Genomic DNA, 144,179 nt, shown 5'->3' on the forward strand with positions numbered 1-144,179 from the left:
GATGAAACACGTAATACAAAAATTTGTTTTCAAACTGAACGAGTATATACATTAGTCCGCAGGTGTGCCAGTTGGTGCTCGTTCACGGGTAACTTTGCCGACTTTAGGCTTTGTTGTGGGGAGTCACGGCGGGCCTTTGGACCTTATATGCATATACCCCTGTAGGGAATTCTATTGCGAACACAATGATACCTAAACGAACGACGTAGCACGAGAATTAGGGTGAGAAAACTGAAACGAGTATACACTTTTCGGTGTCGTTGCACGCTCGCTCGCACCGAATGGCACACGACGTCATTTCTGTGGCGCGATGCAAGGAGTGCGATAGTGTTAAAGTGTGTTTGTATTACAACAATTCAGTAATCAACAAACAGACTTCCTTTCCCATGATAATGGAGAAACCAGTTCAGGTTGAGGATTGGGTGCTGACATTTTAAATTACTGCAATTTATTGTAAAATCTTTGAATAATATGTTTGCCATTAATTTACCGTTTCATATTTGTAATGTCTTAGGTTGGATTGGAAAACTGCACAGATTCAGATACACGTATCTCGTATGTCACAACTGAAGTATTAATCCAGAAGCTAATCCATAAACGCAGCCTAGATCAGTACACACACATCATCTTGGATGAAGTTCATGAGAGGGATCACCACACAGACTTTGCTCTTCTAATTGTGAAAAAGCTACTGCGCACCATTTCTCCCAAAGTTAAGGTGAGAAGTCTCTCTTCAGTTTTGTATTTGCCTGAATTTACCAGAGGGCCACTCTCTCTAGTGGCTTGGTGAGGACAGGAAACCAGTGGCTTGTCCTTAATTCCCTCATTTGTCCTGATTTTGTTGAGCCAGATTTTTAAATTTGGCAGCGTTTTGGCATATATGGATTCACTGGGTACTCTGCTTCATGGGGTTATGATTCTATGGGTGAAATAGCATCTGTTTTCCATCTTGCACTGTGGCTTATTGAATGTAAAACATTTGCTCCTTGATTGTGCTACATCTGACCTTTTGAAGTGGTGGTTTAGATCAATATCCTCCAAAAAAGTTCAGTATTTTAAATGTTTCAACTAGATCAACCTTGTAATGTCTGGTTTACAGTGTTGTTAGCCTTGTGGCCCTCAACAATTCCTGGTATGAGTCACTTCTTACATAATTCAGGAAGGATTTTAGTGATATGGCATTGAACTTTTTCTAGAGCAAAGTTTTAGCAAAGTTATCGTGCAATTGTTTATTCTTGATCATTTAGTACAGTAGTATTCTTGTCTTGAAAATATCTTTTTGTGTGGACTTGAAACCTGACACTTAAGTATGATACTAAGACTGACATTTCTTTCAGTGTTGGACAATGTAGCTTAATCATGACTAATTTGGGTTTTGTTTTTTAAGCCAGGGTGATACTGAGATTATGAGCCTGGCAAGAAAAGTGCTTTGCATTAATTCCACTGGAAACTTTTCAGTCAGTCCCTGCAGGGTCATTGAAGATGCAAGGCTTTCTTGGAGCCAGCAAAGTTCATCTTGGAATAATAAAAGTACAATATTTTCCATATAAATTAAAAGCTATGAAGTTCTCTTATTGGATAAAGAGAGGACACCAAACCATGTCTCCAACAAAGATATCACTTCCTGCCCCTATTAATCCTAACCATTAAAAGATGGCAGAACCTCTCATAACAGTTCTCAGTCTGAATACATCTCTCGTTCTTCCAAAGGAAATCCAGAAAGTTGTAAACAGGCAAAGAGAAAAAGAAAGAAAGAAAGAAAGGTATTAGAGAAGCTGATGGGCTCTCCAAAACCTTACACCATCACCAGAATGTAAGCAAATATTGTTGCCACAGACACGATGGTCTTCCAGAAACCTCATGCACAATCTTAGCACTGGACATCAGCAAGAAGGCTTTATAGATAGCAAAGTTGCAAATATCAGTCATTAACAGGTGACTATGAGGCTGAAGGAACCAGGTCTTAAATAAATGTGGATCTTACCAAATGCATTGTATGTAGTTTATTTAAACAAATAAATGGAATAGATTAAGTTTAACAAAAGCATCATCCTGACTAGAAACCTCAAACACCAATTTATTTATCAATGTATAGAGCTCATTATTCCTATAACCAGAAGCAAGAGTGAAGAGAAAAAGAATCGTGAAGATACAATTCTGGGAGAAGAGAGGCAGCTGAAAGTATGGAGATAAATTTACCTGAATTTTCCTAAGGGCCATTATCACTCTAGTGGCCTCGATAAAGATGGGAAGCTGGCAGCTTGTCAAATGTACCCCCCCAATTTGTCTCAATTATTGTATCCAACTTGATCTTGAATTGTAGTAGTGGTTTGGCATTTATGATTTTGATGGATATGCGGTTTCATGGGTTTATAATCCAAAAGTTTTGAGTTTAGAATTTTTTTTTGAACAAAAGGACTGAAATGGAATGAGGCTCAATTGAGTTGTATAAAAGGACAATGAAAGAGATTTAAGCCAACCTTTGAGTCACCTCAGAGCTCCATTTGATTTTTTCATTGATATATATATCATGTTAGTGTGCTTTCTGTGCATCTGATGTGGGAGCGTATGATGGATGAACTATGTTGTCTACACCTGGATACTTGGAGGTCTTATGTGAAACTTGGACTGGCTTCAGGAGGGGCCCTCCAGACTTCTTGTGATTTCAGTAGAAATCCCATTGTATGATTTTTCTCAAGTCAGGGTGGTCCAGTGGTTAGTATCAGTGGCTGGGATTCACTTGGTTGTGGGTTCGAATCACCTCAGAGCTCCAGTTGATTTTCTCACCATTTATTATTATTATTATTATTATTATTATTATTATTATTATTATTATTATTATTATTATTATTATTATTATTATTATTATTATTATTATTATTATTATTATTATTATTATTATTATTATTATTATTATTATTATTATTATTATTATTATTATTATTATTATTATTATTATTATTATTATTATTATTATTATTATTATTATTATTATTATTATTATTATTATTATTATTATTATTATTATTATTATTATTATTATTATTATTATTATTATTATTATTATTATTATTATTATTATTATTATTATTATTATTATTATTATTATTATTATTATTATTATTATTATTATTATTATTATTATTATTATTATTATTATTATTATTATTATTATTATTATTATTATTATTATTATTATTATTATTATTATTATTATTATTATTATTATTATTATTATTATTATTATTATTATTATTATTATTATTATTATTATTATTATTATTATTATTATTATTATTATTATTATTATTATTATTATTATTATTATTATTATTATTATTATTATTATTATTATTATTATTATTATTATTATTATTATTATTATTATTATTATTATTATTATTATTATTATTATTATTATTATTATTATTATTATTATTATTATTATTATTATTATTATTATTATTATTATTATTATTATTATTATTATCATCAAAATTTCACAAATACGCAAGTGTGGATTTTATCCTGTTATTATGTCTGAGATGACAGTACCATTACTAATTCTCATTATCTTTATCATCAATATTAATAATAATGTGTGTTTATTTATTCAAAAGAATGTGTGTACAAAAGAACATGATGGTAATGTGCAATTGTGGGAACAGGTGTTACACATACTAATGAAGCCACTATTATACAAAGTGTTTTGGGCAAAACTTAACATAATTTGGATAACAAAAGAATATAAAATAATATTATGCCTGAAACGCTTTGCGTAATAGTGGCTTTAGGCATTGTATGTACTAGCTATACCTATAAGTCAAACAATCCTTGTAAATATTGTATGTATGTATGTACCTTACCTAAATAAAATTGTATTGTATTGTATTGTATTGTAAAAGTGTGAGGGGGAAGGGGGGTAAATGTTTAATGCTAATCTGAGCTACCTATGTGCTTTAATATACAGTATCTACAAATTTTCTCTCATCTTTTATTTTTTGTTGCTATGTAACTTTTATCATTTTTATAAATTTTGCAAGTATTTACCTACTTAAAATTTTCTTAGCTTAAGGACCTGCCCGAAACGCTGTGCGTACTAGTGGCTTTACAAGAATGTAATTACTATGCTATGTATCCTCACAATCCCAATGTACCTTCTTGTATATATATAAATAAAATAAAATAAAAAAATAAAATAACTAAAAGAGGAGTAAGCTAACAAAATTGACAGGTCAAGATAAAAGACAAATGAGTACAATAAAATGGTGATTACTTAATGATGACAGGCATGAACTATTGCATTATGGAGTCTGTAGTTCTAGTAACAGTATGGTAGTTTTTTAACATTAATAACAGAATTGAAATGCAAAAGTGTAATTTAGAAAAGCTACTGGAACATAACATTGTATAATACTGTACTATAATTACAATACAATTTTATTTAGGTAAGGTACATACATACAATAAATATTTACAAGGATTGTTTAACTTATAGGTATAGCTAGTACATACTTTAATTTAAGTGTAATGAGGTCAACACGAAAAAATAAACAAAGATCATAAACAACATAAATAAGCAACTTTATAAATGAGATGCAATAATTAAACGACAGTGAAGAAGGGACATGCGTGTCAAAATTGTCATAATTGATATGTTTATCTTGCACAGCAACCAGTGGGCAGTGGTGGAAAGGTTACAATCACCCATATTTACTACCTACAGCTAGCAAAATGGGGATATTAGGCAAAAATTAACAATACTGTAGTAGATTATTTTGAATGAAATATTTACACATTTCTTGAACATTTGTTATAGAGTTGTCTCGGAATTTTCAAATTTTTCCGCACTCCATCACATAACGACAGGGTTATCTTGAGGTTATCTTGAGATGATTACAGGGCTTGGCATCCCCGAGGACCGGTCCTGGACCTTTTTGTTACACACACCCCGGAAGCAGCCTGTAGCAGCTGTCTAATTCCCAGGTACCTATTTACTGCTAGGTAAACAGGGGCATGAGGGTGAAAGAAACTCTGCCCATTTGTTTTCACCTCCGCCGAGGATTGAACCTGGAACCTTATGACTACGAATTCTGAGTTCTGTCCACTCAGCCGTCAGGACCCTGCAAATAATTTTGTTGACACAGTTTACATCTGGTTAGGTTTACAGGTAATGCAAATTTCCAGAAGTACTTATAGCCGAGTTTATGCCAAGCAGTAGTAACATCTAGGAGTTTGCTGAATAGACGAGTGAATTATGTAATAGTACAGTACAGGTATAGGGTTAACAAGGCAGAGTGAGATATGTAGTGTTGGAGAATGCCTACCATTTTAGAAACTTCATTTTGTTAGTCTTTGTATATGGCAACTGAAATTTTTGTCAATGTGAGCACACAGGAATTTCCCATCTATACTTTCAGTTTGGGAATTATTTTTTGGTTCCGTTTGATTGTTGGACCTGCTTGTAAGCAGTATGTAACATTTTTTTCAGTGTTATGAACGAATTTATTAGTAGTTAGCCATAAATGGACTTTTCTTAATTTAAGCTTATCTTAAGCTTTGTTTAATTGCAGGTAATTTTGATGTCGGCTACCATTGATGCCTACAAATTCGCCAATTACTTTGCTTCTCCTGCAATGACATCTCCAATATCTGCACCTATTATTTCTGCTGGGAAAACGACTGTCCACAGCATCCTGATCTATTATTTGGATGATCTTAAAGTAATCTGCAATGAAAGACCGGTCAGTATTGTTGACAACTACAAATTGGTTGTATTAATTGAGCTTAATAAATATGAGCAGTATACTGTATAGCAGTTTTACAAGTACATAATACAAATCGTTATTTGCTGTACATAATATTTATCGTGTTAAATATTAACATTTTATTGCAAATGAAAATATAAGTGTCTCTGATACAAGTGATTTTGGTTCATCTATTATTAGATCCTAACATTATTCAGTTGAGTATCCCTAGATACTAAACACCTGGTAAATAGTACCAGGCTATTTACTAACGTGATTTTAGCGAACTATTTGTACTTGAATGATTCACCATATTTGCTGAAAATATAAATTTTTGTATAATCTCTAATAGATGACTATTTAATTTTGTCCAGAATGTTGTACCCAGGCTACCCAGCATATTTCCTGATGACCCGAATATATCGGAGGAAATGTATAAACTGGCCACCGAGATGATTAAGTGCTTTGATATTATCGAGAGGCAAGAGGAAGGTCTTGGTCCTTCAGAATTTGCAAAAAAGAGGTGATTCTTTGGCTTGTATAGTTGTTTGATTTGTGTAACAGAGGTGAGTAAATCATGTACCTTTTATATACAGTATATAATATTGTGTAATATATACTGTATACTGTGTAAATATAATATAATATTAGTATATTTTGGTAGCAGTCTTTCTTGTAGACATGTTGAATATGACCGAAAGGGTAAGATTAATGATTCTAACACGAATCGTCTCAATATTTCTTATGTTTTTCTTCACTGTTGAGGGAAGTTGAAAAATTAACTTTCCAAAGTTCATTTTCACACTTTATTATGAGCAAGACATGCTTGTGGGACATAATAATCCTCATTGCAACTACCAAATTAACATTACCTTACATCAGATTGATGAAGAAAGGGACCTGGGAGTTGTGCAACTTTCAGTGAATGATTGAGTCCAAGTGGAAGCTGCAGTTGGCTAAAGTTGGCAAAAGGCTACCCAAACTCTAGGACTAATAAAGCAAACATTTGACTTAAGGAAAAGGTAGTTCCCTTCATTCTCCAATGGAAGGATCTCACCAGTGACTCCTTAGTTCTGGTACCTAAAAATGACCTTGCAGGGAATGCAGATTCCTGTCCAATGAACTCGGTGGAACTTTAGGAATCTGCAGAATGCTCTGCTTTGAATAGTCTTTCTGGGAGGAGTCCTTTTGGCTTACCCAGAGGTATCTGGGCTGATATGAATGTATTAGACTCCTGGCATCAGTCAAAGCGAACGGAGTTCTTAGGCTTACCTGGGACCACGAGCCAGAACCTGATTCCCCTCAGAGAGGCAATGGCCTATAGAAACCCCCATGTGGTTGGAAACATTCTATGCCTGCCATCAACTGTGCGACACAGTGGTTGCAAGGATCAGGTTGGGTTAGCCACCTGCCACCTGTGGCAGGTGGCTGCAGGTGACGGGTCTCCCAATCCTGAGCACTCCAGTTGCAAACTCTGTGAGCAGGAACTACGGCACGATCTCCCGCACTACATCACTGAATGCCCAGTTATTAGACCTTTCAGACCAGTTGGCATGAGGTACCTGGAGCTTTGCAATTACTTTATTCACTCTCGTATTCTTGAAGATATCCTCACAGTATACCCAAAATTTGCCAGTGCAGGCTATTAAACACATGGCTCTGTATGACTAACCATCCTGCGAGATGGGGACTTGTATTACCACTGCTACCTTATTCAATCTTGTGTTGTTGATATCCTTAAAATGCATCCGGAGTCTGCCAGTGCAGACCGCTTATCACATGCCTCTGTATGACTAACCATCCTGTGTGATGGGGATTTTTTAGCATCACCTAGTTAGCTTTTTTGACACACTACTCCACTTCATATAGTCTAGGGTAGCTGCACTAATGCAGATGTACCTCATATCTTGATAAAAAAAAAAAAATCAACCGGGTCAGGCATCCAAAAAGGTAAGCGCCCCAAAACAAACCTGTATTCTGGTTAAGAAATTGCTACTGAAAGCCGACACTAGTGGACAGGACTCCCCCAAATGAAAACGAGCACGACATCACCACGACGCTGTCTGCACAGCCCCAGTGGGAGCCCCAGACCTCCGTGCCAGCTATCCACGCCTCAGTTCTGTGGTTGATGTGAGGCTGGAAAGGTTATGTGACTGGCTCCCAAATTCCAGTCCTGTGCCTTATGGTGTGGTGCTGGCCTTGATGGTTATCTTGAGGTTATCTTGAGATGATTTCGGGGCTTTTTAGTGTCCCCGCGGCCCAGTCCTCGACCAGGCCTCCACCCCCAGGAAGCAGCTCGTGACAGCTGACTAACTTCCAGGTACCTATTTACTGCTAGGTAACAGGGGCATTCAGGGTGAAAGAAACTTTGCCCATTTGTTTCTGCCTCGTGCGGGAATCGAACCCGCGCCACAGAATTAAGAGTCCTGCGCGCTATCCACCAGGCTACGAGGCTCCTGCCTATGAGCACCATAGCCTGCACCAGGCTATGGTGCTCAAGCCAGGAGTATATTCACAAGTACTCGAGCTGCATGCGCCTAGGGTCACCTTCCTTAGGTGCCCAGTAAGTACTTTGGGCCATCTTCCACAAGTCACCTTGGGGGCTACCTCCGCTAGGTCTTTTGCTGCTCGGTAATTGGCTGCCCTTGGAGTCGGCTGGGGTGCTTCATTCATCCCTGTTGCCTCTGGGTAGGGGGTAGTATTCGTCATTGGTTGAGGCGCTAGGTGTCACCTCTCATATCGGCCGGCTCTGTTTTGCCTCGGTACGTTGTCCTCTTGCAGGATTTTTCTTTTATTTTTGTTTCCTTGCTGGTGAGGGGGGAGGGGGTTCTGTCCCATGGTTTTGGTCTCACCCGATTGTATCTTGGTGGTCCCCTGCTAGGCCCCCCCGTGAGTGTACACGTCCCGGGGGGCGAGGGCCAGCTTTAGCAGTTTTGTTAGTAATGTTGGGTGCTGGTTAGCAGTACCCTGCCTAGGCTTCCCTTAGCATGAGTTCCGTCTGAGGGCCCTGGGAAACCCAGCCAGGGCTTGCGCTTGCCTCAAATTTGCCTTGTGCGAGTTTGAGGGTTGCTCAGTCCCCTTGTCTCCAAGTGATCTTCACCGTTTCTGCCTCCGTCATGCTGCCTGTTGGGTCGGTGACACCTACGACCCAGAGTCCTGCGAGTTTTGTTGCTTGTTTGTGACTCGGTTCACCCGGTTCACTGATGACACTGTTGGGGTGCAGGTGGTGTAGGTGTTGCATGCTCAATTTAGGTTGCTGCAGCGCACTAGGTTGGTTGCTGACCCAGAAGCCCCAAGGCTTCCTTGTGTTGGTTATGGGGACCCGGATTGGGGGGAGGGGGTGTTAGTCGCCTTGACTTTGGCTCAGTCTGCGCCCCCTAGTCTTCCTTTCCCCTTGCTTCCTGCTCCGAAGCGTCTGAGGGTTTCGGAGTCGGGTCAGGGTGTAATTGGTTTGGACCCTCTGTGGTCTCAGGTAATGCCCCTTCCGGGGTGGCGATGGAGGCATTCGAGCCGGTTCCTCCTACCGAAACAGGTGGTGTCTGGGGCGCGGGGGTCTGGGGCTCTCCTTTACCCCTCCCGGGAAGGGGGGGAGCTGCGCAGACAGCGACGTGGTGAGGTTCTGGCTTATGGTCCCTTGTAGGCCTATAACTCCATTCCCTTTGACCGATGCCAGGGTCCAATACATTCATATCAGCCCGGATAGCTCTGGGGAGCCTCCGGGTCTCACCCTGAAAATGGCGTCTCATTACATTGAACACTAGTTTTTTCCTGTTGTACTTGAAGTTTGTTATTTTCCACAGAGGGGCAGTTTTGGCTTTCGTACCTGGGCTGGCAGAGATTGAAAACTACATAGACTTCTTAAATAGAGAGTCTTCAAGATTTCAGTGAGTTTTTCTTGGTAATTTGCATCAATATTTTCCTGGTTATTTAGATTAAATGTGGTAATTTATTTTCAGTTAGATAGTCTAGGATCTTATGAGTTTATGCATATTCTTTTGTTACAGTATAATAAAGCTGTTTAGTATAATTTACAACAAAGTGTGTGTACTAACTTTGTAATATGCTTGGGTATACCTGGTCTAGAGGAGGGCAGGGGGGCTCAATAAGCCTAATAAGCTTCCTGTCCATAACAGTGGGTACCATAATAAAGCAATCTTTAAGCTATGAATAATAATGTCCCTTGGAAGCAAAGCCTGCTGGTTTGTCTTGAATATTTTTCCATGACTTATAAATCCTTCAGATGGCAGCTGTTTCCTCTTCATTCTACCATTACACGAGAAGAGCAGCAGTTGGTGTTCGCTGTCCCACCATTGGGCTTTCGAAAAGTTATTATATCGACAAATATTGCTGAAAGCTCCATAACTGTTCCTGATATAAAGTATGGTTAGTAAGTGTGTTCATGCATTAAGTTTGTTCACTAAAAGACTGAAATTTGGTAGAGTTGTGTACCTCTTTTTAGTTCATTGTATTTAGCAATCATGTTCACCTACACAATGTTCATGTTCACACAAAAAAGGTGACACCCCTAGTGTCAGCACCTGCATCAGAGGAGCTGCAGGATATTTCACATCCTGGAGCTCTCATCCTGTAACTGCAATAAGGTAATTACGTTTTTTTTACTTCTATCGAGATCCCTCCCTCCCCAAGGCTGAATTATTGACCCCGCCCAGGATGCATCCCCACAACAAGCTGACTAACTCCAGAGTACCCACCCACTGCTAGGTGAACAGAGGCATTAGGTGAAAGGAAATGTGGCCAACTATTTCTGTCCCGCCCAAGATTCGAACCCGGAATTCTCTATTGTGCATAGAGAATGAACCCGATTGTACTACTTGGACCCTTCGACCCTAAATATGACAGGTGTGCTATACTTAGTTGTGCCATGAGAAGAACTAGACTGTTTTCTAAAAAAAAGTGCCGGACCAACCGGGCTGTGGTGGGTATGTGGGCCTGCGGGCCGCTCCAAGCAACAGCCTGATGGACCAAACTCTCACCAGTCAAGCTTGGCCTCGAGTCGGGCTTGGGGAGTAGAAGAACTCCCAGAACCATCAAGCAGGTAAGCTATCGTCACAAGGAGTTGAGCAGGGAAGGCCAACAAGAGACTGGGTTCAAAATCTTGGGTTCATTTATACCGACATCTTTATCTGCCAAGACAGCATTCCCTTTCCTAGCCATCAAATGTAATGTCATATCTGGCCAACCAAAGGATACTATCACAGCCATCAACATTGCTGGAACTCTGCCAAACCTGAAATAGCAGTCACATGACCAATCCAGCTTGCAACAACATTAATAATAAGATAAAGCAACTTGTGGAAATAGTTTAAAATTCAGACTAAATCATGGAAAATTTCAGTATATGAATATATGAACAAAACTAGAAAATTGTGTAGCAAGTTACTTATTATTATTGCCTAGTGGGAGTGTTTGCAGACCTCCCTTCTGCACTGTGAAGTGAAGGTTGTCCTAGCCTGGCTGTTGTTTGGCAAGAAGTGAAGTGTCAAAAAAAATGAAAATGTGAATTTGAATCAACATAATTGCTCAAATATTTGCCAAAAATTGCATTTATTGAAATTGTAAATGAAGTTTTCTGTGGAGAGTCCCCCTTCAGCTTCCCTGGAGCTATCGGGCTAATATGCGAATCATTAGACCAGGGCATTAGTCTATGGAGTTCAGCCTACCGGGGACCACGCGTCAGAACCTGGCCTCCTCAGAGAGGCGCAGGGAGCAATGGTCCTGGAAAACTGCCCCTGTGGTTGGAGGTTTTCCTTATCAGCCATCGACTGGGATTAGGCACCCAGAAATGCATAACAAAACAGACCCCACATGGTAAGAAAATTGCAACTGAAAACCGAACATTGAGGCAGAACTCCCTCCAATCCCAAGGAAACAAGCAAACGTCACACTCCATCGCCGTGTCACTCATCCAAGCAGCCCCCCCTAATCCCCCCCACAGGGAGGGGGAGCCCCAAACCCCTCACCCCCCCCGCCACCTGTGCCGGCGAACCAGCCACTCCAGTTCGTCAGCTAATGAGAACCGGGGCGGATATCTTCTCTAGCCTCGCTTTCCAAGCAGTGTTTGCCTTCGGGGGTGTCCTCTGTGGTGTCTCGTGTGGTGGTCAGGTATCCTTGAGTAACAGAGCTGCATGTGCTCAGAGGGCTCTCCTTCCCTAAGTGCCCTGTGAGTACCCTTGCATGTTAGGGATCTCTTCCCTGGTGCATTTGGGAACCAATTCCATAGGGGTTTTTACTGCTCAGCACTTACCCCACCCTTGGAGCCAGCTGGGATTTTGTGGCCCATGTTTGGCCTTGGGCGCCTGACAGCTGAGTGGACAGCGTTTTCGATTCGTAGTCCTGAGGTTCCGGGTTCGATCCCCGGTGGAGGCAGAGACAAATGGGCAAAAAGTTCTTTCCCCCTGATGCTCTTGTTACCTAGCAGGTAAATAGGTACCTGGGAGTTGCAGCTGCAACGGGCTGCTTCCTGGTGGGGTGTGTAACAAAAAAGGAGTCCTGGTCGAGGACCAGACCGCGGGGACACTAAGCCCCGAAATCATCTCAAGATAACCTCAAGATTGGGTAGGATTTTTATCATGCTGGTTGGGTCATCAAGGTGTTGTGCAGCCTGCCTTCCTATGCTGTGGCCGGTTCCTGTTTCCTCTGGGAACATTGTACCCTTGCAGGGTTTTTCTTTCGTTTTCCTTGCCTGATGGGGGTCTGCCTGGTGTGGCTATAATTCCACTTATAATATATTGGTTGCCCTTCATTAGGCCTCAGTAATTGTACCTGTACATGTCATAGGGGTTTCAGTGTTTTGATCCCCCCCCCGGACCTCCCCATGTTAGCTTTGGGTCTTAACTGATTAGCAACGCCTTGCCCCGGCTTCCCGTAGCAGTCATCCTATGGACCCTGGAAAACCCTGTCGGGGCTCGGTGGACCTATGGATGCGTCTTCAGAGTTCCAGCCCTACCTCGTGCGGGTTTAAAAGTTGCTGTGTGCCCTTGTCTCTGGGTGACAGTCATCGCTTTTGCCTCCTGTTGCTGCCTGCTGCCTGTTGGGTCAAAGACACCTTTAACCAGGAGTCTTGCAAGTCGTGTTCTCTACTTGTTCTCCAGTTCTATTCTGGTGGCATTACTGTTAGGGTACAGGTAGTATCCACTTGCATGATAGGTTTAGGTTGCTGCAATGTGCTAGGTTGGTTTACCACCCGGATGCACCGCAGCTGTTTATTTTGCTGATACCAAGTCTATGTAGTCAGACTTTTATTTACCCTTGAGAGTTTTATTTAGTTCATTTTTAATTTGGTTTAAGTATACTGTACTATATTGATTTCCAAAACAAAACAAACACTTTTTACAATTATATAATTGACAAAGAATATTTCTTTCAGTGATTGACTTTTGCCTCACCAAAGTACTGATCTGTGATGTAGTTACTAACTATACTTCACTGAAGCGAACATGGGCATCACAAGCTTCTTGTACACAGAGAGCAGGAAGATGTGGACGTGTCTCCTCGGGCAGAGTTTATCGTCTAGTACCACAAGCATTTTTCAAGGTTAGTATAATATAGTGAGACTGAACCTAAAGATTGTGTGTGGTTAAACCACACGTCTGATCTGGAACCCAATTAACATTATCGCACTCTGTTGCCTCCCTCCGTAGTCACTCGTTTTTCTCTTTGAGGCGTCTCGGGTGACTCGGTCTCATGTCACTCATTAAAATTGTTAAAAATTTTAATTTTATCCGATCAATCTGGGAATGGTTTCAAAATGAGCGCCTTTAGATTGCGCACAATTTGATACCAAAATGAAAGACGTAACACGAAAATTGATGTCAGAACACTGAAAAGATATAAATAATTTTGTGGTGATGAATGTCCAAAAGCGTCCAAAAGTTGAAATATTTGTTAAAATTTCATTTATTGTTCTATTATTATGGAACTTGTTTTAAAATACGCGCCTTTGTTTTGCGAACAATTTGATACCAAAATGAAACACAACCCAAATTTGTTATCAAACTGAACGAGTACTGTATATACATTAGTCTGCAAGTGCGCCAATTGGTGCTCGTTCACGGGTAACTTGGCCGATCTTTGGCTTTGCTGTGGGGAGTCACGCCGGAGTTTTAGACCTTGTATGCATAACCCCTGTAGAGAATTCTATTGCGAACACAATACTAAAACGAACGACGTAGCACGAGAATTAAGGTCGGAAACTGAAATGAGTTCAGGTATGCAATTATTTATGCATACCATTTTGCATGCATATTTATACATATCATTATGCAATTATTGTCCAGCCTGCAATTATTTCTCTTTCCTCTTAGAAATCCTCACCAGAACAAGGTCAAACACTACATGAATCCATCCACCTCTCAAACATATATTGTTGCCCTCACAGCCCTCTGTATCTCATCTGGAAGATCAGCTACTCTTACTACACATGAAGTCTTTTCTATGGTGATTGATCTTCCTGGGACAATCCATCAGCGAGTCCTCGAATTAAGTAGATCCTCTTGCAGCTTCTCCTATCACTGCTACATCACTTAATGATGAATCGGGTGCACCATGTACCACTGCTACATCCTCTCTGGATGCACCACATCACTCATACATGAACCTGTAATTCCATTACCACAAAATAATAAACTATATCATCCCATCAAAACACAAATAACATTCATTAAGTAAAATCCTCCTTACAATTGTACATTCCATGCCCTGGCCTTTACTGTTGGGGTACTTCCCTACCTGGACGAATCCACACTGAAAATCTTCTTCTGCCGGGGGGCCCTTCCCCTAAGTTAGCCTCTGACCCCGGCTGAGCGAGCATTCGTTGCTTCCGCCTTCATAATATCAATTCGCCTTAAACTCATTATATCACTTCATTATCTCCACAAACTTTATAACCTACATTCATAAACACTATACAAGATTGCTGGGCACATGATCTCACTGCAACAATCAACATACAGCAGTTTACTAGGCTCTTGCTGCAAAATATGGAGATGGCATCACTCGCCACACAACATCCAAATATGGCGCTCTGCTAAGTCACCCCATACAATTTTTTTTTTTTTTTTTTTTTTTTTTTTTTTTTTACTGCCACTGATCGGCTCCTCTCAATCTTGACTTGTGTGAAAAAGGTCACGGGACAGGTACCAATCTGGTACACCTGCCCGACAAATCCTCTTGTAGGATTCACTACCGTGGTTCTCCAGGGCACGACAACTGAATTGGCTTCAGGTTGCCCCTACTCTTTGCCACTATTTAAGAGATGCGTCACCACTCACCCTCCCACAGCTTCCTCATGCTTCACTCACAAAGCTCCTCACACATTCTTCTCCATAAGACACGCATATCTTTCTTCCTCTGGAGCGACGACGTGCATCCTTCTCTTCAGACTTCCTAATGGTAAGTGACATCACTTCATAATACAGTACTATTTGTGGAAAGAGTAAATCTGTGATTAAAGGAGCAACTGAATACCTTGCTCAGAAAGCAGTTTTTCAGCAAACACTGGGTAAATGTTTTTGTTTAATATGTAAGTTGATAATTTTTTTTTTCAGTGAAAATTACTTGTAATGGCTTATCTGTTACGCATGGAAATCTGTTCTAAATTCTTGCCTTGAATATAAACTAAACAAATTACAAGGATAAAATTAACCTTGCAGTGAGGCTTTAGTTGCTTGGGGTATGCAAAAGATGTGGGGTTAGGTTTAATCTTTAATAGTAAGCATGTACAGTAATCATCTTTCAGACGCTTCCATCATATATTACGCCTGAGCTGTGCCGCATCCCTCTGAGTCAGGTGATACTGAAGACGAAGATTCTTAATATGGGTGAACCCCATTCTCTCCTGGCTTTGGCTCTTGATCCTCCAAATATGGCAGGATATATACAGAACTATTCTAATACTGAAGCAGGCAAGTGAATGTCACGCATACCCAAGTGAACTGCATGTACAGTGACCCCAGTAAACATGTGTAATGTATTATGATCATTTGTCTTTTGTTTGACAAGATGGATTGATGACCTGGGTAAGCAATTGCAGAAGTAATTTTGTCAGATTTTTCAGGTACATTTTAATGAACGTTTTTTTCCTATCCATTAAATTTTTTCATGTATGCATTTTTTTTTTATTTTTTTTTTATATCAAGCAAACCCTATAACCCCCCCTCCCCCCATTCCCTCCCTCACAGTTGTACCTTGAGGCAAGTATTGTGCCTGCCTAGGATGATAAAACTATAGTCGGGCAAAAAGGACTTGTGCCCCATGGAGACCATGCACCTATTTGAATCATTTTACTTTCTCAATTGGAGAGGGACAATGGAAGATAACGCTGCATCCACCGCCAAAGAGACTGCTGGTTTTGACAAGACAGGGCAAATATATAAACTTCTTTCTTCAAGAAATGACTGGAAAACACAAGAAACTTATCTATCCAGTCTCACTTCTATTTGGAGATAGAAAACCCCAAATATGGAATTTCAATTCTAGAACCACAAAAAGTTGTCCTACTCACTAACAAAAAATACAGAACAGACCCAATGCTTAATTTTTATGCACAGCATAAAAATGGTGTATAAACTCCTATACACCATTTTTAGACATGTACTACGTTTCATCTCGTGTAGTACATATCATCTCTTATCTTGAGGTGATCTTGATGATTTCGGGGCTTAGCGTCCCCGCGGCCCAGTCCTCAACCAGGCTTCCTTTTTGTTACACACCCCTAGGAAGCAGCCCGTAGCAGCTGTCTAACTCCCAGGTACCTATTTACTGCTAGGTGAACAGGAGCATCAGGGTGAAAGAAACTGCCCATTTGTTTCCACCTCCATAGGGAATTGAACCCGGAACTTCAAAACTAGGAATTCCTGAGTGCTGTTCACTCGGCTATCAGACCCCGAGTCGATAATTATCAAGGTAGATTATGTAGTACATTATCATAAAGGCAAGGTTGGGGGGGGGGGGCTCGGGCAGGGGGACCTTGGACAAGCAGTCACCTTCCTGTCCTCGTCGAGGCAACTAGGGACTGTGACCCCTCGGGTAAATAAAGTTAACATGTATTTAGTACACTAGTCTTAGGAGAGGTTAGGGAAAGTTGTTGCCTTATGTATAGTATAAATGGAGAGGGAGGCAACTATAAAGACCTGAATGGCCATGAGACACAGCCTCGTACCTTTTAAGTGCACATATACAAAATAATGTCAGGAGCACATGCAATGTTTGCAGACATATAAGAATGAACTTTCAGAAAACCATCAAATAATCCTTCATTACGCTAGGCCAGTCCACATGTGTATGGCACCAACAATAAATCCACTCATGGTAGGGGCCGGAAATTATTTGGTTCAGGGATTTGCCACAAGGGGTGACACCATAAATACAAGATCTAAGTTAAGAGGAGAGACAGAATTGCATACCTTGTCTATAACTCTTTCTCTGTATATATTTTGAAATGTATGCATATTGGAAGAGAGTGTATTTTTTAAATTTGCATTCTATTGCTTTTATTGTACTGTAATAATAATAAATGGTAATAAAATACTGGGGGTGAACAATATGGAAGGAAATGCAGAATAGAACCAGTGTAAAGCAGAGGTGCCATACACACATTGGAGAACACTGTACAAACATCAAAGGTCCACAGTTGTTCAACATACTCCCAGCGAGCATGAGAAATATTGCTGGAACAAATGTGTAAATCTTTAAAAGAGAGAGAACTGGCTAGTTTTCTTCAAGAAGTGCCGGACCAACCGGGCTGTGGTGGATATGTGGGCTTGCAGGCCACTCCAAGCAACAGCCTGTTGGGCCAAGTTCTCAAAAATCAAGCCTGGCCGGGCTTGAGGAGTAGAAGAACTCCCAGAACCCCATCCAGGTACAATTGATAATGATGAAGAAATGACCTAATACTTGTGTAAGCGTGTTAAGTCAAATCATTTGGATGAACCCATATCCTTTGCTTCTCAATAATAATAATAATACTGTATAATAATACTGTAATAATAATAATAATAATAATGAACAAATCCACAGACGCCTTGATGAGGGTTCGAACCTGTGTGTCAAGTGTTCCCAGATGCACCTTAATCAACTGTACCACGACATGGCCAAATTACAAGGATAATACTGTACTGTATCATTGATAATTTTTACCATGTTGTGGTACAATTGACTAAGGCGCGTCTGTGAACATTCAGCGCGTCGGTTCGAACCCTTATCAAGGCCCCTGTGGATTTGTACATTTCATATATCACATTATTGTGATTTGTGTGTTGTAATAATAATAATTTATACAAAATTCTAGAGGCTCTTGTAACAATGGCTGCATAGTAGGTATTTCTAATTTTTATAAAGCCTATAGTCTCGTACCATATTGGGCAAGGTGATTTATGGGGTGTAGAAGCAAGGAATGCCTCCCATGAATGGCTGTGATTTGAACTGTAAATAAAAAACTCTATATAATAAAGTGACACGTTCAATATTCCTCAGATGGGTGCTCTTGGTGTTAAATCCCATGGCCGAGTGTCTTCTTTTGATGGTGATTTAACTTACTTGGGCAAAGTGGTGGCACGTCTACCTGTGGATCCTTTCCTTGGAAAGCTCATAGTCATGGGTTATCTATTTGGCTGCCTCAGGGAATGTGTTATTATTGGTAAGTCAAGAACTGTTTTGTTGAGGCAAATTATCTCCAACTTAAGCCTTCTTTTTTTGTTGTTTTCATTGTCACTATTGTAGATATATTGTTGTTACTGATGATAATGTGAGGAAAGATGTCACGTTCTAGGCAGTAAAGGGATTAGCTTCAGTACCTTTATAAGGTATGGGAACTATCAGAGGAAAGCTCCAAGCCATTAGACTATATAGCACTTAGAAGGGGTCAGGATAAGGATTTGGGATGAGATGGGGGGGATAATGCCCAACCCCTTGAATATTCGGGGATTGAATGCCGACCTGCATGAAGCGAGACCGTCACTCTACCGTCCAGCCCATGTGACTGGGGTAGTACCTTTAGAAGTACTACTGTAATTACATGGTGAAATAAATTTGTTACTCTTTAATGGTTTCTCTGGTCAGAAGTCTTGAGTGTATTGCTGTCTGGGTGAACCATACGAGTGCATAGCTCATGAAGCAACCGAGGGGGTTAGTTGACTTGGTGGATGTTGCACATTGATAACATACCTGTAATATAGTACTAACTAGAAGATTTCACCATGGACTGTTTTTCTAGAGTATTTATCCAATATTGAAGCATGTTTTATATTGATTGTTGACCAGACCACACACTAGAAATTGAAGGGACGACGACGTTTCCGTCCGTCCTGGACCATTCTCGTCATGTCCCTTCGTCGTCGTCCCTTCAATTTCTAGTGTGTGGTCTGGTCAACATACTTCAGCCACATTATTGTGACTCATCGCCTGCACATTTTTTTTTTTTTTTTTTTTTTTTTTGAGATATATACAAGAGTTGTTACATTCTTGTACAGCCACTAGTACGCGTAGCGTTTCGGGCAGGTCCTTAATCCTATGGTCCCTGGAATACGATCCCCTGCCGCGAAGAATCGTTTTTTCATCCAAGTACACATTTTACTGTTGCGTTAAACAGAGGCTACAGTTAAGGAATTGCGCCCAGTAAATCCTCCCTGGCCAGGATACGAACCCATGACATAGCGCTCGCGGAACGCCAGGCGAGTGTCTTACCACTGCACCACGGAGACTGGTAAAGTCTCATGTTTTATATGTTTGATATTTTGGGTGTTGTATGAAAGCATTTTGAATTTAAATTGAGGCAGGAAATGGGTAGTCAAGGTACAAGGTCTGATTATGAAGCTGTTAATACCTGTTTTGATGTGCACTACTGTTACTCTAACTTTCTATAAATGATTAAATAAACTTAAAGGGTTTCCTTTTGTTAATTTGTATACAGTATTTAATTCTTTTACAGCTGCTGGTCTGTCTTTAAAAAACATCCATTCACGGCCATTCCAAGACGAGCTGAATGCTTACCTTTCTAAAGTGTCTTGGTCTTATGGAACCTTCTCAGATTGTCTTGCTGTTCTCAACGTATATGATGTAAGGATAATTATCTATAATTGCTTCTGTTTATTTCTACATAATGCAAGAAGTTGCAGAATTTTCCAAATTATTTTGCTAGTCTTAATATTTTTTCACAACAAATGCCAAGAGTGTCAATAATAAAAACATAAATTGTCAACCACGCTATTGTGGAAATAAACATTTCATTCACTTGGGCACTAGGAAACTCGAACCGCTGACCCCATGGATGTTAGGCAGAAGTTATTCCACTGTACAGTAAGTATTGAGACAAACTACAATACAAAAGATTTCAGAGGTAATAATCCGCTGCCCACCTGAAATTTTATACTTTCGCCTGCTGCTGCAAAGTACATAGGAAAAAGTGACCCATGCCAATCTTTCATATTGTAACCATCTCATAGTACAGTGGAAGAGCTTCTGCTTCACACCCGTGGGGTCGGTGGTTCAAGTCTCCTGGTACCTACCATAAGTGAATGAAATAAAAACATGTTCAATTATACCTGCTTATGACCCTTGTTAATGAAGTTGTTAAAACTAAATCGAACGAAGGATGTACAGTTATGTAGAATATTTTCCTAATTATATATGCGATTGCATTGCGAGGAGAATAGCAGACTAGTAAATCAATAATTTACCAAAATAAACAGACTGTAATTAAATCACTAACAGATTTATTGATGCAGCATTGTAATGGAATGACAAAACACCATTGATTGATGAGAGCAACCAGGAGAGTGCATGAAGGTGTGTGTTTACTGATGGATGATCCTGAAGGGTTTAAAAAATTAAGGCAGTGAAGTATATATGCAGGACAAAACATGGTTTGCATTCACTTAGACCAAGTTTATGTATCAGTAAATTCAGTAAATTTTTCTTTGTAAGATTTAATATATTAGTTTCGACCATTTAAACCGAGAATACTGGTATGTAATTAAATTTACAATATTATTGAATTAAAAACAAATTAGATGTTAATCCTGACCCATGTCTCTTAAAGATCCAATGTAGCTCTCACAAGGGGCAACAGCTTCAAGCTTATAAAGTCACAATGTAGGACAGAAAGTAGATACTTTTTCACCAATAGGGATCCATTGCAATGCCTACCAGCAGAAGATTTAACTGCTAAAGTCTGTACATTCATCCTATTCTTACCTTATTCTTACCTTCATCCTATCCTTACCTTATTCTTACTTTATTCTTACCATCTCTTACCTGTTTCACATACTTGATAATGGTCCAGGACTGACCGAAATGTTGTTGCTTCTCCATCTTCCGAGTTATGGTTTGGTTGTCTACACAGTACTTCAGTTTAAAATTTGATTGGAAAAAATACACAAGAATATTGGGAGACCTTTGTTAACCCGGTCCCCATTGAGGCCCTAGAGATGGTGGCCCTCTGGTAAACTTAGGTAAACAATGAGCAATAGTGGAAGATAACAGATCACCAGCATTTGAATGAGTAATAGATGCTCAGGTCTAGAATATGGCTTTAGACACATTTAAGAATAATTTGGCAAGCTCAGCAAATTAGCAGACCAGAAGGATTGCAGTTGCTAAAGTTGGAGAATGGCGAGCAAAGGAGCAATGAAAAAGGAACCGAGGATGAAAGAACAGAGGTACCACAAGGGAATCTTGAGTATTCTGCAGAAAATGCAAACAGCAGCCACTGGACTGTTCTGGCCTCACTTAACCAGTAATTGGATTCTTTACTTATCAAACTGTGTATAGGGCCTTAGTGCCTTTTCTTACTCAATCCCACCCCAAGTCATAGGCAAGTTAAGAACTGGCAATAATACTCAATCTAAAAGAAAAGGGAGGTAAATAACACTAAACAGAACCATCACCAAATGTACTTCTTAAATAATATATATATATATATATATATATATATATATATATATATATATATATATATATATATATATATATATATATATATATATATATAATATATATATAATATATATATAATATATATATAATATATATATAATATATATATAATATATATATATATATATATAATATATATAATATATATAATATATATATATATATATATATATATATATATATATATATATATATATATATATATATATATATATATACAGAGCACCACTTGGTTTCCGAACCCCTTGGGGACGAGACCCGTCGGTTAACATGTAAGTTCGTATACGAGAAATAGAGGGGAAAAAATAAACTAGAAATGTAAAAAGAAATTTTTCCGAAAAATTTATGAAAAAAACTCTAGGGGGAAAAATCGTCAGGTTCATGGCGTAAATGCGACCGTGTTTTGTTTGTACTCATCAATAAGTGAAGTCCTGATCCGCTTTATAAAAGTCCTTAATTGTTCCTAACTGATTATTAAGACGTCTGGCAAACATCCTCTGGATGTTTCCTGCCAGCCTGCAGGCACATCCTGCCTAAAATATACGATGATGTACTGTACATTTAAGAAACAAATCTGGGTCACAGGTCTGTGGAGTGTGGTTAGGCTTACGGAGTCAGCCGGTCCCTCCCCCACCACCAACACACCTCTCCATCTCCCCCCACCACCGACACACCCCCCCCTCTCCCCCCCACCACCGACACACCACCCCCACCCCCCACCCCAAACCCATACACACACACACACACTCTCAAAGGTCACGTGGTTCACAGTTCACTTCAACACCCATATATCGCTTCCTGCCTGCCTGCCTCCTTCCCAGCCTGCCAGCCTGCCTGCCTCCTTCCCAGCCTGCCAGCCTGCTTCCTTCCCAGCCTGCCTCCTTCCCAGCCTGCCAGCCTGCCTCCCTCCCAGCCTGCCTCCTTCCCAGCCTGCCAGCCTGCCTCCTTCCCAGCCTGCCAGCCTGCCTCCTTCCCAGCCTGCCAGCCTGCCTCCTTCCCAGCCTGCCTCCTTCCCAGCCTGCCAGCCTGCCTCCTTCCCAGCATGCCAGCCTGCTTCCTTCCCAGCCTGCCTCCTTCCCAGCCTGCCTGTTTGCCTCCTTCCCAGCCTGCCTCCTTCCCAGCCTGCCAGCCTGCTTCCTTCCCAGCCTGCCTCCTTCCCAGCCTGCCTCCTTCCCAGCCTGCCTCCTTCCCAGCCTGCCTCCCTCCCAGCCTGCCTCCCTCCCAGCCTGCCTCCTTCCCAGCCTGCCTCCTTCCCAGCCTGCCAGCCTGCCTCCTTCCCAGCCTGCCAGCCTGCTTCCTTCCCAGCCTGCCTCCTTCCCAGCCTGCCAGCCTGCCTCCTTCCCAGCCTGCCAGCCAGCCTGCCTGCCTGCCAGCCTGCTTCCTTTCCAGCCAGCCTGCCTCCCCCCCTGCCATCATGCTAACGGGTAGTGTGTGTTAGGCTTATCTTCGGGAATGAGCCGGTCTCACCCCCACCACCAACAAACCACCCGCCCCCCCTACATCCCATCTCTCAAGGTCACGCGGTTCAACCGCGTGACTACCACTCACTCCCTGCCTGCAAGCTAGCCTGCCTGCCTGCCTGCCTGTGCCTGCCAGCCTGCCTTTCCCTCCCTAATTCTCACTACTTCCATCCCTTCCTGCCTACCTCCTAGCATCTCTCCCTACCTCCCCCTCCCTCTTAGCATCTCTCCCTACCTCCTAACATCTCTCCATACCTCCCCCTCCCTCCTAGCATCTCTCTCCCCCCCTCTCTCACTGATTCTCCCCCCCCCCTCATTCATACTGCCTCCCACCTCAGCTCCATCGTCCATCCACCTACCAGTCAGCCATCACTGACGCAATGCGTGCATTTGGAGCCAACATGGTGCACAGATGTTTCTTGATTGTGCAGATATGTAAAACAAAAGCACAGAATGAACATTCCAGCCTTATGGCAATTCAAAATAATAGGAATAATAGGCCGTGAATCTGTGAAGTCACAGTGGGCAAACTGGACCATCGCCCACCCACCACCACAAGCCGGCGTGACGCTTGGTGGACCCCTTCCTACCCGAACTTTGTTCGGGTAGCATGACTCCCCAATCCCAATCGGGAAACTGGAAGTTTCGGATAACTAAAGTTCGGAAACCAAGTGGTGCTCTGTATATATATATATATATATATATATATATACACACACACACACACACACACACACACACACACACACACACACACACGCGTACGTACGTACGTATATGACATAACGTTGCAGGTGTCACTTTTGCACAGGACAATAAAACTTCTACAATCTTTTTCCAACAAGCCCACTTCTATCTTCTATTGTACACCACTTTAAGATTCACTCTGAGTCTGTATTCTATGGTCCTCATGCCGGCGAGTTCACCTTACTCTGTAAATCATGGGTCAGTCCTATACAGTATCGTCTCGGTGCCAAAACACCACTTCTACTCTGCAGCAACACACTGTCAGGAGTCTCCAGCAACACGCTGGCAGGGGTCTCCAGCAACACGCTGGCAGGGGTCTCCAGCAACACGCTGGCAGGGGTCTCCAGCAACACGCTGGCAGGGGTCTCCAGCAACACGCTGGCAGGGGTCTCCAGCAACACGCTGGCAGGAGTCTCCAGCAACACGCTGGCAGGGGTCTCCAGCAACACACTGTCAGGAGTCTCCAGCAACACGCTGGCAGGGGTCTCCAGCAACACGCTGGTAGGGGTCTCCAGCAACACGCTGGCAGGGGTCTCCAGCAACACGCTGGCAGGGGTCTTCAGCAACACGCTGGCAGGCCTATAACATGCATTAACAAACGGACATTGATTCCATCTTGTAACTCAACTTGACCATCCTGGGGTACGTCAGTCCAATCACCAATACTTCAAGTATCATATCACGTACAAATCAGTCTGCACTGAATTGGCCACTTGTATCCACCGAAACACGTCTTACGTTCAGGACTGCCCTGGGTGAAGTGATTAATAAGAAAGACACTACACAGGGGACGATATGATCACAGCCTTCCACCGGGAAACAAGAATTGGGGTCGGGTGTGCTCAACAGATGGCATTGACATCGTCACACCTCCCCTCCTAAAAGAATAGAGGTCGGGTGCACTCAACAGATGGTACGAGTAACATTATGATAACCAAGCCGCTAAGCCCAAAGAACTTCATAAAAAAATAGCGCATGTAGCATTAAAGGAAGAAGGTATCTGCAACCAATGAACCTGGAGGTCTTCCACATGGCTGCCAAAGACAAGTTGAAACCAGGTGCCAGCTGGAAACAAAACAGATATCACTGAAACTGTGACTAGAAACTAGGAAGACAACAACTGCTGGAAATTCAGATGGCTCAGGAGGAACAAGAGTGGTTGAAGAGGACAGAATGGTCACTTGTTGGTGGATTGAGTTACACTATTCTCCTTATCCCAGCTATGTAATGACTATTTACAAAGACTTGGTCAACTAGACTATGGTGTGCAAACTGTGTTTTGGGTGAATTTCAAGCTCTGATATGTGGAGCGAGTAAGGAACTTCCTATGAAAAAGGAGTGTTTTGTTTCTACTTCATGCCCATATATTTTCTTTTGACTTCCATACAGTTGTTACAATGACTTGATGTCGTGTGAATAATGTTACCTATTGTGTTAATTTTCAGCCTCATAGACCTACTGTGGCAGTTTTTAGAATTACATATCAGATTTTTATTGTATTATAATTGTGTATATATATATATATATATATATATATTTTTAAGTATTTTACAATTTTGTATTGCTGGATATAATGGCATATGTTACAAATTATGAAGTTTTCTGTGTGTTACTATGGTGTAGTATTAATTCTGACAGCAGTGTTTTACTTAGCTTTGGCAGGGTATGAAAATAAGGGGAGAGTTTTTGCGTCCAGATAGCAAAAATGAGAAAAACTGGGCTAGACACAGTTATGTGCAGCTCAGTGTCCTTCAGGAAGTGCATTGTTTAGTGAAAGAATTAACACATCGTTTGGAGGCACTCAAAATCACTGCTGGATGTCTGCATAATACATCCAGAAATGACCAAACATTCATTCTCAAGGTGAGAGTTTACAAAATTATTCTAAATCTTGTGAAGAATGTAGTCATTAATATTTTTGTATTAATTGTCATTTAAGTACTGATTTTATTATGGAAGGATTTGTTGCTTGTTTGAGCAAGCACCACACCAGAAATAAATACAGTTTTGATATTCCTAGAGTACGACTTAATCAAACTAGAAATGCTCTACAAATCAAGGGACCCAGATTGTGGAATGACCTTCCCAACCATGTTAAAGACTGTACCTCTCTCAACCAGTTTAAGATAAAAACGAAGGTATACCTAATAAATTCCCTGTAACCTACCTTACCCCTCTATTGTCAACCAATGTCTGTTTTTTTTAAAGAGCGCTGTTTGTCGACAGAATTGTATTTGTGCTGCTTTTTCAGCTATGTTTTCATTCCATGTTTTCATTTTACTCTTTATGCTCAATTAGTATTAAGCTTTAGTCATTTAAGTTTTTCATGCCCGAAACGCTTTGCATAATAGTGGCTTAAGGCATTGTATGTACTAGCCCTATCTATAAATCCATCACTCTTTGTAAAATCTCTTGTATGTATGTACCTTACCTAAATAAACATTTGATTTGATTGATTTGATTTGATTATTTAATTTTCATACTAGATTTTATTACTTTACACTTTCCTGAGTTGAACTTTAGTAACCATTTTCCAGAACATTCCTCCGGTTTGTCCTGATTGTCCTGTAGTCTATCTTCATCTGTCTTGATTCTTCTCATAATTTCTGCATGATCAGCAAACATTGAGAGGAACACATATTTACATATATCAGAAACAGGATGGGTCCAAGTACAGAACCCTTTGGGACTCTGCTGGTGACATCTTGCTACTGTGATGTCTCCCCCCCCCCCCTCTCACAGTTACCGTTTCCTGTTGCTTAGATACTCCTTTATCTACTGGAGCACCTCCCCTCCGTGGTGTCGTCTTGCCGAGGTGAAAGGCTCGCGTACACCTCTCTGGGACCGGGATACCAGCTATGTGGGTTTACTGTGGGTTCCAGCTATGGAGGTTTCTTAGCCCCCGAATCCCTCTCGGTTGCTGCCCTTGCTGAGCTGTGCTCCCTGGTTTCTGCCCCCTCCCCCTCTTCTCCTGCTGTCCTTGACTGCCCCTCTCGATTGTCTCCTCCTCCAGACCCCATCCGTCTGCCTCTGGTCTGTCCTCCCGCTCACTTAACTCCGCCCTTACTAAGTTTACCCATGCTTCCTAACCCTGATTTCGCTGACCCTGATCGTCTTTAATATGCTGTGTTGTTCTTTGTCCTTTGTTTCTTCATTGTTCTCTATTGCTGTCCTCTTTCCTTTTGACAATGTCTATTCTTCAATGGAATATTTGTGGCTTTTATGCAAATTTCAATGAACTCCACTTCTGATTACGTAGTTCTTACCACTTTGTGTATGTGTCTCCAGTAGTGGATGCTTGGTGCTTGTCCTGGTCACTTTCATGGTTATTCCTTTTTCTCCCCCACCCTCAGATTTTGCTGAGGCCTGTAACTCTACTGCTCTCTTGATTCGAACTGATGTTTCCTTCGTCCCCCTACTTTTTCGAACGCATTTCCAATGCTCTGCAGCCCGTGTCTTTGTGAGTAAATGGTATACAGTCTATTTCATTTATCTCCCCCCAAATGTCCCAATTTCTCTTCCTGATCTTAAGCACCTACTGGACTCCTTGCCAGAGCCTGTGCTGCTGTTGGGTGACTTCAACTGTCGGCATACCCTCTGGGGTGATGTTCCGACTAACACCTGAGGCTGCCTTCTCAAATCGTTTGTCCTCTCTTCTTCCCTGTCTCTTCTGAATTCTGGTGAACCCACTCATGTGGACTCCCATACTCGCACCCTTTTCTGTCTTGATCTTTTTCTCTCTGCTTGTCGTCTTTTTACTTGGATTTCACATCAGGGGTTCTTGATGACCTCCATAACAGTGACCATTTTCCCTATCCTTGTTACCTTTTTATCTTTTCACCCTCCCCTCTCCTTCCATAGGAGGCAGTTTGCCAAGGCTGCCTGGAACCTATTCACCCTCTGTGTTACTCTCTCCAACCTCTCCACTCTGCCTCTCCCTCGTGCCCTCTTCCTTTTTCATGAAGCTGTCTTCTATGCTGCCCTCTGCTCTATTCCTCGCTCTACAGTACCTCCCGGGGCATGCGGAAGTGTGTTCCCTGATGGAATACGGACTGTGCTCTGATTGTGATTCTGTGAAATTACTTACTTTTACTTACTGTGAAACCCGGACTGTGATTCAGCCAAATTAAAGTGGAACAGATTCTGTGTACGGTAGTTGTAAATTGTAGACTACAAAATGTGTGTACTGTATGTCATTCTAATTTGCGTTCTTATTGTCCCACTTAGGTGTGTTTTGCTGGTGCTTTCTTTCCTCTATATTATAAACGAAATATACCGGAAGACTACGAGCGTGAGATGTGTCGGGAACTGAGTGGGCACGATCCCTTTACAACTGTTGTGGTGGGAGGCCTTCCAGCAGACACTAATATCCTCTATGACCATCAAATCAGAGAGCTCTTTAAGGAATGTTCACAAAACCTTGAAATTAAATATGAGGGAAGCAAGTAAGTAGAGATTTGTTATTATTCTTCAAATATTTAGTTTAGTATGAAGATGGGACCAAGCCATCATTCTTCACATGTGGACATTAGAGCATTTTCTTGTATTTTTGTTATTAATGGGCATTACAAGTTACAGTACTCTTAATTTTACATGCCATGACCAGCCTTCCTGGGATGAGGAGGCATCAACTTTATACAGCTTGGAGAATTATATGGGTAGTGGTGGTGAAGGGATCATTCCCATTAAAAATGTACAAATATTGCCTGTTTTGTGCACAAAAAGCTTTGCTCTGTATTAACACTTAAAGCTTTATTTTAAAGTGTGCAGGACAATTGGCCACTGTTCTTTTAATTTGTTATTCTGTGGAAAAAAAAAAAGAGTAATTTTAAATATTGTAGTTGTTATTGTGAAAAAAGTAATTTCAAGTTATTGTAGTTGATATTCTTTGAAAAAAAGTAATTTCAAATATTGTAGTATGGCAATTGAGAAAGTACATACTAAATTTATATACAGTATATATCAGGAGAATTAATATTATTGAGCATTTTTGGTGTTACATTATGGCAGGGAAAATAAATTTAAAACAAATATATATTTTCTTGGCTGGTCCCTTTTTTAGCTTCCCTATGCTTGCCACACTACCTCATGGTCTCCACCAGCACCTGAAACTTTCTTGGCCCACTGGGAACAAATGCCAATATACAATATTCCCTCGTAGAGGCAGGGCAGCAGGTGGGGATCGAAGATAACCCACAATAAAAGTGAAGTATAAAGAATTTAAAAAGTTGAACAACATAACCAGTTGTTAGGCAAGCCGGCTGGCTGCATTTGTAGGCTGTGGCATGTTGTTGTTGTTGTGTTTGGCTTCCATTCCTGCATGTCCTTCTTGAATGTCCTGACTTCCAGGACGAGCGTGTGTCTTGCTTTCCGACCGCCCCTCGCGGTCACCTCTCCCTCGATAGAATTCTTGGTGACTCGGATACTTTTGATATCGTTCGCCTTGTGCGTTTTTGTTCTCGTATTGGCATCCTTGGTGATATTTAGCGCCCTCTGATTATTTTGCGTATTTGATGGTGCTACATAGCCTTCCCGGTTTGGTGCCTTCTTTTGATAATTACTTACTTGGCTTCCATTCCATGCAAATTTTGCTTGTTTTGTTTGATATATTTCTACACAAGATGCAATGAGTTTTACTCTTGTTCTTGAGTTTTTTTTTTTTTTTTTGCAGCCTTCTTGGTTCTTGCTGAAAATAAGACCTCATTTTCATAGGGGGTTGCTTTCTTTGTCATCATATCCACTGCATGTGAAGGATAAAATCCTAAAAGTTAAAGAGCAACAGGTTCATAGACAGATAAATTAATGTGCAAAGCTCTATACCAACAGTTTTAAAGTTTATTCATGCAAACTTCACAGCACTAGACACACTTCAAACACAGCATGATGCTGAGCACAAAGTGGTCTAACATTCTGGAGATTATAGTTTAGAAAACCTTTCCATGAAAGTCTCCTAGAGCCCAGGTGAATGGAACCTTTCTAGACTTTTTGGTGTTACCTTTATTGATAAGATGATTGTTTTCATTATCTGATACACCGCATGAATGTGAGTGTTTGAATGGTAATGTATCAGTATAAACAAAGTTTTAAGAAGAGAACATTTGAATACATAACATTAATTTGTGTGATAAAATACAGTATAGTATCTCAGTAAAATAGATTTGAGTAGCTTAAATGATTGGGTTTCATTACCTAATTTAATGGTTAACCTAATCTTGGCTAACCTAATGATTAGCATTACCTAATCTTGGCAAAGTATCCAAAATTTTCTTACTGTAGGTAATGCAGTAAGTAATGCATATGTCTGTGAAGCTGCCGCCCAGTTGGGTGGGTGTGGAGCAAGACTGTGAGACTCATCGTAGATGTAAAGTGCCTTGTATAATGACTGTTGTGAGCCTCTTGTTGAATCACTTGTGATATTTATTTAATTATTTATTTATTTATTTATTTATTTATTTATAACTAAATAGAAGAAGGTACATTGGGTTTATGAGAGTACATAGCATTAAATGTTTTTACATTCTTGTAAAGCCACTAGCACGTATTACGTTTCAGGCAGAGATTATCGATTTGTATATGTATAAATGATTGTATATATATGTACATGTATATATAACAAACTATTGTGCAACTAGTGTCAAAAAGAGTATCACTTGCTTAGTTTAACAAACTATTGGGTTCAGTTCCTGAACCGATTATATGTCTCTGTAACCCTTTCCACCATTGCCCACGGGATGGGTATTGGATGCATAATAAAGAAATTGAATTAATCTAATGATTAATATAATTGCTTGAATTTATATTACAATTGGAAAGTATCATTATGTATAGTGGATCATATTAAAGTACTGTATATTAAAACAATGTGTTTAATACATGGTTTTTAATACCATATTGCCACATTTGTGACTTCATAATGTTTGTTAAATATTCAGTATGGTGAAAATTTATTTCATAATGTTTGTTGCACTACAAGTAGATTGTAAAACTGTTTGATGCTCTTATGATATCAGTTACAGATCATAGAATGAATGTAGAGTTAGTTCATTTGATAGTTTTCCCTCAGGGCATATCTTCAGTTTCCACGGACGAGTGGAACATCAAAAAAGGAGCAGCACTTTCAAGCCATTCCTGGAGAGTGCCCAACAGCAATGCATCTTGCTCTGAAAATGCGTCAGGTACAGAGGATTCGACAAGATCTTGTTTTAACACTCTACAGGTAAGTTATTTTTATTAATCAGATGTTTGCTAAATACTTACTGGGAATAAGTCAAATTAAGTGATTACATTTCTCAGTTGGACTTCCACCCTGGTGTGCCACCTAAGGTTTGGTTTCGTCTTCCTGTGCTTCCCAGAGGTTGGTTACTTCATTTCCCTGCTAATTGGAGTATGGTATAGTGCCCAACCAGTATGCAATTTGATTTTTTTATTTGCCTTGGTTTTAATAAAGTACAGTATGGGTAAAATCTACCATTGTTTATTAACACTTTCGCTCACCCCGCGCGCCACCCCTCAACTGGGCGATATGGGACCCAGGGTGTCACGGGAGCGCGCGTAAATTCTGAAAAGTGTATACTCTCTTCAACTTTGTCACCTTAATTCTCGTCCTACGAGATTAAATTTGGTATCATTGTGTTCGCAATAGAATTCTCTACAGCACTAAATGCATATAAACTCCAAAAGCCCGGCTAATTACCTGCAGCAAACAGAGAAAGTGCGAACGAGTTTCCCTGGAGCGCGCAAACGCGATAAAATGTTTTCACTATTTTCACTCTGGTCACCTCAATTTTTGTCCTAGGTCTTTGATTTTTGTCTCAATGGGTTCGCAATAGAATTCTCTAGAGGAACATTAGCATATAAAATATAAAACCTGGTTACACTCCAACCGCCGACGAGTTGAAGACGGGCCACGCGTTAGCCGCGAGTGAGTGCTCAGACGCCTTCCAGCTACACTCCCAATTCCCTCCCTTTTCAAGCCTTTCTTTCACAATTTTCTTCCTGGAAGGGCCTTGTTCATGATCACTATCCATCGTGGAGTAAGGGTAGATAGTTTCTAAAGCCGCAGTAAGAAATATAGCCACGGAAAATAGCTGAAATGTTCACACGTTTGAGATGCGAGGGGAGGCGACAGTTGGTCACAACAGTGGAGCGAAAACAATGGGCCCACGGCGTGTGCCAAGCCACCTGAGGGCCACGAGGCTCAACAAAGAAAATGGGAAGACATCGGCGCACATTTTAAAACCAGTCCCAAAAAAATTGGATAAAAACCTGATTTTTGGCGATTATTTAAAGTGGATAACGCAATGCTGCATCATCCCCGGTATTAACGACAGTAAACGGATGACGCAATGCTGCGTCATGCCCGGGCGAAAGTGTTAAAAGGAAGGTACTTCCACCCTTCTGTTTTCTTGGAGGTCTCCCCATTTTATAATGTGTTCTGCTCTGACGCTTTCTTTGATCCTGCTTTGTCTTGTGAGGTGGGGGTCTTGGGAGCTTCGTGTGCAGGTTTCCTGTTTGCCATTTTGTTATTTCACAGTACTGCTATGTCTTCACCTTTTTTGTCTCTTTATCATGCCTGTTACGGCCCTATTGGGTCGCAACTGGGTTCTTTCTCTGATGTTAGTAGAGTTAGGGTATCCGGCCCCAAGTTAGTAGTTTTTCAAGGGGTGTGTTCCGTAATGCAAGTAAATTAAAGGGGAAGGGAGACAAAGGCACTAAACTTAAATATATAATTACCATCACCAATAAATATATTTATAAACTATCACACGGGGGGTATAAACACTATAATGTACAATATGGTCTTCCTCTGAAGACGCGGAGTGTTCCACGGTGCTCAAGATGAGTAGCCCTGGTCCTCTTCTCGTGGCCTCATGACGAATCCGTAGATTCTCTCGGCGAGTCTACCCCGGCCACAGGCCAGCCAAATCACAGTCCTACTGGGTGCACCGTCGTGGAGGCCGTCAACCACAAATCCAGCCTGTAGCTGGCAGGTTCCAATCAGTTACGCTGTGTAGGCCACTCCACGACCGATACTAGGGTTGCGAGCCCTAGGCAGGAGCCTCGTGTGATTCCACAGATCACTCTCCTCACCACAACACCCCAGTGGCTAGTCTTCTCCACCAGTCAGCCCCGGGTATGACAATTCCTCAACTGCCACGTCACAGGCAGGCTAACACAACAGTGTTCATCTGGGGGGTGACTCACAGCTTCTGCAGCAAACTCGTGGAAATACTTCGGCTGCCTTGGGTAGACTGATCCACCGTCCGATTCAGCAGTCCCAGGTCGACTCCGTAATCAGACACGTCATCAGTACTAGTTACACTCTAGGGCTACCTCACTTACAGGCTTAGACGCAAACGCCCACCTATCCACTCCATAGATGACGTTGCTGTCTAAGCGTCACCTCACCAGAGGTCAGCAGCGGCTATGTCATGAGCTGATTAGGACGGGAAACCAGCCCCTGTGGCCGGTATATCTTGTCTTCACTAGATGGCGCTGTCCATTTGGAGGGGGTTTCGGGAGCTGACCCACAGATGGCGTGGTCATCACAGCTCCGTGCTCGGACGCTGGGCTCGGGTCCGTAACAATGCCTCCAAATTGAAAAGCCCCGTTTAGCCTCACCTCATTTAGAATTCTTTCTAGTTTTATTTCTGACAATGTAACAATTATTTTAATTTTCTGCATTATTATATCACTTGGCTGTTGTACTTTTTAACTGTCAGTATATGAACAAACTTTTCATGAATGTTTCCTCGTATTTGGGCTCTTCTTGGTCTTTATTGATTGATATTTTTAAGTTCTATTTCAGAGGCACTCTGAACCCTATTACCTTGTGAAAATATTTTGTTTCCCATTTCTATTCTTTGTTAACTGCTTTTTGCTCTAATGTGTGTTAACCTTTTCCCTTCTTCCTTTTATTGTTTCCTTACTAGTAACCATAGTTTCTTTCTCATTGTATAATTTTCTAGCGTTTCTGAGCACTTCTACTATCTGTTTTGGTCCATTAAGAGTCATTGTCAGGGGGCTGTTCTTCCCCCGCTTGTCCCTGCCAATTCCTTTGTAGTCAGACACATGGTTTTGTTGTAGATGTAGTTGAAGGCATCACACTGAAGTGCTGAATAACCTGGCCCCATAAGTAGATCCCAACACAACATAAGCCTTTTAATTGTCACACTGCCCTCTACAAACTTATAAGTAATCACCCAGCCTGGATTGTGTTGTAGTATTTGTGCTGTAATAATGGAAGTAACGTGGCTTATTTATACTGATCACTTCACAGCATGGTATGTAGTTAGTGTAACATACTGCCACTACTATCAAGCAATTCTACACAATCAGACACTGCTGTTTTCATAGCTGTCATTTATAACTTGAACTTTTATTTATTGTTTTTTTTTTAGCATATTGTAATAGGTAACTTGTAGTCTTTACTATCAGTTTTCTGAGAATTTCTTTCAGTATAAAATGTCAATGCAAAATGAATATTTTGGCGAGTTATCTCATAAATATCAAACTGTTATTCTAGTGTCAATTATTTAGCTGGAAAAGTGTTAATACTTAGATTGAAGAAGAAGAATGTGTGTGTGTGTACATTTGTACAAAGTTTGCTGTAGTAATTTGTCATTTTTAGTCCTCAGGAGGCACAAGCAAAGATGAAGCAAGTTTTGGGCTACAACAGTGAGAAGTCTATAACTCTGGCTGCCTCCAGTGATGGTGCCTTGAAACAAACACTTGGCAGCATTCACAAGAGGGTCACTCAGCCCCAGCTCTGCAGGCTCAAGTGTCCTGTTTTGCCCAAAGCTACAAACCACACCTGGAGTGTTTACGTTACTCATGTATGTTGATATATTACCATGCCTTTTTCTGTGATTCATCTTGTATTTTGCTTTTGTCATACTGATTGCAAGTCCACAATTTTTGTAATATAAATTGTGTAATCATGTTCTTATATATATCATGTATGTATATATGTATGTGTATATTATAATAATAATAATAAATTCATTGTGTCGGAAGACAGGCAGCCAAAGTGTATTCATACACATTAGGCTTATATTGAGGTGGTCCCCCCCCCTCCCTGTCAGGTCAAATTACTGACCCGCCCAGGATGCAACCCCACAAGAAGCTGACTAACTCTTGAGTACCTACTTGCTGCTAGGTGAACAGTGGCATTGGGTGATAGGAAATGCCCCCCAACCATTTCTGTCCCACCCGGGATTCGAAACCCGGAATTCTTGATTGTGGGGTCAAGAACGAACCTGACTGTACTACTGGGACCCTATGTGTATGTATGTCTATAGTAGTTGTAGGCATACACAATGTATGTAAGTAGTAGGCAACATGTAGTGTATATATGTACAGGGATATGTATGTGTATTGTTTATATTATTAGGCTATCATTTTATGCCACTCTAGGGTACCTTTCATCAAAAACTAATATAATTTCATCTTTGGAACTATTTGGCCAGTGTTGCTGATCTTTTTACATCTATCATTGATGGTGTTTTAGCACTGGAAAGATATGCTAATTATAAGATAAGAAGAAAGCTGAATCAGTAAAAAAAGCACGAGTAAAGCCAAGTAGAAAGCCACATCTTCAATTAATTTGTATATTATAACAGTACAAACCAGCAATTGGAGCTGTTGTGGGCATGACCAAAGACAGCTGTCACTTGGGGATTGTCCTGTCTACTTTTGCCATAGTAGTTACTGAGTGATCAAGACTAACTGCTCAACACCCTTAGCATTTAAAATGTAACTTAGCATGTTAGGTAAGGTAATTATCAACAGAAAGAATTAAGTCAGTATGACTATATAGCACTTGGAAGGGATACAAGGACAAGGAGATGTGTTTATAAAGACAGGTAATGGGAATGGAACATTGACCTTAGCAAGAAGTGAGGGCATTGCACTACACTAATACAAAGTGGTTGGGCATACAACTTAGCAAAAATATTCCTAAATAAATCCTTTACGGTGTGATGGTCTATAAGATCAAGAAACTCTTCGTTGACTTTGACCATCTCTAGCTATTCCTCCTTTTTGGCAGTTCTTCACCTCATTATTTCTGTTGTTGTTCAATTACAATTAGAATACAAATAACTTGATTAAGTGTATGTTGGTAGAATTGAAGAACAGCAAAAATACCTGGAAAATAAGGCACTAAAAAGAAATGTTCATTGTATAAATGTTATAGTAGGCCTGGTAAAGAAGGCAACAATCATACCTAACTTTTCCAGGCCTGGTATAATACATGTACTACACTAGGATGAAGATTGTATGTGTTATGCCTTGAATTGCTTATTTAGGCCTAGGACAGGACAGGTTTATGGTTAGCCTGTTTCACGTTTTGTTATGACCTGTAAAATTACAGTAGTACAAAATGTGAACTTTGTTTGGATACAACAGTGTACAGTTTGTACATTTGATCCCTAGTATTGTAGTTATAGATGCTAGCAGTTTTGGAAGATGAGTTGGATAGAGCATTGATTTAGTAAATCACTTAACCTGTCTCAAACCCAGCTGTCCTCTTTAAATTGAATCCCTGTTAAACCAGGTAACTTATCTAAAGTGGCCATTTGCAAAAATAATCAAGCCTTGCTATGCTGACCCCACAACTCGTGTCCAAACAACTTATTTTATTTTTCACCTTAAAATACTAGCAACCCTGTAAACTGGTAACTGTTTTTGGTGTCACTACAATGTGCCTGTTCAATGTCATTTAGGAATTACTGAAGTTATCAGTTTGTTTACTTTTTATGTTAACAATGGTTGTGCGTTATGGTGCATTTTGATTCCAGTTATGTTAATTTACTATTACTATAATAGTATAATAAATACTATTATAATTATTATTACTTTATTAGTATAATTGTTATTAATTGTGTATTATTATATTATTGGTACAGTACTTTATTATTGGTTCATTATTATTTTATAATTTTTTATTACCATAGTTATTATTATTGTGTATTATTATTTTATAGATGAATGTTTCTATCCAGTCTGAAGAGCATGTTTCCCACTCTTTCTCTCTCAGGTAAACACTGCAGGCAACTTTTGGGTGGTTTCCAATGAGAAAAGTGCAGCTGCAAACTTGTGTTATATTGAATCTAAAATTGAATATGCTATAAGAAATAAGCAAGTACCTGTCTTACCGCGGAACCATATTATCCCAGGCTGCGTGTGTCTTGCCAGTTATAAAGAGGGTGACGGCATGGAGAGTTACTACAGAGCACGTATAGAGGAGATGCATGTCGGCCCAAATGGTAGCGAGGAAGTTTTGGTAGGTTTATTTTTTGTAATGTATATGTTTCGTGGAACGTTATTCACTGTGAGGACATGCATCTTAATGATAAATAAATATCATGTTTTATGCTCAAGTTAATGGTTTTGTGTGCTTTTGTTTCAGGTTTTCTTTGTGGACTATGGGAATAGTGAAGTTACTGATGCAAGCAAGTTGAGGTGTTTACCAGAAAGGTAAACACCTTTTTATTCTTATTTCAAGCTACTTATTTTCATCTTTAATAAGTTTATTGCATCTTTTTCACTCCAAACATCAGTATTGTAGTTGACAAAAATTACAAATATAATTTGTTCGTTATTGGTTATACTTCCACCAAAGCTGTTTATTATCTCCCACTTCGAGGTGTGTCAGCTCCAGTGATGAGCTGGTTGCTTTACACCCTGTAGTGTTCTCTTGTAATGTGTTCCTAGACTTGACCCCCTCTTTTACAGCACTGTAACTTTATTAATTGTAGTGTGTAGTACATTTATATGATGTGTTGTATACTTGCAGTGTGGTGGAGATGAATATGATGGCAATAGAATGTATGTTGGCAGAAGTGAAGCCAGTCTCAAAATACACGCATGGCATGTGGGATCCGGAAGCCACTGCTTGGTTTAAAGCTCGCACACTATATAAAAGTTTTACTGTTCAGGTATTCTCCAGCTATTGTTTCTTTGTCCATTCTCAAAAGCTATGATATAACTTATAAATAAATATGTCAAATGTATTGTAGCTGAAAACATTTCTACTAAACATTGGGCATAAAATAACAATAAATCCTAAGTTTTGGTTGTTAAATTAGCTACAATGTTTAAGAAATGCATGTTGAATAAGTTAAGAGAGAGAAATATTGGTATGGCAGAGAAAGGCAGATATATAGTACATAGTAGTAGAATAGGTGAAAGAAAACACATTTGAATGGTTTGATCACTTAAAGGTGATGGTGGATAATTGGCTTATGAGGGTACAGCATATGCAAGCAAAGAACAGGAGTTTACAACCATGGTAGGATTAGGTTAATGGGTATTTAGTTGGTTTAGATAGGGCTGGTATGACCACTTCAGTTGTAGGTATCCTCTCGAGAGCTTTTTAATATGGATGCTACAGCCATATCTTCAATCCAGCAGGCATCTGCAACCCACCCTTGCCTACTGGAAACTATGACCAAAAATTGGCTCTTATCTACAAGACTGAGAAGAGCTTGGAGATTGTAGATTAGCTTAAGTCTGAGAAAAAACTCTCCAAGAAACAATCGTTGCGCCTGACAAGCACCAGAAGGGAGTAGGGGCAACCCAAGTCACCTGGGCTTTCATCCAGTCTGCCTTCTCTCACTCGCCTAGTCACAGAATATTGAGCATGGCTGCTGTAACAAGGCCTATCCTCTGCCTCATGTTTTATTCTAAGTGGTATTAGCTACTTGTGGAACTTTAGCTACACTGGAGCCATTGCATTATTGTTTCATTTTCCTTCATAAGTGTGTTTTGTCACCAACATTTCATGTGCCTTGTGGGTCCAAGGCTGCCTTCTAGTACTGTAGTCTGCTTGTCACTTGCCATCAAGAAATAGCTGTTCTGAGGGGGTTCAGGTTCCTTCTATACAAGTTGGCTTCTCCCGAGTCGCTTCACTTCCAGGTAGCACACTGTATTTGTTCTCCACTGTGAGGCCTATTCATGGGGAGTATAGCAGTTTGCTGTACGTTATTCCTTGTGCACTTTGGGGCTGTGCAACTTCGGGCTGTGCACCTTCACTGAGGGTATGGTTTGGTTGCATAATTGAGTGTTCTTATCTGTGGTTGCATCATCTTTTCTTGCTAGGTGTTTACAGTCTGGGTTCAGTGTTTGTTCAGTTGGAACACTTCCTTTGTGCCTGGCAAGCTTGCTGGTCTAAGTGATAAGGCAGGTGGTTGGTGTCCCCTCTTCCCTGTGTTTTGGTTTTGTGTATGTTCTGTCAGGTTGTTACGGATTTCCTATCCGACTCTATACTTTACACAGCAACTGTTATTGATTTTTTTGGATGCGATTTCATGTTTTTGGATGCCAATGGTGTTACCTTATTTCCTAGCAATTCAGCCTATTGAGTGCAGGACTCCTTCCACCCTCCAGTCTGTTTTGTTTGTTGCTGCTGGATCTCAATTTTGGCTGAGCTGGCTTTTGCAGCCTCTGCTTGCAGTGGGTGACACTCGTGCCAATTTCCCACTTTTACATCTGGAGGAATTTTAGAACCTTTCTTTGAAACTTGTTACGTTTCTACCAGCTTCCTTTACAACTACCATACCAACTTGGCTGTTGTGTGGCCAGTTCACCTGGCTTCTTTCTGTTCAGTATACTTCTCAGCCTCCCCACTTGGTTCAAACTCCTAAGCAGCTTTGGAGCGTTGGGTTGATTATTGGAAGCAACTTTGGATGCTGCCTCTTCCTGGGGATTTTGTGGAGGTTTGTAAAGCTTACTCACCTTGTACCATGCCCTTGTTTATTTTGGATGTGCCTGGGGGGGAAGGAGGCTCTGTGGGATATGGGGATTACCATGTTAGCCCCTTCAAGGTCTATGGGCTCTTGGGAGGGCATGTTGACTTTGTTCCCGATCCTCCTGCAGTAGCAGGAGAGGCTTTCTGGGATTTGGCAGTGTTGAAGAAGAGTTTTTAGCTATCTCTTTAACTCTCTTTAGAGATTGATTCCTGGCCCTGAGGGTTTGTCACTCGGAAAAAATGTTTTCTTTTATTCCTCTTCATGTTATAGGCTCGACTCCTTCACTGCCCTGAGGATGCATTTCTGGGTCCTGGTTCATAGCCTGGATACGCTTCCTACACAGGTTTCCATTTTCTTTTCGCCCATTGAGTTTGGCTTGACTGGACTTGTTTCATTATCAGCTGTAGATCGGGTACTGTGCATCTTGACTGAAACAATAATGCTGAATACAGGTCCTCAAATGCTTATTGACATTATTGGCCCTGAGGGTTTGTCACTCAGAAAAAATGTTTTCTTTTATCCCTCTTCCTGTTATAGGCTCGACTCCTTCACTGCCCTGAGGATGCAGTTCTGGGTCCTGGTTCATAGCCTGGATACGCTTCCTACACAGGTTTCCATTTTCTTTTCGTCCATTGAGTTTGGCTTGACTGGACTTGTTTCGTTATCAGCTGTAGATCGGGTACTGTGCATCTTGACTGAAACAATAACGCTGAGTACAGGTCCTCAAATGCTTATTGACTGCAGCACTAGATCCTGGCTTCATTTGGGCTGTCAGGCAGCTCTTCATCCTGTGCGGGAACTGAACCTGGATGTAGCTGTGAAGAGTTTTAACACTTGGTGGAATGAATACAGTAGTAAGGTTTTTAAGGGTTACTTCTGCTGTCAATAGGTAGCTCTGGAGTTCAAATATGTTTGAGTAATTGTTAGCTAGTAAATGTCTTTAGCAGTTTTATAAAATTTGTGAATGGGTAGATCAGTATTATTTGTTTGTAAATAGTCATAATACATAAGTGCTATCTAATATATATTTACAAACAATAATTCTTATGTAGGTAGTGTTACAGCATAAAATACTCCACTACCTACATAAAACTGTCACGTTTTTAAATTACAGTATATTGTACAATTTATAGTAATAGCCCAAGCACTTTACAGTAAAATATTCCCTAAAAATGCATTTTTAAATTTATACCTACAGTATTACTAAGAGTATGGAAATGGTACAAAATTGAGAAAACAATGTGGGTAAGCATATGCAGAGATGGCATGTTAAGGCTTCTTGGTTAAGCAATCATCCTGGACTTCTTGGTTAAGCAATCATCCTGGACTTCTTGGTTAAGCAATCATCCTGGACTTTCCTGTTTAATACACGAAGCATCATTCCTGATATTCTTTTGACTGAAAAATGTCTTGTTTTTCAGATATACAGCATTGTTCATGGAAACCTGCGAGTCAAGTTGTTGGAGATGGAATATGGTACTTTAGTGTCCATTAACAATTTGCTTGTATCAAAGGGCTTTGCTGTTAAAGCAGAGGAGTTCTTTTTGTCTAAGGTAGGGTTTAATATTTTTTAATATAGTTTGGCATTGTACATTATTCTATGTATTAATATGAATAATAATTGTCAGTTTGTGTTTTGAAGGTCAGAGCAAGACACTTCAGAAGCAGAATGGCATTTAACTAAAAGCTACTCCATAGTGTATCATACACTCTTAACCCCTTAACTGCACGGCCTCCAAATATGACATCCTGCCCAGTGCGCAGGAAATAAAATCTCTGGAAAAAATTCTTTTCTGTTTTTAAAGTGTCAAAAATCCTTTTCTGAGTAAGTATATAGTAACAGAAGTTTGAAATTGTAAGTACTTTAGCTGCTATGGGGTCCGTAAGTTTGTGTGTGACATTGTCATTCTCTGGTCGCCCGTGGCATATGCCCCCGGGAGCGGTAGGGCGCTCGGGGCAGGATGTGCGAGTTGCCGTGAATGTTTTTGTTCATTTTCTACGCACAGTTCCAAATACATTTTATGTGCTTTTATGTGCCAAGCCTATGTATAATGATAACCTTATCTTCTTGAGGTTATCTTGAGATGATTTCAGGGCATTTTTAGTGTCCCCGCGGTCCGGTCCTCGACCAGACCTCCACCCCCAGGAAGCAGCCCGTGACAGCTGACTAACACCCAGGTACCTATTTTACTGCTAGGTAACAGGGGCATAGGGTGAAAGAAACTCTGCCCATTGTTTCTCGCTGGCGCCTGGGATCGAACCCAGGACCACAGGATCACAAGTTCCTCGTGCTGTCCGCTCGGCCGACCGGCTCCATGGTCACTATACACGTACACTATATTATGGCAGTAAAACATCTGTACTGTCCGAAGACACTGTGTCACGTGCATGACACGTGTAAACATATCCGGCGCACATTTCCATTGTATTATGCTAATTTATGTATATATACAATCTATTTGCACACTACTATCACACACTATATACATTCACAATCAACACACTCAGAACTCCATGAGTGTCAGCTGCCACACCCTCACTCCTCCAACATCCATTCTCTCCCTCACTCCTCCAACATCTTGCTCGCCAACATTGCTCCTCCCACCGTACAGTTATTGTTTGTATTACACTATTTACACATGTTATGTATACCTATCTACATGTTTTATTCACCAGAACTATGCAAGTAAGCTGGTATTGTGTCTAAACTTTACAGTGGCCACTATACACTGCATGAGAAATGCAGTGTATGGTGCACAGCAGCCAGCAGACGATGTTACAATTACGTCACCTCCCTCACCAAAATAGCTCCTCCCAACATACTCCTGTTACTGTTACTACACCATATACACACATTGTATATACCCATGTACAAATGTGTTCACCATAGCGAACCACTAAGCTAGTATGATGAGCGAAACAAGAGTGGCTGCCACACAGTGAGGTTACCTTGATTCTCTCCCTCGCTCCCTCACCACAATTACTCCTTCCACAATACTACGCACAGTGCTTATTATCACCACAATCCTGCTGTTATCACAATACTGGTCACTAAATCCTGTAAATACATAATTGACCACAAGTTTATTTTGTAAAGGAACCTAAGAAGTCGTTTGAAGATTCCTAGATGGAGGAAATAATGCTGTGGTGATGTGGCTAGCTCTGTGCATATCGTGAACAGCATTGAATCACTAATATTGGAACATTGTACACAGTCATTATCACACTCAGGCTCTTCTGTAATACTATCATGGCTAAATAATACAAGTTATATATATATTTTGACATTATTAGGCGATGCTGTGGTTACAAGCTGAACAGCAGTGCTGTGAGCTCATGCTGCGTGCGCCGGCCTTGGTTGCTCACTCACTACCGAGGCTCTCACACCCGGGAATGTGGACCACGATTTCTTTTAACTTGACGATTTCTGTTTACAAGAGCCCTGAGGATGCTGATGTGAACCCCATGTAGCCGCGGGAGTTTTGAATGGAACATGAAAAATACAAATACCCCGAGGTGCGTAGCGCACCCCAGACATGGGCCTGCAGGCGCGTTGCGCAGTTAAAGGGTTCATTCAATACTGTACTTCAGAAATCTTAAAATAAACACTTCCACCATTAAATATATTCCAGACTACAAAAGCAATCAACAAAAATTAACCATGGGACATGACATGCATTTTGAGGCATGTCATCCACAATGGTCACTACAAGATATTCTGATTTTCTGAGAGGAGGGGGCTAGCTTCTCTTTTTAGGAATTTATGAAGTTGGCAGTTATTCATATGAAACACTGGCACCTCTTATCTTGTATCCCTCTTATAATTAAAAGTGGAAGGGGGGGGGGGGTACAAATTTGTAATGTATTTGTACAAATACATTTGTCAACTCATGTGATTAGGGATAATTAAAAACCAATGAGGGTTTTCTTCCCAGCCTTCAAGAGTCCAATATGGTGGCAAAATCATATGGACTCTTAACCCCAGCCTGAGGCATGGGGCTGAGTCAACATGTGTACGACTGACATACTGCTTGCTTAGCTAACCTGACTTTTGATAACTTACTGCCTGCCTCACTTTACTGACTGTATGCCTGGCATACCGCCTGTGTGACATGACTATATTTCTTTGTGTCTGCCCACCATGTGAGGTGGGACCTAGAGGTGCTTGGGGTGCTGCTGTTGCTGCTATAGGTATTCAAGCAGGCCACGAGGTAATGTTTCAAAGTACTTTTATAGTGGTTGAGTTTTTGTAGGGGCTTTTAATTTTATGAATAATTATCTGACAGTTTTTCTTGGCTTGGATATGTGTTTTCTCGTTACACACAATATCATATGACTCGGCTAGGACAGTTTGCATAGTTTCGGGTGGCACCGATCCTGTTTTGACCGTCTACTATCCTATCTTGTGGACACCGAAATTTTCCTTACCTATAACTCGGTTTAATAGTTGCCAAGTGTGTGTGGCATAACTGCCACATATGTATTTATTTTCTGTCTGGAGCCCCCTCTGGGTCCCTAGAGCTATCTGATTGATGTGCGATATATTAATCTGGGGTATCAGACTAATGTAAGCGATGAGCCCTCCGAGCAGGGCTTATCATTACAAGGAGTGGTGTTTTCCTCCCCCCCCCCCCCATCCCCTCTGCATACGAGTTGGATTTGGGTTCGGCTCCTCCCCGGGTTCGGTTCCATGTGCCTACGGGTCCTTCGGTTCTGTCCTTCCGGAGGTTTTCGGCTATCCGCATCTCGCCTACTGAGGTGCGGGCAGCCATTACAGCTTGCTCTCGCGCGACCCAGAGTTTGCCTCTATAATGGCTCCGTCTTCCTTCAGGTTTGGATCTTCGTCTCCATTCTGGGTTCATTATGAGATTCCGGGTTCGTCCTGGCTTGCGGACTTCCCCTTATTTTCACTGGATGCTTGGGACTCCTTATGTTGTACCTGCACGCTTGAGTGGCGCGAAGTGTTGACTGTGGTCCAGGTTTACATGGGGGGCGACTTTGAGCACCTTAATGAGTGTCTTTTCACACCTGCCCTTCTACGGGATGTTGGCGCAGTTCAGCTTCATGTGCAGGTTCCTTCCTTGTCGGCTGCGCTGTGGCTGAGGACTTGCGCACGCGTGGCTTGTGGACAATGTAGAGGTGCTTGGGGTCGTTCCTGGGTCTGGTGCCTTGGTCTCGGCTGTTCATGCATCGTCTGCACTGTTGAAGCTGTTTGCGCCGATTCTGCGGGAGAGACTGATGCGGTTTCTCGCTGCGAGTCTCGCATGTCGGCATGAGGTGCTTGCTTCCTCCTTGGAATCCGCTTGGGCCCTGGCTATTAGGTTGTCTTCGCCCTTTTGTCCTTTGCTGTTTGGGGCCTCCAGGGTTGAGCAGTGCATGCAGGTGGCTTCTAGTTGCACCCGATGTCTGACTTGTTGGTTCTCCAGGGTTCCCGGGTGGGTTCTTCCTGGATGGGTCATATCAGGGCTCGTGGTTCTGCTTGTTGGGGTAGGCCACAGATGCCGGTTTCAGAGCCAGTGCCGCCTTCGGTCCCGGCTGCTCCTGGTTGGCACAGTGTTCACTCTGCGCGCAGGTCGGGTTCTCGTAAGGGGCATCAGCCCTTTTGTGATTCCCCCCATTGACAGGGCGATGGGGGGAGGCTTGCTCTGTTTGCTCACGCCTGATCTCACGATTCGTGAGCTTTTTGGGTCATTTCTCCTGGTCTATGGTGATGTTGGGTGGCTCCTCCCCCTTCAGGGGGTTCAGGGCTGGCAGGGCAGGCCTCTTCTCCTGCACTCTGTCAGGTCATCTTGGAGTGGGTGCACTTGGGCATGGTTGAAACAATGATATCTCTCTGGTGGGTTTCCCTTCCTGTTTCCAGTTCCGAAAATGGACTGAGGACCTGCGGTTCATTCTGGACTTGTCCCGTCTGAACCCCTTGGTTTCTTGCCCCTCGTTTTGGATGACCACTCACTCTGTCCCAGGTCCGGCTTCTGTTGGAGCCGGGCACTTAGATGGTGTCCCTGGACCTCAAGGACGTATATTGGCTTGTCCTGATTCATCCGGGGTTCAAGGACTGGCTCTGTTTGTTGTGGGGCATCAAAGTTACCGCTTTCGTTGTCTCCCGTTCGGGTTGAATATGGCACCTCACGTGTTCACATGCCTTATGCGGGTCGTGGTGGCCTGTCTGTGTCTGTTAGGTGTTCGGGTGTTGGCTTGCCTCATTGACTGGCTGGTTTGGGCTCCCAGTCAGTCCGCATGTCTGCTCCTTAGCGGTTTGGTACTTTCCCAGCTAGCTGGTTCACCCGTTGCTGGTGAACTGGTGGAAGACCGCCTCCCGGGTAAGTCCCCTTCTTTCTTTTTAGTCTTTGGTGAAGTAGCTTTGGGAAGCCATAGGGGCTTCCCCCAGAAAACCAGCATTGAATGTAATGAAACAGCATTTTCTGGGTGAGTCCCAGAGGCTCCCAGGCAACCCTCCCTCCCTCCCTCCCTCCCTCCCTCCCTCCCTCCCTCCCTCCCTCCTTCCCTCCCTCCCTCCCTCCCGGTCGGCGGTTTTCGCGTATTTTGATATCCAGCCTCAGAACTGCAGGGTGGATTACCGGCGCAGGGGTCTGGGGGCCCCTTCCCCCCCCTCACCCCGGGAGGGGGACAGGGCTCGACGTGGCTCGTGTGACATCATGCTTATTTGCTTGTTTTCATTTGGGGAGTTCTGTTCACTCGTTTGTCATCGTTTTTAACCTCAATAGGAATTTGTTTTGAGGCATTTACCTTTCTGGGTGCCTGTCCCGGTAGATGGCAGATAAAGAATGCTCCAAAATCACACGTACATTTCTATAGGGCATTGCTCCTCGTGCCTCTCTGAAGGGGCCAGGTTCTGGCTCGTGGTCCCCAGTAGGCCTAGAACTCTACCCACATAGAGTGATGCCAAAGTTAAGGATATCCATATCAGCCTGGATAGCTCCGGGGGAGCCTCCGAGACTCGCCCAGAAAATAGCGTTTCATTACATTCAACGCTGGTTTTTTGGGCATCATATAATGAATTCAAATATAGGCAGGAAACAACCTGGCGTATATTGTCATCAACTCTACAAAGAAATCGGGTTTTTGGTATATATTTGTGTTATTTAGCTGCAGTAGGTAAGTTTGGATGAAGCATTTTTTCACTTAGAAATACTTAATCAAAATACTTATTTTACTGCAAAGTAACTTGTGCACAATTATACTTTTCAGCAAAATCATGAGTTGCGTGCATTGTATTCCAGTCAAGTGGAGGAATCATCTGTATGCTCTGATTACAGTATTTCCTCTGCCTTTTCATCTCTTTCCTTCAACTTTGAGACTGTACCAGAAAAATATGCCAGTAAGGTAAGTTTGCTGATATACTTTTGTCATAAAAGCAAGGTTATCAATATTTTAGCTAATCTTTGTGGGGTTTTCTCCTTTGCTTTCTCGACTGCAATGTGTAGGTCACCAATGTGGCAGATGCTTCACGGAGCTGTCGGAATCCAGCAGAGAAAATACGAGAGAAAGCGTGCAGGGCCTGGGAGCAAGATCGAGTAAGAGTTCTTGATGGTCTCTTCTCAGGCTAGCCTCTTCTCAAACTAGCCTCACCTGGTCCTGATCCACGTCAGTTGTGTTGGAATCTCTTCAATGCTTGAAATACTTTAAGGGACTCCAAGGGTCTTTATCACATTTATAGATTAGTGAATAATAGGCAACTCGGTGTTGAAGACACCTGGGGCTGAAGGCTCAAATAATAGTTGGCAGTATTCAGAAGTGGTTCAACGAAAACACTGCATAAAGCTTAACAGTAGTTTATTTACACTTAACCACTAATACAGTGAGTGCTTGATTTTCTTTAGATTGGCGTCAGAAAGGCTATGGTTGCATTAGCGAGACTCTTGATGTCTGACTAATCGATTCTGATCTACTCTTGGAGAACCACCTAACTTAACACAATTGACAGCCAATCATTAACATGCAACCTAACTTTTCAGTTAGGTTGCAGGAGTTCCAACAGGATACTCGGGTAATGATGATGCACAATAAATCAACAATGACAGTCAATGAGACAGGCAATAATCATGCACAATAATTATGTCACACAATAACTAAGTGTGTGGTGTATATGAAACTCACATTCACAGAAGAGTGTAATGTCGTGGTACCACACAGGTAAACACTCGTATATCATCAGGTGTCTCGGTCTCCACCTATACCGGTGTCAGGTATTGAGAAGGTGAAAACTATGGTTAACCCCTCAGATCAACACAGACGGACACAATAATAAAGAAACAAGATCATGTACTTACAGATATGGCTACCTCTTATTCACTCACTCTTGCACATTTATGCAAGACCTCGTAGGTAACCTGACAGCTGGTTTTGCTCGCTACGACGTGAGAACATTGATGACAGGTTTTCTCAACACTACCGTACTTGACATGGAGGGTACCCTCCATGTCAAGTACCAAAAGTACTTTTCTGAGTAGCTGCTTATCGTTTCCAAAAATATGCGCAGGTTTGTAAGGCAGGATCTATTTTTGACAAACCCATGTTGCGTCGATTTTACAAGATTATTCACTGAAAGATGAATGATTCCTCTTAGGGTTCTCTCTATGAACTTGCAGATGTGTGATGTCAAGCTGATCGGACGGTAGTTTTCCACTGAGCTCTTTCTGCCGCTTTTGAAAATAGGGGTAACATTTGCAAATTTCCAATGTAGGGGTAGGGGACTATTCCTTGGTCCAGAGATTTTGTGAAAAGTAATTTCAGATTAAGCATTTCTCATTTTTTTCCTTGTACATTATTTGCTTAATCTAACCCCAAATGACCTTCAGAGGTCCATCCATAAAAAATCAAAGCACTGCCAAATCCATATTTGATGTTACAAGTGACTGACAGTGAGGCTTGACAACTGCTTATTCACCAACCTGGCCAAAACAAAGCACCAATGATGCTAACAGAGTTAAAAAATCAAGATCATGACCCATTCTTACTGATAAAAAAACGCTACACATCGAGTGGACCAAAGAGCCAGAGCTCAACCCCCGCAAGCACAATTAGGTGAGTACAGGAGAGAATGCAGAATAGGCTGAACTAGGAGCTATTACATTTGATGCCTTCTCAGTGTATGGGTCAGAAACAGATGCCAGACCCAAGAAAATGTAGAAACTGTAAAGGGGGGATACAGAGCAGAGCTGAAGGAAATGGTGAAGACCTCTAACCGCGCATAAACAGAGGCTGGAAAAGGAAGTCATCATATAAATGTTCAAATGTCCCAGTAGGATCATTTGAAAAGAGGTGCCTGCTGTGCTGGTTTTAAGATGCCATCCTGCCTGACTTAATGAAACCTGTCTTGGACATAACTGATGTTTACCTAGCTGAGCAGCCAAGTAGCTGTACTTAGAATGGTGCTTTTTATATTGCTTCATTTTTATTACTGTTTTGATGGAAAATTTAATTTTCTTTGAAGAGACAACTACGTGGTCCAGACTCGCCACTTCTGCTGAGATTTGTAGCACTGACTCGTACAGGAGGATCCAAGCGCGTTAAAATTGACTCTTCATCAGTCAACTCTACAGCTTTGGATCTGGAACCTCAAAATCCACATGATAGGTGAGGAAATGTACTGTAAATGTTATCTTATGTCAATTGCTACAGTAATTTTCTCGAAACAGGTTACTGGTATTGTTTAGGCAGCGATTATGACATTCTCATTGAGGGTACTGTATCCATAATTTGTATTTTTTAGAGCATAGTTCAAAGTAGATTTCAAGATAAATTCTCTAAAATATAACCTTGTATATCTGTTTTTCATTAATAAGCTGCGGAAGCTCTTAATATGAATTTACCCGACAGCCACCATTTCTAGTGGCTTCAACAGTGACAAGAAAAGATCCCCCAATTATTCATCAGAATTTTTTTTTTTAACTGAAATACTGTCTGGACTAGTGCGTGTCTAGTAAGCTTCTAAATGGTGATGTCACTTTAGTTCCGGAATGGAACAGATTAACCCAGTTAATCTGAATAATCAGAAGATCATTGTATAGTTCTGTACAGTACAGTATATGTATTTTTGTTACAACTTGAGGTTATTGAATGTGTAGTTCTTTTTCAATTTTTATTTCTAGGCTGTTGCTGGCTGCATCTGTGACATTGGATCCTTCGGAGTCAAGTGTGACACTTCGTGGCACAACATTGATGCCACCCATTCCTGGCATCCTACCCCTTTGTCTTCTTCTTTTCTGTCCTGTAGCTGAATTAAGGTATACAGTGGTATTGACTAGTGTCATGTAAATATAATAGGAATAGTTTACCAATTATTTGTTAAACCTTTGTCTGCAAAAAGAAAATGTAGTTGCCCATTAGGATTGGGTCCAAATTTGCAAAAAGCAGCCTGTGTCCAGGTGTCTAGACAAAGGTTTTCTGTAACATTTCACCAAACATCTGAATTTCAAAAGAGAAGTTTATACCCACAAAGATTCCTGCTAGCTTTCAGGAGACGAGTAGATCTGGCTAGAGGAAGTAAGTCTTTGGCGAGAGTGGGACTTTCCTAATTGGGACCAAGTTGCTTCAGCTCAGAAAAGGCATTAGAAATATAAGTTTTTAGAACTAATAAGCATTGCCTTGATTGGTGAGGTGGGTTTGTGAAGATCCATATGCATCGTAAAAGCTTACACATTGCACACTTCATTTTGCGAGAATAGTTAATTGTTAGTTAGGTAAAACTAACAAATTATTTAAAGCTTAGCATTGTTTGCCACAGTTGTGGTCCTTTTAAGTACAGATTATTTATTCCATTTCTGATAAAACTTGACTGGCTTGGTCACACTGTAGTGTCATTTATACAAGTTATTTTTGTGCTCACCAGAATAAGTGAGGATGGCACTCATTACACTGGAGCTTTGATTGGTCTAGGCGGTGATGATGAAGGCCATGCCATATACCCTGATGATGATATTGAAATTTCATTTGACATTCCCTTCTTGCAAGATGACTTAATCTTGGTTAGTAATGCACATGTTTACATCTATAACATCTGTAAGCCATACATTGCTGTATGTTATCACTATATGGAAGGTTAGATAATAAAATGTTTACTTATCCATCAGATTAACCTCATAAGGTTCCAATTAAATGCTGTCTTGGAGGAGGCAGATACCATCACTGACAGCATTTTGATCCCCACACAGAAGAAACTTAGAGCATCAGTTATCAAGTAAGTAATTATCTTGTCTACTCACCAATAGGCAGCATGATATATGTTTTACTATTCTGAAGACAAATGAAAAATAAGTACATTGTGGATGATTAAATATAATTATATAGGTTGATACTGGTTGAATAGAAGCCAACAAGGTGACATTGGCTGAATTGAAACTAACACAGTGATATATGCTGCAAGGTAGGAAGGAAACGGTGGCAAGATATAAATATTGATTTGAAATAGCAAAATGAAAGTGGGAGAAGAAAGCAGAACAGCAAGTAAGGATGTGAGAGCAACACAGGGTGGTGGCTAAAGAGATGCACTGTAGTTGTGGTAACATTGATGTACACTTGTGCAGCACAACTATTCCTGCTGAATCCATTAAATCAGGGGTTCTCAACTTTTTTATGATTACAACCTCCCCTTCCCCAATGGATTACCCAATATGTCCATATATCCTTCAACGGGCTGTTGAGATTATCTAAATCATTACCAGCCCTATTAGGTACCAGTATGACTAAAGGATGTCAAAAGCTTGGTTTAGCTTTATGAACAAAACTACTGAAAGATAATCATCGGGATTTCATAATTTATTTATAGAAAATGGTAAATCACAAATGCACAAGCTAGCTTTATCAAATAAGAGTTTGCTGTTGTTTTTGTGTAATCAAAGCATGGAACTGCCTCCCCCCCCCCCCCTGTATTGATAACGTTAATAATTACACTCGTTGTCTTGAGTTGTCACATAACAAAAATGATGAAATTAATTGCCTGAACCTAATTGAGGACTCACAAATAGAAAACGTAACAGCCCGTCAATTTAGCGAGCTGCAATGCTTTATAGTGCGTAATGTTTTGATGTTGGGGATTTTTATATCTAAATATGATGTATTATTCAAGACGACAGGGCTGCACCACTCTTTATAGGAGACTAATAATTCCCTGGTGCACAAGGAAAACAATTTTTTTTATTTCCTTCTAATATTGTTAAAATGTGTTCCCTGAAGTCTGATCTTGCAAACTGTAAACAGTGGAGATCTTGCTTTAAAGTATCTTAAATCTAAAGTATTCTACATGGATTTTTTTTTCCCCTAACACAAAGCTTGCCAGCATTTTTTTTTTTTTTTTTTTTTTTTTTTTTTTTTTTTTTTTTTTTTTTTTTTTTTTTTTTTTTTTTTTTTTTTTTTTTTTTTTTGGATATATACAAGAGTTGTTACATTCTTGTACAGCCACTAGTACGCGTAGCGTTTCGGGCAAGTCCTTAATCCTATGGTCCCTGGAATACGATCCCCTGCCGCGAAGAATCGTTTTTTCATCCAAGTACACATTTTACTGTTGCGTTAAACAGAGGCTACAGTTAAGGAATTGCGCCCAGTAAATCCTCCCCGGCCAGGATACGAACCCATGACATAGCGCTCGCGGAACGCCAGGCGAGTGTCTTACCACTGCACCACGGAGACTGCAAATAATAAAAATATAATAATGACATAATGTATTCCAGGTTATTGGATGAGCAAAGGAAATACAGGGAGCCTGAAAATTTTTCTAGACCTTACTACTGGCGAAGGGTAAGTTGGAATTAGTTTTGTTTTAAATACGGTATATAAATTTATAGGATCTTTTAATTTTGTGGTGTTTATCATTATAACTATTATTTCAAATATATATATTTTATGCATAGAAAAAACATTTAATAACCACTATAAATGATTGAATAAATTTGAATAAAGCATCAAAGGGAGGATTTAACCATCAAAGGGTTTGACTAATGGGTTAGCTCCTAAACTAGTAACCTCAGTATGACAAATACTTATGAAATACATAATTACCAGTCTGCCAAATCTGACAATAATATCAATGAAATAGATAACACACAATATGCCTCACAAAACAATAAGATTAAGAACACAAATTCATAGACTAGCATAGGCACACCACATATCAGTGGAAGCTTAGGCAAGGAAAATGTAAGCCAACAACATTGGTACAAAATAGCTGAATAAAAATCCTATTCTAGCTGATAAAACAATATAAAACACAACATTCGAATATTTGAGTACATTCTTGTTAGCAGGGGACCTCAAAGGAAACAGACCCAGTGATTGATTGATGAAGATTAAGCCACCACAAGAGGTTGCACGAGCATGAGTAGCCCGTAGGTGGTAGATGTTTGGAGTGAATGTGTTCTTTGGTCGTGTAACATCTTAGCGTCTGGGTCCCCAGTGGAATGCAGAGCTGCACACTGTCCAGCCCACCAGAGCCACTTCACCCCAAGAATGTTACTCATGACCTTGCTGTTGTCATTACCCACAAACATTTGTCCCAATATTCAACTGATTTTTAAACAAATTATTTTATTCTTGGTGCAGATGTTTTAGAATTTACAAACTGTTTAGTAACTTCTTTTATTCATTTTCACATCCCTTATAAGCAGTGGATGTCAACTGGTAAACTTGGTTGTTTTCTGAGGTACATACAATATTTGTGTTTCTGAACACTGGGTATTTACACGCAGTATCACAAGTCCATATTGCATGCATGCCTCGTGTCTTGGCAAGACGGGAAACTGGTGGCAGGTAATTAAAAAATATATAGTGGGTGGATTTTTGTTGTTTAGATTTGGTCCCTGGGTCCTGGGCTGCATTATCTCTCCGGGCAAGTTTTCTGTTTTCTTAGAGGTGTGCCCTCGTTTGCAGTCTGATTTTCTGTATTTTGAACCCACAAAAATTATTTTATCAAATTTCCAAAGGGAAATTTATGTGAGACATAGGTGACCTGTCCTACAGGTGAAGTTAAATTGGTTTTTAAAAATGGTCTCTTCTGACATTGCCAAATTTCTGAATGAATCTTTATTTTATCAGTGTAGATAACATTTAAAGGCTTCAAGGCAGTGCACAATGGCACCTCTACACCCATTTTAAAAATTGTATTAGTAATTACTATACAGTACTATAATAATTCTTACAGCTTATGTATATTTCATTACTTATTGTTAAACAGGTGCCGGAGGAAGATATCTTGTATCCCAATACCAATGGAGTTCTTGATGAGTCCGAAGGTTTAGCATTTCCTTTGCACTGTGGTATATTCCTTCGACCGGACGACCTCAACGAGAAGATTCTCAGTAAGCTGAATGAATTGAAGGACCTTCAAAAGAGGTATTGTTAATCATTTGTGTGTATTTTATTACCAATGCACATGTGCATTTGTGAAGTAAAGAAGGTACCTTCTTTCCTTCACTTGTGGTTCATATTTGACTACACTCATTACAACAACATCTGGTGCTCTGTTAGATTTTGCCAAAACTTCATATTGAATGCTATTTTCACTTTCTAAAATTCTGTGTGTAAAAATAAATGCATGTGATATATGTAGGCTAGTAGGAATAATAACAATCTTTCTTTTTTGAACTGTTGAATGGTAGTGATGTAGTCGGTCAAGACTGACACTTTACAATTGTTTAGGCACCTGGAGAAGATGAGTAATTGTTGGCTTGTAAGATGAATACTTGAAACTGGGTTAGACTGATGTATAGATAATCTGTTCTGTGAAATAGGGAATGTGTTGTATTTTTATGGGTTAGAATGTTAGGATGGTATAGGTATAGAGGAGATCAGAAAACATCAGATAAAAAATGAAGTTAGCTGGCTTCCCTGACTACCACCTGGTAGTGGCTAGTTTGCTTAGAAGATTGTAATGATACAGGTAATTGGCTATCCTTGAGTTGCCAAATCACTTAAAGTTGGTGCTCAGAGCTTAGATCTGTTTTTTGGTGTTATCTCTGTGGTTATGAGCAGGCTGACAGCTGGGTGGATAGCGCTTCGGATTCGTAGTCCTAAGGTTCCGGGTTCGATCCCCGGTGGAGGCGGAGACAAATGGGCACCATGTTTCTTTCACCCTGATGCGCCTGTTACCTTACAGTAAATAGGTACCTGGGAGTTAGACAGCTGCTACGGGCTGCTTCCTGGGGATGTGTAACAAAAAGGAGGCCTGGTCGAGGACCGGGTCGCGGGGACGCTAAGCTCCGAAATCATCTCGAGATAACCTCAAGATATAGGTTATGAGCTCTGCTTCCCATTTCTCTGACTCTGATATTGAGGCTATTTTAAAAAGTTACAAGTAACATTTGAGTGGACCCTGGCATGTGTAAAAAATACAAATTTTGTCTTTTTATGTTTATCAGTACTGTACCACAAATCTGGTCTAGCGGATATTTCTTGATTGGCCATACAGTACACTTAACGTGTTCCATATACTATGTTATTGCCTCCTGGTGAAGCACAATGATTTTGGTTTTAGTCTATAGATTTGAGACCAGCACTACAGATAAGAGATAACAGCTGTGATGACAGGCTAAAATAATTCAGTATAATGACACTAGAAGAGAGGAGTACTGTAGAGATGTGATCGTAAGGTTTAAAATACTGAGGGAAATAGATGATCCTTTTCCACATTAGAGAAAATTGAATGAAGAGGCAACAGGTGGAAATTGAAAATACAATTTGAGCCAAAGATACTAGAAAATACCTATACTCAGTAAGGATAGAGCTTTAGGCCTGAGATTCGAGGAAACCAGCTTTATTCACAGCTTCAAAAACAAATACAATGGAGTACTAAAGCATCAGAGGTATGAAAGCACTAGGAACAAGAGTTATTAGGACATAGCCCAACCACACGTCTACCCCACTCATTGCAAACTATGTGCCTACACCCACACTCATTCAAACCCTCAACCTCATGGCCGGCTGTACCCACCCATCGTATTTCCTCGTACATTCCTACTGTACTCCAATCCACCCATATTTTGTATTGTGGGAAATACCTGACTTGGTAATCTGCTCAGTAAACATTGTGTTCCCCTTTTTTTCCTAGATTGACAACTTCAGGAAGCCTGCCATTTTCAAAAGTGAATGCAACTTGCCCTGTGTGCTGTGTTTTCCTTGAAACACTGATGACCCTTCAGAATCACTTTTTATCTACAGAACATCAACGTAAAGAGCTTCACTTTAAACTTTCTGATGTCTGATATTAAAATATTTTTGACCAGATGTTGCTTATTGTCTTATGAGTATACATATATTAAGAGTTGAAGTACATTAAAATTATGTACAGCTGAGTGTTTAGAAAATGTTCTAAAGCATCTCGAGGAAATTAAATGTAATGCAGAGTAACTTATGTTTTTCTTGGCTGTAAAGTCAAAGCTTTAGCTGAAAAGTTATGGTTATTATTTATTGTTGATACAGTCATAGCTCTTTTCTTTAATTTATTGTGAGTACTTAAATATAACACTTAATTTTACTTGCAACTTTACAGAATTTCCTTGAATAGATCTATGGTCTTTCATTCCCGATGTCAAACTTTTTACTTGATGGTAATTAAACATAACACTGAAATATAATTTTTTTTGTATTTTGTATAATGTACAAAATTACACTATTTTTTGCATTGTAATTTTTTTTTTCTTACTATGAATATAAACTATTTTTGTATTGGCCACAATGGCTTGTCAAATTTGGCATTAAATATAAACTGCATATTGTAATTCTGCCATTTCCTTTTACTTTAGGAATATTCCTAATGTCCCTCGACAGAATCCTTGGGAAGTTCAATACCTTTGATATTGCTCGCCTTGTGTTTTTTGTTCTTGTATTGGCATCCTCAGTGATATTTAGCTTCTTTTGAAAATTTGATGGTACTACAGTCTCTCTGGCTTGGTTACCTTTTTTGATAATTACTTACCATTGTTTGGTTTGAGGGCCTCAGTATTGAGTGAGCAACCATGACTGGTGCAAGCAGTACAAGCTAACAGCACTTATGTTCAGCCTGTGACTAGAGCATGACTTAAATTGAGGAAATATATATGTAACTGCTGTTATTTTGCAATGATCGTTTTTATTAGAATCTTCTATACTGCGCTATGTACAAGGTTGATATAAGTGAACACAATGCTAGTAATGATGATCACAGGAGGCGGCAATCATAGCACACGACAGAGGCTTCGTGCATCTTTGCATCACGAAACGACCTTGTGCTCCTTTAGAAAATAAACTTGCACAAAAATTATTCATATTAAGGATTTACCGACTGGGTTACTGATAATAGCAATATTGTGTCTAAGAGTTAGCGATAGGCATCAGTTATGGAGGCATTATGTCGGGTCAGGTAGGTGTCGCATCAGTTGACAAGTATGTTGACGCTATGCTGTGTGTGGGCTCATCAGATCAGCTTAGTGGTTTGTTATGGTGAACAAAAATGTAGATACTGTATGTATAAATAGTGTATATGCAGTGTAATAACAGCAAAATTACTATTTTCTTGTTTTAAGAATAATCTTGTTGCTAATGTGCACATCATATTTTGAGTATAGCAGTATTATACACATTATATTATATAAATTTATCAAATTACACATTTGTCAACAGGTTGCTGATGCTAATTCTAAGCAATGTTGCTATTATCGATATGTGAGGTACTGTATATCTTAACCCACTTTGTGTTGTCTGCCAGAGTAGTGTGTGCACCCTTCATACCAACAACTATGCTCTGTCTTTTAACACTTTTGCGTTCCACAGACTTACTATCTCGTCACTCATTTTTCTACTGAATGTGTTCCAGTGACGCATCGGTGCGTCACTTGATATAAAAATTTGTAAAAAAAAAAGTTTCTATGCGATCTTCATTTTTTTTTTTTTTAAATGAGCGCCATTGTTTTCCCACAATCCTCCATAGGCCGCATGGGATTCTGGGTCACGCCATGCGGTCGGCCTAGTCCTTTGTTTACGTCTCTCGTGACCGGACTACCGCGCTCCCGCGTCCAGAACCTGTGCCACTCTCTGCCCTGTGTAGCAGTGTTTATTCGTTCCTGTCTCTTTACAACGCATTATTACTTGCAAACATGGATCGTGGTAAAGGACAGAGCACCTCTACCCCCAAGAAGGATAGTGAAATGACCACGGAAGATAAGTTGAGTGAGCTGTACAAAAGGTTCAGCAATGTGAAGCTTACCCATAGTAAAATTCCTGATTTGTTGGATCGTTTGTCAGATGTGGAGGCAGATGCTGAAGGGGAAGAGCGTCAGAGTGATTTCAGTAGTGATAATGAGGGGACAGCGTCGTCTGATGAGTTTGATTCATCATCGAGTGAGGAGAGTAGCGAGGGAATTGAGGATGAGGCAGCGGATGTGGGCCGCCCCAAGGCACCTGTAAGGAGGCGTGCAGGACGTCTTCAACAGCCTAATCCCAATGCTGCCTGGTCAACTGACAATACACCACCTATTGTAGGCAGTTTCAGTGCCACACCAGGCATAACTGTCCCAGTGCCAATTACCCCCCTGCAATTTGTTCAATTATTTCTGACCCGTGCCCTAATTGAGTTCATCACAGTGGAAACTAACAGGTATGCCAGGCAGTTTATTCAGAATGCTTCCAGGCGCACTATGAGGTTGTGGAAGGAGGTATCTGCGAAGGAAATGGCAAGGTATTTGGCTTTATCAATCTTGATGGGTATTGCACGACTCCCAACAATGCGCATGTACTGGCAAACAAGCCGGTTGTGGCATATGAGGACCTTCAATGTGTTCATGACTGCAAAACGATTCCAACATATTGCCCAGTTTTTTTATACTTATAACCAGTTTGCAATTCCACCCAACAACAAGAACCGCATGATAAAACTCAGCACCATCATTACTTATTTGACCAACAAATTTGGCTCTTACTACATCCCCAATCAAGCACTCAGTTTGGATGAAGGTACAATGTCGTGGCGTGGTCGTCTATCCTTCAAGGTTTACAACCCCAATAAGCCTGATAAGTATGGGGTAAAGTTGTACATGCTTGCTGAGGCAGGGACTGGTTATATTATTGATTTTGAGGTTTATTCTGGAGTGGGCAAGACAACAGTTGAGACAGTGATGGGCCTTATGCGACCCTTGTTGAACAAAGGTTATCATTTTTATATGGACAATTATTATAACTCTGTCCATCTCACAGAATTGCTAAGGGAAAATGGTGTGTACACTTGTGGAACACTCAGATTGCAGCGTGGTGCCCCTAAAGAGCTGCAACAACTTGCCAAAGGTAAATTCGCTGTTGATCAGACTATTTTCAGGCGCAAGGATAACACTTTTGTTATCCTTTGGAAAGACAAGAGAGTGGTGTCAGTGATCACAAACTGCCATAATGCTGACACACAGGAAGTACAGAGAAGGAAGAGAGTGAAGAAACGTGACGGAACATCATCTGTTCAGATTGTAACTGTAAACAAACCAACAGCCATTTGCGACTACAACCACAACATGAAGGGAGTTGATCACTTCGACCAAATGGTCAAATATTACAGGTTCACCAGGAAGTCGCATAAGTGGACTAAGAAGATCACATTTTACTTCCTTCAGATGGCTATACACAATGCCTATGTGTTGTACAAGATGTACACAACTGATGCCAAGAAACTGACCCTACTCCAGTTTCATGAGGTAGCAATATGGGCCCTGTTGAGGTGGGACATGGATGAGTGGCCTGCTACTGAAAGCCCTCTCCCACATGCTGATGATTACTAGGATCCTTCTCATGATTTGGCAACACCTGGCCCATCTGGAGCGAGGCGTCCTTTATTTCATCGTCTTCCACGCCAACGACATGCCTCATCCTCATCAGACACTGAACCTGAAACGCCTGCACCTCAAGCTGAAGCTACTCCTCCACCTGTGAAAAACCCACGCATTGTTGATTCAGAGGACAGGCTAAACAGGAAGTTGACTCATGCAATAGTGAAAATTGCTAAACGGAAACGGTGCCGAGTTTGTATGAAGTCGGGAATTAGAAAAGACTCTATGTATCAGTGCAGGACATGTGGAGTTGCTCTATGTGCCACACCATGCTACACAAAATACCACCGCAAGAGGATATTTTGGAAAGCAAAGAAATTACTCCTCTGCAAGCTTCCACTCCACCTAACGTAACATCTGTTGAGCAACTTCAGGGACATTTTCCTGAAGCCGGTGGAGTGGATAATCAAATGCTCAACTTGTTGACCTTCCTTCATCACATCGTGGGTAAGTACACATAATTTATATTACACATTTTGAGGTTATTACTTCTTCATACTTTGCTGTGGGTAGCTCTATATATATTCCGGTTCTTAGTGCTCAGATTGGTATGTCTACATAGTGCATCTTATTGCGAGTATTTTGACACCAAAATGAACAATGTAGCACAAAAACTTCCATTCCATTAGAACAATATTTTTGTTTGTCGGGTGTATTGGGTGTAGCGGGTGAGGCATCGACGTGTTTGGGGGTGAGGCGCGCACGTGTAACCCACTTTTATGCATATGTCTGTGTAGGCAATTTTATTGCGATCACCGTGATACCAAACAAAACCATATGCAACAAGTTTTGACTTGATAAACACAATCAGAGTAGCAACATATAGGGAGAGTTTAGCGGAGTTTAGCGTGAGCGCGAAACAAAGCACGCAGTTCTTTGGTTGCTGGTCGCGTAATGTTAGCTTTGGTGAAATGTTATACATATGTTCTTATACAACATTTCATTAGCTACACAGTGATACCAAAATAAAACACGTACATCGAAAATGAGGGTCACAGACATGAGGAGAGTATAAACTTTTCAGTTGTGGTTGAGCGCATGTGCAGCTGGGCGCGCTGGAGCGGGTAACCCTAAGCCAACTTCCCACATTCCTGCGGGTGGGGCGACACCATTATTTATTGTGTATATTTATATGTCCGTTATGGGAATTATATTGCGGTCACAATGATACCAAAATAAACCACGAATAACAATTCTGGGGTTCGTAAACATTGATGCCCGGTTTTACGCTCACCGCTAACGAACGCCACAGTTTGTTATTTGGTGTGGTTCTCATGTTGTCTTTGGTGACATTTTATATATATATTCCTCTAGAGCATTCTCTCGCGAACACAATGATACCAAATTTAAATACATACCGCCAAAATTAAGCTCCCCACCCCGAAAAGATTATAAACATTTTAGTGCTGACGCGCAGTAGGCCGACACGAACGGCCCACTTAGGGCTCAAGGTCAGCCTATTCCCAGGGAGCACGAAAGTGTTAAAAACATACAATACTATGTGTGTGTTTTGCAATGCTAAGGTTAGATTTGAAATATGCAGAGTTTCAGATGGAGCACACGTTGAAAGTTCTCTAAGATTTGACTTATTTATAAATCATATGTTTTGTATCAAAATATAACATGAAATTATAGATTTTGAATACATTCAAAACTGATCAGAAACATTGGAATATGTAAACAATATATTTGCAGCATTTCTTGCCTCACAGCTTGCTAAATGAATGCTCATGAATTGAGACATTGAGAGATTTCCAGGTTTCAACATAGCCAAAGTAAGCCACCTACAGTTTTGTATCATTATTTTCCTATGATCTGGAAATGCATCTTAACATTATTAGAAAGAAAAAGAAAATTTTTCCTTGTGCACCAGGGGGTTGTTATGTTAGCTGCACAGCATAATTATGTATGAGCTACCTTTCAAAATATTGAGTGAAGGAAACTTTAAAACAAGAAACTCGATTTTGTATCAAATATAAATCTTTTCAATAATTTTCAACAATGTACAAGAAGGGAGAAAATGCAACACTGGATTGTCTCCAATATATTCTGTTAAAATATTACAAATTTTTGTTTCTAAAATAAGTCATAATGAGCCTGACAATTTGTTAAATTATTGAGTACAACCACACCAGTATTTAACCTTTTTAAAAACCGGCACTGGAACGCACTTAAAAGTGCCGCTATCATCAAAATTGCCACCCCTGACTGAGCAGAAAAATAGATAATTATTTTACTTATTTGTATGAAATGGTACATCTATATTCAAAAGAATGGGAGAAAAAGTAATGTGCCTTTACTTTGGCCTGGGCAGTGGTCAAAACTTTTTTTCTAGAATTGTTAGAATTACATTGTGATGCATCCAGGATCAAACAAAACTTATCAAATAAATATTTTTCATATGAAATGTTAAAAAAATGTATTATCTATGCAAAAGTAATACAGTACCACAATAATCTTTTACATTATGTTGTTGGCCCAGGTAAGTGCTATGGTCATTACTGTACTCTGTACGCTCGTGAAAGACGAAAAGCTTAACTGTCTTGACTAAATTATTTTGTGGTCTGCCATGATTGCTGAGACACACCAATGAGCTTCAGGGATGTGAGTTCAATCCCATTGCATGGCTCTCAATATTTTCTAATTACCAATGAGCTATTGGAACCATATGCCCAACATTTCTTCATTCAAACACTGTTTTAATGAAGAAACTGTATTCATTGAAATCTATTAAAATGTCGACACAAACGTAAATTATCACATTGTTGCATTTCACTTAACTAAATAATAAACAGGTTAACCCTCAAAGTTTTCATATTTTCAATACTCTTAGTATTGTATACAGTGGAACCACGAGTGATGAGCACCTCAATTTACGAGCATTTTGAATAACGAGCGCGCCAATTGCCAACAATTTGTCTCGATTGGACAAATTGATGAGAAAACCACATGGTGCGTGCCCGCTGCTTCTAGCACATTCTCGGACGCCTCTGACGATGCAAATAAATTATATATTTTGTTTAAGGTTGCCAAGATGTAAAGGGGGTGACTGCTGTGATGTTGCAAAGCATTGAATTTTTTTTGTAGAATAAAAAAAAATGAAAAAATTTGAAGAAAGAACAAATGTCAAAAAGATTCGTTCAGTGTGTTCCAGGTAGGCTGCTTCATTATTTAAAAAATTGAATATCATATTGATGTTTTTCAGTGGTGGTGGAACCGATTATTTTTATTTCCAATATTTTAAGTAGGGAAATTCATTTTGAAAGACGAGTATTTCACATGACGAGCTCGGTGCCGGAACGGATTAAATTCGTTAATCAAAGTTCCACTGTACTTACACCAATACCGAGTTTAGTAAACTCCATTATAGTGCTATCTCGACTAAAACAGTTGTCTAAGATTTGTAATTCTCATTTAAAGTTTTATATTTAAAAAATTCCAAAGCCAACTTTGACTGGACGGTCTAGCTTCGTGCAGGCCGGTGTTCAATTCCAGACTGTCCAAGTGGTTGGGCACCATTCCTTCCTTCCTTCTCTCCCCCCCCCCCCCAATTCTATTCCAAATCCTTATCTTAACCCTTTTCAAGTGCTATAAAGTTGTAATGGCTTGGCACCTTCCCCTGATAATAAAAAAAAAAAAACAATAATATCCAAAGCAAGATAAACAAAAATTAAACTTTTCCTTGTGCCTTCTATATAGTCGTAATGGCTTGGCGCTTTCCCCCCTGATAGTTCCCTTCCCTTCCCTTGTGCCTTCCATCACAACCATAAGGCGGAATCATTAAAAATAATTATTTTATGTGATTTGAAAAATCATTGTGCTTATAGCTAACATCTAACAAATTAAATATTTCTAAAGTTGGCAGAGCCATAGGAAATTACTTTGATTTTGATGATCTACAGTGCAAAATAAAGACTATTAATAAACATGTGGATACCACCATTCATTTCTTGATTTTAGGCTTACGGGGCATCTTGACTGGTCTGAGGTATGGGTTATCCAACTCTGCTTCCTGTGCCTCTGTCATTCGATCTTTTTCCTGTAAAGATATAATAATGGTAAAGTGATTAATAGGATTTATTTGAGCTTTATTAAGTTCCCAAGAGGAAGTGTTCAGCAGGAACCACAAGGAATGATAAACATCCGGGAAAGTCACTTTAGGGCATCCAGAAAAGAACATCGAGCAGTACTTGTATAGGGATATAAAAAAATACTATTGTAATATGGAACGCATAATTACAACAGGATTGAAGGAGGTAGCTGTGCTTGCCTCCAACCACAGGCCTGCAGGAGGAAACTTCAACTGCTTCCAGAAGAGACTGGGCAGAGAGACTGGGTGCTAGAAGTCTTCAAAAACACCCCCCACCCCCAATTCTTGACTTGTGAGCACACAGCAAAGGAAAGGGTATGCTACCATAGATAAAACACCAGACACATCTGTCATGTCATGTAAGAAATGCAAGATGGCAGCCAAAGCTCACAAGGAAGGTTACAACTACCAATGGGCCTTGCAGATGAAAAATGTCCTTAATTAAAGAGGAGCAGCTCCAAGAATCGACACCTGAACCTCTTTAGAAAAGCTAGCCGTGGTTAAGACGGATATAGCTAAAGGAAACAAAGGAAGGGAACCCCTGGCTCCATGCAGTTGTAGCAAGTACTAGATCTGGGTGCACACACTGATGAACAATACATGCACATGAAGCAAAAAGAAACAAAAAGCCTCTTTATTGGACAAAGTTGAAAGGAAGGCCGACACTTATTTGAAAAGAAGAAAAAAGTGGGTACAGCAGAGCTGCAGAGTACTGGGCAGGGCACCACATGGTGCATAAGTGGTTGGCAGTCCAGGTTTGCTATCTGCTAAGTATATGTATAGGATCAGTGTTACGAATACATTCATGCAGTTGTCTGTTCTGGTGCATTTTGCCTTTCTGGTGGGCCTTCTCTTAATTACTGTAGTGATCCTAAATCCCGCAATTTTTTTTCCATTATTTAGCAGACCAGATTTTGATAATGTACTGGTCTCTAGTAGGCGATCATGAATTGTAAGAGCCTGGGGAAAGGGGGTCATACTGAGGATACGACAAACAATCATCAAAAGACAGCAAGAATTTGACAAGTATACCAGTTACCAGTATACCAGCTCGGGAAGCTCTCATGGGGGCCCGCCCAAAAGTAAGACCGAGTTACACAAAACACCTTCCTGAGTGGATCATTCTGCTGCTCCTGACGAAAAAATTCAGCCCTTATGACAGGATCATGCAAAGTCAGTTATGATGCACTCCACTGGTACTACTGTTACATGCAAAATCTTCCTACATTAAGGTGAATAATCAATCTAGCTTAGAATGACCAGCTAAATTCATGGATTTTTGTAGATCCTTATCAAGTGACAAGTGGCAAATGTCAGGTCACATGGTGGGGAAGAAAGTGGTGACATGCTTCCTGTGTAGTTAGTGGCTGGCATGATATCCTCACCCCTGACACACTCCATCTCCACTTTACTCTCACTGCTCACAGTGTATCATTCATTATATTCTTCTATATCCTACTCATCTTCACTTATGAAACCTATGACACTGCCTGGGTCTCTATATGTACAAAAAGTTGCACAGCTTAACAAGATATTAATTACAGAATACATCCTCATACAAAACAAACAAATATTGTAATAATTACTGCCAGCCAAACACAATGAAACTATGACACTGCTACAATGTTTGAACAAGGTTTAACACCTAACAATTGTATCAACAAATATATCAAGTTGTAACAACGTTCTAATACGTCGTAATAAAGTTGTTACATCTTATTATAATGTTTTTATAAGTTGCAACAAGGGAATTATAGGGACTGCTAAGTTGTATGTTTGCAGGGTGTATCTGCCTGTTGTAACTGAAAATGAAGTACCGAATGTTTGAAAGGGGCAGACTTTATTGTACAACATCTTTTAAACATCAGGGGTTTTAAATTTAAGTTACATGGGCAACTAATTATGGTATTCATTAAAATTCTAAGCCAAAGAGTTTTCTGTGCCAGTATAGAGAGTACTGACACCTTGCGTATGATATCATACAGTCACATGTTCAAGTGTTGTGTAAACATGAGGCTGTTGGTATAAGGTGTGAATCTAAGAAGTGGTATTGTATGTTTAAGGCATCTTCTACAGGTTTTGTTGGGTAGAAATCCCTAAGTGAAGAAAAATAAGCCAGTCCAATTTCTAACTATAAAAGTTTTAATAACAACTATACGCTTGCCAATTAAAATTATTAATACTTGCCTGATTTGGATCCCCATCCTCATTCATTATTCTTCGCTTCTTTGTTCTTGTTCTCTCCTCCTCTTCTTCAAACACCTGGTCTCTGGGCATCAAGGCATCTAGGTATGCCTTAGGATTCGGTGTCACTCCTACCACTAAAATTTAAGAAAATAACTTAAATTGACAGTCTCCTAAATACATTAAAGTTTCAAATAAAATCAGAAAAATATATATTCTTATTACAGATTAAGAAACAGATTCATTACAATGCATAGCTAAACCAACATAGTACACTGGTTACATAATCATCTTATGACTGTTAACAAGTGGAAATGGCTGTATTCGTACCTATTTTGCTCATTCCAAATAAAAGTAGAGTACTTACAGTACAGTATATACAGTTATTAAATTTGTATTTCTTTCTCACTGAATTAATCGCCCAATAATAATCACTCATTAGCAAATTCCTCCACACTTTCTGTCCCTTTGTCCATAGCACATTTCTCAATTACAGTATTGTCTCAATGGACTACTATTGCCCCAACCACTTGGACTGGATGGTAGAGTGACGGTCTCGTTTCTTGCAGAGCGGTGTTCAATTGTAACCCGTCTTAAGTTGTCGGGCACCATTCCTTTCCTGCGTCCTATTCCTAATTCATATATTAATATCCCTTCCAAGTACAGTACTATATAGCCACATTGGTTTAAGTACTCTTTCCTGATAACTACCTTGTTAAGAAAGAAGGTATAAAGATACTTCTTTGGTATACTGTATATGGTAAATAAGGTATATATTTTGGTATATATATTTGGTAAATAAGATGTCTTATTTGGTATAAGATATGTATGGGAACAGTATGCAGTAATGTACTGTTAACCTTTGTAGCTGACTTATGCAGAGGCATTATGGTTAACTATTTAATACCAAAGTAGTTAATCAGATACCAAACTTACAACAGCAATGGTTTAATAATAAGTAATATATAATCTGACTCAACACAGTATACTGTACATGTGTATGTATGCGCACACCCACATGCAAACTAGGAGTTAGGTAGAAACAAATGAAGTTGGTCCAGATGAAATTTCACCTTGAGTTCTAAGAGAATGTGCATCTGTGCTGAGCACTCCACTTCAGTTGATTTTTCAGTCATCTTTGTCTACAGGAGTCTTGACAAATACAGTGTAGTATATGGTAAAGGCAAACAGTTTGAATCTACAAAAATGGTAGCAGAGAAGACCCTCTTTACTATAGATCTGTATCAATGACAAGCATGGTAGTCAAAACACTAGAAAATAATTAAAATTAAATGAGTAGAACACCTGGAGAGAAGTGATTTAATAGCAGACAATATGTATGGCTTTCGAACAGGAGGATCCTGTGTAACAAATCTATGATACAGTTTTTATGATATAGCCACAGAGATTTTGCAAGAAAGAGATGGTTGGGTTGACTGTATTTATTTGAACCTAAAATAAGCTTTTGACAGTGTCCAGCATAAGAGATTCTGAAAAGTGGAACATATTGGAGTGACAGGGAGGCTTCAGACACAGATGACAAAGTTTGACAGAAAAATGAGGGAGGTAATCAGAGGCAATATGTCAGACTGGAAAAATGTTACAAGTGGTGCACCACGGGGTTCAGTTCTAGCACCAGCAATGTTCATTGTCTATATAAGCGATCTACCAGAAGGAATACCGAGTTGTATGAACACGTTTCCTGATGATGCTAAAATACTAGGGACGATAAGAAACTTAAACGATTGCCATGCCCTTCAAGATAACCTGGACAAAATAAATATATGGAGCAACACTTTGCTGATGAAATTTAATGAGAATCGATGTCATGTTATGGAATATGGAATAGGATAAAATAGGCCACACCCACATACAAATTATGAGAAAAGGCTTTAAAGAACTCTGATAAAGAGATCGAGGGGTGGTCCTAAATAAAAAAAAACTGTCACCTGAGGACCACACGAAGAAGACTGTGCTAGGAGTGTATGCTATGCTTTCCAACCTTAGAAATTTGCTTTTAAATACATGGATGGTGAAATATTGAAAATATTGTTCATGACCTTTGTGAGACCAAAATTGGAATATGCAGCGGTTGTATGGTGCCCATATCTCTAGAAGCGCATCAAGAAACTGGAAAAGGTGCAAAGACACGCATCTGAAAGATTTCCGAAACTGAAAAACACGCTATAAAGAGAGGCTAAAGGTGTTAAATATACAAAGCTAAATGATAGAAGAAAAAGAGGTCAAATGATCACTAAATACAAAATATTGACAAAGATGAATTCTTTAAACCTGGAACTTAACAATAAAGCAGATTCAAACCAAGGAAGCAAATCTGCTGAAAAAAAACATTAGAAAGCTCACTTTTGCAAACATAGTGGTAGACACACACACAAAGAAATCACAATGGCGTGATATATGAACAAGATAATAATTTGGGGGAATGAGGTGATTTAAACCAGCATTCTAGCAATTCCCAGACACCTGCCTTAATGTAATAGACCGTGATAGAACAAGCGAACATCAGTTTGTCACCTCATTGCCCCAAATGAATTTTCTCAAGAGTGGTAGACAGTTGGAACAAATGATGGAGGCCAAAACCATCAGTAATTTCAAAGCGTCGTATGACAGTACTGGGAAGACAGGACGCCACCAGTGTAGCTCTCATCCTGTAATTACACTTAGGTAATTACACACATATACAGTATATTGTATATTGAACATATCAACTCACACATTAAAGATGTAAGGTTAAGTGTAAACAATGCCAAGAATAAATACTGTACTGTATAAATAGCAGAATATAACTAACACATAAATTCCTTGTCATCTGTGAAAAAGAGATTCTGCGTTTCACTGGTTTTGGCAGCAAATTTCGTTAATGCCCTTTCTATGTCTCTCTTCTGAGCAGCAGCCTTTTCACGGATAGCTTCATATTCTGTCACTGGTTGCTTGTACGTGTGTGAGAAGCTGGAGAGAAAAGCAATTATTAGACACAAATGCATGCATAGTACAGTGCTTAGTTGTATATTTATCATCAGTCAATTTAATACTGTACTCAGAATTATGATACACACAAAGAGCAGGCTACGAGTAATATGAAAAGCCCCTTTTAGAGTAGAGCATTCTGCAGCTTCCTAATGAAAGTTTTCCTGTGCCCAGTAGACAGGAGCATTTAAAAGTCAACCATGATAGCATGCTATACTATTTCAGCAGTGGTTTTTTCAGATCATTCATGTAGGATCATACAAGCTGCAAGTGAAGAGTTCCTTCCAGTGCACAATAACTGATAGTGGCTCATTTATACAAAATTAAAGCCCTACAAAACCTCCACTCCTCCCTGATACCAAAGACAGAGAAGCACCCAAGGACCCAAACTCAAAATGAGCAGGCTAAGTTTCAGACACACGATCCCTGTTCCATAATAAAAATAATAACAAATCCTGCCAAGCTGGCCAATAATCAGGCAGGACAAAATATTTATTACAAATCATCACATTGGCATCAATTATAGGCCTGAGCATTATATCTATACAAGGCAGAAAAGAGAAGGCTTCATATTCAAAATAAGAAAAGAGTGCAGCATAACTCCAGCCTGTGGATAGGTGCTGCTGGATCTGGAAACCAGGAACCAAAAGGGAGTATAAGGAAACTAGTTTAAACTCTCACACCAAGCTTTAGGCCAGGCCACCTTTATGGGGGCAGAACAACAAGCCCATAGTACAACATAAGAGAACTAAAAACAGCTAACTGATACATACCAGTAAGTGTGAGTATCAGGAAACGGTGGAAGATGATCAGGGATGTGCTGTGGGTGTGACTTTTTGTCTCCTACTTGCAGCACATTGTGTTGCTTCAGATCAACCTGCTGAGCTGGAGCAGCAATAACTACTCTATTTGGACGTAGCCTAAATGCCTGTTAATAAGAAGGTTCCATGAAAATAGACCAACACAGTACTACTTTATAGCAATTCACTCAGTAATAATTTATCTCATCCCCTGCCCAGCTAGGACCATATTTTCAATGTAAAAATATATAAAGTTTGCATCAACTGCCAAATCAGCCACTTTCCTTTATATTTTCCTTCGTTCCCTTTCTCCAATATGCTTCTACAAAAGTTTTTATTTTGTTGAAAACAAGAACATAAGAAAGGAAAACAGTAATGTAGTAGGATCACTTGCCCACATGCTAGGGTCCTATTTAAACCCAATTGTTTTGGCTATGTATTTGTGTATCCAATTTTTAAGGATTTCTAGTGTATTTCCTTCAATAATGCTACTTAGCAGTTTATACCACTTGCCAATGACTGCACATTTTGGTGAGCCATTATTTACATATACTCTATCTTTTTTAAGGGATCCTTTCCAAGAAAGCAAAAACAAAAATATTGAATACTTTCTAATCAACTCTACATGATAATTTATAAATTAAAACTCAATTATTTTATTTGTTTAAATACAGAGCCAACACATAATATTGCAAAGTCATTTCTTTGGTGTTTTTTGACAGTTAAAATATGTTTCTCATTGAGTGTAATGACATCCACTTTGAGTAGCATCTCAGTGGTTCCTCTTAGTTTATGTCATTAGGACAATCTGAACACAAAAATCTCTACCCTGTTGAGAGGCAGAGATTTTCCCAGGAGCCTGGCATGTCTGGTATTATACTGTCTTTCTAACATGTCTGACATTAGCCAAGGGAAGCCATTGAGGGGGATGGGGTGAGGGGTGGGCCAGACCAGAAATAACATTAGCAAGCTGTGAATGCCAGGAAAGCCTAAATTTTTAAAGAAAAATTAGTAATGGAGTAACTATATTTATAAAGTTATAGAGAACTGATGCAACACCTGAACAATGATGCTGTACTTACTTGTAAGCCCTCAAGATTAATGCCCATATCTACCAGGGCCATAACCACATCAGCAACAACAGGCTCTGTTCGATATGCCTGTTCACTGTATGCTTTACTGCTACGACCAATCTCATATATTACTGAAATAGAAACACATTTTGCTAGCAGGTTTTATAATGCCATATAACTTAAATTTCTGTATGTAATTTCAATACACACAGAAATCACAATAGCGTGATGCATCAAATGAACAAATTCACAAGCGGTGGATTCCCCCGGGAGCATGGGGGGAATTGTGTAAAACCCTGGTTTGTGTCTCGGAGAGACTGCAGGATCCGTGTGAGGTCAGTTGAACTCCCGGTTGCAATTCTTTTAGCTGTGTCGTGGCACAGTCGATTAAGGCGCGTCTGGGATCCTCTCTGTCGTAGGTTCGGACCCTCATCACGGCCCTTATGGATTTGTTCATATAATTTCAATGATAATTAGCTTTCATTGTTGTCCCAATGATTGTTTAAAAGTGGTGGTGAGTGGTTTGATATATTCTTTGGTCTCATAGAAAGTGGTTTCTCTTAGTGGTGGATTGAAGTAGGTTTTCCAATGGACTCGCCAATCTATGGGACAAGACCACTTGTAAAATTACTTGTCTCAGAGAGGATCAATGCCGATTCATGGCCATGGCTGGGGAAACGACCAAGGTAAAACTCTGAAAGGAGCATTTCATTCCACTCAATGACCTAAAAGTAGGAATAAAAAGAGAGACACCTGTATACCAATCTACTAAGACAACTGGGTGAAGTGGAAACCACATTCCAGACTATCAAGATTTTGTGTGTTAGAAAAGCTTTTAGGTCCTCGACCAGGAGGCCTAGTCGAGGACCAGGCCACAGAGACACTAAACCCTGAAATAATCGCAAGGTGGGCCATCACACCTCCTGGTCAACTGTTTTCTGTTAGTAAAGTTATACTATACATTCTCACCTACAATGATGTATTTCCCTTGTTTTAAAAGTTTGTTATCTACCCAATAATTATCCTAGTTGATGCTACATATTCTTTATTGTGTTCTTTATATACAGTATTGCTGAAAAAGGATGTGATCAATGATGTGAAACAGAAAAGAAGGATAAACTATCATAATTGTAAACAGAGTGTATTGAACATGATTAGGAATAATAAAAAAGTAAAGCATTGAATGTAATGAAACACCCTTTTCTGTTTGGCCTTTAGTAGATCTTTGGAGCTTGTGCACGGATATAAACAAGCCTTCGGAATCACAATAGGCCTCTCTAAACCCATGCTGGCCTACAGAGTCTCAAACAAAACCTGGCTTCCTCTAGGAGGACAGTGATGCTTTGGAGATTAGAGATGAGCACCAAAAACGAGAAAACCCAACCAGAAAGGTTAAGCAACATAAAACAAGCAACTGCTTGAAAGAAAGAAATGACCCCTGAGACAAACAAGGCAAACAATCACATTGCTACTAACAAGCAACTCTAACCTTGATGTCCCCCAACTGACATCAGATGACAACCCCGGCCACTATCCTATCTCACTAACAAAACGCAGAAGTAAATCCCAACCCCAAATAACAGATGCTGGCAAAATGAGTAACAAAAACATTTGGGTTTTGTGCTCCTGGTGTCGCAGCACACAACCCAAACTGGGCATGGGTACCAGGAAGCCAGGACCACATCCCAGGAAACTGGCCACCAAACCAGAATGTCAGAACCCAATAGCTGTGTTGTAAGAGAGAGACCCATCTTGTACCTTACAGTGACCTGCATAAGACAGTGAAACTGAGGGCCCCCAAGCTGAAAAAGAGTGAAACAATGCCCAAATAACTGGGACAGATGCCAAACAGTGCAAGGTACCCTACTCGTAAGGCAGAGAAGATGAAGCCTGCAGAGCACAGGGCACCCAGTGTATCCAGCCCAGAGCCAGAAAGGCAGAGGGTAAGAAGCTCGGAGAAGCAAGGGGAAACACACAAAGTGAGGGGGCAAGGTACAATACTCAGAATGCCACTAAATCCCAGGATCCACAGGAAGACATGTTGTCACCAAGAACTGGCAAACCAAACACCACAGAAGAAACCAACTATAGCAACTATGGGCATAAGGTAAGAGGGTGTGGGTGATGTGGTCATAAGGTAAGAGGGTGTGGGCAATGTGGGCATAAGGTAAGAGGGTGTAGGTAATGTGGGCATAAGGTGTGGGTGGTGGGCATATAGTAGGTGTCTGAGGATGGCATGAGGAAATGGTGGGGCAGGTGTGGGAATATGATGTGTGGTGATGACTGGACTTATAATGGAGGTAGTGGCTGGGGGTTGAATTTTGAGTTACAGTGTGGGTAGACATGTGGGTAGTGGGGGCAAGGACACAAGTGGTGTAACTTGACCAAACTTACCTAAATTTTGTTTTTTGGATCTCTTAAAAATTAGTTCCCTTAAAAAGAATGTTGAAGGTGGATGTAGCATATGGTGCTCACTGACCATTGAAAGAAAGCATACACTTCAAAATTGTATTCTTTAACCAAACATATTTGCTGCCTATTAACAAAAATATTTCCTGGAGACTAGCATGAAGAGAAACAGTGCGTTCTATTCCCATGCCACAGGACCTTAATAAACATTAATGGAAATACGGTACATAATTTTATACTTCAATAATACAATTCATGGGAATGCCTGGGTGAAATTACATCTTAAAAACTATAATATACTTATACAGCAGAACCATAATTTTAGATTTTACACAAGCGGATTATGTAAAAATTCAAGTTTAGTATCACTAATTTATTATTTGGATTTTTAATCCAAAATTAGCCAGTTTCCAATTGCACGCCACCTAAGAGTAACGGCTCGCACTAGCACCTGTCTTGCCGTCACTGAGGTGCATCAAGTTCATGGCCATAGCATGTTGATAAAGGCAAAATCTGTACTGTATTACAATAAATTTCTTGCTCTATGGTAGAATTTTGTTGTTCTAACATATAGTATGTTAGAAAAATAGGTTAATAGAATTTGACTCATTTTGTTTTACAGCCTTGAGAGACCTCACTTGCCACGTCTCTCCAGCCTGATATCTCTGACCATGACCTTATGCTTTCTGTCCATTGTATTCCTTTACCCAGGGAGCCGGTCGGCCGAGCGGACAGCACGCTGGACTTGTGATCCTGTGGTCCTGGGTTCGATCCCAGGCGCCGGCGAGAAACAATGGGCAGAGTTTCTTTCACCCTATGCCCCTGTTACCTAGCAGTAAAATAGGTACCTGGGTGTTAGTCAGCTGTCACGGGCTGCATCCTGGGGGTGGAGGCCTGGTCGAGGACCGGGCCGCGGGGACACTAAAAAGCCCCGAAATCATCTCAAGATAACCTCAAGAAGATAACCCAGTTTAGTGTCTTTCCAGTTATCTAAGTTTGTCTCTCCATCTTATTCACTTCCCTTTTATGTACAACAGTATCAAAGCTTTGTGAACTAAGGAAAATGCAGTCTACCTAACCTTCTTGATGACTGTCAAATGAACCAGTTCTCTTGATTTCTTTCCATGAGGTATGTAATGGTTTAGCCAAATCAAAAGCCTCAAAATCTAGGTCACCCACTTAATATATTGGGCTGATACTCATTAGCTCCAGGAAGCATCAATATTGTGGCATTTTTAATTTCCCTGAACTACTGCAGTTTTTATAATTGGGCTAATTGCATAAAAATATATAGTGCATTCACTAAGAGAACAGGTGAGTAAAAGAACTCTTATTAAGTCACATCATCCATATAGACATCTGTAATGCAGTGGTCTATGTTGTCGGCTCACACCAGATGAACCCGGGTTTATTTCCCGCAGTAGAACAGAGGTAGTTAGGCACGTTTTCTTTCACCTGATGCACCTGTTCACTTAGCAGTACCTAGGAATGTAGGAGTTGGGAAATTGTTGTTGGTTGCATCCTGTGGAGGGTCAGTATTTAACCAAGGTTGACCTTCAAGGGCCTAAATACAGGCTTCCTATCCCCAACAACAGAAAACCATAACACTTCACCTCAAACGTTTTGAATAGGAGGAAATTGCTGAATACTCATAAATTTACCTTTCATTACCTTGAAAATTTAAAGATGCAACCATAAGAGTAAATCACATTTCTTCATAACTTCACTGATATTTTATATATTGTATACAAGAACTCCTGTATACAAGAGTTCTTACATTCTTGTACAGTCACTAGTATGCATAGCGTTTCGGGCAAGTCCTTAATCCTAATATTCCCTGAATACGACCCCTCTAAATCGTTTAAGAACCAGGTACCCATTTTACTGTTGGGTAAACAAAGGCTACAGTTAAGATTTGCACCTGGCAAATCCTTGCCGGCCAGGATACGAACTCAGGCCAAAGTGCTCGCGAAACGCCAGGCAAGCGTCTTACCACTACACCACAGGAACTGCTAATATTTTTTTTATTCTTGTTCAGAAAAATATATATTACTTACAACGAGATGTCCTTCACTGCTGGCATGACAGTTGTTAGTACGAGTATCTACCACCAAGCAGAATACAACAGAAATTTTTTAATTGTATATTTTTTTAAATGTCACATTTTGGCACATTAACTCCAATAAAGAAGCAACACCCTAAACTCAATCATTACCTTACCTTTAATACAAGTAAAGAACAATTAACTCACAGCTCTGGAGCATCTCCGTCAGTGTGCCCAAGGCGGCCTTTTCAGCGTGGAGGAAGCCAGTCTCCTGTATGATACCGGACACTGCCGACGCTAGTGTCTTCCTGCGAGGATTGATGGTTGTAGGAATTTCCGCAACTCCAGGAGGTAGTGCAGCCATCCCTGCACGCTACAATTCCCGTGTAAGTCACGATAAAGCAGCGTTATTGCGGTGCTGTGCTTTCCTGACAGGTCTTTCCGATCCTGGAATGAGTAGTAATGTCCACTATTGATGCGTCGCTATGTTCGTAAAGTTTACCAGGTCAGTTCCAGACCTTTGGTGCTGCTGCAGTGTCCCACGATAAGCAGCATTTAAATTACAGACTGCATTACTATGTAGAAAATAAGTTTTCTAAGCAGAATGCTTGTTGTTGTGTTGATTTAGGGGCGACGTTTGCTTGTTGTGGTAGAACAAGAAGTGGTCGCTTAAATACTTATAACATCATCTCCATTTTCGTTTACAAGTTATTTATGGTAGACTAAAGTGTAACGTACGATTGTGTTACATTGTTGGGTTGATTAGATACACAGTGTTTAGTGAGTTTCATATTTATTTAGTAGTCCAGGATACAGCAGTGTCGCTGACGTTGAGACGAAGCCTGGAGCAGAGCAGAGAGCTGAGTGAGGCCCGAGTCGTGGAGCTCTATGTGGGAGAGCGTGGCGGCTCCATTGAGAATTGTGTGTCTGAACTTGGGGAGCGAGAGCGTGGCGGCTCGATGCGGTCGTAGTCTGCTGTCTGCTCTGTGTCGAAGCTGTAGCGTCTTGGGTCGATTAGGACTGTACACGCCGAGTACTACATTGTTGACTGTGGAAATTGAACTGTTTTCTATTCATCAAATCATTGCTTATACGGTGATTACACCTCAGCTTCCTCCAACAAGGTGAGAAGAGTATTACCTGTAATTGGGGAAAGGATTGTAGCTTCTGTAATTAGTTATGCTATTAAGATAATGAGATAATGGAGCGAATATAAGATTAACTCGCTACAAACCTATACACCAGACGGGGGCAAGTAATTAGTCTCCGTGGTGTAGTGGTAAGACACTCGCCTGGCGTTCCGCGAGCGCTATGTCATGGGTTCGTATCCTGGCCGGGGAGGATTTACTGGGCGCAATTCCTTAACTGTAGCCTCTGTTTAACGCAACAGTAAAATGTGTACTTGGATGAAAAAACGATTCTTCGCGGCAGGGGATCGTATTCCAGGGACCTGCCCGAAACGCTACGCGTACTAGTGGCTGTACAAGAATGTAACAACTCTTGTATATATCTCAAAAAAAAAAAAAAATTATCAAACATAAAGCACCCGTTCAGCCCAAGTGGTTGGGCGAGCCACATATATTAAAAAAAAAGTCTTACTTAACAGATGGAAGGCAGTGATGTGAAGGAGGCAGATTACACACAGTTTGACATGTAGATATGTTAGAGCCCAATAAGCTCGACTGTTCACCAGTCGAGAGGCGGGACCAAAGAGCCGAAGCTCAACCAGGCGAGTAAACAATCCTGAGGGTGATCTGGGTACCCACAGAAGAGGTCATGAGGAACACTCGCGCACCTTCCCATATCTCCAGCACCATAAGCATTTAACAGGCCAGTTCATTGAAATTACTGTAACTGGAAACACAGTCTCTGCAGGTCAGCTTCCGATTTCTCTGCAAACCTGTGCAACTTCTTTGTTACAGTTTGCCTATTGTGGAGCTAATGGGTGGTTTTATAACCACTTTTATAAAGTTCACAAGACCATGTAGTCTAGTACTAGTACAAGACTAGTAGGGCTATGTCCTGCCGAGTGACTATAGAGACTTTGTACTGTCAGGTCTTGCGAAGAGTTAACCGAGAGTGCTTAACACTCAATGTCAAGCTTCAGTGGCAAGCGACCGGTGGGAGCCGGTCGGCCGAGCGGACAGCACACTGGACTTGTGATCCTATGATCCCGGGCGCCGGCGAGAAACAATGGGCAGAGTTTTTCACCCTATGCCCCCGTTGCCTAGCAGTAAAATAGGTACCTAGTCAGCTGTCACGGGCTGCTTCCTGGGGGTGGAGGCCTGGTCGAGGACCGGGCCGCGGGGACACTAAAGCCCCGAAATCATCTCTTAAGGTAATCTCAAGATAATCTCATTAGTAAATGCAAGATACAAGGAAGGTGTTGTATGGAGTGGGGTAAAGTCAGTCTAGTTTGGGACTATTCTGGGGTCAATGAACAAACTACCCGATCATCCGGGTTGTGGGTTCAGGATAGTATCTAACAGCCTAGTCAGAGACCGGGCCGCGAGAACATTGTGCCCAGCAGTACCAATCACAATAAGGAAAGATAAAATGCCAGTGGTTTGAGGTAGCAATTTAGTATTGAAATCCAAAGTCAAGAATCAGCGTGAGGTGTCGTTAGAAAGCGAGCTGATTAGAAGACATCAGAAGACCAAGTTTTTATTTTTTATTTTTTTTTTTAGTTTTTTTTTATTATTTTCTACCACAGACGTGGCCACACATTTACAATGCTAATCAGCATATATACATTTTCTTCTGTCCTCCATGGACAGGGTTAGAGAAGTGTTAAACATATAGTTCAAGGGTTTATTGAACACTCAACCACAGAAGGTGATTCGGTGCTTTTAAAATGCTAAGCTAACCTACATACGTAAATACATAGATACACAGATTTACGTATGCCCTACATAAAGTGTTAGATGTGTCTTTTACATAGTGTCATTAATGTACATTCACAAAGGTGAAATGTAATTCTGATCAGCTTCCATATATACTTTATACCCATACATATACATACACACACACACATATACATACATATATACACTCACACATGCATTCACATACATTTGTCTCATTTACTCTGACAGGATGAGGTAGCTGATAAAGAAACTAGTGTGCAATTAAGCACTTAATCACTGAAGGTGATGAAGGTGCTTTTACAAGCTCAGGTTATATAGTTACATCATATATATACATTGTATGATTGATATATTACATGGTCAATCTTGGATACAAGTCCAATATATCATCAAGTGTTCCAGTACTCATATAGTAATTACAGAGTTCACCTTAATTACCTTAGCCCAGGAGGGCGAAAGTCAGTCAGTATGGGACATTCTACAATATAATGTTCAAGAGAGTGCATGTTTTCTCTTTCACAAAGTTGACACATTGTGTACTCGACATTTGGGTTTTGAGAAAGCTGCCAGATACGTCTATATCCCAGGCGTATTCTGGCCACTATAACATCACATTGCCGGGTTCTTGTTCTATTAGTCCCATATGTGAATGTCTCCTCACGATATCTATCATAATATTTAAAGCTACAACTTTCAGGTCTTTGAGAATTTGTTAGGTCGGTGAGATTTTCATTAGATATTTGTTTAAGTATTCTCTTTGTCACTGCTAATGAAACACCCATATCAATTTCTACCACTGGTTTTCTGCAGGCTGACTTAGCAAGCATATCAACAGTGTCATGCCTTGAGATGCCAACATGTGATGGTATCCATAGGAATTTAATCTCAAATCTGTTTTCTTTGGCAGCTAAAACATTCATTCGAATATCACTGACTATTTTCTGGGTGTCACTACTATGTGCGTTCAATGCCAGGAGTGCACTCTGCGAGTCACAGTATATAAGTCCACTGCCTTTGTCTTTTAAAAATTCAGTGGCAAGGTATATGCCTGCAAGTTCGGTTTGAGTTGTACTTGCCCAGTCATTGACGCGCTTCATTGCTGTATGTACGAGAGAAGATTGTTCAAAGAACACTGTTTTTCCCAAAAACGGTGGGTTTTCTGAGGGAAGAGAAAACGTATGTCTGGAAGCTGACTTTAACCGCCCAAGCTGCGCGCGCAACGGGCCGAGGTTATAAAGCTCGGCGTGCAGACTGCGTGGCCCCTCTTCCCGTCAAGCAAGCAGCTGCTCACTTACAAAACGCTGCTCACTGCTGCTCAGTAAATCGTAAACACAGAAGTTTAGCCTGCTCAACTGTTCCCCCAGCATGGACCCTACACCAGTTCCTATCGACAACGACTCAGAGCGACCCGTCAGGGGGCGTCCTGCCCTTCTCAACATTTAAGGTAGTGTTTGTGTCTGTGTTGGCGCGCCCCTGAAGCACGCCTGGCGCGCCCCTGAAGCACGCCTGGCGCGCCCCTGAAGCACGCCTGTTGGTTCAGCCTTGGCGACCAAATGCAGGTGCAGTGGACCTAGAGGGGGAGGTGACCCTCGGTGTTGTTATGGGGCACTGGTTTTTCTCCAGTAGGTGGCTGTTATTTGAAGCCCAATCGGGAGGAGGCCTGTCCACCCCCCACATCTGCTCAGCCCTGTACCTTAAGCTCCCTCACCCAGTCGAAGTGAGTGTAGCGAGTAGATTATCCCAATAATATATATACTCGCTCCAAATGCAAGAACCGTTACATTGGTGACCCCAGAGAGTTTCGACGATACCCAGCCACGATGGACTACAATATGGACTCTCACTGGACCTCCACTGCTGCTGCTTGCTGTGGACCGCAGCCACCTGTCATGGAACGTTGCCAACACCCTTGCCACAGCTATGATTTTCATCGTGATCGTCTCTGCATTTTCATCTACTACGGCTTGCTGCTCCACGATCACTACTCACTCATCTGACAGCCTCATCAATGATTACATCATGTTGGATCTACAGCTTGTCCTGTCGACTCTCCGTCGCTGCCAGGGCACTGCTTGTCCTACGCCCACGACAGCTGCTCTGTCATCAGATTCATCTACACGTTCACTGCATTTTGATACTTGGCCGACTCAAGCCCTTTGCGCAGTACAGGACTTACAGCTTGCGTTTCCGACACTTCGTCGCCTTCAGGACAATTCAGCTCTAGATGTGATTACCTCGTTGTCCTAACTACGTGCCTACATTACCTCCTAATGTCCTGGTGCCCGAGCCCATCCGCCCCGGATCTAAATGCTCCACCAGCGACCCAAGGACGCAACAATTATGCACATTCTTTTCTCCTGCTACACCGAGCTTGTCCACACACTGCCTGCATCTTTTATTGGTACCAGACTACAATTTCCACAGTCAACAATGTAGTACTCGGCGTGTACAGTCCTAATCAACCCAAGACGCTACAGCTTCGACACAGAGCAGACAGCAGACTACGACCGCATCGAGCCGCCACGCTCTCGCTCCCCGAGTTCAGACACTCACAATTCTCAATCGAGCCGCCACGCTCTCCCACATAGAGCTCCACGACTCCGGCCTCACTCAGCTCTCTGCTTTGCTCCAGGCTTCGTCTCAACGTCTGCGACACTGCTAAATCCAGAGACACATCCGCCGACTACGCAGTTCACTTTTCGACCACAGTTACCAGCAGCACCGCCACCTACGACAACGGACGATCCTGTACGACCTCCCACCCTACAACCCCAGTTACCAGCCGCACCACAACCTGATCCTACGACGACGGACGATCCTGTGCGACCTCCCACCCTACGACCCCAGTTAGATGACATCAGCGAAGAGGAGGAAGTTAACTTTGATGGTTATGTAACGCGAGCAGGGCGTACAATTCACCGACCAGCTAAGTTCCTTGATCAAGTATTTTTCCTTTCATCCCCTGGGAGGGGGAGTTCTGTAGCGAGTAGATTATCCCAATAATATACTCGCTCCAAATGCATTGTTAATATTCCTGTCAACCTTTGGAGATGAATGAGGTGAGGCGTTGCCCGGGCAACACGGTGAGGAGTTGCCCGAGCATATAAGCAGCAGAATAGCAAACATTAACCAGAGTCTACTTTCAAGTGTGGTCTAGAGCAGACACTTGCGAGATACTGTACCGACGCTCAGTGCGCTCAACTCACACCAAAGTATCACCTGTGTACTTCTGTATATTCGACCAAATATATATATAGTATCTTAGTGTCTGTGTTTATTGTCACCATACTTTACGTAACAATAGAACCGTTACATGAGGTTTGCTGCTTGGGCAACTTCTGTTGTGTCGTTAATTATTATTTATGTTCTTTATATAAGTGCTTCTTTACAGTCTGACTGTTAGTCATGGCGTGCTTCCTCACGCTACAATATTTACTGTAATTTTACCTTTGCTTGCGCCCCATGCCTATGTTTATATATTGGGTAGTGCTGTTATTGTTGTTTCAGGACATTTAATGCTCAAGCCAGCTCCTATTTAGTGCTGTTGTTTTACTCTACTCTAAACGCTGGCTATATAAATTTTTATATTATTGTCTTTCAGTTACAATGTGTTATGCCTCGCAATTTATTTATCTTGGACCCGTGTTGCGGGTCCAAGCCTCTTGCTGTTACCTCTCTTGGGCTTGCAACTACGTGTTGTTTCTCTCTGCAATTTATTATTACAATTTATGCATTGCCCTCGTGCATGTTTTATTAACTTATTAAAACTCTTGCTTCTTGTATTGAGTTATTTATTAAGTAAAGTAACCTAGGTTGTGCTAGTTCCTGAGTTACAAGCCTCATGCCTTTGACTTTAAGATTATCTTGGTATTGCGTACCATTAATTTACCTCAATTTATTACTGCAATTTATGCAGGTCAAGCTGCATGTTATTTACTCTTACTGGTTTTGCAATTGTGATTGTTTAACTATTGTTTGTCATTAAGTTATTAAGTAACTCAGCTAGGCTGTGATAGGCGCAGAGTACGGCCCCCACCCCCCTTGCCTCTTGCTTTAAGATTACTGGCCCTGCATTTACGTTTAGTTACATCAGCTAATTATTCCCGCAAATTATGCAGCGTCTTGCTGCATGTGTATTTATTTATTACTGGTTTACAATTATGTTTGTTTAACATTTTGCTTATTGCTTTTAAGTTATTAGGTAAAGCCAGCTAGGTTATGTTAGCTGCTGTGTCACAGGCCTCCGGCCCCTAGCTTTAAGTTTTCATGGACTTGTATTTTCCATAAGTTTCCTTAATTTACTGAATTTTATGCAGTGTCAAGCCGCATGTTTTCTTTTGCTGGTTTTACATTTATGTTTGTTTAAATTTTGCTTATTGCCTTTAAGTTATTATGTAAAGTCAGCTAGGATGTGATAGTTGCAGGGATCGGGCCCCTTGCCTCTTGCTTTAAGTTTATTCTGGCCCTGCATTTACATTTAGTTTCCTCAGTAAATTTCCCGCATTTTACATCGCTCATGCTGCATGTTTTTACTTTACTGGTTTACAATTATGTTTGTTTAACTTATGCTTCACCTTTAAGTTAAGTAGAGTCAGCTAGGATGTCCTAGACGCTGTGTTCGGGCCTCATGCCTCTCCCTTTAAGTTTATCTTGGACTCGTATTATTAGTTCCATCAGCAAATTATTGCTAGTTATGCATTGCCTAAGTGCATGTCATTTTACTTACCGTTTTACCTTTATACTTGTTTTCTTGACTTTGTCAATAAGTTATTAAGTACTGACAGCTAGACAGTACCAGTTTCGTTTACCAGTACCAGTAAACGTTTCCAGTCGTTTTGTCTGCCCGGTGTAGCCTGAAAGAATCTGCAGCCTCCCGGCTGCTGGTTTATCCAGACATGTTGTCTGCCCGGTGTAGCACGGATGTCACTGTGGCCTCCCAGGCCGCTGGTTATCCAGGTGTTGTCTGCCCGGTGTAGCCCGGAAGGTTTTCACAGCCACTGACGTCTTAGCTGCCTTCGTTCAGGGGTTGATGTCCGGCCGACGTTCTTCCCGCGACGTGTCACTGTGTTCTAGCGGCCGATGCTCGGTTGGGTCTGTTGTAGCTGGTCCAGCCGTCTGCCCTAGTGTCCGAGCCGCCACTCTCTTCCTACGTTGTTGCTCAATTTTGGTGGCTAGCTGCTGCAGTTGGCTGCCGACATTCCCGGCAGTCGGTGTTCTAGCTGCTGTGGGTACAGCTGTTGCTGTCCCAGCTTGCTGCTGTTCAGGTGGAACATGGTCCAGCTGCTGGCGTTCCAGCGGTTGTTGGACCAGCTCCCATGCTACTGCTGAAGTTGTTCCTGATGTTCCAGTTGAAGCGGTCCCAACTGATAATGCCCATCCTACTGCGTTCCAGCTCCCAAGGGTCCAGCTGCCGACGCGCCAGCCCCCAAAGTTCTAGCTGAAGCGTTCCAGCCGACGTTGTGCCTATTAGCACTCCTTTCAGTTTATTGTATTTGATTGTAATTTATTTCAGCTTCATGCATTAATCCCGTTTTCTCTAAAGAGTTACATTCCAGCATTATTTTGAGCATGATCTGTTTTGCAGTCGCACTTCCCTTACTGCTGCAGTTTCCCCCTTGGCCCGTTGCCGCTAATTTTGTATCTTCGGCAGCTGCCGAAGATACTCTCCATTCCCTTGTTGGCTCCCAGGTTCTATATGGTCCCTAATTGTCTTGCAGTTGGACTTCTACTTATAACCGAAGTTTTTCCTGGTGGCCAGTTGCCACTATTTATTTATCTTTGGCAGATGTTGATTTGGCAGATTAAGTTCTTGATATTAATGTTTTTCTTGCCCGAAACGCATTGCGTAATAGTGGCTTTAGGCATTGTATGTACTAGCTCTATCTATATATCAATCCATTAATGTAACATCACTTGTATGTATATACCTTACCTGAATAAACATCTGAATCTGAATCTGAGATGTTGATGCACTAGTTGCCAATGTCCAGCTGCAGGTGTTCCAGCTGCTGATGTTCAGAGGCAGTATTTTACAGTTTACATTTGGCAACTGTTGTTTGTTAAGCCCTTATTTTGCCCTTGTTGACCACTAGTGTTCGTGTTGTGCATGCTACGTTATTGTTGGTTTGTTAAGGTTAGGGTTTCCCTGCTTACTTCCTCCTCCCCAGTGTGGGACATTTACTTATTTATCTATTTATACAGTTCCTACTGTATCATTCTACTACTTACTTAAGTTCTTTATTATTAGGTCCGGGTTTTAGTCGCCTTACTCCTACCCTCCCTCTGCTTTACTTGTTATCGTTTTCTCTGGCATTTTTCGCCATGCCCTCGGTCGGCCCGTACTAAGCCCATTAGCTGGGCCAGTCCGTTACGCCCTTAGCCGGGACCCCTGTGGAGCCCTTAGCTGGGCGGGCCCGCCCTGTTAGCTATTAGACGTTATTATTAAAATTGACCATCGTTATTATTAAAAATAATTGCTTATCATTATACTATTTGTTATTATTATTATTTATTATATAATAATAATTAATTTATTATTTATTAATTTATTATATATTAATTTATTATTTACCATTATAAATAAACAAGTCCCCAATCTGAGCACGTTTTCTTCCAACCTCAGAAAATAGAGAAGGTTAGCGCCTCTGGTGATCAAAGGCCTCACTAACCTACCGGTTGACAGTTAAGACATTACGGTCCTCGGAGGGCCAGCTGCTAGTCCGGGTCTCCCACTTCTTAAAATAAAGAAATGGACCATTTGAAGCTCGCAAGCTGCTGGAAATGGACGTGGCAGGACTGATCCCCGTCGCTGCTCTAACACCTGCTGGGTATGAAGACGGTCTTAGCTGTGTGTATGAAGACTGGGGGGTAGAACTAGCCTAAGCTACTCTATCCCTTTGAGATGTATTTATTGCTTATTTCAATAAACATACTTGAACTTGTATGAAGACGGTCTTGCTGCCGTAACTGTTTAGTAAATTAAAATATTGCGTCATGTTGCAGTGAACAGTCCGATTCGTTCTCTGTTTTGCTGTTCCATTTATCATGTAAAAACCTGTCATTTGTATTTAAATTTTTCGACATAATTATAGTTTTTTTCTCATTTAGTTTTATCTTTTCACGTGTTCCCTTCATTATTTATCCCAAACGCTCGGCTTATTAATGGCTTTTAGCGACGTATCTTCCTATCTATGAATCCAACACTGCTTATATAATAATAATAATTCATTGTGTCGTGGGGACAGGCAGCCAGTGTGTATTCATACACGTTAAGCTTATATCAAGATCCCCCTCACTCCCTACCCCCATAAGTCGAATTACTGACCCCGCCCCCCCCCCCAGGATGCAACCCCACAAGAAGCTGACTAACTCCTGTGTACCTACTTACTGCTAGGTGAACAGGTGCATTAGGTGATAGAAAATATGCCCAACCCACTATATCCTATGTATCATATGGGCAACCTGTCCCCAGGGAGGAAATATTCTCAACGGAATGGCTACATAATTAGTGCTAATTATCTACTTTGATCATAGTTAGGTTAAGGTTACTTTAGGTTAACGTTTGGTTAGGTTATGTTTCATTATGTTTGGTAATGTTAATACAGTGTATTATTAACAATATGGAATTCAAAACTATTTCAGTGCATCTGAGAATTCTGTTTACAAAAAACCAAATTCTTCAAAGAAAACATTTTCAGCATATATATTTTTAATATTTTAAACTGGCAATTTATAATGCAATAATGTTATAACTTAAGATCATCTCTGTTTAGGACAAAGGTACATGTAGACTATTAATGCAACCATAATATGCTTTCAGACCATTACAGATAGCTATCCAGGTAATATGAGGGAAGGTGTGGTTTAATGGGTCGTTGGAAGGTTGTTGATGGGTTAGTTGGTCGGAAGGTTGTTGGTGGGTTTTTGGATTTGGAGTTTGGTAGTTGCGAGCCTGTCCTATAGGCAGTTATATGCCTGTGGGGATCTTTATATTAGATTTATTTTGCGATGTGAACAGAAATGACTCTGTAAAGTGGTGAGTGCCTATATAGCTGAAACAGGTAATGAATATATCCAATTAGTTCATTAAATACAGCAAATGTTGTAAACATAATTTTGCATGATATTGTAAAAAAAAATGTGAGAGATGTTGCCTGTACTTAGGCTTATATCGAAGTTCCGTCTCCTCCTTGCCCCCAGGTCAACTGTACATCTTCCACAAGGATGTAACCCCCACACAAAAAACTTGCCTAACTCTTTTCAGGTGAAAGGAAAAGTACTACTAAAGCATTTCTGTTTCTCCTTGGGATCAAAAATAAGATCTGAGAAATCAAGAAAATAGACGACTATACTTTAGGATTGATAATTCATCTTAGGAATAACTAAGGCTGTCTGGTCTCTGGTTGACGAATTGATGAAAGATACCATTTTTCTTGTTTAACTTTTCTACTACAGATGTAGTGGCTAGTTTGCAAAGGTAATCTATCTAATCAAAGATATTTTATATATATTTAATTTTCTGTCCTCCATGGACAGAGATGAATTACATAATGTATTATGTAGTGGGTTATTGAGCACTCAAGGAGAATTGACAGGGTGGACAAAGACAAACTAACACGAGAGGAACACGAACAAGGGAGGACAGTTGGAAACTGACTACCCAAATGAGCCACAGACATTAGAAAGAATTTTTTTTCAGTGTCAGTAGTTAACAAATGGAGTGCATTAGGCAGTGATGTGGTGGATGCAGACTCCATACACAGTTTTAAATGTAGATATGATAAGAGTCCAATAGGCTCAGGAATCTGTACACCAGTTTTATTTATTTATTTTTTCACAACAGTTGATTGACAGTCAAGAGGCAGGACCAACAAGCCAAAGCTCAACCCCTGCAAGCACAACTAGGCGAGTACAACTAAGCAAGTACAAAGAGTGCTTTAAGTGCTTTCATAATCAAATTTAAGTTATAATGTTAAGCATCAAATATATACTATGTATCAAGGGGCAAAGTAGCAAGGCTTTATTGGCTTTAACATTTTAATTTTATCTAAATATTGTATGCTGTATTATTTTATATACATTTTATTAGCTGAGTAGTTTACCTTTTATCATATTTAATTTTTAGAAATATTTATAGATTTTTAGTGTTTAGCACTGTATTGCAGCAGTGAGCATTGACATGACAGTAGAGGCATTTTATTCTGGAAATAACTCCTAAAGCTAACTGATCTGTTATTTAAAAAAATGAGTTTTCATCAGCAAATGTTATTGTCTTAAGGTATTAAATGTCAGTAACATCATTCACAGAAACAAACTGGTGACCGGAAGCCGGCAGCTTTTTAAAAGTTTTATGTTATTCCTGAGGAATTTTTCCAGCTGAATTTGAAGTGAAGTATGGTATTGTCTTGGTAGTCACTGCTTTGGCAGATAGGCAATTACATGGGTTTATTAACTTAGGGATTAAAGAACAAAATATTCAATCCTACATTGTAACTTCTTGAGCTTGCAGTTGTATCTCTAATATTTTCCAATTTGTTCATAGTAATTAAGGTCTTGATGAGATCAGCTCTCTTGTCTGGTTTGTAGTGATATTAGCCCTAAGGCCTTCAACCTCTCCTGGTATGAAAGTTGACATAGTTCTGGAATTATTTTTGTCGCTCTGCATTGAGCTTTTTCAAAGTAAAAACTGTGTGTCCTTCTGAAGGTGAGGTATCCATGTATTGATGCAGTTTTCCAGATGGAGGCACATAAGCTTTCTACATCTGAGTAACCACTTGCTGTTTCCTGATGTCAAGAACTTGTTTAATTATTCCTAAGGTTTCATTTTTTTGCCACAACTCTATACAGGTTGCATAGTTCATTGAATTGAGGTTGCACTGTATAAGCCTGTGGGCCACTACATTCACAGCCTTTTATATCAAGTTATAAAACAATCCTCCCTCAAGCTAGTGTTCAAGAGTAGAAAAGCTCTTGTAACTGATTACAAGTAAACTGCAGATACTGTCTATGGGTATGGGAGATGTCCCTCCCACATAGAACACAAACCAAACTATGAACGGATACGCTATCAACCAGGTAAACCCTGATTGAAGGAAATTGAAAACCAAGGCCTTTCATACATATCAAGAGAAAATCTGGAAGCCTAGGCATTTAGCCTCTGTCTTATCTGCAGGTACTGCCTCTGCCAGTTCAGCAACAGACTGAGTCAGGAACCTAATCCCAGTAAAGAAACAGCCATCCCCAAAGACACAATAGTCATGTGACTCATCTAGTAGACAGCAAAGGCAGCCATATGTGGCAGGGAAAGCAGTGATAGATGTACAGTGCAATAAAAACTGGATGTGAGCCATAGGGATAGTTTTTTCTACCGTTGCCAATGGGCCGCCTGGTGGACGAAAGAATGAGTGGCCAATGTTGATGAGGAAGGGTGGCACCAGTGGGCCTGCAAATTGAATCAACAGAGAAAAACGAGATGCCAGTCGAATCGATATTCACTAAACTTGGTAAGAGCATAAGAATGAAGGTAACTGCAGAAGGCCTATTGGCCCATACGAAGCAGCTCCTATTTATATATCCACCCATTCTCGTTCATATATATGTATGTCTAACCTACGCTTGAAACAATCGAGGGATCCTACTTCTATTATGTTACGCGGTACAGTAATTGGTTCCACAAATCAGCAACCCTGTTACCGAACCAGTATTTACCCATGTCTTTCATAAATCTAAATTTAATCAATTTATACCCATTGTTTTAATGGGTATAAAGGGATTTTAGGAAGGTCAAAGTAGGACCAGCAGAGGAAGCCAACTGATATAGGGCAAAATTCTCAGTCACGGTATTTTCCCTGCAGTATAGATAGTAAGCCTTGTTTGTCCAGGGATGTCAAATTTACTTCAGCCAATCCCCTGTTTTGTTCACATATGTTTTTGTTAGAATTTTCCCGTTTCTCTGGTTGTTCTGTTATGCTGCTGCTTCCTTATATGAGCCAGATTCTGGTTCTTGCAGCAGCCCCCAAGCTGCTAAGGGCTATTTGGCCTTTGTCATCCACAGGTGCATTAAAAAAAATTAAATTTTTTTTCTTTTATAAACCTGTTCATTTTTGTTTCCTGATCACGAGAAAAATAATAAAAAAATCGTAAGTAGCATATTTTGGCCACGATATGGCAGGGAAGTCTGGCAAAAAAGAGGCGCTGACTCGGCAAGCGTCTGAGGCGGTCTGCTCTGCCCTAGCTGTCAGGCGGGAGTTGCCACAAAGATATAATTACCTATTATTTCAATGTCTGATTTTTTCTTTGTTTTTTTGCTGTAATATTATTTAATAGTGTTTAGTGTGATATATTTATATAATAAAATGTCTGAGTCAACGCTGTACTCAAAATTATGGTGTGCATATTATTGATTCAATTATTGTGTTCATAAAACAATAAACAAATACTTTTTCGGTTATTACGTTATATACACAGGTTATATATAAGTATCTGCATATTTTGTTCACCATAACGAACCACTAAGTTGATACTGCGAGTCAAAAAGCAACAAGGGGTGACCTGCCTCTCGCTGGCCACTCCCTCAATGACTTCTTACTCGCCCACATCCTCCTCCCACCATACTGTTTTTGCTTTTATTCACTATATACAGACGTTATATATAAGTACCGGTATCTACATGTTCTGTTCACCATAACTGTTCATCTAAGCTGGTATAGTGCACAAAGAGCATAGTGGCCACCCTTACCCAGCATGACAAGTCATGCAGATGTTGTCACCTCCCTCACCAAAATGGCTTCTCCCAACACACTTTTTGCTGTTATTACACTATATGTACACGTTATATATAAGTATCTACATTTGTGTTGACCATAGCAACCCACTAATCCTTTTAAGGTGACAGCAGACAGTAACAGGTGGCCCCACACACAACTAATGCTCCCTCCCTCCCTCACTGATTCAAGGCCAGACGCACTAACATTCCTCCTTCAAGTACTGTATACTGTTTGTGGTGGTATTACCCTATATACCCACATTATATATAAGTATCTACATGTTTTGTTCACCCTAACTGTTCAACTAAGCCGGTACAGTTCCCAAAGAGCATAGTGGCCACCCTTACCCAGCATGACAAGTCATGCAGTTGTTGCCACCTCCCTCACTAAAATGGCTTCTCCCAACACTCCTTTTGCTGTTATTACACTATATATACACACGTTACATATAAGTACAGTGGCACCTCGACTTACGATTGCCCCAACTTACGATAATTTCAAGTTACGATGTAAATTTGATCGAAAAATGCGACTCGACTTGCGATAGTGTTGTCGACTAACGATATTTGTCGGTACACGTTTGGGTCGACCGAGCACGTGGTTCACGGTCACGCGTGCCAACCTGCCTCAGTTTACTAGAGCTGCCCACTTAGTGACAATCACGCCTATAAGAAATTCCATTTTTGTGGTGATTTTTTGCTTTTTGAACATAAAACTGATTATTATATATCACGCCATGGGTCCCAGAAAGTCAGTGGTAAGGTTCAACCTAAGAAAATAGTTGAGTTGAGGCAGTAGAGGATATACCTTCCTCATTAATAAGAAAATGTGTGAAGTATGGGAAGAACTGCAAAGTTTTGTTGAAAAAACTCGCCCAGATAAAGCTGTAGCAGGCCGTTGCAATGACAATGTGATGTCTTACTACAGACAAGTGTTAAAATGTAGGAAAAAACAAGTGTTTTTCGACAGATTCTTAGTAAGACAAGCAAGCAGTGAGCCACAAGCAGGTTCTAGTGGTATGCAGGCAAAACATGCCAGAGTGTATCCCAGAAAAGTCCTCACTGCCTGATGTTATAATGGAAGGGGACTCCCCTTCCAAACAGTAACACCTCTACTCCACCCTCATCACCATCTTCCATACACCATCAAGAGTCCTCCATAAAGGTAAGATAAACATATGTACTATATTGTAGTTAGAGAACAAAATTGTATTCAGTATAAAATGTATTTGGAAGTTAATATTTTGGAGGGTGGGGAACGGATTAATTCAATTCCCTTTATTTCTTATGGGAAAAATCGCTTCGACTTTGGATATTTTGACTTACGATCTGTCTCTGGGAACGGATTACCATCGTAAGTCTAGGCCCCACTGTATCTACATTTGTGTTTACCATAGCAAACAACTAAGTTGGTATGCTGAATGGCAGCCCGCCACTGGCTACCACTCCCTCCCTCACCTCGCCTAACTCACCAACATTCATACTCATACTATCATCACTAAATAATACCATGTAGATATATATATTTATATATACATTATATATATATTTATTTATTGACATTTTTAGGTAATGCTGTGGTCATAAGCTGAACAGCAGTGCTGTGAGCTCATGCTGTGTGCGCCGGCCTTGGTGGCTCATTCAGGACTGAGGCCTTCACACCCAGGAATGTTGCCTACGATTTTTTTTTAAATGGCGTCTGTTTACAAGAGCCCAGATGGTGAGCTGAACCCCATGTACCCGCGGGCCGTTTAAATCTTGCGTAATACTCCAACACGTCATATGACGTAATGCGCACTTTTGGGTAAGTTACTAAATGCCTCATATGACATGTTGCGCAATTTAAGGGTTATGAATAGGCCTTAGATGCCCGGCGTATAGAAGTAAGATTTAGTGTTACCAGAGTTTGGGAGCTTAATTTTTTTTTATAGGTCTACAAATGTGAAGAAATTAGCAACCATTTTAGTTTAGTCCATTCATTATCTTATGTATTCATTATGAAGGGTATGGGGTATGCACCCCCATACCCTTCTTGTGGGCAGTAGTGAAAAGGGGGGACAGAGGCACATAATGGACTCAGGGACTGAGCCCCACAGTTAATATAGCTAAGTTAAAATCTTGATGAGCTAGTTACAGAAATTCAATGCACATAGTCACATCAACAATGGGCTTGAGACCAACCACAAGTACAGTTTCTAATTTAACCAATTGACATATGTTGAGAGCTAGTGTCACAATTTGTGTGTTTATCCTACACACCGCCCCCCATCCAATGGGCAGCAGTGGATAGGTTATAATCACTCGGATACTACCTACAATTAGCAAACTGGGGATATTTGGCCAAGACTTAGAGCAGCAGATCATTTTGAATGAAATATTTACACATCTCTTGAACATTTGTTATAGAGTTGTCTCTGAATTCACATATCTTTTTGCACTCCATCACATAGTAACAAAGGGTGTGTGAATAATTTTGTTGACAGTTTACATTTGGTCAGGTCTACATCAGCAGATAATGAAAATTCCCAGATACTTATAACTGAGTCAAAGCCGAGCAGTAGTAACATTTAGAAGTCTTCTGATTTCATTGGATGATCCATAAATGTGTGGCTCTTCTTGCATGATAGTATGATGATAGATGGAATTACTGGTGTCAATTTCAATTTGCCTCATATCTACAAGATTTTGTTGAAGTTCTTGGTGTACTCTCAGACCATTTAAGGTGTGTTCTGTTGGTTGAAGTGTTCATGTAGCCATATTTCATTAAAGTTGATAAAGGAAAGTTTTTCCTCTTATGTGTCTAATGATGCATATAAATACTAAATATTAATTTACTATGACGTTTGTCTTCTGTTTATAATAATACTCTGTAATTAAAAATTATATATAATACGCAGTAATATATCTTGTGGGCTGACTCAATTCTCTGCTTGGTTAGGTCTGCTCCTCCTACCCTTGCCACCAGACGATTGAAGACCTGATGTTGTTCTATTACGTATCGTTATTAAATTAAGGTGAGGCGACTAAATCTAATACTGTACTGTGTAGATACATTAATTATTAATTTGATTTCTTAATTAGAATTTAGCAACCACTTTCGCGCTCTGGGCACGCGAGCACTGCACTATTCCCAGGTGGGTTTGGGCATTTTGCGGGAGCACGCAGTAATTCTGAAAAGTGCATACTCTTTTCAACTTTGTTACCTCAATTTTCGTCCAAGGTTTTTCAATTTGGTATCAGTGTGTTTGCAATAGAATTCACAACAGGACTATATGCATATAATGTCAAAAACTGCAGCACGCTCCACCCGCCGAAGTGATGAAAGCAGGCCAATGTTACCCGGAAGAGAGCGACACGCCACCCTAAAGAGTGCCTGGCCTTCTGTTAGAGAGTGCGATAGTACTGAAAAGTTTATACTCTTTTTCAAATTTGTCATCTCAATTCTTGTCCTAGGTTTGTCAATTTGGTATCAATGTGTTCGCAATAGAATTCTCTACAGGACTAAATGCATATAAACTCCAGAAGCCCGGCTTACCATCCGCAGCAAACAGAGAAAGTGAGAGCGAGTTACCCGGGAGCGCGCAAGAGCAATAAAATGTGTACACTCTTTTCACTTTGGTTACTTCAGTTCTCATCATAGGTCTTTCATTTTGGTATCAATGTGTTCGCAATTGAATTCTCTACATGACTAAATGCATATAAACTCCAAAAGCCCGTCCTAATGCCCACAGCAAACAAAGTAGTGACATCGTGTTATCCTCGTGAGCGCTAATCAAGCACAATAAAATGTGTATACTCTTTTCAACCTTATATATAAGGCATATAAGGTTCAAAACAGCGGTGTGCCCCTCCCACAGCCAAGTGTGAATGCTGGGCACAGTTTTTAGCACAGTTACCGGGACTCCTTTTACTGAACGGGCGACGCAGCATTGCGTCGTTACCGAGCGATAATGTTAATTAATTTTATTTCTTAATTAGAATTTAGCAACCACTCTCAAATTATTATTAACCCTTGCACTGACTGAAAGGCCGGAAAGTGTGGGAGGGAGGAAGGGCTTGCCATTATGAATATCAACACAGCCCACATTGGTGATATACCATGTTGACGTTGACAAGATCGTTGCATTAGTTGCCTGAAGGTCCAATAACCTCGTTTAGATAACTGCACTGGTTTTTCTCCTCACAGTTAATAAGTATCCAAACATATGTAAGATTTGGTTATTTATTGTCTATGTAAGGTGTTAGGAGATAGCATGGTTACACTACAGGACATCACCATAATCAAAAGTGAGAATACTAATTCTTCAACTTCAAAGAGAAGTTAATAATTGATGAAACTGGGATTCTTTAATTACATAACCAATTGTGATTTTCCAATCTAATAATTAAATTGTTGGCAGGAGAGAGAACATCAACATTACGAGTCGCACAAGAGACAGCCATATTCCCCACGAAGTCATTTCTGGTCCATGGACGATGTTAATTGAGGCTTTCTCTGATCTACGGACTTTCTTAGACAGATAAGAATTTTGTTTACTACTAATTCCAATTCAGACAGTGCAGTAAATCAAATAAATTAATTAATTATTCTGAAATAAACTTGGAGTATCAGAATTAATGCTTTAAATCAAGTAAATAATACTGCATCATCTGAATTCAAATAATTAATAAATAACCCCCACTGTGGGAACTGTGTATAAAGTAACCTATTTTATACAATTTGCTAGAAATTAGTTAAATAGTTAAGTTATCCACATAATCCCACATTGTTGGTCTGTCGTACCTAGATGGCTAATTGCTAGTCAATTGAACCTAGCTGTGTCATAGCCTAATTTGTTACAGAACACATTAACTTAATCAAAACTTAATTCAAATAAATTATTGTTGGTAGTTCAGATAGAAGCAACAAACTTAATTAAAATAACTAAAATAATTAAATAACCTCGCAATGAATAATATCTAGATCACTAGGCTAGTGTTGCTGTAATTTGATAACAACATTAACAGAAGCACTTGCTGGCCTCATGATCTCGCCATAATACACATTTCGCAGCTAGACGTTTTTTTGAGAAATTATTCATTGATTGTGTTCACCTGTCATAAGAATCTTAAGGTTATGGAACTACTAAATAAAAAAGTACTATCATATATTACCAACACGTAATGAGAGGCTAAGTGTTACTTTAAATTTACTTATCTACTGTATATTCCCAAGTTTAGGAATTGTTTAATCTTTGAAATTAAAAAAAAAAAATTAAATATAAAAAATGAACTTGAGCTATCCTAGTCTGCACCATCATTATAATCATTACAGTAGTTAGTGCCCACCTCTGAGGGCAGGATTACAGTACTGTATATATTTACAATTAAGCTAGACTTGTACCAAATGCTGTACAATCTAGCCATTTATTATTAATATATTGTGCAGACATAAGAAGGGTGGAACAAATTAGCACAAGTTGTGCTGAACACTAGACAGTGTTCATTATTTAAATTTGTGGTAAATAATATTTACATTTAATTCACTATGATTAGTGTTATAATACACGAAACACACAGTGGTAAGATGTACAGCTGCACCATAATACCCAGGGTGATGCTGAAGAGACGACCTGATTCACTGTATCGACAAACATAACCGCAATCCACAAGTTGTATTGGATCATCACTCAAATTAACACACAATACTGTATACACAAAATGTAGATATACTTAATTGTGAATTGACCTTAGTTATGACAGACAATATCTCTACTACCAGTACCTTGTACTAGTGAATCATAAAGGTTGTGACCTGACAGCTTCAGAAATGTGAGCAGCTAGCTCAGTCTTCCATTGTGACTCCTAAACTAGTTGAAAGCCACATAAAGGATGGCACAACAAAAACCACAGAATGTTGCTGAAGCAGCAGATAAAAACATACAAAGTCTCAGTGAAGAAAAAATGAATGCAGACTGACTAGCCTGTAGGCCATTCCAAGCAATAGCCTGTTGGTGCAAGCTCTCAAAAGTTGAACCTGGCCCTGGGCCGGGCCTGGGGAATAGAACAACTCCCAAAACCCCATCCAGGTAGATGACTTCCTTGCCGAAACAGCAAAATATGAGGAAAAAGTCAAAGATTGTCTGCCAGATTAATCCAAATACTAGTACAACTACCTAGACCTGGATTGAACCTGGATGAGGTTCTGGGAGTTGAAGAACTCTCCAAACCTGGCCCAGGGCCAGGCTTGACTTGAGAACTTGGTCCAACAGGCTGTTACTTGGAATGGCCCACATATCCATTACAGCCCACTTGGTCAGGCACTTCTTGCAGAAAACGTCCCATTTTTGAAGATTTCCTCTTTTGTTCCAGCAGTACAGTATTTCTTAAACTTGCTGAGAGGATATTGAACAACTATGGACCTCTGATGTTCATACATTCTCTGATTGTACCAATGGCACCTCTACTCTTCGCTGGCTCTATTCTGCATTTCCTTCCATATCTATCACTTCAGTATGTTGTTATTTTACTGTGAAAATTTGGGACCTGTCCCTTCATTATTTTCCATGTACAGTACTGTATACGTGATTAGACATGGCTCTTGTCTCTTTTCTGGGAAGTACATTTTCAGAGCTTTGAGAAGATCCCAATAGATTAGGTGCTTCATTGTGTCTGTGTGTGCCGTATATGTTATCTGTATTCTTTTTATTTCTGGAATCTGTGCTGTTCTGAAGGGAGAAGTGAGTGTGGAGCAGTACTCAGGAGGGACGCACAAGCGATTTGAACAGTAAGAGCATTGTGATGGGATCCCGGGATTTGAAGGTTGTCATAATCCATCCTATCATTATTCTAGCTGACACTATTTGCTTGGTTATGCCTTGATTGTTTCAAGCATAGGTTGGACATGTATATGAGTGGGATTGGGTGGTTATAAATAGGAGCTGCCTCGTATGGGCCAATAGGCCTTCTGCAGTTACCTTTATTCTTATGTTCTTATGCTCCTTAAACATTAGGTCATCAGACATCATTCCCAGAACCTTAATGTGGTCCTCAGGTGACAGTTTTCTATCTAGAACCACCCCTAGATCCCTTTCTTTGTCAGAATTCTTTAAAGATTTCTCACATAATTTATAAGTTGTGTGGGGTCTATGTTCTCCAATTGTGCATTCCATAACATGGCATTTATTCACATTAAATTCCATTTGCCAAGTGTTGCCCCATATACTTATTTTGTCCAGGTCTTCTTGAAGGGCATGACAATCATCTAGGTTTCTTATCTTCCCTATTATCTTAGCATCATCAGCAAACATGTTCATGTAATTTTGCATTCCCACTGGTAGATCGTTTATGTAGACAATAAACATTACCGGTGCAAGAACTGAACCCTGTGGTACTCCACTCGTGACATTCCTCCAATCCGATATCTTGCCTCTGATTACGGCCCTCATTTTTCTGTCAGTTAGGAAATTTTTCATCCATGTTAGTAGCTTACCTGTCACCCCTCCAATATGTTACCAGTTTCCAGAACAACCTCTTATGGGGAACTCTGTCGAAAGCCTTTTTTAGGTCCAGATAGATGCAGTCAACCCAACCATCTCTTTCCTGTAGAATCTCTGTGGTTCGATCATAAAAATTGAGTAAGTTCGTTACACAGGATCTTCCAGATCGAAAACCATACTGTCTGTCTGATATTATATCGTTTTCCTCGAGGTGCTCTACCCATTTAGATTTAATTATTTTTTCCAATATTTTGACTATTACACTTGTCAATGATACAGGTCTATAATTAAGGGGGCTCTTCCCTGCTTCCACTTTTGTAGATTGGAACTATGTTAGCCTTTTTCCACACATCAACTACAACTCCTGTACACAGGGATGCCTGAAAAATCAGTTGAAGTGGAATGCTGAGCTCAGGTGCACATACTCTCAGAACCCATGGTGAAACTCCATCTGGACCAACTGCTTTGTTCTTACTTAGCTCCTTGAGCATTTTTTCCACTTCGTCTCTAGACACCTCTGTGTGCTCTATGTTGTTCTCTGGAATTCTTATTGTGTCTGGTTCCCTAAAGATTTCATTTTGTACAAACACACTTTGGAAATTTTCATTTAGTGTTTCACACATTTCCTTTTCATTTTCCGTGAATCTATTTCCCATTTTCAACCTCTGAATATTATCCTTTACCTGCAATTTGTTGTTTATGAATTTATAGAATAGACCTGGTTCTGTTTTGCATTTGTCTGCAATCCCCTTTTCAAAATTTCTTTCTCTCTCTCTCTCTCCCCTCACTGCTGTGTAGTTGTTTCTCGCATCTTTGTATCGCTATTATGTTTGGGGGTTTGGCCTCTTCCTGTATTGATTCCATTTTTGTGTCTTTTGGTCTCTGGCCCTCTCGCAATTTCTATTGAACCAATCCTGTTAACTAGTTCTGCATCTTTGTTTTGGTATAAATTTTTTTGTGCCTTTATCATATATTTCACAAAACTTGACATACATCTCATTCACTTCCTTGTCTAGTAACAAGTCTGTCCAATTATACTCACTAAAAAATTTTCTAAGGTCGCCATAATGTCCTCTCCAGAAGTCAGGTTTTTCAACTGCTGCAACCTCCTTATTTTCTTCCAGATTATAACGCATTGCATACTTTATTCCCAAAAAGACATGGTCACTTTTACCCAAGGGAGGAAGGTACTGAATGTCAAATATCTCTTCCTCCTTCCTGGTAAATATCAAATCTAGCATGGAGGGAACGTCCCCTTCCCTCATCCTCGTAGCTTGTTTAACATGTTGATACAGGAATGTTTCCAGGATGAGGTCTACAAATCTACAGGTCCAAAAATCTTGTGTTTTAGCTTCATATGATTCCTAGTCTATGGATTTCAAGTTGAAGTCACCGACTATCAACAGTCGTGATCTATCGTTATCCGCTCTCGCTATAATCTCTCATTATTGTTATAAAACCTTCTCGTTTACTATCTAGCTCCTCCTTTGACCATGTGCTGCTTGGTGGTGGATTATATGCATTTATGATCATTAGTTTATCATCCTCATGGCAGATCTCTAGTGCTATTATGTCAACTTCTTGTGGATTGGCAGTCATTATTTCCTTCACCTTTAGGTGTTCTTTCACCAGCACAGCAACGCCACCACCTTTCCTAATTTTTCTGTCCTGTCTCCAAATTGAGTAGCCCCTTGGGAATATGACCTCATTTAAAATAACATCAAGTTTTGTCTCCGTGAGTGTAACAATGTCTGGTGTCTGCAGCTGTATTACATCACTTAACTCCAGTATCTTCGATCTCACTCCATCTATGTTGGTGTATGCAATCTTCAGGAACTTATTCCCCCTCTCCTTATTCTTCACTCCCCCTCTCTATTGATTTTGTTGGTTTGCCTTTATGTACCACTTTACTGGTCTGCCTATCCCTATCACTTTGTAGAAAAAAGAATTGATTTCTTCTTCATTCCTGCTCTCATTTAAACGTTTTGCCTCGGCGAGGTTCAGTTTCAGCTTCTCTGTCTTCTTTTGAAAGATCTCTTCTTAACTACCACACTTTCCCATCCTCGTCACTTTGTAATTTTCTAGCATTCCTTAGTACTTTTTCCATCTGCTTGGCACTGTTTAGGGTGATCCTCAAAGGTCGATCTTTCCCTTTTACGTATCTGCCTATTCTCCTGTAGTCGCACAAATTCTCTATGGTAGTAAGACCTTCTACGAGGCCAACAATTTTATCTACTACTTTCGCTTCTTCTTCTACAGCTCTTTCTGACCTAGATGTTATCTCCTTTTCTTTGCAACCAAAAATTATCAGGGACTTACTCCGATCAACTGTATTTTGCACCACTTTTCCTTTCTCACTTCCAGCCTAATGTTTGTTTTATCTTGGTTGCTGCAGTGTTTGGCTTCCTTTACTGCTGCTTCAATTTTTTCCTTCTCCTTGGCCACTTGGGCATAGGTGAGTTGCATATCTTTCTTGCACTGTTCTATTCCCTGTGTAACTTCCTCCATCTGTGCTGACAAAAACTGTTTCTCCTGTTGAATTTCCTTACCTAACCTATTGTAGTCATTTGTTTAAATTTACTTTAACTTCTTCCACATCTATTTTTAAGAGTTTATTTTCTTCTTCCATGGCTTTGCAATTTGTTTCCAATTGATTCTTATCCTTACACAAGTCTTTCACTAAACCCTCAAGACATAAAACTTTGCTATTCAAATGGTCATTACTTTCTTTCAATTTACTAATTATTTCTACATGAGAGTTCACTATAGTATCTAATTTTACCAACTTGTTATGTAGACTGCTAATATCAATGCTTTTTTCATTGAATCCCGCAAAATCAAGCTCTGTTTTGTTTTTCCTCGTGCTGGCAGCCATCTTGAATGTTCTTCTCTGCACTGGAAACACTAGGGCAACTTTTTCTCATCCTATTTTTCACTTCCCTTAGCACATTCCTGTTATCTCGCCTATTTTTCAAAAGCACTATACCTTTATGTTCTCTGAGACACCACTCGCTATCATCAACCTGTACTACAATACTTAGGATTATTGAAATATGCTGGAGCTGCTCTGATGCAAGTGTTGACCCTAGGGGTGTCACTTCCTCCTTTGTCAATGCTGTCAGTCCTCCTTTGTGGTTGTAGTTGACTCGCAGTATACATGGCTCCGTAGTCCTTTAATTCAGTTCATCTGATGGTAGTTGAGATTCAATATTGGCTGTTTCTTATCTCTAGTAGATTTAAGACAGTTGAGTTTTGCTGGGTTCCCAGCTATATTGGTGTCTCTTTAAATGAGTGTGCAGATGCTGCTGCTAGGGATGCTATATGCACTTGTCCCACCTTCCAACTTTTACTCAGTTATTCATTTCTCCATCCTTGCCCATTGGCAGGGTTGTTGGTCTTCTGTTACTGGTAACAAACTGTGTACTCTTAATTAAGAGTAGTGTGTCCCTGTGGCCTTCTTCCTACCACTGTAACCGGCTGTGGGATACGGCTCTGGCAAGGTTGCGTACTGGCCATGTGTGCTTAACTCACGGACACTTAATGGAGCGCCGTCCTGCTCCTTATTGTCCTAACTGTGTTGTCCCTCTTACAGTTATGCATATCCTTGTTGAATGTCCTGACTTCCAGGACGAGCGTGTCCTGCTTTCCAACCGTCCCTCGATGGAATTCTTGGTGAATCGGATACATTTTGATATCGTTCGCCTTAAACGTTTCTGTTCTCATATTGGCATCCTCAGTGATATTTAGCGCCCTCTAATTATCCCACACATTTGATGGTGCTACATAGCCTTCCCAGCTTGATGCCTTCTTTGATAATTACTTACTTACAACAGGGCTTAAATATTGTTTGCTCTGTAGTGAAGAACATCCAATATATCAATGCCTTTAAATACCCAGACTGTGCTAGTAAGATTGGTCATGTGCTGCAAAGGTGTACGAAACTTCTAAGAGATCATCAACCTAGCAGCCGCGAGACACAACTAGACGTTTCTTAAATGTGGCAATGGGTTACATCATATAGCTTTGTGTGAGGGAGACAAACTCCACAGTCCCCCAAAGCTAAAACTAAATCCACTACAGTATTCCAGTACTGCAAAATTGAAGGAAGTGTAGGAGCCATGCTGGCCCAAACTAACACTGCTGCAACCAGTACCACAGCCATACTAACTGAACCATGAAAGAAACAAACTCCTGGTCAGATTATTGTTTGATGAGGGTTCGCAAAAACATTTGTCACCCAAGGGAGCCGGTCGGCCGAGCGGACAGCACGTTGGACTTGTGATCCTGTGGTCCCGGGTTCGATCCCGGGCGCCGGCGAAGAAACAATGGGCAGAGTTTCTTTCACCCTATGCCTCTGTTACCTAGCAGTAAAATAGGTACCTGGGTGTTAGTCAGCTGTCACGGGCTGCTTCCTGGGGGTGGAGGCCTGGTCGAGGACCGGGCCGCGGGGACACTAAAGCCCCGAAATCATCTCAAGATAACCTCAAGATGGGTGGCAGTTACTAAGACTGTATACTAGGGTGTATTTTAGTTTGTGTATAAATATTAAAACCAGTTATGAATATATTAGGGTTTCTAACTAATAGTGGACCTAGATTCTACGACGTGGTTAAACCATGTGTTTGGGTTATCTTGAGGTTATCTTGAGATGATTTCGGGGCTTTTTAGTGTCCTCGCGGCCCGGTCCTTGACCAGGCCTCCACCCCCAGGAAGCAGCCCGTGACAGCTGACTTAACTCCCAGGTACCTATTTACTGCTAGGTAACAGGGGCATTCAGGGTGAAAGAAACTTTGCCCATTTGTTTCTGCCTCGTGCGGGAATCGAACCCGCGCCACAGAATTACGAGTCCTGCGCGATATCCACCAGGCTACGAGGCCCGTGGGTAGGTACATTAAAGCTGTATTTGCTATAATCTTGGAAGCAATCCCATCTGACCTACATGTGCCTGGTCTAGGGACCACGACAAAACACTTAAAACAAACAGGGAGTCAAACTTGCTGACTCACAAATTAATTCTGATCATATCCAAGACTTAGGGGTGTTGATGGAGTCAGATTATTACCACAAATTCATCTCGGGTAGACATAAACTGCACAGGATGACTGTTCTGAACATTGGCAGGGAGTTTGTTACTGACTGGATCCGTACTAAAGTTAAACCAGTTAGATCCTGCAGAAAGTATACAAGTCGAGATTGTCATAGTTGCCAGGTTGGGTCTGAAACACACTCCCCTCAAAATTACCCAAAGGGAAGAGGAGGGACTGGAACTAGTACTGTACATAAGCTCTGGGATCTAAACACTCTTGGTATCACCCCAGAATAAATCAGTCCAGATGATAAAAACCACCTACCAAAATTATCTAAGACTCAGGTGGTGTATAAAGGTGGCCAATACTGAGTCAGATTACTGTGTCAGAAGAGTTCGATATTACTCTTATTGATTTTTCAAGGTAACTTTACTGGTTAATTTGTAGGAGCTTGAGAAGGAAAACATGTTGCATATAGGGAAAAGAACTATCAGGAGAAGTGCCAAGCCATTATGACTAAATAGCACTTAGAAGGGATCTGGATAAGGTATTTACGATGGGACTGAAGGGAAGGAATAGTCCCCAACCACTTGGACAGTCGGGGATTGAACACCAACCTGCGTGAAGCGAGACTGTCGCTCTACCAACTAGCCCAGGTGGCTCATGTAGCATATAATGGTTCAAAGATAAATATATTCATATTTAAATTTTTTAAAAGACCAAATATATTTTGTTATTTTAAGGTAATTTACAATTTAAACCTTTATTTTAATGTATTATTTTTGTATGAATGCCAAAGTGAAAAGTTACACAAAAACTTTTAATTTACATTTTTCCAGTTAGAGCAGCTGTTTTTTTTTTTTTTTTTTTTTGAAAGAAAATATGTATCAATTTTGTTTTTGTACTATTACATTCCAGAATATTTGGCATATTTTTTTGTTCTAGCAGGTTGTGATATGTATATTTGATTTACTGGACGGGGTTTTCTTACTTGAATTATCTTTGAAAATTACTAATTATTTAACATACACAGAGCTCACACTAATGTGATGCATCAAATGAACAAATCCACAAGGGCCATGACGAGGATTCGAACCTGCGTCTGGGAGGATCCCAGACACTGCCTTAATTGACTGAGCTACGACAGGGTAAAAGGGTTGAAACCAAAGTTCTACTGAACTTACTGGATCCCGTAACCTCTCCGAGGCACAAACCAGGCTTTTACACAACCCCCCCCCCTGCACCCGAGCTATGTCAATAGGCTGTTCTCCCTCTTCACCCTTACATCATCACACACAGAGATCGCACTAACGTGATGCATCAAATGAACAAATCCACAAGGGCCATGACAAGGATTCGAACCTGCGTCTGGGAGGATCCCAGACACTGCCTTAATTGACTGAGCTACGACAGGGTAAAAGGGTTGAAACCAAAGTTCTACTGAATTTACTGGATCCCGTAGCCTCTCCGAGACACAAACCTCGGGGGCGAAGAGGGAGAACGGCCTATTGACATAGCTCGGGTGCAGGGGGGGGGGGTTTGTGTAAAAGCCAGGTTTGTGCCTCGGAGAGGCTACGGGATCCAGTAAGTTCAGTAGAACTTCGGTTTCAACCCTTTTACCCTGTCGTAGCTCAGTCGATTAAGGCAGTGTCTGGGATCCTCCCGGACGCAGGTTCGAATCCTCGTCATGGCCCTTGTGGATTTGTTCATTTAATTAAATCTGTTCGTATTTGAATATTAAGTTACAAGAAAGGTTCAGTTCTAATTTCTTTAGCAAATATTTACAGGTCTAGTCTAATGACATACAGCATACCAGAGTTAAAAGCAGCATGGATAGATTATATTAATTAGAATTATTAAAAGGAATAAAATACTGTATTAATGTTTGCAGGTAAATTATATTGAAGTAAAAAAAGTTTACTGTTCACTCTCAAATGAAGTTTCGTCCTAGGTTCAGAGAGGATTTGTTCACTATCAACAGTTTGTAACTAGGAGTGTACTAAACATCCCAATGGATGCAAATTTTATAGAAAGTGGTCATAGGAACTTGGAACATGGTAAGTTACATGAAATAGTAAAAATTTTAAATTAATATATACACTGCTGAAAGTACTGGAAAGTCAATAGTCTTAAATTCAAAAGTTTGCATGTGGAATAAAAGTAAAACATACAAAATCAATGGGGCTCTAAACATTTTGGTCAACATCCCAGTGTATAAACTTGTTACTGGCAGAACTTTACCAAATATTTCCCTCATAACATTAGACATAGATAAAACCATCAGAATATCCCACAAAAACTAACTTGTAGTTATTTATCATGTTATGAACTACTGTATCCCCATACCTTGCTACCACATATATCCACATAAAGAATATTGTGCGAGGAGCCTATGCCACGCTTTCTAACTTCAGAATTGCTTTTAAATACATGGATGGCGATATACTAAAGAAATTGTCCACGACTTTTGTTAGGCCAAAGCTAGAATATGCAGCAGTTGTGTGGTGCCCATATCTTAAGAAGCACATCAACAAACTGGAAAAGGGTCAAAGACATGCTACTAAGTGGCTCCCAGAACTGAAGGGCAAGAGCTATGAGGAGAGGTTAGAGGCAATAAATATGCCAAAACTAGAAGACATAAGAAAAGGAGGTGATATGATCACTACATACAAAATAGTAACAGGAATTGATAAAATCGATAGGGAAGATTTCCTGAGACCTGGAACTTTAAGAACAAGAGGTCATAGATATAAACTAGCTAAATACAGATGCCGAAGAAATATAAGAAAATTCGCTTTCGCAAACAGAGTGGTAGACGGTTGGAACAAGTTAGGGGAGAAGGTGGTGGAGGCCAAGACCGTCAGTAGTTTCAAAGCGTTATATGACAGAGTGCTGGGAAGACTGGACACCACGAGCGTAGCTCTCATCCTGTAACTACACTTAGGTAATTACACTTAGGTAATTACCTACACTGCCTAGGTAATTACCTACACTGCCTAGGTAATTACCTACACTGCCATACCTAGGCAGTGTAGGAGGTAGTTCCCAAAGTTTTGTTTTAAGTGTGTAATTTTTATTTTTTTTTTTTCAGAAGGCAACATTGCAGAAACAGCTGGTGTCTGTTGATTCATCATGGCCCATGAAGTGATGTAAGAAGTCAGTCGGCAATGGGAATATGATAGTCAAATTTTTCTTGGCAGAAATTGTGTTCAGTGTCTGAAAGAAATGCTGTGTGTTGGATACCAAATCTTAATTAAGTGAATAATACTTATAAATATAGTTTGTAAGAGGATCCCCTCCTCCATCGTGTCGCCTTGTCATGGTGAGGGGCTCGCATACACCTCCCTGGGACTGGTGAGGGTTGCCTTCGCCCCCTCTCCTGCCCCTCTTTGGGTGCTGTACATGCAGAAGGGCACCATGTAGGGTCCTTGAGTCACAGTACCACCCGCTGGAGGGGTCGCCCCTGAGGGGCTGCCCTAAGTGGATGGCTGGGTGTCCAGGCTGGGGCGAAAAGGGATAATGAGGTCTTGGCACCAGTGTGGGAGAGTGGATGAAGCAGGAGGACTCCCCTGTTAAAAAGGGGTAGCACCACTGGGGACGACGCACCCCTTCCTGCACTGGCCCGCGCTCGACCTCCCTGGCTCCCCTGGTAGGTGGTATCCCTTGGTTCCAGGGCCCCAGTTATCCCCATTATCTCATTATCCCTTGGGGCCTGGAACCAAGGGATACCACCTACCAGGGGAGCCAGGGAGGTTGAGCGCGGGCCAGTGCAGGAAGGGGTGCGTCGTCCCCAGTGGTGCTCCCCCTTTTTAACAGGGGAGTCCTCCTGCTTCATCCACTCTCCCACACTGGTGCCAAGACCTCATTATCCCTTTTCGCCCCAGCCTGGACACCCAGCCATCCACTTAGGGCAGCCCCTCAGGGGCGACCCCTCCAGCGGGCGGTACTGTGACTCAAGGACCCTACATGGTGCCCTTCTGCATGTTCAGAAGGTCTTGGTGCCAAGACCTCATTATCCCTTTTCGCCCCAGCCTGGACACCCAGCCATCCACTTAGAACGAATGCTGTATGGGAAAACGAAACAACCTCTCTTACCCAGGCTCATGGGGTGGGCAACCAGGCCCCAGAGTCGGACTGTGATGGAAGACCAGACTCTGTAGCTCCCATTACATTGTGTCCTGACAGGATTACTTCCCTCCCTCTGTGGAAGGGTCGAGCCCCAAGTCCCCAGTGGTGACCACCTCATCCCCTGGCATGGCTCCATCTCTCATTGTGACTACTGCGCCTTTTAACCTCCTCTCTGGGGTTTCTCAATGCTGAACCTGCCACGGCCGCACTCACCCGATCCCTTTCCGTATTAATACGTACCATGCCTTGTTTGGTCCTACTACGTGGGCTAAATACTTCGATCTCGACTGTCTGGATAGACCTGGCGATTTCTTCCTCCATAAACACCTTGTTGATTCGGTAGATGCCTCTGTTACTTTTAACCACTCCCATCTCGGTACACGTGTTGTTGCTGCTGCTCCTCAGGATGCAGCTGCCCGCTTAACCGCATTGTCCAGCATTGGGAGACCCCTGTTAGGGGTCTCCAAAAACACAGTTGAATACCAATGTTGGCACTGTTTTCCTCCTGCACCATGTTGCAACTGGTGTTAGGGACCTCAAAGACTGCCATGAGGATATTAAACATATCCTCGAAGCCCAAGGCTATTCTGTCCTGTCCTCCAAGTAGACATGTTCACTAGACCCCCCTGTGGGTGTCGCCATCAGCCCCTTCGAGTTGTGAAAATAGGTTTTGATAGTAGGACCCTTCTGCCTCCTATAATTCTTGCTGGTGCCAGATGCTCTATTTAGGAGTACATTCCCTCTCCTAGGCTTTCCAATAAGTGCTGGAAATTTGGGCATAGTGCCCTCAAATGCACAAGTGCTGTGTTTATAACCCATGTATGGGGAAGGAGGTCACTCTGAGTGCTCTTCTCACCAGGCTCGCTGCCTCGATTGCAGTGAGGCCCACCCTACCTTCTCCTACGTGTGTATACACTACAAACTTGAGGAAGCCGTCCTCAACTTGAAACACCGGGATCATTTATCTTTTTCTGAAGTGAGGTGCCAAGTCTGCCTTCTCAACCCTTTCGCTAGCGTATCTTATGCTCACGTGTTGCGTTCCACCTCTCCTTGACCTTCCCCCTTACTCAGTCTAACAACCGTTTCCAGACCTTAGACCCAAACACGCCCACCGACTCTTCCCCTGCTCCTTTACGTTCTGACCCGAGGGGTTCTCCATCTGGAGTTTTCCCCCCTTCCCAGTGTGCTGTGTCTCCTGTGTCTTCTTTCCCATCTCCACCTGATCCTTCTTTCTGCCCCCTTCCCCCTGTCTCTTGGCCCTCCATGCTGCCTGTTTGTCCAGGCTGTTGTCCATCATCCTCCCAGCACTCATGTTCGTTCCCATTCTTCTGTTGAGACAATTGAGTCTGTTGCCCAGTACGTTGCTGCTGGCACACCTGTCTCTCTAAGTCAGAAACGTAAGCCTGGCTTCTCTCCTTCCTCCTCCCCAGCAGGTAAGAAGACATCTCTTTCTGCCTCGCCCCCCCATCTCTGACTCCGAGTGCATCCCCCTCCCATGTCGCAATGTCTATTGTGCCACGACATGGTTAAAAGAATTGCAACCAGGAGTGCTAACCATGTTGTGGCGCAATCGACTAAGGTTCATCTGGGATTATCCCGGATGAAAGTTCGAACCCCTCATCACAGCCCTTGTGGATTTGTTCATTTGGTACCACTCTGCCTCTTTTTGGCAATATGAAAGTGTACCCCAAAGTAGTGTTCTGAGCACTACTGTTTTTCTGGTTGCCCTCAATAGTCTTTCCTCTCTTCTGGCATCTTCTCCGCTCTTTATATCGATGATCTTACCCTTTGCTGCTGCTGGTGATTTGCCTCTCCTTCAACAGTGGCTTCAACTTGCGACTGATACTGTGTCATCTTGAGTAACCAATCATGGCTTCAAGTTCTCTACAACTATTCTTGTGCTATGACTTACTCGGAAGTAGATCATTCTTCGTCCCTCTTTATCGTTTTATGGTCATACCCTTGTGTACAAAGATTCCGCCAAGCTTCTGAGGTTAATCTTTGACACTCGTTTTTCATGGTCACCCCATCTCTTACCTCCAAGTTGAATGCTCTAAGACCCTTAACCTACTTAAGGTTTTGTCTCGTACTTCTTGGGGAGCGGATAGGCGCACACTCCTCTCTTTACATTCCTCTCTCGTACTGTCTAAACTCTATTATGGTTTCCCTGCTTACTCGTCTGCTTCTCCTCCTACTCTTCGCTGTCTTGATGCTCTGCACCGTACTGGGTTGCGCCTCAGCTCTGGTGCCTTTCATTCGACTTCTACTCTCAGCTTGTATGTTGAAACTGGCTGGTGTTTTTGGTACAAAAAACACCTCTCTCGCCTATGTTGTGCTTTGACTTATACCCCTCCTGTAGTCTGTTCCCCTTCACCACCTTCCTCCTTCCAGTTGTCTCGCCTACAAAATTCTCTTTCGGTTAGTGTTACTAATATTTCTCGTGTTGTTCTGTTCTTGCCCTCGTGAAGGATCCCCCCCTTCCTAAATTTTATAAAACCCTACAAAAATTTTATAAAATCGCCTACAAAATTCTCTTTCGGTTAGTGTTACTAATATTTCTCGTGTTGTTCTGTCCTTGCCCTCGTGAAGGATCCCCCCCCTTCCTAAATTTTATAAAACCCTAACCCACGTGACTAAACTTTTTACCCCTCCTACAGTTCTGAAACGTTTTTTCCTTGAACAGTTTTCTTCACACTCCCGCTCCATTTCTGTCTTCACCGATGGGTCTAAGTCTGTAGACGGTGTAGGCTGCTCTGTTGTTTTTCCTGACCACACTTATGTGTCGCCTGCCTCTGGAGACTAGCATCTTCACGGCAGAACTTTTTGCTATTCTCCATGCTCTTCGTCTCCTGCTTTCTCACTGTCAATCCTCCTTTGTGGTTGTAGTTGACTCTCGCAATGCCTTTGTGGCTCTGGAGTCCTTTAATCCAGTTCATCCAGTGGTCGTCGAGATTCAACATTGGATGTTTCTTATCTCCAGTAAATTTAAATCCGTAGAGATTTGCTGGGTCCCCAGCCATATTTGTGTTTAAATGAGCGTGCGGATGCTGCCACTAGGGAAGCTGTCCGCTCTTGTCCCATCTCCTGTAAAGGCATTCCTTATTCCGACTTTTATTCGGTTATTCATTCCTCCATCCTTGCCCGTTGGCAGGATTGGAGGAATGTTGTCTTCTGTTGTTGGTAACAAACTGCGTACTTGTAGCGTAGTGTCTCCCCGTGGCCGTAGTGTGTCTCTACCACCGTAACTGGCGGTGGGAAACGGCTCTAGCAAGGTTGCGTATTGGCCCTACGCGCCTAATTCACGGTCACTTAATGGAGCGCCGCCCTGCTCCTTATTGTCCAAATTGCACTGTCCCTCTTACAGTTTTGCATATCCTTGCAGAATGTCCTGACTTCCAGGACGAGTGTGTATCTTGCTTTCCGACCGTCCCTCGCAGTCACTTGTCCCTCAATGGAATTCTTGGTGAATCGGATGCTTTTAATATCGTTCACCTTATGCATTTCTGTTCTCGTATTTGCATCCTTGGTGATATTTAGCAGCCTCTGATTATTCCACACATTTGATGGTGCTACATAGCCTTCCCGGTTTGGTGCCTTCTTTTTGATAATTACTTGCATAAACTTCCCAGTTTGGTGCCCTCTTGATAATTACCTTACATAGCCTTCCTGGTTTGGTGCCTTCTTTTGATAATTACTTGCCCTGTAATGTTCAATATTGAAAGTTCTGCAGTGTTTCTAAAATAAGTACAATGTGTAATGTTACATACAGTAGTTGCAGTGTAAACAGTGGTTATGTTACCAACAATTATAATTAAATTCTAGGGTCTCTGTAATCTTTCTGGGATGGCTCCTATGGTGGCTCCTTAGTGGTGCTACTTAGAAAGCTCTCCCAGTTTAATCCACACTACATCCTTGCAAGATATTGTAAGCCTGCCAGAGGAACCCCCACCCCCCCTCCTCCCTGCTGAAGAAATACAAGCAGCAGGGGATTCTTTATTGTCCCTAAAAAAAAAAGGGGGGGGACCTAAACATAGAATCTGCAAAGTAAACACAGCATAGAAAATGAGGCCATGATGCCACAAAACAGAGAACTCGATCATGAAGCAGTTCACTCATTAGTCCCACCTGCACGTTACAAAGGGACTACTCGACTTCCTCCTCAGTCCTTTAGCCTCGAATCTGTCATTTAGCCAGGAAGACGAGAAAACCAAAGCCTCTGAATGGGGAAGGGAGGGTCTCAAGGACCCATCAAAGGCTCTCTCATAACATTGCTGGTATTTTTGCACTACGGGAGAATTAGAGGAGGTACAAAAAACTTCCTGCAGGTTTTTTGTAGAATAGGTGACTGCATGGCTACGAATACATTTAATTTGGAGTTGCGTTTCAGGTGCGCTAGCAAGTCCTTTTTCATTACCCTTGCATTATTGTGCATGAATGTTCCCATGATAATAAATAGGTACATGAACCAATTTGTATTATTAAATTCCCACAAATGTAGAAGACTAGTGTTTACAAGGATATGTAGAAAGTACCTATTTGAATAGGTAGTACCTATTCAAATAGGTAGTACCTATTCAAATAGGTAGTACATGTACACATTTGCAATAATAGCCCAACAAATGTGGAAAACAACTTGGATAAGGATAGAAAAAGTACCTATTTGAATAGGTAGAAAGTACCTATTTGAATAGGTAGTACCTATTCAAATAGGTACTACCTATTTGAATAGGTATATGTTCAAATTTGCAATAAAATTCCAACAAATGTAGAAGACTTACTTTCATAAGGATAGAAAGAGTACCTATTTGAATAGGTAGTACCTATTTGAATAGGTAGTACCTATTTGAATAGGTAGAATAGGTATATTTTCAAGTTTGCAATAATAGTCCAACAAATGTAGAAGACAAATTTTCATTAGGATAGAAAAAGTACCTATTTGAATAGGTACTACCTATTTGAATAGGTACTGCCTATTTGAATAGGTACTGCCTATTTGAATAGGTACTACCTATTTGAATAGGTACTACCTATTTGAATAGGTATATGTTCAAATTTGCAATAATAGTCCAATGTAGATGACTAATTTTCATAAGGATAGAAAAATACATTTGAATAGGTAAAAGTACAAATTTATTGTAAGAGTCCCACAAATGTAGAAAATGGTATCTATTTTTTATAAGAATATGTATAAACATACCCATTTGAATATGCAATACCTATATGACTAGGTATATGTACAAATTTGTAGTAATATAGACCAACAAATGTGGAAGCCTAATTTTCATAAGGATAGAAAAGTACCTATTTGAAAAGGTAAAGGTACAAATTTATAGCAATAGATTCTCACAGATGTAGGAGAGGGTAACTAGTTTTCATAAAAATGTAGAAAAGTACCTATTTAATATAGAAAAACCTATTTAAATAGAATAGGTAATTATCAAAAAAAGGAACCAATCCGAGAAGAGGTAAAATAGGTATATGTACAAATTTGTAAAATAAATTCCAATATATGTAGGATACAGTATCTAGTTTTAATAAGGATATGATAGGACCTTTTTTTTACATTCTCAAATTCATATTTGAATAGGTAGAATAAATAAATATTTGAGTATGTAAAGACAGTAACTCATTTTAATAAGTACTGTACAGGTAGAAAAGGACCTACTCGTGAAAAGGACCTATTTGAATAGGTAGAAATATACCTATTTCAATAGAATAGTACCAATTTGAGTAAGTAGAAGCTAGGTGTATGTAGAGGACAGCAACTAGTTTTCATATAAGTAGAAAAGTATCTGAATAGGTAGAAATGTACCCTGCTGATGGGGTTCTGGAAGTTCTACTCTCAAGCCTAGCCTGAGGTCACGCTTGACTTGTGAGAGCTTGGTTCAAGAAGCTGTTGCTTGGAGCGTCCCACAGACCCATGTATCCACCACAGCCCAGTAGGTCCAGCATTTCTTGAAGAAAAGTATCTAGTTTTCTCCTGAATGTGTCCACATGTTCATAGATGTCCTAACCATATGAACAGTTAGGGAAGCACATACAAGTATTCAAAAGGGTATATAATGCCTAAACGTGTTGTAGAGAACCAGGTACAGCACTGTTGCGAACTGCACGCACCTGTTCCAAGGTCCCTGAAAAGGTTCCAGTGCCTATGTAATGGATCTTCCTCCCCTAACAATAAGGAAAAACAATTATTTCACACACACTCCACTGCTATCACTGGCACTCCTCCAATACCACTTGGCAAGTCACCAGGTTAGGCCTCGCTCCATGTTATCTGTAGAGGTACACACATCAGTCCACCTGCAGTCATGTACCATGTCTGTCAATACTGGTGATGCAGCATTCCTCTCTGATGTGGTGCTCACAGGACCTCTCCTCTACACACAATTGGTTTCTTCCCTTCTTAATTAGTACTCAACTTTGAGAAACAATCGGTGTTTTTTATTACTCTCGCTATATAGTCTCCGTGGTGTAGTCTCCGTGGTGTAGTGGTAAGACACTCGCCTGGCGTTCCGCGAGCGCTATGTCATGGGTTCGTATCCTGGCCGGGGAGGATTTACTGGGCGCAATTCCTTAACTGTAGCCTCTGTTTAACGCAACAGTAAAATGTGTACTTGGATGAAAAAACGATTCTTCGCGGCAGGGGATCGTATTCCAGGGACCATAGGATTAAGGACTTGCCCGAAACGCTACGCGTACTAGTGGCTGTACAAGAATGTAACAACTCTTGTATATATCTCAAAAAAAAAAAAATATATCTCCAGACTCAGAGGTAAGACAAATTTCTAAGTTAGAAAATAGAACACTTAATAAACAAGATTAAACAAACATGCCAAGCAAAACTTTTATCCCAAGCCTAAATTGCATCACGTTTACATATGCCTGAACTGGCTTGAACAGGTTAATCATATCTGACCATCAATTTATTATTTAATACTGTACCTTGGACTAAATACACCTATCTTTTCTAGTATGGAAATAAACCCTTAATTAAACATGTATATATATACTGTATATCTAAAGAAAGGTTCATTAGCTTAGGTATATCATTCAGCAGTTTAAAAATACTCTACTGGCACATCAATAAAATAGGGGAAGGGAACTATCAGAAGAAACTACTAAGCCAATTTGAGTATATAGCACTGGTCATAAACATTTTTGGATGGGACAGGAAGGGGGGGGGGGGTTAGGAAAGGAATGGTGCCCAACAACTTGGATAGTCCGGGATTGAATGCCGACCTGCATGAAGTGAGACTATCGCTCTACCGTCCAGCTCAAGTGAAATAACATTTGTTTCATTAAGTTCTCTCAGGTGATGTTCACCAATAACACTCCCTGTGATGAGGCAGTTCACCTGGTCATATCATCACATAAATATACTGTACATACACATGAATATCGCCCAGATACTTTACAAACAACACCTTGTTGGGCCCCTTCACTAGGCTGTCCCAATAATTTAACTCTGGTATATCTGGTAACTATCACCCCTCTCAGTCGATAGGGCTGGAGGGAAGGTAACTATCAGGAGAAAGCACCAAGCCATTATGACTAGACAGTACTTGGAAGGGGTCAAGATAAGGATTTGGGATGGGATAGGGGCGGGAAGAAATGGTGCCCAACCACTTTGACGGTTGGGGATTGAACACCGACCTGCATGAAGCGAGACCATCGCTCTACTATCCAGCCCAAGCGATTGAGGTGTGTTTTCAGATAGGGCTGGAGACCTAAATTTCACAGTACAGTATGTCTCAAGGGAACACAATATATAATTTCATCTTTTGCTGTCATTCACATGAACTTTCTCACACACTCCCTGAACGAGGTTCAGAGACAGGGTAATCATCCAGAAAGAGGGGCAAGGTATGAACCTGTTCAACCATAAAGGGTTGAGGATAAACCAGAGGTTCAGAGAATCCTGTTTGAGGACTGATAAGACATGGGAACCCTCAGCAGGGATGAAGTCACCTAGACCACGCTCAAAGTCACCCATCCCAAAAGAACCTGATGAAGGTGAGGAGTGAAAGCCTGTCTGGAAAGGCCTCAAACCTCCGAGAGGAAGAAACTGACCAACTTCACCGCTCTTTGGAGTTGGATGCTGCAAGTAGCTCTTCTGCTGGCTTCTCTGGGTTTGGTTCTCTGCACTGTTTATTTTCAGGGAGTGTTCAACATTCTTGTGAATAGTCTGACCCGGTTCCTTTCAGGTGCCGCTTGTTTGGTGTCCAATCCCAGTTGAGTTTCCGAGGCTCCACCTTTATGGTAAGGTGGAGACTATGTATTTCGCTGGTTCAACCTTCTCCTTGGCTCTTCGTGTTTTGAGGTTTCTAAGCATCCTTTTCATCTTCACAGCAGACAGGTAACTTCTTTCGTGGTATCCCACCTACATTCCTTTTCTCAGCGGTAGGATGAGGTTTTGTGGCACTTCTTTCACCACTTTCTTTTCCTTGTTAATTGTTTTTTTCTTGTCCAGTGTCTTGTACTAGGTACTGTTGTCACCTCATATGCTGTGCTGGTGGAGCCATTGCTTTCTTCTCATTTTTCTGTCCCCCCCCATCCCTTTTGGACCTAGGATGTTTTGGCCCCTTCAGAGAGGTTGCAAGGAACAATGGCCCTGGAAAACCCCCCTGTGGTTGGGGGTTTTCCTTATCTGCCATCAACTGGGGTTAGGCACCTACAAAAGTAGGCATAACAAAAGCCCCACATGGTAAGACACTAACAAAAACAGAACAGAGATGTAGAACCCCCTACAGGGAGGGGAGGGCTGTGCGGCCAGCGAAGCTGTAGTGTTACATTTGCTTGCTAGCTTGTTTCCTTGGGATTGTAGGGAGTTCTACCTCTCTGTTGGGTTTTTGTTGTTAGTTTCTTACCATGTGGGGGGTTTGTTTTGTTATGCCTACCTTTCTAGGTGCCTAACCCCAGTTGATGGCAGTGTAGCGAGTAAACCTTAGACTCACTCCATTATCTCATTATCTTAATGGCATAACTAAATAACACTAAATACACAAGCTACAATCCTATCCCTACTTACAGGTAACAGTTCTTCCATCCACCTCTCCTAGTGTCCTTCCATCCACCTCTCCTAGTGGAGGAAGCTGAGGTGTAGTCACCGAATATAACCAAGCGAATTGTGAATAGTCGACAGTATAATTTCCAGTCAAGAATGTAGCACTCTGTGTAGGCAGTTCTGATCATCTCCAAGATGTTACAGCTTCGACACAGAACAGACGGCAGACTAGGACTGCATCGGGCTACAACGCTCTCTCACAGAGCTCCGCGACTCCGGCCACACTCGGCTCTCTGCTCTGCTCCAAGCTCCGTCTCAACGTTTACGACACTGCTGTATCCAGGACTACTAAATAATATGAAACTCACTAAACACTGTATATCTAACATACCCAACAATGTAGCAATTTTACATTACAGCAGATAAGAAAAAAACCCAACCACAGGGAGGGTTTGCCAGGGCCATTGTTCCCTGCGACCTATCTGAAGGGCCAGGTTCTGACGCTGGTCCCTGGTAGGTCTGAACTCCATAGCTAATGTCCCAGTCTAATATAGCATACATTATTATTTACACAACCCTGTTCTTAAATGCAAACCATGCTCTGAAACTCTCCCTGGACAGATGTAATAGGACCCATTATCACCACACCAGAAATAAATCTCTTTGATATCCCCAGGGTCAAACTTAATCTGTGTAAACACTATGCAAATTAAGGGACCTAGTCTATGGAACTCACTCCCTAGTGAATCAAAAAGCTGTCAAACTTTTGCCTCATTTAAAAACAAAAACAAAAAACCAGCGTTGAATGTAATGAAACGCCATTTTCTGGGAGGAGCCCCGTCGGCTCCCCGGAGCTTTACTGGCTGTTATGCTAATGTCAGACTTTGGCATCAGTCATGTGTATGGAGTTCTAGGGCCTATCAGGGACCACGGCCAGAACCTGGCCCCCTCAGAGAGGCAAGGGGAGCAATGGCCTATAGAAACCCTCGTGTGGTAGGAAGCATTCTATGTCTGCCATCGACTGGGTCAAGCATCCAGAAAGGTAAGCATTCCAAAACAAACCGCTATTCTGGTGAAAATTGCTACCTAAAGCCGAACTAGTGGATAGAACTCTTCAACAGAAAACAAGGAAACTAGTATGACGTCATACGTCACCGCGCCGCTGTCTGCGCAGCTCCCCCCTCCCCGGGAGGGGGAAGGGGGAGCCCCAGACCTCCCACGCCGGCTATCCACCCATTAGTTCTGAGACTGGATGTCAAAACATGCGAAAAACCGCCGACCGGAGGGAGGAAGGGTTGCCAGGGAGCCTCCGGGTCTCACCCAGAAAATGGCGTTTCATTACATTCAATGCTGGTTTTCTGGGGGGATCCCCGTCGGCTCCCCGGAGCTAATTACCCACAGAGGAAGGTCAAAGGGACAGAACCGGGAGGCAGACACCACGCACCCCCCATGGAAGCGAGACAACCGGCAGCAAACGCCAACCCAAGGCGCCACAGCCCCGAAAAGTCCCGGGAACAACACGAGAACAACGAGCAGCAAGGCCTCCGCACGAACACTAAAAATCCATGCCCGAAAGACCGCAAGGCCACGTCGCCCAGACGGCAGCGAGAGCAGCGAAGCTACGAACGCCACAGGCATGAGGGAAGAACACAGGCAGCTTAGCCGCAAGAACACGGCTGACCACCCGGGACACCATCACCCGCGAACCAGGAAGAACAGAACCGGATCAACGCAAAACGCGCTCCGGACCCAAACGCCTTGGCACGCAAACAACAGCGGAGGGCCGCCACTGAACACAAAACACGACACACCCCCGGCCCGACCAACGAAGCACCAACAAACCCTGGACCCCTCCAGAATGCAGCAGCCCCACCCTGCGCCAGAAAAGATGGAGACTGCTGCCACCGAACAACCAAAACGCTAAAACCGAAGGAGCAAGAAAACTCAGCGACTCGACCCCCAGAGGCAAAGGCCAAAAGGAAAGAGCCGACGAAAAAAAACACCAGAACCCGAAGGGACACTACCAACCGAGGAGAAGACAGAGCACACTGACCAGAGACCAGGATGGTGCAAGCGGCGCACGAACAGGCCAGAGGTGAAACGACGCACAAGACAGCTTACTAACGGTGCAGAAGCAACACCAAGACCGAAAGCAAGCTGAAGCAGCTCCGCCAGCGCCGCACAAAAAGAGGCAAGGTAATTACAGTATGTAATTACAAGGTAATTACAGTATGTAATTACCTAAGTGTAGTTACAGGATGAGAGCTACGCTCGTGGTGTCCTGTCTTCCCAGCACTGTCATATAACGCTTTGAAACTACTGACGGTCTTGGCCTCCACCACCTTTTCCCCTAACTTGTTCCAACCGTCTACCACTCTGTTTGCGAAAGTAAATTTTCTTATATTTCTTCAGCATCTGTGTTTAGCTAGTTTATATCTACGACCTCTTGTTCTTAAAGTTCCAGGTCTCAGGAAACCTTCCCTATCAATTTTATCAATTCCTGTTACTATTTTGTATGTAGTGATCATATCACCTCTATTTCTTCTGTCTTCTAGTTTTGGCATATTTAATGCCTCTAACCTCTCCTCTTAGCTCTTGCCCTTCAGTTCTGGGAGCCACTTAGTAGCATGTCTTTGCACCTTTTCCAGTTTGTTGATGTGCTTCTTAAGATATGGGCACCACACAACTGCTGCATATTCTAGCTTTGGCCTAACAAAAGTCATGAACAATTTCTTTAGTGTATCGCCATCCATATATTTAAAAGCAATTCTGAAGTTAGAAAGCGTGGCATAGGCTCCTCGCACAATATTCTTTATGTGGTCCTCAGGTGATAGTTTTCTATCTAGAACCACCCCTAGATCTCTTTCTTTATCAGAACTATGTTCTCCTATTCCACATTCCATAACATGGCATTTATTAACATTAAATTCCATTTGCCAAGTGGCGCTCCATGTACTTATTTTGTCCAGGTCTTCTTGAAGGGCATGACAATCATCTAAGTTTCTTATCCTTCCTATTATGTGGCAAGACGACGGCCCCCACCCCCCACCAGAAAACCAAGCCGAGAGTAAACCAAGCTAACAAGAGTAACCACCTAAGAAGGGACAGGAAAAGGAAGGACCGCCAAAATACCCCATACTGTCGCCAAGAGAAGCACGCAGGTGGGACACCTACCACGAAGCCACCCGACCACCAACCAGAGGCGAGACCGTGAGGCATAACATAAGCAGCCCCGACAAGGCCCCACTGAGCCCAGGAAAAGGCGGAGCTGCGGGAAGATCTCGGGCGCGACCACCGAAACCCAGGCGCGACAAGGAGATGTAACGTCTGCCGAACAGAAAAACTCCCCAAAGCATGCAAACCCGCCAGGAGTTCAGAAACGACGGGTCCGACGCGAGACATCGCAAGACCCCCCCCCCCCAAAAAAAAAAAACCCAACCGGCAGGGCAAGCTAGGAAACCAAAGAAGGCAGAAGGGTCGCCGCCAGAACAGTACCCGAACCAAGAGGTACGAACAACTGCAATAGACCAAGACAAAGAAGCACATCACAGGACACAGGCTGAAAAACGCCCAAGAACACACGCAGAACACCCCTGCTGCAGAGGAGGCAGGAAGAAAGAGCAGATGCACAAAAACCCCCAGGAAAACAACCAGGGGTGGACAATCAGGCAGGGACAGAAAACCCCCACGCAATCCCCAGGCACAAAACAGCAGTAAAGTGCCACATCACAACCGGACACAGGAACAAGGACAAGCTACCGTGAAACACGGTACCAACACACACGTGCAGCAGCAGCAACAGGCACCACCACAACATGCAACATGTAAATAGCAACTCCCTTCTGCAAAGGCAGAGAAACGGAGCAGGCAGACCCCAGACAGGGCCAACGGAGACACGAGAAAACCCAGCAGGCCCAGAAACCTGCACCAGGCGACCGACGGCGGAGAAACCCCGCTCGATACCTGCTGGATGGGGTACTGGGAGCTCTTTTACACCCCAAGCCCAGCCCAAGGCCAGGCTAGACCAGCCAGAGGGTGGCCCACCAGGCAGCTGCTAGGAGCGGCCCGCCGGCCCACATACCCCCACAACCAGGATGGTCCGGAACTGCTATACGAAAACAGGCTAGTGTGCCCTGGAAGTCCACAGACGAACCAGCAAGGAGGCTTATGCTCGCAAGTAGGTTGTGTAACAAGCACAGACCACTGATGGTAATACAGTGTTCCCTAATTGTGCCAATAGCACCACTGCACTCCACTGGTACTATCCCGCAAGTTCTATCAGATAGGCGGGACCCAAGAGCCAGAGCTCAAACCCTGCAAGCACAGCCAGGAGCCTTACCAGGTGAGTACAGATCCAACCCTACAACCCCCACACCTCACAACATGAAAACAGGTGGGTCCCCTGAATGACTCCAGCATGGGTTGGACATGCACATGAGGGGGACAGGTAGGGTTGAAAAAGGGACAGTCATTGGTGTGCGAACGGTCTCAGTCGCACAAAAATATACCTAAATAAAGACAGGTATATAAACAACACCGCATCCAGCGCCCGGCCAAAAGACGCCAAACCGCAGAAACTCACCTGGCGAACGGTGGCACAAACTTGACACGACTTAATCGTGCCCAGAAGAACCTGGGAGCACCGCCAGAGCCGGACCCTGCCGGACCCGCAGGGAGAGGCGAAGGAGGCGGCCCACACCCATGACACAGGGAAAACCGCGGTGTCCTCCCCACAACTGGGAACCAGGACACCCCCGGAGCGAAGGGGCACATACCGCAGCCAGGGAGAAGAACGAGAGGCGAAGCACCGTAGCAAAAAGGGCGCAAAACCCCAGCACTGAAACACCGCCCAGACCAAAACAAACTCCACAGCGCATGCGCAGTGACACGCTGGCCGAACTGCACAACCCTCTGTGGGAAGGCGCCAACCAGGACTACTGCACTAGAAAAGTAGCCAAAAGAGGAAGCAGGAACAATAAAACCGGCCATAGAAGCAAAGAGCCCAAAAAAGGAACCCAACCGGGTGACAAGTAGCCCAACAGGGCGACAAGTAGCCCAACAGGGCGACAAGTAGCCCAACAGGGCGACAAGTGGCCCAACATGGCGACAAGTGGCCCAACAGAGCGACAAGTAGCCCAGCAGATCTTGAGGTTATCTTGAGATGATTTCGGGGCTTTTTAGTGTCCCCGCGGCCCGGTCCTCGACCAGGCCTCCACCCCCAGGAAGCAGCCCGTGACAGCTGACTAACACCCAGGTACCTATTTTACTGCTAGGTAACAGGGGCATAGGGTGAAAGAAACTCAGCCCATTGTTTCTCGCCGGCGCCTGGGATCGAACCCAGGATCACAAGTCCAACGTGCTGTCCGCTCGGCCGACCGGCTCCCTAACAGAGCTACAAGTAGCCCAACAGAGCTACAAGTAGCCCAACCGGCTCACAAGTAGCCCAACTGGGCCACAAGTAGCCCAAAACGGCGACAAGGACGACGAGCTGACAGACGTTCCAATAATGCGGGAAGTAGCGAAAAACCTTCCCGAACCCTCGAGAACATAGAAGCCAACACTTGTCCCGAAGGCACACAAAGGCGCAGGCGCACCCGAGATCAGAAGTCACGTAGAACCCCATCGAACGGGGAAACATGACGAAAACACCGTCCCAAAAAAGGGTGGGAGGAAACATCCACCCACAGGACGGAACCAACCGACTCAAAGGCCAAGGAACCGAGCCCGGGGAGGGGCCGATGCCCAACAGCACGTACGGCGAGTGGGGAGGAAAGACCCCACTCCGCGTAACCACAAGCCCCGCCAAGAGAGGGATAAAAACCCCCACGGGGTCCAACGGGGCCAAGGCCCCCCAAGTCGGCCCCGGGAACCTACACGACAGGCCCCGGGGCCGAGCCGTTCCCCCAAAGCCCCGGCCGTACCAGAAAACCGGGGCAGCCGTGAAAACACTAATGAAGGGAGCCCACTGGCAGACTTATACAACACGGCTGGAGGAACAAGCTCAAATGCCCCCGTCACTACCCCGGAAGGGGAATTCCCCGAGACTGCCCGAGTCTCAACACCATCAAAAACCCCGCCCCGAACCTACAGACGGTAAGGAACCGGATGCAGGCAGGAAGGGTGACCCAGGGGAAAGACAAGGGGGCGTGGATGGAACCGAAGCAACCAACACCCCCAAGTCCCAAAACGAACTACAACGGGGCAGCCCCGGGGCTCCCAGGGAGGAAACCACGAGAACGTTGCCACCACTAAGGCTCAAGTGCAACGCCCCTGCTGCCCGCACCCGCTTTGTCAGCACAACTGGGTAACCGAGCCACAACGAGCAACCAAACTCGCAGGACTCCGGGTCGAAGGTGTCACCGACCCCACAGGCAGCAGACGGAGGCAAAACAGAGAGTCACCCAGAGACAAAGGGTGAGAGCAACCCTCAAACTCGCAGGAAGCGAGGGGAGGACTCTGGGGTCACATCCATCGGACCCGCGCGTCCCCAGGGGTTTCCTAGGGTCCCGAGCATTTACTATAAGAGGACTCGCGCTCAGGTAATCCCAGGTAAGGTACTGCTAACCAGCACCCAAAGCTACCAAACAACTTTCTAAGAGCTGAACCCCTGGGACGTGTACACTCACGGGGACCAAGCAGGGGGTACCACCAGAAAATACTCGGGACACAAGGGGCAACAACGAAGGCAGACCCCCCCCCCCCCCCACCAGGTAGATAAACAAAAGAAAAAGAAAACCCCGCAAGAGGACAGCGTACCCAAGCGGAACAGAGCCGGCCGCTATGATTGGTAAAGACAAGCTGCACAGTACCCTGCGCCCCACCAGTGCAAAAACTGCCCCTAAGTGCCCCACCAGTGCAAAAACTGCCCCTAAGTGCCCCGCCAGTGCAAAAACTGCCTCTAAGGCGAACAAGGGAGACAGAACACCCGAGCACACAAAGAGCGGCCGAAAACCAAGCAGTAAATGGCCAAGCAGGGGCAGAACCCAAGGAACTTGTGGAATGCGGCCCCAAGCCCCAAGGGCAGTACTTGCAGGGCACCTAGGGAAGGGAACCCTAGGCGCATGCAGCCCGAGTACTGGAGAATCACTCCCGGCTCACGCACCACCTAGAAAACAGACACCACACTCTAGGTACAGTGCTGAAACAAACAACCACTGGAGCCGGAGCACATAACCAGTGCCTATAGCATCAGCCGAAGAACTGATGGGTGGATAGCCGGTGTGGGAGGTCTGGGGCTCCCCCTTCCCCCTCCCGGGGAGGGGGGAACTCCGCAGACAGCGGCGCGGTGACGTATGACGTCATACTAGTTTCCTTGTTTTCTGTTGAAGAGTTCTATCCACTAGTTCGGCTTTAGGTAGCAATTTTCACCAGAATAGGGGTTTGTTTTGGAATGCTTACCTTTCTGGATGCTTGACCCGGTCGATGGCAGACATAGAATGCTTCCTACCACACGGGGGTTTCTATAGGCCATTGCTCCCCTTGCCTCTCTGAGGGGGCCAGGTTCTGGCCGTGGTCCCTGGTAGGCCCTAGAACTCCATAGACATGACTGATGCCAAAGTCTGACATTAGCATATCAGCCGGTAAAGCTCCGGGGAGCCGACGGGGCTCCCCCCAGAAAAATGTATACAATATTAGACACACACTGTATATCAAATTGTCTCATGAAAATTTGCAAACAATTTAACTGCACTCGGATTACAAACACTGAATCTACTTGATTTACAATTAAGAGTCTACTTACAAACAAAGAGAATACTTAACCTACAATACACTAAATATGCTGGCATAAGCAGGAGACAAAAGCACTGGCAGTCCAGATTAATAACTATCCAAACTACACAACAAGCATTCTTAAATCTATATCAAATTACAACAGAATGAAGTGAATAAAGCAGATGTAGAAGCAAAGGCAAGAAATCTCATCGAATTGTAGCACCACCCTTTAATCATCACCGATTCATCACACTAAGAGTTCTTGTACCATGATGAAAACTGTCCACATTTATATTTGCAGTTAATGCTATTATTAACACCTGTATTACAGTACTGTACTAGTACTGTATTATCAGAATCATATCATTTCCCCATTACAGTAGTTAGTGAATACCCAAATATATGTGCGAGTGTGTATATTACCTGGTAACATACATATATATATATTATATATATATTTACATATATATATATATATATTTTAAATATGGAACTCTGTAATGATATATATACATACATTGTGCAATTTTTTCATTATTGAACAGTAAAAGCATTTAACTTCCTCATAGTACTATATTTTGGTTTTCCTTGATATGCAAGATACTATATTAAATGATTTACTTTAGATTTACTTATGCTACTAATTCACTTAAAAATACTGTACAGTATTTACAAAAATAAAACTACTATTTTTTTCATTATCACCACCTTTTCCGGGTGTGACATGTGTAGCTTTTAACAAAACTTAAAGGTTACATGATTATTAATATTGGTTAATTTGTTGGCTAGAATATATCCACTGTATATTTATTATTTTAATCTGATGAGTTATCTTTCAAATCACCGAGAATTTTAAATGTACACCCGAATCATTGATAGCTTTAGCACTGCCCGACACGCTACACCTTAGTGGCTTTGCAAGAATATATCTTAACGTATTACTTTATCCAAATTAATGAAATTTTAATTATCCACTGTACTGTACAGTACTAATATAAATGCATTGCATGTACAGAACACACCAAAATGTTCGTAAGCCTGTGCAGGCGATGAGTCACAGTAACGTGGCTGGTGTGTGTTGACCAGACCACACACTAGAAAGTGAAGGGACGACAACATTTCGGTACGTCCTGGACCATTCTCAAGTCGATTGCCCATTCATAAGCCTCATTGTATCTCAAATTATCATTATAAATATTTATTAATAAAGTATTTATTACCAAGCAGATTAAAGATAGATCTAATTAATCCATTTATGTATACAGTGTATATATAATATTTATACACATTTTATATATATTTTTATTTATTGCAGTGTAACTTTCCAATTTGCCAGGAAGAACTGTGGAACACTTGATATGCCTGTAGCTTCCTATTCCCACTATGGCCGCTGCATATAATGACCACAAGGCAAACTTGGTACAGTAAACCACCAACATTTTAGATGGATATACCATGAATCAAACTAATGTGAAATAATTATTTGCTATACAAATGTTAAACCATCTTACATTAGGAGATAAATTTCTATTAATTTTACTAAACTTTAAAAACACAAGTAATTATGGGACACAAAATATAATATACCATTCATTAAAATAAAAATTACACAGTATACAGGTCAAACATTACTGTAGTCATGTTGATTTTTGTCATTACATCCTATTACTCTGCCTCGTTATTGCTTCGAGACGTTTTTCTGGTTTAAGAGCTTGACTGGTGCCATTTTTTTTTTTTTTTTTTTTTTTTTTTTTTTTTTTTTTTTAAGTTTCAGCTCGTGTAGCTTTAATGTAATCCAAAGATTTGGTAATTTTCATCTTTACTAAACTAATTTTATGTACTAGATTGTGCATAATTCCCAAGGATATTAACATTTAGCAAGACCTATAGCTTGCATTCATTCATTCATTATTATTATTAAGATATAGAAAAATCTGTCAGATATAGATATCTTGTAAAATCTACTCATTTCAAAATAATCATTCCCACTAGCACAATAGCAAATGCAGTTGGCAAAGTACTGTACTTCAAGTATTTTGAATCATGTTCAACTATTAGTGTTTGAAAGTAAGTTAATAACAAAATGTTAAATTTGAAGTAAATCCTCTATTTTCAATTTTACATGTGAACAAGTGTATTTTTTGAGATACCTGCAGTGTTTGGCAATGAAGGAAAATTTACCCTTTTGATCAAATAGTCATGTTTTCATTCTGGGCAATAAGAATTGAATGAGTAGACAGCCCACAGGCCAGTGGAACTGTATCAATACAAACACTGAAGTTGCTATTGATTGTGAAGGGCTGCATAACTGATGTGTGGAAGAGGTCAAGTGCTAGCCAACATTCCTCTAGAGTGGATATTCAAACATCAGCATTGTCTACTATTATTTAGGAAAAACAACCCTGGAGAAAAAACTAGCTCTACTTTTTTACCAGAAAAAAAAACAGCATTGAATGTAACGAAATGCCATTCTCTGGGCGAGACCTGGAGGCTCCCCATAGCTATACTGGGCTGATGTGTATATATTAGACCGTGGCAACAGTCAATCGATGGAGTTCTAAGCCTATCAGGAATCAGCACCAGAACCTGGCCCCTTCAGAGAGGCACGAGGAACAATGGCCCATAGACACCCCCCCCCCATGTAGTTGGAAGCAGTCTATATCTGCCATCTACCAGATCAGGCACTCAAAGGTAGGAATCCCAAAACAAATTACAGCTGATGAAAAATTGCTAACCTGGTAGATGGCAGATATAGACTGGACCCCAAAGAGGTCCAGGTTCTGGTGCTGGTCCCCGGTAGGCTTGGAACTCCATCGATTGACTGTTGCCATGGTCTAATATGTACACATCATGCCCGGTATAGCTCCGGGGAGCCGAAGGGGCTCTTCACAGAAAGTTAAAAAGTAATGATTTCAACAAATTGAACTTTCTACACAATCAGTTTATATGATAATGAATATCTAAAATCAACTTGTGTTCACGAGTACTAATCAGCATGTTGCAGGCCTAGCACCCTCGGAGAAAAGCAAATGATAATGTAAAATAGTTTGCATAATGTAATGAGATTGCAATGGCCTTTTTATGTAAAATTATACCTGTACAAATATATTTGGCTAGAGCTCTACTATTGAGTTGGATGATATAAAACGAGTTTCTGAAGTGTACTTGATAAAAATATCTTGAAAATGTTCCACTTCTAGAAGGCTATGATAAGTGTGTTTTGCTTCACTGCTAACAATTAATAAATCCAATACTGTTATTTTTATATATAACAGTTTAGTTTAAATATCTTAAGAGAAAAGTGATTAAAACCCTAAAAATACGCAACATAGAAAAAAAACAGGAAGGGGAAAAATTGACATGAGCAGGAGATTGCATGCAGGCACAGCAGGAAACATTCAGATGGGAAATGGAGTGTATCTGACCCATGGGTGTCATCGCTCCTCAACAACAACATTCAAATCATGTTATTAAAGTTATTTAAAAGGAGAAACTTCACTATCTGTAGATAGGAATATTTGTCTTGGCCTTGTATAATATACATACTGTACTCGGTACATGTTTTTAGCCAAGTCTTGTGCTATTGTCTCCAACTAAGTGTGCTGTTAATTACCTCAGAATATTTACTGAAAAAACTATTGTGTGAAGCTTTTGTTTAAGACACCTGGACTTTATAATAACCCAGTTAATAATATACTGTACTAAATTTAAATTTATACTACTGACTGTTATATTTTATTAATAACTTGTTTCTTACAGGATGAATTCATCTCAGAACTATGGGGAGGAAAGGAAATTATGGGGAGAAAGCACTAAACTAGCACAACTACAGAATACATAGAAGGAATATGAGGACCGAATAGAAGTTGGGATAGCAGGGAAGTGTGTGGGGGGGGAGGGCCGTGCCCAACCACTTAGACCATCGGGGATCATGTGCCGAGTTGCTAGAACTGTCACTGTACCGACCAGTCCAAGTGGCTGGACAATGGTCCACTTATTCAGTGTGCCCCTGTCGTGAGAATCCTTAAGCAGTACTTTCTCGGTAATGGTGAGTACTGTATGTACTTAAATAAACCTGTATTTGCAAGTTTAATTCTTCACTGAATTACTCAGTGTGCAGGTTAAACTTGCATTGGTTGTAGATAAACAATGCACCTCATCTGATCTGTATTGCTAACCCAGAAATATACACAGTGTACGATTAAAACATCACAATGTTGTTTACCCTTGCAAAAGTAAAATGGCGAGTGAAGGTAGAGAAGCCACCCTGGAGAAGAGTGCCAGCTGCCCAAGAAACCATGCACTATTTACTACTTCTGTATCAGACTATAAAACAAAAATGTTAAAAAAATGAACAGCATATTTTCTGTTTAATTGTAGATTTAAAACTAATAACACATTCCAGTAACAAACTGATACCATTATCTCGTATCAAAACAAATTTGTTATAGAATACCTCTGTTTTATCTAATTTAAGAGTAGCCAGTACTATGTGAAATTAGTAGGAATTAGTTGCTAATGAGCAAGATCTAGCAAAAGTTACCCATTCTAAAACGCAGATCAACCTGAGCCAGCATTAGTCAGGCTAAGGTGCAAATTGAATGTGATTGCATCAGTCATGTTTATGAAGATATCCATACTACCACAAATTTAATATATCATTTGCCGTTAAATGTGATGTTGCCATGAACTATAGAGATAGTTTATGATTATACTGTATATTGATTAATTTGTAAGTTTATAATGCTATGTGTGGGTGGTGATTCTAGAGAAATGACCAAGGCTTTGCTTGAATTTTTTAGTGCTCTATAAAAAGCTATAAAAAAATTTCCTATTGTACTAATTACATTTAGATTTAAGAGGCATTAACAATAATTTGAGTTTTATTTAGGCCGTTATAATACATTACTGACAAGAAGGATTTATTCCCAAGTACTGTACAGAACAGTGATAAAATATATTTATTTTTACATGTGTATATTTATTAGAAGAAAATGGCATTTGAGGAAATTGGGTTAATTTTCTTTTTAAGGATTAACTTTATAAATGCCAATTATTATAAAATAAGAATGGTGATACTAGTATTTTTAACTGTTATTGCAGTTCATAGTTTTTTTGTTAATGAGGCCAAACAAAAATGAGCACACAAGCACAGTATACTGTGAATATACACACACATATATAATACATATACATACATAACAATGGGCAGAGTTTCTTTCACCCTATGCCCCTGTTACCTAGCAGTAAATAGGTACCTGGGTGTTAGTCAGCTGTCACGGGCTGCTTCCTGGGGGTGGAGGCCTGGTCGAGGACCGGGCCGCGGGGACACTGAAAGCCCCGAAATCATCTCAAGATAACCTCAAGATAACACACACACACACACACACAAAAAAACAAAACATGTTCTATTCTGTAAACCACAAATAGGAAATCACACATCCAGATGTATGCATCGAGAGACTGTAGCAAGTGACTGGCAGCTTGGTTAGATTTTATCATTTTAACTCTACCCATACTGTATTAAACAAAAAAAAAAGATACATGCATAGAGTTCTTGGCCTAGTTTATGTATTGTGTTTTTTAAGCATTATCTTGATATGAGCTTTAGCAGCTCTAGCATGTATAAAATGCTCAACTTTTTGTAGCGAGACCCAACTGCTGCTGTGAAAATTTGCACTTAAAATTTGGGTACTTGTCTGAACACCATAAACCTAGCTGAAGCAAAACTGACAAATAAAATATCAGTCTCTGCAATGCCTTCAGTGTTTATTGTAAATTTCTTATAAATTTTTTAGATTATATCTTTGTGCATATGTTTGTTAAAGGTGGTAGCATAGTAATGGCAGACGAGTCACAATAATGTGGTTATATGATAACCAAACTACATATCAGAAGATGCGGAATCAACTATGTTTAGGTCCACTCTGGACCTTTATAAAGTCGTGAACTCGATAATTTCTTGACTTGATAACAGTCAAGGACAGACCAAAATGTCGTCTTTTCTCCATCTTTTGATGTGTGGTTTGGTCATCATAGTGGTGTCATTTGGTAGACCTGAACTTTAATCTTCACTATCACAACAGTTAAACTTTTTTGGGGTCGGCCTTAAAGAAAAATTGCCAATATGACTACTTGGCAGTTAATTTATTGTTTTTTTAAATAAATATATTAATAAATAAGTATATGTACCAGCTTTTCAAATACTGGATGAAAATTTAAAATGTACACACTCAGAATCCCATGACCCCAACTGTAATCAACTAGGTAATCAATATGATTTAAAATTTCAAATGAATAATTGTAAAGATACTGAATTCATATTTATTCTGCATATTACCTTGGCTTTGCATTAGGTGGCAAATGGCACACTACTGTACAGTACATGTTTTAAATATTCTTTGGTGAAACGGCTTCCAAAACATGACCCGAGTGTTTGCAACATTATTAGGAGGGAAGCCTTGGATACATCAAAAGGGTTAGTATGTTTGAAGTTCCTCAGCTGATCGGTCTTACTTCACGCTCATTGGCAACAGCAACAGTTAGAAGTCTTTTCAGGTTGATCTTTGACAACTTTTTCTATATTTTGAGACTTCTCGGCTCGTCTGGGAAGCTGCTGCAACAACCACTATGTTAGTCATCACAATCTAGCAAATTTAATGTCAAATACACTGATTAGGAATGGTTCATTATGAGTTCTGATCTTCCTACAGCTACATTAGTGTCCAGGACTCTAATTTAACTTGACTGCATCTTCTATCCCAGACAGATGATCAGATGTAGTGTCGAGATAAATTTTTCACCAAGGGCATCACAAGTCTTTTGTGCAGCCCGCCCCTCTCAAAACTGTCGTCATTTGCTGCATATGAAGGTACTGATGGGTCTCGCCAGCAGCTTCAGGCAGACTAAGATACACATGCATCACTACGCATACTGCTACAAGCACTCATCACACATTTCTAGGTATGTTCTAGAGCAGTGGTTCTCAGAGTGCCAGGGCACAAGTCTGCCATTGTGATCCCAGGTTTCCTCAAATTATATTCTTTTGTATTTTGGAGTTCATTCCCTCACTGATATTCCTTCCCTGACATATATCCATCCAATTAGATTTTAAATACAGGTACTGTACCTCACTCAGAAGTCAAGTGCCTTCCCCTTTTGAGAACCACTGTTCTAGACGGTAAATCCTTAATATTTAACACTGGTAAAATTGAGATGATATTTTTGCATGTCTTTTTGTTGCCCCAAAGCCTCTTCCAACATGGAACAGAGGACCAAATCTTGTACAAGAGCATCTTGCAACACACCACACCTAGGTCTGCCCAGCCTAACTGCAGGAGAATAATGCCTTAGGGCAGCATACACTACAGGCAGAGCAGTGTGTAGATGAAGCTAAAAGCAATACCACCTATCAAAACACAACGCACATCACAGTACGGCAAGCCGTCTAATCCACCTTCTGCAACGGAAATAAGCAGAAACATTTAGTCTTGTTTATAACTGCCATCTGCTTTGTTGAAGTATATTTTAAAAATACTTATTTATAAGTGCTGGAATAGGAAATATTTTAAATTTGGTTAACAGTAAAATTATACAAAGCAGAAGAGTATTTTAAGTTAATAATGAATATATAGAAAGTGAAGCATAATTTGGTTGAAAGTGATGAGAGAGGCAGCATGCTATACTGTACCTACATAATGCAATTACTGAAAATTAAGTGGCAAATAGAATTGCTTCTATAGCTTTTATAAAGTGTATACATAGTTTCATATCAATTTTGAGCAAGAGGAGAACAAGTTTCATTCCCATATATGTGCAAGTGAACTGAAGATCCATGCTCATTGAAAGTTATGTGGAGTGTTTAAAGAAAAGTTAATCTAAAAGGGCCTAGATCCTTAACAGAAAAGCTACACAAGAAAATTGAAATGTTCACAGCAGTAATGTATACTCAATAATGATCATTTACTAGTATAAACGACAAACACAAACTAGCATACAATAATGATTTTAAAATTCTCTTCAAAGTAAATTACGAGAATTGTTTTGGTGTATAGGGATGCATGTTATGCTTGCTACCATTAGCTCGTCATTCATGACACTTATCACATGATTACAGTACTTTGGTCATACACATTAAATCTATCAAAATCCCTCGCTCCTTTCTACCAGCCAAGTACTTCCACCAGATTTTATCTAATAATAATGGGCATAATGTCTCAAAACCACACCACCAAGAGGGTTATTGGTTATTGCTAAATCATAATGCATGACTAAATTTTAACTTTCAGTCTCTAGTAGAAAGTGGATTATTATTTTAACCTTCAAAAGTGCAGTCATTGTTTGTTGATCTTCTGAACCACTGCAGTTATTGTAATATGATAATTTTCATTATTATTGCCAAGTCTTTATAAAAAATTACGATATGGTTATAAAAGCTCTATACAGATGCACCATTATTGACCAAGAGCTATCAGATGATCGTCATTTCTTCTGGTGGAAATGTGGATGCCCTGTGGAAGCATATCTGGGTCATGGCCTACACGATCATGATCTCACGCCTGCATCAAAGTTCAGTTAACTCTAGTGGTTTTCCTTTTCTTTGTCCTCTACCAACAGCCTCCCCCCCCCTCCATCCCTGTTGTGCCAATGCAGATTGTCACCCTTGGCCTGACTTGTCATGATCTAATACGCTGGAATATATCTTGCCTTAAGGAGCTTTGGAACCAGGATATATCTTCCCTTAAGGAGCTTTGGAACCAGGATATATCTTCCCTTAAGGAGCTTTGGAACCAGGATATATCTTCCCTTAAGGAGCTTTGGAACCAGGATATCTTGTCTTAAGGAGCATGCGAGTGTCATGCTCAGAATGAAGATTTTCGTATTCATTCAAAGCCAAATTTTGTTATTAATTTTATCATGTAGCTAAATATAACTGTTGTACTGTATATGCATATATTTCTTCGCCCTATGCTTATATTATTAAACAAGTGGTATATTTGTTTTTAATTAGCATTTTAGAACTAACCATGATGCTTTGCATGCCATGGGCATTATAATTAATGCTCGTTATAAGTTAGCATCTTTACAATTTGTATACAGTTTAGAATTAATGTTAATTAATATTTTGATTGTAAAGAACTGTATGTTAGTACTGTACTTCAGAAGTAAAGAACCTTTAAGTTCAAATATTAACGTTAACCTCTTATTACTATTGTAATTTGACATTCTTCACATAACCTTATTTCCATTCTCAAACACTGAATAATGGTGAGTTTTCAAAGGGCTATAAAACTTGATAAATGTACACATTAGCCACGAAGCATTATGTGCACTCTCTATAAAAAGATAGCCACTTCATTTAAAACACTTACATATTTATGCAATTTTATTATAGTTGCGTGTGTACTGTTATCACTTTATAAAAAAGAAATACTTAAAATGAGCACTATTAATATAAAATAATGCACATACAGCATGTTCTCTTCACGACAACCTAAGAACACAATATATTCACAACGTATTTGCCACTTTTGTGTATACTGTACTGTACTTTTTTTAGGATTTTATTAATATTTACTGCAATCCATCACCACTAATTTTGAGCACAATATATAAATTTTGGTTTACAAAGTAATACTATCATTACAAGCCATCCTCCTGTTTAGATAGCACTTTTTGCAACTATGTGGCCCATCGAACTTACATAGACGTAACGGACAAGTAGATAGTAGAAATATTCACTTTATTGAGTTCAAAAAATTAAACTATAAACCAAACTCAAATATTCCTAGGCTAAGATAGCACATACATTTTACCCGATTTACCTGAATATTGGTAAATAATGTGTGTACTGAATTATGCCTCAGATAGCATGTATTAAGTCTAGGGAGGTTAGTTAAATTAAGTTTTCTTTACAGCACCATTTCAAAAATGTTTCCAGTTTGTCCAAATTCAGTATCGGGTTCTACTTTCTACTTGCCTTTTACGTCAATTTATGTACAATGGTCCTCAGTGTTACTGTAAGTATTACTTACACAGGAGGATGAGCTGCATATTAACACTTGTACCATATCTTCCCCACAATAAATTATTTTACTCAACCTATTACTGTACTGTACTACATAATCATATCACTAGCCACTGTTTTGTTCACAAGAACTTGTACTTCTGGTATATAAATATTCTAATGAATTTACTATACTGTATACTATTTTATATATCCCAATCCATCTCCTGTACTGGACCAAGTATTTCAACATTTCTTCACGTACCTGCCACATGTCGGGGTTCCATGCAGGAAAGATGGCAGTGAAGGCAGCCGGTTCCTCTCCCTGCGTCACACGTAGGATCACAGCCGAGTCCAGGGTACGTTCTGTTGGATCAGTCTTGACAGTTCTGTAACGAAGAAGTGTTTTACACCGTGCATTCTATGGTACTGAATAATACTTTAAAATGTTAAGCACATGAAGTGCAAGCATGAGTTTGATTAGTTTGATTATTTACAGTTCTACAATAATTTTTAGAATATATATTCTGGTTACTATTTAATTAGTGTAAAGTTTCCCTACTACTCACAAAGATAGTTGCTACAGCTGGAGTTTATCAGCATAAACTTATATTTTTTACTTATCTTATAAAAAATTTTTGTGATGTATTGAAAGCAGTGCATTTGCTGGGCAAGCATTGTAAACTATTGAATAAACTAAATGCCTAAATATATTACTTGGGAAATTTAACTGAATTTACCAGCGGGCACCATCTCTTGTGACCTCAATGGGAAGATGAAGCTTGGAGTTCACCAAGTTACTTTCATATGGATCTCTTTCCAATATATTAAAAGTAATATTGCTCTTATAATTATCCACCAAATTCAAATCTTTTATTCATAAATATTTGTACATAACTGAGTTAGTGTACACAGATTTATAGTAAATTAGTTACCTAGGAAAGTTGTAACAACATAACGTGTAATATCTGTAATTATATACTGCACTGTACACTAAAGATTTTGATTTAGAAGCTACATTTATCAGTGATTTAAAAATCATCACAGTTATAAGAATCAGAAAATGTTCGTAACAACTTCTCTATAAATCACTAAAATAATGGCAGTACCCTTTAGAAAGATGAATGGCTTCATATTTTCCATAATTTTGAGCTCCTCTTTGAGCTCAAATCTTACAAATCAAATGAGCTCCTTATCTTACCTCTGCCATACCAAAGGCTTTCTCTTTCTCCTGGTCATCGGAACCTTGTCCAACCCAAACGTAAATTTCATCGCCAGAGTCCAGAATCATAACATCATCCTCATTCAGGTCCTGTTGGGAGAAATTAACTTAGTAAATGAATGTACAATGCAGTACTGTATTTCATTACTATCTTGCAGACTAGTCTCAGTAGCTAATTAGTTTAGATTCTTTAGTAGAATCATCAATGCAATATACACCATACAAAATGCAGTCCACTTACTTCCTGGGAGAAGTTAGACACCTCATTAACTCTGAGGCAGCCAGCAGGAGAGATGGTGCAGTGGAAGAGTCTGGGATACAACAGAGGTCTGTCTAGCTCGCGAACATTTTGGTATTCACTTTTACCACCGAGACCAGCCCAGAAGTCATCGCTTTCCTCCCCTTCAGCCACAACCTTGTACATGAAGGTACATTAATAAACCTCTAAAACTATGGAACTTTTTATTCTCTAATGGTGCTTTATATAAACATTTACGGTTCCTTTTGAAAGGCAAATACATTTTATCAGATTCCTTTTGAGAGGAATCTCTGAACAAATACTATAATGCTTCAGACTTTAAATTTAGAGATTCTCTGCTGTAAAATATATTTTTCTATCAAGTGAAACAAGACTACAGTACTACCGGTTATTCTACTATATTTTGAAGATTTACCGAGAGATATTGTACTGTATACGGAATGAATAGTCTTTAAATTCTTCCCATGTTGGTATAATGTACTAGATTTGTTCAGAAACCCTATAGTTCACTAGCTATATAAGCAATCACATGCAGTTCAAATAACATCATATATGCAAGTCATAAATGAGGTATCAATCGTCTTGATACCTGGTAACCTGATGGTACCAGTAAATGATGGTATATTGTTTGGCTTTCACCAAGATACCATCATTTGTCCTAAGACATTCAAGAATATCTTGTTACAAGACTTCCTAAAAAGTTAAATATCAATTAGGACTTGTAGGTCATTTGCTGAAGCTCTTCATCAGCTCAATACCAAATGAGAAGCAATGCAACATAATTAAGTTATCCCATTAAACTTACAAATGACCTAATTATATTATGCCCCAGAAGTTCTGTATACTGGAGTCATTATATAATATACATTGTGTACCTATGATTACTCCATAGTATCATATCTCTAATATACGGTGTTTTAATCATTTTTATTTATATAACTTGACAAACAACAATATTGTTGGTGTCTTCAAGGTAGGAGTATGTACTGCAAGGAAGGTAAACCTCTTTAGAGGATCATCATTGTCTTGAATGCCAATGAACCGTTCCCTCAATAATAGCAGGTTTTTTTATATTTCATTCCACCTAATTCTATTGGGTCCTGGGAATCCTCTCCTCTCATGTTATGACTGCCATGGGACTAATCATGTGCAAGAGTTCTCTCATTCCTGGGGAACAAAAGTTAACCCTTCTTTCAATTGTAGTGTCCCAGGTGTTTAGTTAATGGAGCAAATGTTTGGCACAATGACTTTGTAAACGATCAGTCTTCACTAAAGTGAATACAGTAGTTTGACCTACACGCTTGAGTTATCAAGAAATCTTTGTATACTCTAAATGTAATATTTATAAAGAAAATATAAAAATCACAAGTTTCCAAGCATTGCTGAACTGTAGCAGATGGTGATACTTACAAGCATTTCTAAATACTGTATTGTACTGTACATCAGAATTTTTATTTTTCAAAGGAATATCTTGTGAAAATAACTTATCCAAATGTGCACGTATACCCACCTGCAGGTCACGACCAGGAGATACCAGCTCTGCAACCTTCTCGCCTATAGCCTTTTCCTCTTCACTTGCTCCCTGGATAGTCAAGGTAGGAGATTTTTTAAATACAGTGATTCGTGAAAATATCCACTAAGCATTTCTCTACAAATCTGTGTCTCTCAAATACTGTAGTTATATAAATTGTTTCATTGTCAACTTTTGCTGCAATACCTGTATATTCTATTACAGCTATGAGTCCACAAATAGAGTTCAGCAATTTTACAAAGGCAATTAACTTAGTGAGAACTAAATCATGCTGTCAAGAAATCTAGTTACGTTAATGTGTTCAGTTTTTATACTGTTTTTTTTTTTGTTTTTTAATATTAACAAGAAAAAATATTTGGAACTAGTAAATCAGACCTTGCCAATCCAGAGGGGTAAGTTTTTCCTGGTGTTTCCAAAACGAATGCATCATCAGCATTGAGTGAGCCGGCCACCTCAAGCACCTGGACGGCGCGGGTGTCAAAGTCACACGTGCCACGCACCTGCAGCAATGATCACACAAATGTTATACCAAGCACATTAAATACTAGTATTTAAAAAATATATTCATACTATTTTCCATAACAAGGTCATGTAATTTAAAGGAAGTAGATATAGCTTATAATAGGAAAGATACCGATGCTCTTGAAAAGCTGAACCAAACATCTTGCTTCAGCATTTGGTATCTATTTCTCAAATTAACAATTTTTCGCTGACTGGTATAATATTATATACCTTTTTCATTAGTTTAATAATAAGTGCTATATCAAGCTGTAAGGGATATCTTTCATAAGCCTAAACAGAAATCTGCTGCATATCAGAAGTTTAACTCCTACAGAGAAATAATAAAATACTGTACTTACCCGGAAGAGTCTTGTACCATCAACATCGTACGTGTCGTGGTCATGTACATTCTTGAAGCCATAAGCCTTACCACCAAGGAATACCACCATACGACCTTAAAACATTTTTACCATTTTGTATTAATTCTGCTCTACACAAAAGGATAGCGTTTTACACCAAGCCACAAAGTAGGTCATCAGATTTGTTTGTTATGCAATAATAGAGAAGTAATACTAATAAGCATGTTAATTACAAAATAATGAAAGTGTAAATGTTTTAAACTGACATTACTTTCCCATCTCAAATTTTACCTACAGAATAATTTTTATTTTAAAGTTCAGACCACATACTCTATTGTTTTGATTATCAATGAAAAATTATTAACTTAGGGAGCCGATCGGCCGAGCGGACAGCACGCTGGACTTGTGATCCTGTGGTCCCGGGTTTGATCCCGGGCGCCGGCGAGAAACAATGGGCAAAGTTTCTTTCACCCTATGCCCCTGTTACCTAGCAGTAAAATAGGTACCTGGGAGTTAGTCAGCTGTCACGGGCTGCTTCCTGGGAGTGAAGGCCTGGTCGAGGACCGGGCCGCGGGGACACTAAAGCCCCGAAATCATCTCAAGATAACCTCAAGATATACCCTTAAAAATTCTTAGGAAATGTGCTGGCTCATATCCTTGGACAAAACGCACTTGTACAGCCTTGCCACACAGCTCATTGTCGAGGCGAACGGTGTGAATAGCGGATGCAGCCCTCTCGTCCTGACTACTGGCACTTCCCTAGGGCAAGAAAATTAAAAATCAGTGCAACACAATTTATCATGGCTTTGCATTTGTACATTTCTAAATAACAAAATATTTTCTGCCATAACATTTCAATATTGTTAGTGCAATATATAAGTATTAAATGTAAGGAAATGGTCTTTTCTGGGAGGCTTCAGTAGCTTCCCAGTACATCGATTCTGGTACCACAAACAGTTGTAAAACTCAATAATGTTATCATCATCATCATCATCATTTTTCCCCTAGTACTAATATTATATACAGTAAACATTACCTAAACAAACAGAAAGGGCCAGCATATTAACTATAACTGATGTTAATTACTTTATTTAAAAGTGGATTGTACTGTACTTTCATTAACTGAAAATTCTTGATGTATCTCGGTCATCAGGGTCAAGAATTTATGATTGGCTGTTCATCTTTTACAGTAACTTGCAAACTCCCGAAGTATAATTAATGGCAACTAATTTGATAGCTTTAAGACTTGCCTGAAATGGTGTCAGCGGCTTTATGAGAATGTACTATTTAAACAAAATTCTTTAAATAATAGCACCTTGTAATTTTAAACATTAAATGAGTGTATCACACAGCACAAGATCAAAATAAATAAACTTGAGGAAACCAAGGTATCCAAAGTGTACAAGAATATGAATTAGATATCCTCTACCAAGAATGTCTAATTCTGATTATGATTGTATAATTTGAAAGCTTTTCCAACATCACTGAACTTACCTGCCAGAAGTAAAGAATGTAACGCTGGTTGCCATTGATCTCGTATGTGTAATTCATGACGTAGGAATCCCCACCAAAGAAGAACCCATAAGCACTTTCATCGACAGGCTCAAGTTCAAAGTTCTCAAAGCGCCAAATTTCAATCTGCAAAGATGGACACCAAAGTACAAAAATTTATTAAAAGTGAATTTATGAACTTTTAAAAGCACAATATATAATGTGAAAACCACACTCGGAGACAATGAAAATACAAAATCTCGAAAAAAATAAAGTAAGGTAATGTGACACTTGAGGAAAGGTTAAAGTGCCAAAGAACAGACTAATGAGCATATAACCAATAGTTAATTTTTTATAAACAGGCTTTTTTTTTATTACAAACCTTGCCAGAGCCATCATCAGGCATGAAACCAAAGGCAGGACCTGCATTCTTTTGCAAGAGGCGGCGCTTCTCAGCATGCAGGGAGCTAACATTAAAGTCCGTCTCTGTAGCTGTAACTGAAGAGGACAACTGCATTAGTTTCACTTGCATTGTTAAATACCTACAATACAGTATTCTGTTGGAGGAGCAATACACTTCATATCTCATAGTTTTGTAACCACATATTGGTATTATAAAGTCTTCTGTAAATTATCTTATTTCTGCGGATTGGAAGAAAACGCTCACAAAGTGGGACTTATTTTTATAGTAAATAATAATTATTTATTAAATACAAATAATTAATTAATAATCATAAGTGATTAAGTAATTGATAATCCTTAAATGAAGAAGCATACTAGCTCATTATAACAAATAAATAGATAATTAAAGTGGATAATTAATTATGGTGACTAATAATGATTAGTGAATAACCATAAATTATTATACTGAAATAATATTAATGGATAGCCGTTATAATGATGATTAAATCAAATACAGTGAAGTGACATCTCAAATTATTTTTGGGGGTTCACTTTGGGGGTTCCGTCGGAGCACCCCCAAGGTAACACAGATTCGTTGCAAGATGGAACCAGTGTCCCCAGCAAGCTGCTTTAACATTTTCCCTTGGAAGTAAAACTGGGGAAGTAGGGTTTCCCGGGAGGAGGGTGGGCGTTTTGTAGTGTACTGGCGAGGAAGAGGTGAGCAAGAGGTCGCCGAGTCCCCCGCGCGCGTTTAAGTACCCCACTCGATGCGCGCGCGCTACTTAGTCGGTTAGACACAAAATCATGGTAATACGTTTTCATTCCCCGCAGAACTTCACCGCTTTTGGGAAAAGCAGTGACTATTTCTGCGGATTGGAAGAAAACGCTCACAGAGTGGAACTTAATTTATTTTTATAATAAATAATAATTAATTATTTATTAAATACAAATAATTAATTAATAATCATAAGTGATTAAGTAATTGATAATCCTTAAATGAAGAAGCATACTAGCTCATTATAACGAATAAATAGATAATTAAAGTGGATAATTAATTATGGTGACTAATAATGATTAGTGAATAACCATAAATTATTATACTGAAATAATATTAATGAATAGCCGTTATAATGATGATTAAATCAAATACAGTGAAGTGACATCTCTAATTAGTTTTGGGGGTTCACTTTGGGGGTTCTGTCGGAGCACTCCTAATCCCGTGAGGGCCAGCAACGCGGAACCCCCACCCCCGAAGGGCGAGCGGAAGCTGGCTGCTCTAAGTAGGAACATGACTTCTCGCTACCGTGGCCGTAAGCGTGCCCGTATGCCCGGAAAGGCCATTAAAAAACAATCAGGTTCCTGACTGAAAAAGGTACCATTCCGTGTCTACTAGGCAGATGCTGCTAACAGACGCAGCTCGCTTGGTGGGCCGACGGAGCTCCATCTTGACGAACCGTGGAGTAGAGAGACGGGATGGCCCACCGACTGTGCCCTGGGAGGAGTACCTACTGCCGGGTTTGTACTCCGAGCAGGGAGCGCTTTCCTCCATGGCAAATGACTGGTCGATCCCGTGTATATCTTCGTCGTAGTAGCCCGCCCTCACAGAGACCAGTCCTGGATGGCCCACCGACTCAACAGTACTACTGATATATAGTACACAAGACACACACACTCTCTCTCACCCTCGCTCCCCTCGGTTTTGCGTTTTAATCCTGCTTTGCAAGTTAAATCTCACTATGGACTCTCTAGCAGCCGACAGTATGGCGTTATGTCGATCGTTAGACGAACAGAGGCGGAGGAGAGCAGTTACTCAGCGTGGACGAACGATCATAACTACCCCGCCGAGATTACTCCTGCTCGTCATTGTCGTCATTCAACACGGCAAGCTGGAAAAACAGGAGGAGGAGGAGCAGCAGCAGTAAGCGAGTAGGTAGTAGTCTTTCTTGTTTGGGTAGGGACGCGAGTCTTATTTTCCTCGGTGTCACCGCCAGCTGAGCCTTCAGCTGCTGGATCATCGACGGGAACCACTTCCGCTGGAACATCAGCAGCCGGGACAAGACATAGGGGGGGAGCCCAGCGCGTGCTCCCCACGTGGTCCCCGGTCCCGTTCGCCGCCTGCAGGAGGCCCTCAGAGGCGGGCGTGCGCCTGGTACACCCACACCCTGTGCCTCTCAGCCCGGGCGTGAGGCGAGGCGAGGACCCTAATGCAGCCCCCAGAAGCGTGAGAGCTGTAAGGAGCCCGCCCACGCCGTACCCCAGGCACGGACACTAGGCCACACCGTGCACACCTCCGGGCCCCAGTGACGCCCCCCTAGGGCAAGGAAACCATTAGGACTGTCCGCATGGGCCTCGCCACCAGACGTGGGGGCAACACCACCAGGTGTGGACTCCGGCCCACGGGCGTAGAGGAGCCCGCACGTGCATGCCTCGTGGCCCAGACACCCACAGGACGAGGGCGTAGCAAAGCCCCTTGGGACCCCGCCTCGGGCAGGCAGGCCCCTGAGAGCCAAGACCAGATGGGCGACACCACCACTGTGGCGCCGCCCGTCCCCGGGCGGAGGAGCCCGCATGCAAGGGGCAAAGGGGGGGGGCCCAGGGACCACGCCTAGGGCAAGCACGCCACAGAGCCAGGCCACGTGGGCGACATCACCAGAGCGGCGCCGCCCGCCCACATACGGAAGGGGGAGCCACACGTGCATGGGGACAGGCGCTGGGGACATTCCTAACTAAAACAGGGCGCCGCACACGTGGGCGTGGAGGGGAACACGGGCAGGACTGTACCTTAGGATAATGGAGATGCGCCGGCTGCTCTGGAACGCTGATGGCTAACATTGAAAACTTCACTCAACCTGTAGCCCCGTGTGGGCCGCCTTTGCAGGCGACAGGGGGTGGCGATGAAGGCTATGTTGAAGGCGCATAGTCGACAGAGGTACTGGCGTCGTAGTCCACGTGTAACGGATGGCGGCGGAGCGTATAGTAGTGTATCTGGCGAGGCTGAGGCGAGCCCTGTGAGTTTTGTGAGTACCTTCCTGTGAGTTTTCATACGTCCAAGCTGCCTGAACCTCTTTGCACACTCTGGACACTCGTGAGGTTTAACACCTGGATGCAGTAACATATGGACTTCATACTTCGAAGATGCCTGAATCTTTTCCCACATTCTCGACACTCATGAGGACGATCCTCCATATGAATTAACATGTGTGTTATTATAGTTCCACGTTCTTAAATCTCCTGCCACACTCTGCACACTCGAAACGGCGTTCATCTGAATGCCTTAACATTTGTCTCTTCATATGGTCGAGACGACTGAATCCCTTACCACACTCTGGACACTCGTGAGGTTTGTCATCTGAATGCACTAAAATGTGAGTCTTCATATGACGAAGCAGACTGAACCTCTTCCCACACTTTGGGACACTCGTGAGGTTTGTCATCTACACTTGTGGGGTTTGTCAGCCGAATGTAGTAAAATATGAGTGGTCATACTTCGAAGATGCCTGAACCTCTTCCCACACCCTAGGCACTTATAAGGTTTCTCCCCCGAATGCACCAACATGTGAGTCTTCATACCTCCAAGCTGACTGAAGCTCTTCCCACACTCTGGACGCTTATGAGCTTTCACTGTCTTCCAGACAAGTGCAGATTATGTGAAGAATTTCGTGAGCACTTGGCTCTCAGTGGTGATGCTCCTTTATGATAGGCGCAGTGTGTGTGAAGGTTATACCTTAATGCTGATGTGTGGAAACACAACACCAGCGTTTTGTAGTGTACTGGCGAGGAAGAGGCGAGCAAGTGGTCGCCGAGTCCGCGCGCGCGCGCGCGTTTAGGTACCCCACTCGATGCGCGCGCACGCGCTACTTAGTCGGTTAGACACAAAATCATGGTAATACGTTTTCGTTCCCCGCAGAACTTCACCGCTTTTGGGAAAAGCAGTGACTGTTTCTCGTTTGAAATTAGAAAGAGCAAAAAGTGAAAATAACAAGTAGACATTTCTGTCACTACATAATATTTCATTTACTGTATATGAAAGTACAGTATACACATTTCATTCATGAAATTGGAAAATTCATAGGTAAGACATGCACTTTACATAAAAGACACTAATATGCAGAACATTTCAGGTATGACAAAAACATGATTTAGGAGATTTATCATCTGTTAATCATGTCCCCTCTACATGATTCATTAGTGACATTTGCCTGTGTCAAGAAAAAAAGTAGAATGCAAAACCGAAATAGGGGATTTGAACAGACTCAAAACTGCACATCTGCAAGTAAAGCACCTGACAAAAGTTCAGCAAACAGTGGCAGGCACCAACAGGGCAAATATCTTGGGCAAAGCCTCCCAACCTTGATTAGGAAGGTGGACACTACTAAAAAATATTTGTTTAATTGCTCTACCAAGTAAGAGAGCTTTCAAGTCCACTGCAACAAGATGACGTGACAAGTGTGGTAATCTGTATATCCAGCAGCTGGCAGCTTTCTTTATAAGGAACAAAAAGGAGAATTGACAGTCTTGTTAAGTGCTGTCCAGATGCTCGTCTACCAGGTCGCATTAAACACAGAAGATCTCATAAGTCTCACATACATGAATGGCAAAATTCATGTATTGGCAAGGTCATGAGACCTTGCAGTCTCCGTGGTGTAGTGGTAAGACACTCGCCTGGCGTTCCGCGAGCGCTATGTCATGGGTTCGTATCCTGGCCGGGGAGGATTTACTGGGCGCAATTCCTTAACTGTAGCCTCTGTTTAACGCAACAGTAAAATGTGTACTTGGATGAAAAAACGATTCTTCGCGGCAGGGGATCGTATTCCAGGGACCATAGGATTAAGGACTTGCCCGAAACGCTACGCGTACTAGTGGCTGTACAAGAATGTAACAACTCTTCTATATATCTCAAAAAAAAAAAAAAAAATAGCTGCCACTTTCTACTAAAAAACCAGCGTTGAATGTAATGAAACGCCATTTTCTGGGTGAGACCCGGAGGCTCCCCGGAGCTTTACCGGCTGATATGCTAATGTCAGACTTTGGCATCAGTCATGTGTATGGAGTTCTAGGGCCTACCGGGGACCACGGCCAGAACCTGGCCCCCTCAGAGAGGCAAGGGGAGCAATGGCCTATAGAAACCCCCGTGAGGTAGGAAGCATTCTATGTCTGCCATCGACCGGGTCAAGCATCCAGAAAGGGAAGCATTCCAAAACAAGTGCGCTATTCATTGATTGATTGATGAAGATTAAGCTACCCAAAAGGTGGCACGGGCATGAATAGCCCGTAAGTGGTGGCCTTGAGCCATTACCAGTATCAAGAGCTGATACTGGAGATCTGTGGAGGTACGACTGCACCCTGCGTGACGGGAGATGTCTCCCGTGAAGAGACGTGATTG

The 144,179-nt window shown here is 41.2% G+C and overlaps 4 protein-coding genes, 1 long non-coding RNA gene and 1 pseudogene across 7 annotated transcripts; 4 read left to right on the top strand and 2 right to left on the bottom strand.

Annotated features, from left to right (window-relative positions):
- The first annotated feature begins 281 nt into the window (after positions 1-281).
- Positions 282-15,678, top strand: LOC138355975 (ATP-dependent RNA helicase TDRD9-like). Its single transcript, XM_069311516.1, has 8 exons — positions 282-422; positions 515-718; positions 5,574-5,744; positions 6,122-6,270; positions 9,548-9,631; positions 9,988-10,130; positions 13,135-13,301; positions 15,505-15,678. Exons 1-8 carry the CDS (start codon positions 282-284, stop codon positions 15,676-15,678), a joined length of 1,233 nt encoding a protein of 410 aa, XP_069167617.1.
- On the top strand, positions 15,529-56,387 carry LOC123775266 (ATP-dependent RNA helicase TDRD9). Its single transcript, XM_045770252.2, has 19 exons — positions 15,529-15,670; positions 18,240-18,402; positions 19,693-19,820; positions 25,559-25,768; positions 28,133-28,350; positions 30,969-31,121; positions 34,536-34,740; positions 36,945-37,190; positions 37,317-37,384; positions 37,704-37,845; positions 41,079-41,210; positions 46,867-47,001; positions 49,112-49,254; positions 49,770-49,904; positions 50,510-50,645; positions 50,751-50,857; positions 52,347-52,413; positions 53,846-54,003; positions 55,718-56,387. Exons 2-19 carry the CDS (start codon positions 18,240-18,242, stop codon positions 55,869-55,871), a joined length of 2,700 nt encoding a protein of 899 aa, XP_045626208.2. The 5' UTR covers positions 15,529-15,670; the 3' UTR covers positions 55,872-56,387.
- Positions 56,388-57,740: 1,353 nt separating this feature from the next.
- LOC138355976 (piggyBac transposable element-derived protein 4-like) lies at positions 57,741-59,405 on the top strand. Its single transcript, XM_069311517.1, has one exon. The coding sequence runs from the start codon at positions 57,741-57,743 to the stop codon at positions 59,403-59,405; it is 1,665 nt and encodes a 554-aa protein (XP_069167618.1).
- A 2,005-nt stretch (positions 59,406-61,410) lies between these two features.
- Taf8 (TBP-associated factor 8) lies at positions 61,411-75,704 on the bottom strand. 2 transcript variants are annotated; one of them, XR_011224110.1, is made up of 7 exons: positions 75,249-75,687; positions 70,598-70,719; positions 69,489-69,643; positions 68,540-68,697; positions 65,731-65,864; positions 63,206-63,492; positions 61,482-63,141 (listed from the first exon to the last, which is right to left on the bottom strand). XR_011224110.1 is itself a non-coding variant. In XM_045770251.2 (6 exons), the coding sequence occupies exons 1-6, from the start codon at positions 75,403-75,405 to the stop codon at positions 63,397-63,399; spliced, it is 822 nt and encodes a 273-aa protein (XP_045626207.1). In that variant the 5' UTR covers positions 75,406-75,704; the 3' UTR covers positions 61,411-63,396. The 2 variants fall into 2 exon arrangements, 1 of the variants encoding a protein (XP_045626207.1); XM_045770251.2 differs by having other exon boundaries at positions 61,411-63,492; positions 75,249-75,704.
- Positions 75,705-84,510: 8,806 nt separating this feature from the next.
- Positions 84,511-105,618, top strand: LOC138356050 (uncharacterized). Of its 2 annotated transcripts, none has more exons than XR_011224112.1 (5): positions 84,511-84,735; positions 86,751-86,812; positions 91,242-91,476; positions 92,611-92,686; positions 105,269-105,618. It is a non-coding gene; the product is annotated as an uncharacterized lncRNA (long non-coding RNA). The 2 variants fall into 2 exon arrangements; XR_011224111.1 differs by lacking the exon at positions 105,269-105,618 and adding an exon at positions 94,073-100,095.
- Positions 105,619-127,934: 22,316 nt separating this feature from the next.
- The window catches only part of LOC123750355 (gelsolin, cytoplasmic-like), a 17,883-nt pseudogene continuing 1,638 nt past the window's right edge, over positions 127,935-144,179 (bottom strand).

The sequence above is a fragment of the Procambarus clarkii genome, chromosome 70 (genome assembly GCF_040958095.1).
Source record: "Procambarus clarkii isolate CNS0578487 chromosome 70, FALCON_Pclarkii_2.0, whole genome shotgun sequence".
Taxonomy (NCBI): Eukaryota; Metazoa; Arthropoda; class Malacostraca; order Decapoda; family Cambaridae; genus Procambarus; species Procambarus clarkii.

Bases quoted from the DNA above. Each gene is read 5' to 3' on its own strand.
- LOC138355975 (XM_069311516.1), top strand. From the start codon at position 282: ATGGCACACGACGTCATTTCTGTGGCGCGATGCAAGGAGTGCGATAGT. The intron at 10,131-13,134 runs GTTAGTAAGTGT...TATTTCTTTCAG, and splicing joins TGTTCCTGATATAAAGTATG to TGATTGACTTTTGCCTCACC. The intron at 13,302-15,504 runs GTTAGTATAATA...ATCATCTTTCAG, and splicing joins TACCACAAGCATTTTTCAAG to ACGCTTCCATCATATATTAC.
- LOC123775266 (XM_045770252.2), top strand. From the start codon at position 18,240: ATGGGTGCTCTTGGTGTTAAATCCCATGGCCGAGTGTCTTCTTTTGAT. The intron at 37,846-41,078 runs GTATTCTCCAGC...CTTGTTTTTCAG, and splicing joins ATAAAAGTTTTACTGTTCAG to ATATACAGCATTGTTCATGG. The intron at 47,002-49,111 runs GTAAGTTTGCTG...TTTTCTTTGAAG, and splicing joins CAGAAAAATATGCCAGTAAG to AGACAACTACGTGGTCCAGA.
- LOC138355976 (XM_069311517.1), top strand. From the start codon at position 57,741: ATGGATCGTGGTAAAGGACAGAGCACCTCTACCCCCAAGAAGGATAGT.
- Taf8 (XM_045770251.2), bottom strand. From the start codon at position 75,405: ATGGCTGCACTACCTCCTGGAGTTGCGGAAATTCCTACAACCATCAAT. The intron at 69,644-70,597 runs GTAAGTACAGCA...TCTTATTAACAG, and splicing joins TTAATCTTGAGGGCTTACAA to GCATTTAGGCTACGTCCAAA. The intron at 63,493-65,730 runs GCAAGTATTAAT...ATATCTTTACAG, and splicing joins AGGATGGGGATCCAAATCAG to GAAAAAGATCGAATGACAGA.